This window comes from Medicago sativa, chromosome 3 (assembly GCF_051527215.1).
Source record: "Medicago sativa cultivar Bolivia chromosome 3, Bolivia_mono, whole genome shotgun sequence".
In the NCBI taxonomy this organism is placed as follows: Eukaryota; Viridiplantae; Streptophyta; class Magnoliopsida; order Fabales; family Fabaceae; genus Medicago; species Medicago sativa.
This window is the reverse complement of record NC_140751.1, coordinates 5,021,045-5,165,223: the sequence shown is the minus strand read 5'-3', so window position 1 is coordinate 5,165,223 and position 144,179 is coordinate 5,021,045. Positions and strand designations below refer to the sequence as shown.

Sequence of the window (144,179 nt, the reverse complement as noted above, 5' to 3'; positions counted from 1 at the left end):
GCATAAAAGCTCTTTCGTGCTTGAAGAACTAGAGTGTAGGCAAAGAGGACACCTTGAAACCTGCAGATCTCAAAATATTTGGAAACAACAGAGAATCAAAGAAGTCAGGTCACCATGCCATATTATAAAATAATATTTTTTACTGTTATACATTATTAATTATTATATCTTTTAGAAATGTGAGTATAAAAAACACCGATATATCGGATATATTACTTATTGTTCCTCAGTCAAGGTGGTTAAATTATTAAACTCTAATGTAATAAAACGGATATATCGAAGATTATTTCCTTTTCATTGATCAAACAAAATGTCCATCCACCAAAATTTTATCATTTCTATATTCTCTTGTGATCTCTTTTATAATTGTCGATGTTTGATTCCATTTGGTGGTAAAAATAAATGTTATTCTTTTTCCATTGGGAGAAAAGACCCTAATTACCTTAATTGTGAAAAGAGAAAACAAATTCAAATAAAACAATGTAATTTAAATTAAATTGTATATTTACGAAGTTATTGAAATGGATAAAATGAGGGGAGATTGATGTGTTTGAAAAATTAGAAGGGATGATTATGTTATTTAAGAAAATCTTCAAGGAAATTAATGCAATTTGCCCTTTTATCATTAGCGTCGGCTTTATCATTAGTTTCTTTTTTTCATCTTATTTTCTCAATTCATATAGTATTGCAATGCGCTTTGATGCATAGCTCCCTGCTTTGAATTAGCCCGTGCACGGGCCCGTACTTAGCATGAGTTTGTTGTTAGTTCACCTTAAAGGTGAATATATAGGGTGTCTAGGGTTTGAACCCCGGCCCCTGCATATATTATGCATTATCCATCAAAATTTTGAGGTCAATAAAAATTATTAAGAAAGCCAAAAACATGCTTCAGAATAAAAAAAACATTTCAAAAGTCAATAATATTTGACAGTTTCTGCTCTAATCCACTATAAGTGGTCTTTAACAACCCTTTGTTGACAAGCAATTTGTGAGGTTTTCATGTTGGATTAATTATTTAATTAATCAATTATGGATTGACAATAATCAATTATTATAAGTCGGTGTCATAATATAAATTATGGTCTATTGTGTTAAGCACTAATTATATGATGAATTTGAGTGATTGGGCTTTTGTTACTAAATGGACCGTGATGGGTTGGACCATTTAGATAAGCCCAATGAGAGGTCCCTGCCCTCAGCCGTTTAGCTATTTAAACGTCATCCCATTAGACGGTTAATTATTCTGAATATTGGTGAAAACCTAGAGCTAGACGGAATGAGGGTAGTTATCCCTCTCATAGTTGTCGGGGTTGTCTACGTTTATTCTTCATCAACCTAATTCAAAGGTACACAATTTCTTGTTCCTTCTTTTGTTACTGATGATATGCTATAATTTGTATCTATTGATCCATGGCTAAACACTAAAACTTTCATCAATTGGTATCAGAGCCAAGTAGATACAGTTATGGCTATTTTTCTGAAAATATGAATTCTACGTCGATTATGCTTTTATGGCTATATGTTGTCTTGAAATCGTATGATTGGATCTAGATGCCATATATATATTTGTTATTTTTCCAATCCTGTATACAACTCTTAAATCACGATCCATGTTTTAATATCTTGTTGCATCTATTCTCTCACTTATGTATTCTCTCACTTATGTACGGTATCGTATTGATAGTTATGTATTCTCTATACATGATTCAGTATATTATTATTTGCCTATCATTTCAGGAATTTTATTGATACAAAAACTTGAATCGATATATTTGAGAGAATACCGTACCTATATGTTGCAGCAAATCATGTGAGATTTCTCTTCACTGTGATTATTGAACGATTCATGAGAAACATAATCGAATCCCTTGTTGGATTTTCTAAAAAAAAAAAAAAAAAAAAAAAAATGACACCCAGGCGCGTGGTAGAGCGTGTATATTCTAAAATTCCAATTTTATTTTATTTTATACCAAATAATTATTATTTTATATTATCTAATTATTTTGGTATAAATTTGGAATAGTTTGATACATGTTGATATTTTATACATTATTATTTGGTGGATAAATTGTGTTTCCTAAAATATCATATGTTCTTTTAAATCATGCATTCTTTAGATTTGAGTCTAAAATATAACACTTATGTAAATTATTTTTTAAAGTGTTAGTATTGTGAAGAATCTTTAGACTCAGTCTTATATTCTTGTCTCAAATTTTTGTCAAATCTTGAATAGATCATATATCAATTAAATTGAGAATAATTTATTTCAAATCATGTATTCTCAATATTTGAGCTTAAACTGTTTTTGAAAATTCTCTCTTATATTTACTATTGTGAATTTATAGAAGGCTCAATTTTGTTAATTTTAATGCCAAGTATAATTAATTTATATTTTACGATTTTAAATATTCTTGGCATTATAAATATTCTAATGTAAGATATTCTTGAATTCATATTGTCTTAGCATAAAGATCCAAAGTTCACTAATTGATCATTCTTTTGGCAACATATTTAAACTAAGACACTTGTGCCTGATTCTTGTCACAAATTGATTTAAAGGGTCTTAATAATATTTTGTTTTCAAAAGGAGTATAGTAAGTTGTATATTATATATGTCATTTATATTAATTGAATCTAAAATTGACATATTTCTCTTTAATATACATTATGTTTTATGCTATACTCTCTAATCTAGACCCTTAGTTTATTACTCTAAATTTTGTGACAAACACCATTAACTATATAATTATGTGTCTTGTCGCAATTAAATATTTGGATCACAATTATGTTAAACTATATATTTTATATATAGTGAATAATGCATTGTTGCATTTTTTTTATGCTAAAATTCTAATTATGAATTAAAATTTGTACGTCTCTTTGTTGTTTATCCGTAACTATTATCAGAACAACTTATTAAGAATTGAGGCAATTTTTGAAATATGTATCATCCTTACATCTGAATTCTTATATAAATCATATTGATTTATAATTAGAGTCTCACATATGCTTATTTATAATTGCTTATTCTCTATTGATGAATATTTTTGAGATGACTATATTATAAGATATTCTCGTTAAGTCATCAAAATTCAGTGGCTCGAAGTATAAGAATGAATGTCACACTCTGCGAGGTAAGTTGTTATTTAATTATTTTATCCTCTTGTGACTTATTGCTTATTATTGCACATATGAAGAAATTTAGTTCTTCTTCTCTTTTGTTGTGCAATTATGATATCCTATATAGAAGTGAAATCCTTTTTCAGAATATTCTAAACAGAACTCTGTTGTTATATACTATTTTCTTACTATAATGCTCCATTTTGTATTTGTGTTTTTTCTAATTTATAGTGGGAGTATTGAAAATTTTTATTCTAAGAGTTCTTTTCTGGATAAATTAGAAAACTATTTGACACACTTCTATTCCAAATAACAACTTTTGTTATTATACTACTTCATATAAAAGAAATTCTAAAGTCATATTTATGATGTGCTAATTTAAAATATTGTTAAGCACATTTTTCTATCATTTGAATATGACCGTAGTTGAGTAAATTTAAGTATAATTGTTTATGCATGATATTATTGTATCATATTCTCTTAAGCATAAACATTATTTATTTGTATAATTGTAATCTCACCTATCGTGGGTACAATTATGCAAATTTTGTTAAATAGATTAGCATTATATTTGTAACAGTCATACCCTATCAGTGTGTTGTTATTAATATAATTGTTATTGTTCAATGTACCTAAAATGTTTATACTTATGTCAATTATAATTAGAATACTCTATCAATGTTTAAATTTTGTAAGACATAAGAATGGTACATTGTGATAATATAGTTCTTACTTATTATCGTTAAGATCCTTGAATGAGATTAATATAAGTAAGTTACTTTGTTAAAAGACATGTAGAAAATTGTATAAATTTTGCAATCCAATATTATTACATTTTGAATTAAATTTCTACCTAAATGTGATTTTTATATATATATAAATATATCGGATTGCTACTATCCCTTTGTTATGTGAGTGACGGACATACCCTATCGGTGTGACGTTACTTAACATATCATTTTGTGATAGAGAAATAGTTGAATATTTTAAATAAAATATCTTTCAAACCTTTTTAATTCAACTATCATTGTCTATTCTCTATCAAGTGGGAGAATCATTGCTATGTATCGTGTAACGTGATGGACATACCCTATCGGTATGACATTACTTAACATAATCATCCTTTTGTGGGTAAGATAGTTTAACTATCATTCTTCAACAAGTGAGAAAAATTCTACATGTCAACTAACTATATCTCATAAACAAATATATTTATTTGTTTTCATATTTTAGATATGAAATAGAGACTTATATTGAGGATATTAATTATGTTATTGCTATTCTTTAATACTTATGGAAGCTTATGACTATTTTCTCTTATATCCTCAATAATAATAAAATATAAGTCTTGTGTATTTCCGCTGCTTGTAACCTAATTGTTTCTCAAATTTGTGTAAGTATAATTGTAGCGTTTGAGTTTTGAGTGAGTTATTAAAATTGTGAACAGAGTCTTATATCCTATTTTTAGAGACTCATCTCACTCATATGATGATAATTTTTTTATATAATCATCATACTCTGTCATATAACGGTTACTATGTTTATAAAATTCTGTGGAATTTTAAATGTGAAAAGGAGATCTTGTGTTATAAAATTCTTAAATGAAAATTTACGTTCTCCTTAATTGTAAATGCAGAATATGTGGTTAACTACGAAACCCAATTCTTGATAATATCTTCCATTGATAAAATATGTATTTATGGGGTTTCATATTATCTTTGAGTTACCACTTGTGTTAATAATTCTGCTATGCTCATGTGCAAAATATGTGGTTGAGTTCATGAAACTCTATTGGCTAAAATTATATAACCACTTATGTTGATGATCTTGCACTAGTAATTGAGTATCCCACTGTTGAATATTACATTATTATAATATTTTGTATCAGTGATCACTAATGAGAATCCCACTTACTCTTGTTTATATATATGTGGGATCAGTGGGAGTGTGTACACAATATTATATATTATGAGCTCAAATGAGAAATCTCACTCTTGTTTATATATATATGTGAGATCAAGAGAAATGTGTACACAATATTATTGTTGTTATCGCCATATACTCTTGTGCACACTATAAAATATGGCATAGCTTAAGAGACTTTAAATTTTAGTCTCATTCTATTATATTGAGATATATGTTAAAATTCTATCGATTTCAATGAGCATCATAATTGGATGCTTAAGTCAATTTTGTTGGAATATGCACAATAACCTCGTAGCATGCAAATATATATTGTGCTTCTGTTTTACCAACATTCCACATTTTATGAGGTCATAAATAGTAAGTACAATGTATAATATCAATACTCCTATCGAGTATGATATTGTGTTGTTGTGGTACTTATAATTTGAGATAATCATACATGTTCTTTTGTTATTGACATTCTAGTGGTCACATTAATCCACATTTTTTCTTTAAACTAAGTGTCTATGTTAATCCAATTTGGGGATTATTGAATTTCCTATTTTGCTTTTATGGATTTTCATAGTCACGTTTTTATAAAACTTGGATTAATTGAATGTCGTAGAACATTTATTGATTTTGACTATATGTAATTACACTCTCTTAATAGGCTATCCCTATAAGTAATTACTATTCGTGTACCTATGTGGATATATGACTTCTGTAATATTGAAAACTCATTGGCAGAACCACTAACCACAGACTTATATATATGAGTATTGTAACTCATAATGATTTGATTAAGTCTATGTTATTTTGGGTTAGTGGGAGTTTGTTACAGCATTTTTTAAAATGCTTGGGCTATTCTTTAGTGACATATTCTTTTTAATTCAAACGTGTCACTATAGATTCATCATTTGTTAGAAAAGTGAGTCTTTGATCTGTATGATTTGTTTTCCCTATCGGATTCAATTTCTGCAGCATTAAAGCTTACTTTTCTTTTGAATGATTAGTGCTTTGACCATACATGTAATTTTAAATTTTAAATTCTTTATGACAAGTGAATTTTTTTTTTTTTTATTCTTTCAGTAATTGAGTATTGTCATCCAAGTGGGAGATTGTTAGATTAATTATTTAATTAATCAATTATGGATTGACAATAATCAATTATTATAAGTCGGTGTCATAATATAAATTATGGTCTATTGTGTTAAGCACTAATTATATGATGAATTTGAGTGATTGGGCTTTTGTTACTAAATGGACCGTGATGGGTTGGACCATTTAGATAAGCCCAATGAGAGGTCCCTGCCCTCAGCCGTTTAGCTATTTAAACGTCATCCCATTAGACGGTTAATTATTCTGAATATTGGTGAAAACCTAGAGCTAGACGGAATGAGGGTAGTTATCCCTCTCATAGTTGTCGGGGTTGTCTACGTTTATTCTTCATCAACCTAATTCAAAGGTACACAATTTCTTGTTCCTTCTTTTGTTACTGATGATATGCTATAATTTGTATCTATTGATCCATGGCTAAACACTAAAACTTTCATCATTTCATTCTCATACATTTCTTCAAACACAGTACAATTTAGATACAAACGAAAAATAATACTACAAAAAAGAAGAAAAAGATCAAAATAGTAAAACCATAAAAACACCAACAAGGGATATTAAATCTCAAACCATAAACGGATGGAGTGACCAAAATACAAAGATGTCATGGTGACTTTAGAGGGGGTCGCTTGGAAGCCAATTTTGCAAGTGAGATTGGAAACAGAGTGGCAAGATTTAGAGGCAGTGGATGATGCCGAGCAATCAAAGAAAGGGACTTGTAAAGGGAAGAGTTAGAGGTTGAGGGACGACCGCCGCAATAATCCCAACCACACTCCTAAAGCACGCCGAAAGTCCTTTGTGTATGTCTTCATCGTCGTAAACAATGCGCTGTTGATCATTCTCTTCATTGACATCACTTTTAGCAGCCTGAGACAACGATGAGGAGGCCATGAGAAACAATGGATCAAGGACTTGAAACAAACAGGTACCCGCGATGAGAGCAAAACTAAACAGAGAAAAAGAAATGCTTTACAGTACTGACCTGACAACGCAAAACCCTCTTACGAGTCCATGTCACGCAAGTGAAAATGTGATAGCTGATGCAAGGATGCGAATAACATCCAAGAATTTTTATGCGTAATTAGTTAGTTTTTGCGTTTAATTGAGATATGAAGGAGTACATTCAAGTTAGCATATTAATAGATCCATTATAATTAGTTGGGCAACCACAAACGACAGACCCTAATTGGATCTATATGTTTTGAAATTGGAGAGCAATTAATTTTGATTGTAGATTAAAGAATCAACTATTCTGCATTTGGAATTTTACAAGCATCCATGGAGCATGAAGGATAGCTACTATTTTGAATATTCAGATGGTAAATTAAAATCCTGGCATATACCATTATGATGTTCATCCTTGGAATGAAAAATGCAATTAAGGCTGGCAGCTGTTAGTAATCATCAATCAGTACAACATATAGTTGATTTTTGCTTTAGATATTGGTGGTAGCATAAATTTGTTAGAACACAAAATTTGTTAGAACTAAATTTGCCAAGACTCAAAGTTGAAGTTAAAACTTAAAAATGGTTCGTCAGGAACCAAATCAAACAAAAAAAGGATGGTTATAACCAACATGCATATTAGAGTTGATATTAAAGCTGTCATCATGGGAGCTTTTGTTTTACCTTTACTACGTTCGCTATTTTGGTCAGTGTCTTAGCATGGTGCTTGTGACCAGCATGCATAGCTACAAAAAAAAAGTATATTTCACTCTCTTTTTAATCATTAAGTGTTGTTTATGGAAGAGCTATTTGAAAACCATACGAGAAGGAAGAATCAACCAGTTAGTGTCTGCTAAGGAATGAGATAAATATTTTTCTTTGGCGGTGCTTACTCATCCAGAAAATTGTGAATATCAATTAGGAAGAGTATCAGGCTGTACTTGCAAAAAGTACGGTAAGGGATTCTAGGGTTCAGAATCGTATGCTAGGGTTTAGACTGATGATTCGATGCCTTGGGAATGCTCCCAAGAGTGGTATTTATAGCCTGCCGTGCGCTTGGGCTTTGGTTACTTGGTTTCCAAGTAACAGGGGTATTTATGTATTTATGTGAGTTTTAGGCGGTTTCTAGAAGGCCAATGGGCCAACGCCTTTAGCAGAGCGCGCCAGGCCCTGGGGGTCCTTCTGGAGGCTCTACGCCCCTTAAGGAGGTTTCGGAGTCCTTTTGGAGGTCTTCTAGGACTCTCGGAATATTATGACGGTCCACAGCCCCCCAAGCACAAGTCTTGGGACAAGGCGAAGTGATGATGACAACGGAGTGGACTTTCTGGAGGTCATTTAAGTCTCTTTAGGAATATCATGACGGTCCACAGCCCCCCAAGCACAAGTCTTGGGACAAGGCGAAGTGATCAGTACGCCTGATGTCAGTTTTGGGTGATCGCCTGTTTTGGGCGTTCACTGATTTAAGCGTAGGGCCTTGCTTGGAGTTTTGGCGACGTTTTTCGTGTGGCGATCTTGACAACGATAGCTCGCCTTCTGAACGTTTCGTATTCTCCTCGTCCCCGATGATCGCCACGTGTCAAGATCTAATGACGTTGTTCCACTCAATCGTTTCAGACACGCTTCCCGAGGCGATCTTACCTTTTTAAAGGACGTGTTTGGCCTTTCACTCATTTTCATTTCTTTGCTTCCGTTTGCGGTGTTCAAGCTTCTTTCTTCTAACTCCCTTCCGGCTTAAGCGGCTTCAGCAGATTTTTCTATTTTTCCTTCACAGGTATTTCTCAATTCCTTAACCTCTCTCAAATTTTACTTTATTGTTACGCTTCGTGAGAGTTCGAAATTAGGTATGGTGTTGATTAGGGAGTGCGATGAGAAAGGGAGATTGGTTCAACCCTTTGATCCAGTTGAGAAAAATCGTTTGAGGAAGGAATGCTTGAAACATGCCATCGGTCCTGATGGGATGATAAATTGGGATACTTATTATGACGGTTTATTCAGGGAGGAGTTGTATAGCGATTTATCTAGCGAATCTAGCGCCAATTCGGGTAGTGATGACTGTGTGTTCTTGTCTGCCACTTCAGGGACGAATCATAAGGAGGACGAGTGCCAGGAGATTCGTCCGTTTCAGGCTCCCTTAAGGTTGGTTGGAGACGAAAACGCTTCTAGGTTAGCAGAAATGGCCCCATTTGCCGAGGAAGTGCGGTTGGAAGAGTCATTGTACGTTGATGTTTCTGCTCTTGACTGCTTTAGGAGCAAGTTTAATATCTCTACGACTGGACGAGAGGAGGACGTGGTTTTATTATCCTGTGATCCTGACGAGCGCGCTTGTGACCAAGAGATGATGGGCGAGGGCGACGAATCCTACTTCGTCTATACCACGATTTTGGAGGAGTTTGGCGTGAAAATTCCTTTCACGCCCTTCGAGATGGACGTCTTGAGGCTCCTCAATGTGGCGCCTACTCAAATACGCCCTAACAGTTGGGCGTTTATTCGCGACTTCGAGGTTCTGTGCAAGTCCCTGGGTCTCGAGCCTGCGGTTGGCGTGTTCTTCCACTTCTATGGGACCAAAGATGTTAACAAGGGTACATGGATCTCTATTTCGGCCCATTCTGGAAAAAGGCTTTTCCCTACTTATGCATGTAACTTTAAGAAAGAATGGCGAGATACATTTGTTAGGGTACAGGGTGCACCGGAATGTTCTACATCTTCCGTGTTGGTGAATGGAGTACCCAAGTTTCCACTTAGGTGGACTAGCACTCCTTTGGCTGTGAAAGGTTATGATCGTGGCGCCATGTCGCCCTATGAGCGTGCACTTGTGGACTTCTTGGAGGAGGCCCCTTTAACCAATATTCATGAGCTGTTAAATAGGGAGGGCGACGTGGTTCGTCTGAATGCTTATTTACGTGAGTGTTCTCTTAATTATTTATGTTGGGCTTCGTTCAAGGATTATCATATGTTTTTACTAACTGGATGCACTTGGTTTTCTTTTCAGAGGAGATGTTGCCCCTTACTGGAGCGGAGATGAGGAAGTATCTCGCCGAGCTTGAGAAGAGCAAGAATCCTGACGGTTATGTGTCCAGTGGCTCGGCGGGCGTCTCCTTAAGGAGGCTAAAGCGTAAAGAACCTTTTGGAAAGGGGGATACTGGGGTCATTGAGGTGGATGACCTAGAGGGCGCTGGGGGGGAACACACCCTCGTTTCCGTCGAATCTCCATCATCATCCAAAAAATCAAGAACAGTCTGAGGGGCTAAGGGTGCAGGAGGCCGTCCCCCGACGGGGAAGGAAGTTGGTGGGACGTCGCTGAATGACGAGGTTATGGAATCCTTCTGGCATTCGGAGTTCGACATTCGTCGGTAAGTATTTTTGAGTGCCTTTTAGTCGATTTTCTTTATCTGTCTTGGGCGAGAGGTGACTTATTGCGGTCTGGCGGCTTGTAGGTACATGAAAGAGCAAGTGCCATTTGCGAAGGTTGATGTTGAAGCTGGGGTAAAAGCCAAGTGCAGCGACTTGGTGGCCGACATTGGCACTGCTGCCTTGAGGACCTTGCTGTTGAGTCACTGTCTAGAGGTGAAACAGGATCTGGTGGAGAAGAAGTATAAAGATGGAGGACGTTGAGAAGTGGAAGCACAAATCCACCGGACTAGATGGCCGCCTGAAGGAGGCGTTGAAGGATAAAAAGGCCGCTGAAGACGCTCTGGAAGAAATGAAAAAAGCAAAAGAGGAGGCAGAGGCAGAGAGGGACGAGGCTAAGTCTGCTTTGGAGAAGTCGGAAGCGGCGGTGGATGAGGGACGGCGAGCTCTTGCGCTATACTTTGAAAACGGCTTTAGTCGTGCTAAGGAGCAGGTGCTTTTGTTCAATCCTGACGCCAAACTGGAAGAGCTTGATCCTTTTAAGGTCATCATTGATGGCGAGCTTGTTGACGATGAATGATTCATGCTAGTTCTGATAATTTAATGGTTTTGTATCTTAAATCATGGCGACTTTCTACAGCGCCTTCGTGAACAATTTAACGTTTTGTTTTCTGCCTTTTGGATTTTGTATGGGAACTCTTTAGTTTTTAAATCATGATGTGCTTTGATCATATGATCGCACTTGTATGGGTCTGCTGTTGGTTTTTATTTTATTGTCTTTATGTTGCGTGATTTCCCTCTTGATGACGATGCGTTCTAGTTTTTTCGAGGTTTGAGATTGTCAAATTTTATTGAAACCTTTCTAAGGTTAACGTTACGTTGATCAAAATTATGCGAGCCCTTATTTGGGCGACTATCAGAGCCCTTTTAGGGTTGATGTTAATTATCTACGTCAGAGCCCTTCCAGGGTTGACAGAACTTTCAGTCGAACCCCGCCAGAGCCCTTACAGGGTTGGCGTTTTGGGCGAGCATCAGAGCCCTTACAGGGTTGAAGTTAATTATCTACATCAGAGCCCTTCCAGGGTTGACGGAACTTTCAGTCGAACCCCGCCAGAGCCCTTACAGGGTTGGCGCTTTGGGCGAGCATCAGAGCCCTTACAGGGTTGAAGTTAATTATCTACGTCAGAGCCCTTCCAGGGTTGACGGAACTTCCAGTCGAACCCTGCCAGAGCCCTTACAGGGTTGGCGTTTTGGGCGAGCATCAGAGCCCTTACAGGGTTGAAGTTAATTATCTACGTCAGAGCCCTTCCAGGGTTGACGGAACTTTCTGTCGAACCCCGCCAGAGCCCTTACAGGGTTGGCGTTTTGGGCGAACATCAGAGCCCTTACAGGGTTGAAGTTAATTATCTACGTCAGAGCCCTTCCAGGGTTGACGGAACTGGCGAGCCTGCATTAAAATTTTTTGACAATGACATTTCATGCAATAGTAGGAGCTAACAACTTTTGAAAAAAGGAGAGGGCGCCTCGTTAAAAACCCCTGCCCTTTCAGAGGAAAAGAGTGCTACCCTAACCTTCTGTTTATTCAATTTATTCAAAGAAATCACAAGTCATAGTGGTGGTCTTAGGCCAGCCTTATTCAAAAAGATGATAAACTACGAAAAAAGGAAAAGAAAAGCGAAAAATCAACTGTAATAATGGCATAGATTAGCTATATTCCAAGTGCGGGGGACAGCTTCTCCGCTCAGTTCTTCCAATTTGTAAGCTCCATGGGAACATTTCTCTCGAACTCGATACGGGCCTTCCCAGTTGGGGAACAATTTTCCTATCCTTGTAGGGGCTACCACTTGCTTTAATACGAGGTCGCCCTCTTTCATTTCTCTGGGCGCCACCTTTGAGTTGTAGCGGCGAGCTGCTCTTTGTTTGGCGGCGAATTCTCTTATGTGAGCTTGCTCTCTCACCTCATCGATCACATCCATGCTAACCGCGAGACCTATCTCATTAGCTTATTCAGAAAAGGTAACTCATAAATTTATATGGTGGAGTCGTAAGAAGTAAAACTGTAAGAAGAAAAACTGTTTGCCTGCGAAACAACAAGTTAGATGAATAAATATAAATCTTGGTACCTTCTTCAGAAAAAGTATCTCTCCGCCAAGTGGGGGTATCAATTTCTACTAGGAGCATGGCGTCTGTGCCGTAGACCATTGTGAACGGCGTGTCCATTGTCGAAGAGTGTGGTGTAGTGTGGTAGGACCATAGTACCTGTGCTTATGTTGACCAGGGCGACGTTCATACGCATGGCACATTTTATTGGAAGTTTGGAGAAATTAAATTGAAAGTGTACTTACCTCATGAAGCTGTTCTCCCTAGAGACTCTTGGCGGCCTCCAACTTCTTCTTGATGCCGTTGAGGATGACCTTGTTGGCTGACTTGGCCTGCCCATTAGCTTGCGGGTGTATTACTGAGACGAACTTTGTCTGTATTCCCAGGTGTTTACAGAATTCTATCACGGATGAGCTTACGAATTGGGTCCCATTATCAGATACTATGAATTTGGGTAGACCGAAACGGCAGATGATTTTCTTCCAGTAAATTTTTTTGACTCTCTCAGCTGTTATTTTGGCGAAGGCTTCTGCTTCAATCCACTTAGTAAAGTAACCGACTCCTACTATGAGGAACTTCAGTTGTCCTGGGGCGAGAGGAAAAGGTCCTACAATGTCAACTGCCCATTTATGGAAAGGCCAGGGGGAGTATACTGAAGTAAGTTCTACTGCTGGGGTGTGCTTTTTATCGGAGAATCTTTGTCATTTGTCACATTTCTTGACGAAGTCTGAGCTGTCTTGGAGCATGGTGGGCCAGTAATATCCTGCGCGGAGGAGCTTTGCAGCTAGAGCTCGCCCTCCTATGTGGCTGCCGCACACGCCTTCATGAACTTCGAGAAGCACCAGGTGGGTGATGAAAGTCGTTCTTAGCATCAAACAAGATAAGTATTTGTGTATCGTCTCCACAGGGAATAGTGCGTTATCAATGACAGTTTAACATCAATTATCATTCCAAGTATTAAGAGTACTTGTTTGTTTGAATTGAAATGTAACTAGCTAAACTAATTGCAAAAAGTAAAAGTTGAGATAAATAAGGATTGAAACTTGTTAGGAGTAGCGTTCCTTAACCAAGCGTCACACGTAACCTAATGATCCATACGAATTCTAGCTTTGTAAACAACATTATCACAATCAATTCTAAACTATCCTTCGTCTCCAAAGTGATATAATTAACTCTAAGGTATCGTTTAAACATTCGTGTCCAAATCCCTTAAACGGTAACAAAGTCGATCAAATAACCTAATCGACCGTGTCCAGCCTGATTAAGTATCCGAAAGCATTTAACTCTTGATTATGGTGATTATCACAAGATTAACAAAGATGTCAAGTAAGTTAACCTAAGATATATTGCTACTCTAGCTCTAGATTCAAGAGTTTGTGTCCAAAGCATCTTGAATCTCATTGAAAGCATTAACACAAGAATAACAACAATATTGAATATAAATTGCTAGAACCATATATTGCAAGATCAAAAGATTACATGTTTAGCAAGGATCAAGTACCTCTCATCCCAACAAAGGGTATTTAGCTACACATCATCATGGAAGCCTTGCAAGGATGGAGTGAAAAGGAAGGATTCATTACACTTGTGATGTCTCGACAAAGAAATAAAGATCCAACTTCCAAAACCACTCTCACTCTATGAAGAACTACCCTATTTTCTCTCTAAAAATATCTAAAGGTGAAAAACTAAGAAGAACTAGAAACCCTAGATATTTCCTAAGATATTTACCAAGAATAGCAAGTGGGCTATTTATAGAATTCCCACTATGCTTGAGCTCGCCTCGCGAGCAGCCTTACTCGCCATGGCGAGTTATGTTTCCTTCACCATTAAGATTCTGCCACGTCACCCTGGGAGGGTCAAACCGCCCTTACTCGCAACGGCGAGTAGCTCTGCTCGCCTCGCGAGCAAGAGGGTGCTCACGGCTTTTTGGCTTGAATTGATGCTCGCCACTGCGAGCTGCTGTGCTCGCCTCGCGAGCTGTGTAGTACTTGCGGCCCTTTTGCACTTTTCTTGGCTTTTTCATGCTTGCTTAGTGTCTTGAGGTCAAATCCTGCACAATTGGGTAAAGTAAGGCAATTAAAGCGTAATAAGGCAATTATCACTTTTATCTCGGCTTTTCCCTAAATTACTTGCAAAACAAGTAACAAAAGTTCTTAAAATATAACATGAAAGTATCACTTCCTAGCACTTATCAAACTCTCCCCAACTTAACTCTTTGTTTGTCCTCAAACAAAAGATTGAAAATCAAACAAGTTAATAGAACAAGACACAAGTACAAAAGGTTTTTGAAAACATCTTCAGATAAATGATTTAAAAGTGAATGCGCTTGCAAGTCTAAGTTTCCAATTAATCTAAAATTCTACTACTTACATGAGATGAGTCCTAAGTACAAAGTTCATGTCAAATATTTCAAAACAATAATACATTTATTTACGAACCACACCTAACACACTTCTTTGAAAGTAGATAAACAATTGAAAACAAATCAATGAGGGTTATGAACACACATCCGAAAATCAAGTTAACATTCCAATCAAGTTATGTGTCCATCCAAATATCATTTCAAAAGGCATAAAAACATGGATCAAAAGGTCTTTGAGGGTTATAACTTGGCTTGGCTATAAAAGAAATGTCATATGTGGGGCAATTGAAATCAAAAAGCCTACCAAAGAGGAACATTCCTTGTATCAACCATTAAAATCCACAATCTTATCTACCAATCATTACAAACCCTTGGTGCTTAAACATGACAAACTTTGATCTTAACAACTTATTTTCTTTTTTTGGATTTTTCTTTCTTTTTCTCTTTTTCTTTTTCTTTTCATGTACACATTGTTTTTCTTTTCTTTTGTATTTACAACAACATGTTGTCTTGATCAAAGATAAAATTACACCATAGTACTTGACATAAGATTTACATCTACCTTCTCTCCCCAACTTGAATCAACAAATACCTTAATTGAATGTTCCTCTACGCTAAGGCAAAAGGGACAAATAACAATGAAATTTTAGGGTTCAACAATTAAAAACATATCAGAGTCCTAAAGTGCGTCAAAAATGAACTGAATTTAGAAAAATTTAAAGGCAACTTCATCAAGCATTGTGCTTATGAATTGACAGTTCATAATTGATGACTCCGATTTATTTGGCTCAAGTGGGTTATCAAGTACTCACTCTACTCACAAGGTAGGCTATTTGTGGTCAAGTATGTTTCACTCATTAACAAAAATGTGCCTTGATCACTTCCATGCCTTCACACAATTTAAAACAATTATTGGATTTAACATAAAACAACCGAGTTAATCAATGAAAGCCAGTCTCCTTGCATATGTACAAACATTTGAGGTTTCCTCACTTTTAGGCTAGTACTACGTGGTTCACAAACAAATAAATTATTGTAAAGAACTAAATGAAATTAAATTTGCACAAAGTACTCGTTCCATATTCGAGTAAAAACCTAGAAAAACTGGAAACTTGTACCTTGGCTTTGCGCTTTTAATCATAACTATGAATCAATATCAATCATCTGAGAATTGAAATTTAAGCTTTGGCTATTAAAACCACAAGGGTACTTGATCATACAAAAAAAATGCTAAACATGAATTTAACTAATCATAATACGAAAATAAACAATACTAAGATAAATAAGAACATCACAATACTAATTAAATTAATTGTGCCAACAAAACACAATACAACATAACACAATACGATTGTACTAATACAAAAATAAACCGAGTCATTAGTGCCAAATCAAAACACAAAAGAAGTAACATTGTTCAAAAAGTATCATAAGAGAAAGCAAATGAAATATAAGGAAGACGGCAAGAAATGAATGAAAGCTTGATAAAATCACTCTATGAAGAACTGGTTTTCAAGACTTTTCCTCCTCCTTAAGATTGCATGTCATCATCCGAGCCATCGTGAGAAGATGTAGCACTCGGTACATTTGCTGGATCATCTCTATCATCATCCTCGTTACCACCTACATCTTCTCCCATGGTTGCATCCTCATGCCCTGCAAAGTCTCCAACCCCTCCATATGGACCTGGCATGCCCTCAGGCCAATTAACATAGGTCTGAAAAGCCTGTGGTGTCATGAACTGATCCATCACCTCCTGTGGGTAGCCTACTTGCTGCTGCATGACATACTGAGATTGTTGGAAGTAGGTGTTTGCACGGTTTTGAGCTGTCAGCATATTCCAAGTGTGCATATTGCTTTGATGCTGCCACTGAACGTAGCTAGCAAAATCAAAGGCAGCAGTGGGTTGGAATGGCATGGGTTCTTCCTGTGAAGGAGGTGCCTGAGAAGATGAAGCTTGCTTACCCTTACCTTTATCTTTCTTAGATTCACCCATGATGAAACGGGTGATGAAAATATCATTGATGGGGTTGCGAATTTTCTCATGAACGGCTGAAGGAAGCTTCATATCGGTATCCTTAATGAGTCCCATGATGAGACCGGGGAAGAATAGGCGGGCTGGTGGCTCACCCTTCCCTTGTAAAGTGACTTTCCTCAACTCCCAAGCAATGGTTCGAGCTATGTCCACTAGTTTGCCATTAAGGATATAGTAAATGAGGGGGCACAATTCCACAACACAATCAGACATGTGGCTACTAGGCATGACATTATAGAGGATAAATTTCTGGATGATTTTGGCTGGGTTAGTCATGAATTTGTATTGGCAGCGATGCTCTCTCCCGGCTTCACTCTTGTCATAGTTGAAACCCTCAAGCAAAAGAAATCGTTTGATTTCTTCATGAGTTTCATCAACCTTAAAGTGCCCCAAGTTTCTCTTAGTGTGGAATTCATCATACTCATGGTCACAGGGTAGTTCGAAGGGATTGCCAAGGTATTTGTTGATGGCTGCCCTATCAAATTTAATGGTGCGACCCCGGACAACAGTCTCATATGGAAAGATATCAGTGAGGGGGTTTTCTGGAAGAGCATTGGCGTAAAACTCATGCACAAGTTCAGCATTTAAGTTGGTGATGGGGTTGCACAATCTATCCCACCCTTAGTCTTTTAAAAGTTTAGCAATTTCCCCGTAAGGTCCGTTAGGGCTTATGTTAAACACTCTCTCAGCCCACATGTTTTGGTCGAGTAACTCGACGTACCTATCCTGATGGTAACGGGTTTTAAATCTGGTTGAGTCAAAGCTTTGGTTTCTAGAGGGTTGGGGTGCAGAGGCTTCCCCTTTCTTCCTCTTGTGAGTATTCTTAGGAGCCATACCTGCAAAACAGCCAGGAAATCCATACACAATACAATATAGCAGTTAAAAATTTGTATGGAAACAAAGCAGCATAACTGGCATCACTAAATATGGAAACCAGAACAAAAAATTTTAGGTTCTGAAGCTACTCGCCTCGCGAGCAGCTCTACTCGCAGTGGCGAGTAAGCAGATGAATTTCTGGGTTTTAGGATGAGCACTCGCCTCGCGAACAATTAACCTCGCCACGGCGAGTAACCCAGAATTTGGCCAAAATCGAATTTTTACAACAGTGGTTCAGTTTAAAAGGTATCCTACCCCTAAATAAAGCAATTGCACCCCTTGTAATGACCTAAAGATGAACTGAATCATGCCATTGCTTTGTAATTCGATTTTATGCCACAAAACCCTAATTTTTATTTTCAAAAATTTACAAAAGGGTTAATCAAAAGATGTGGCTTAGAAAGAAAAGCAATACAAAATTGTACATGATTCTGTTTTATCTTAGGCATATGGGTGCTAAATCAGAACAACAGTTTCAACAAAAATCAATCTTCTAATCCTAGGGTTTACATGAATTCAAAATTGAAAATAAATAGAAGTTGAAGAAAGGATTCAAACCTGTTGGACGATTAAACTGATGCAAGTGCAAAATAAAGAGAAAAGATTAAGTGGACTTGGTTAGACTTTGAAGATTTAAGGTTTGTGAAAATTTTGATGAGAGAGAGTGTAAAAACGAAAATGATAAGGGAAAGGTGATAATGGGTGGTTAAGGAAAATAATGGGGGAGTTAATGTGAGTTAGTGGTCTTGGGATATGTAACTGCCCAACTGAGTCTACTCGCCTCGCGAGAAACATTACTCGCAGTGGCGAGTTAGTTGGTCTTTGACCATGTTGACTACCAGCTTGCTCGCAGTGGCGAGTAGATTGACTCGCCTCGCGAGTAATGAAAATTTTTAATTTTTGATTTCTTTTTGGCTCCTGCTTTGGTTGCTTTGATGCATGCACATGACCCTAATACCTAATATGCCTTAAAACAATAAATAGACTTACAAAGTTGGGTTGCCTCCCAACTAGCGCTTGTTTAACGTCGTTAGCTCGACGCCTTTTTTGTTAGGGCGGCCAAAATGAAACGGAAAGCACATCATCTTTCGAAACCCTACATTTTGGTAGGAATTCCATGAACTTTAGGAACAAATGATTTGGAGTCCATGACCTCCCTAGCTTTGGTTTATTGAACAAGGTATGAATTTCATCAATTATTCGATCGATTTCTACCTTGTTCACTTTCTTCCCCCTTACTGCCATTAAGTCTTCCTTGATTAGTAACCGTTCCTTTTTCTCAATCACCATTACTTCTTCAACAGTTTTGACCACTTCAATTGGCCTTTCTTGAGGAAGTTCTTCCTTGTGTGGTGCACCACATTCTTCTAATGTTGTAACTTCCTCATTTTGAACATCAATTTCTTCAACAATCTCTCCGACTCTCTCAAACATATTAAGATTATTTTCTTGTTCTTTAAGAGTGGATTGATTGTTGGCTTGGTTATCCATGATTTGTGCTTGAATCAACCCAATTTGAAGTGATAAATTCTTCAATCTTTGGTTGGTATCTTGCATGTTTATCATGGATTGTTGCATGAAGACATTCAAAGTATTTTCTATCACCGAATATCTTTCATCTTCAAAAGAATGTTGCGGATATTGTTGCTAGGATTCATACTCGGGTGGAGTATAGAAGTTGCTATAACCATGATCAGCCATGATTGTGGCTAGGTGATGATCCAAAAACGGAAACAACTAACAAGAAACTTTTCTTTGTTTATCAACAAGGGGTTAGTACAAACAACTATCAAATAAAGAAAACTATTTACGGATTATGTACGAATGCTTAAAATGATAAATCAATCGTTCTATCTATGATAACTAAACACCATTCCCCGTCAACGGCGCCATTTTGATGAAAGTCGTTCTTAGCATCAAACAAGATAAGTATTTGTGTATCATCTCCACAGGGAATAGTGCGTTATCAATGACAGTTTAACATCAATTATCATTCCAAGTATTAAGAGTACTTGTTTGTTTGAATTGAAATGTAACTAGCTAAACTAATTGCAAAAAGTAAAAGTTGAGATAAATAAGGATTGAAACTTGTTAGGAGTAGCGTTCCTTAACCAAGCGTCACACGTAACCTAATGATCCATACGAATTCTAGCTTTGTAAACAACATTATCACAATCAATTCTAAACTATCCTCCGTGTCCAAAGTCATATAATTAACTCTAAGGTATCATTTAAACATTCGTGTCCAAATCCCTTAAACGATAGCAAAGTCGATCAAATAACCTAATCGACCGTGTCCAGCCTGATTAAGTATCCGAAAGCATTTAACTCTTGATTATGGTGATTATCACAAGATTAACAAAGATGTCAAGTAAGTTAACCTAAGATATATTGCTACTCTAGCTCTAGATTCAAGAGTTTGTGTCCAAAGCATCTTGAATCTCATTGAAAGCATTAACACAAGAATAACAACAATATTGAATATAAATTGCTAGAACCATATATTGCAAGATCAAAAGATTACTTGTTTAGCAAGGATCAAGTACCTCTCATCCCAACAAAGGGTATTTAGCTACACATCATCATGGAAGCCTTGCAAGGATGGAGTGAAAAGGAAGGATTCATTACACTTGTGATGTCTCGACAAAGAAATAAAGATCCAACTTCCAAAACCACTCTCACTCTATGAAGAACTACCCTATTTTCTCTCTAAAAATATCTAAAGGTGAAAAACTAAGAAGAACTAGAAACCCTAGATATTTCCTAAGATATTTACCAAGAATAGAAAGTGGGCTATTTATAGAATTCCCACTATGCTTGAGCTCGCCTCGTGAGCAGCCTTACTCGCCATGGCGAGTTATGTTTCCTTCACCATTAAGATTCTGCCACGTCACCCTGGGAGGGTCAAACTGCCCTTACTCGCAACGGCGAGTAGCTCTGCTCGCCTCGCGAGCAAGAGGGTGCTCACGGCTTTTTAGCTTGAATTGATGCTCGCCACTGCGAGCTGTTGTGCTCGCCTCGCGAGCTGTGTAGTACTTGCGGCCCTTTTGCACTTTTCTTGGCTTTTTCATGCTTGCTTAGTGTCTTGAGGTCAAATCCTGAACAATTGGGTAAAGTAAGGCAATTAAAGCGTAATAAAGCAATTATCACTTTTATCTCGGCTTTTCCCTAAATTACTTGCAAAACAAGTAACAAAAGTGCTTAAAATATAACATGAAAGTATCACTTCCTAGCACTTATCAGTGGGTCTCACTCTCCGCTAAACAACGTAACAGGGGGCTTGTTCGACCTCGCTTGTAGAGTTTACCGAAGATGATAACGAACTTCAAAGCTCTCTTTCTGACTATCAGCTCTTCATCCTTGTTCTTGGGCGTGAAAGAACCGGTTAGATACCTAAGTAGTGGCTCCATCCAGCCGGCGTTTTCTTCGGCGACGTGGTGAACTATTTCAAAGTTGATATTGGGCGCCGAGATTACTTCTTGGATGACGGTTCTGTTGTTGCCCGGTCGTTTGGTGCTGGCAAGCTTCGCCAGTATATCTGCTCTGGAGTTCTGTTCTCCTGGCACGTAGACAGCTTCAAAGAACACGAATCTTTTGGCTAGGATTCGTACCTTTTCCAGATATTTGATGAGTTGAGGGTCCTTCGTCTGGTACTCGCCCGTAATTTGGCTCGTCACGAGCTGAGAATCACTTTTTGCCCGTAAGTTTTCAGCCCCCATTTCCTGACCTCATATTCTGCCTGATTGTTGCTTGCTTTGAATTCAAATCTGAGGGATTGTTCTATGATGATATCTTCGGGACCTTCTAGGATGATGCCTGCGCCACTTCCCTTCAAGTTGGAGGAGCCGTCAACGGATAAAAGCCACACAAAGGGAACCTCTTCTTGGGACGGGGAGGTGAGTTTTACCACGAAATCTGCTAAAACCTGGGACTTGATGCTTCCTCTTGGTACGAATTGGATGTCGTACTCTGACAGTTCTATGGACCAGGCGACCATCCTTCCTGCCAGGTCTGGTTTCCCAAGCACTTGTCTGATGGGATAGTCCGTCTTTACGACGATTTTATGGCTTTGGAAATACGGACGCAATTTTCTTGCTGTGGCGACTACGGCCAGAGCCAGGCGCTCTAACTTTTGGTAGCGTAGCTCGGCGCCTTTGAATACTCTGCTGACGAAGTAAATCGGCCTTTCTCCTTCTTCTGAGTCCTCGACCAATGCCGTACTCATAGCGTTTGCGGAGATCGCCAAGTATAGGAAAAGGATGGAATCTGGGTTTGGTCGTCGAAGGACTGACGGGCTAGATAAAAACTTTTTTACCTGTTGAAAGGCATCTTCACACTCTGGTGTCCACTCAAATTTTTCTTTCTTTTTAATGGAGGCGAAAAAGGAGAAAGCTTTGTCACCGGCGCAGGATAAGAAGCGGGACAGGGCGGCCAGCCTTCCTGTCAACTGTTGGACTTCTTTTATGCTGGACGGGCTTCTCATGTTGATGATCGCGTGGCACTTATCTGGATTTGCTTCGATACCTCGCCTAGTTAAGAGGAAACCTAGGAATTTCCCAGCTTGCACTCCGAAAGAACACTTTGTTGGGTTTAATCGAATTCTGTACTTTCTTACTTGCCCTAAGATTTCTTCCAAATCTTCCGTGTGGCTACGTCCGTCCTTTGTTTTTGCTACCAAATCGTCGATGTACACTTCCAGGTTTCGTCCTATCTGGTGCTTGAAGGCGGTGTCCATAGATCTTTGGAAAGTGGCTCCAGCATTTTTTAGGCCAAAAGACATGACTTCGTAGTGGTAATTCTTGGTATTGGTCATGAAGGCTATTTTGGGAGCTTCTAAAGGGTCCATTCGTATTTGGTTGTAACCAGAATAGGCGTCCATGAAGCTCAGTGTGTTGTTTCCTGAGGCGCTGTCAATCAAATGGTCGATGTTTGGGAGCGGGTAAGGATCCTTTGGGCATGCCAGGTTTAGATCTGTATAATCCACGCACATCCTCCATTTCCCGTTCGCCTTCTTCACGAGGACGGTATTGGCCAGCCATGTTGGGTACTTTATTTCGCAGATGAAGCGGGCGTCGACTAATCTTTTAACTTCGTCGTCCACGGCTCTCCTTCTTTCCTCGCCCATCTTCCTCTTCCGCTGTATTACCGGTTTCACTCCAGTCTTGATTGATAAATGGTGGCAGGCAATATCAGGGTCCATTCCTGGCATTTCGGATGGGTTCCAGGCAAAAAGATCCAGATTTCTCTGTAGTAGATTGACGAGGGCGATCTCTTCTTCCTGGCTTAGAGACGTGCCGATCTTAGTTGTCTGATGTGCTTCTGGACCAATGGATACTTCTTTCAAGTCTTCGATGGGCTCGAGGCGTTCTTGCTGGAAGTCTTCTCTAGGATCGAGGTCTATCATGTTGACCTCGTGAGTTTCTTCATTACTGGACTTCTTCCTTGTTTTCTGCAGTCTCAGGCTATTGTGATAGCATTCTCTGGCGGTTTTCTGGTCACCTCGGATGGTCCCAATCTTTCCATTATCCAAGGGATACTTCATGACCAAAAACTTTGTGGACAGGAAACCTCCCAAAAGGTTGAAGGCGGGGCGACCAATGATGATGTTGTAAGAGCTGGGCGAGTTTACGATGAGGTACCTTACTCGAATGGTTTTTGCATGAGAGCCACTCCCGAACGTTGTTTTGATTGTGATGTAACCTCTTACGTGTACCTGTTCGCCTGTAAATCCTGCCAGGGTTCCCTTGAAAGGTTGTAGCTGTTCCGGGTCCAATCCCATTCGATCGAATGTGTCGTAGTATAAGATGTCCGCCGAACTTCCTGGGTCGATCAATACCCTCTTCACATCCCACTTGAAAATTTACAGAGTAATAACCATGGGGTCGTCGTCGTGTGGTACGACGTCTCGGAAATCCTTGGCAGTGAAAGAGATATCAAGTTCACGCCCAGAGTCTGGGGTCTCGTATTCTTGGCACAACATTACCTGCTTGACGTATTTCTTTCGTGATGAATTGGACTCTCCGCCCCCGGAGAAACCGCCCGAAATGGTGTTGAGCGTGTGTCTCTTTCCTTCGCTCCCTTCGTCCTTCTTCTTTTCCGTCTTTTGTTCGTTCTCGCCCTTCCTGTCCTGGGCGTATCCTCTTAATTTCCCATTCTGTATCAGCTTTTCTATTTCCTGTCGTAGGTGTATGCATGAGTCAGTGTCATGCCCCTGTATTCGATGATACTTGCACCATTTGTTTTTTGTCTTTTCCCATGATCTCGTATCGTGGTAAAGGTGGATCTAGGATTAATTTGGCTTCATAGACTTCCTTTAAAATGCGTTCCGGCTTCGTGTTGAGGGGGGTGAATTCCTCCGGACGCGAGTAAGGCCTGTAATTAGTTCTTCGGTAAGGAGCTCGATCTCTACCCGACGATGGTCGATAAGGTCGCCGCTCCGTATTAGACGTTCGTTCCTTGGCGTCCCTTGCCCTCTTCTCAGCGTTGCTTTCTTCTCCCTTTATGTAACAATCTGCCCTGGCGATTATCTCCTCCATGGAATCGGCGGGCCTTTGAGCGAGGGATTCGTTGAACTGTCCTGCCTTCAGACCGTTCTGGAAGGCGCCCACAAATACTTCCTGGTTGGGATTGATGACTTTTATGGTCGTGTCGTTGAATCTTGCCAGATAATCTCGTAGGGACTCATTGTGTCCCTGGCGAACGTTGAAGAGGCTGGTTGCGGGTACTTTGCAATGGCGACTGGCAGAGAACTGTTGGATGAGTTTCCTTGTCATGTCCGGGTAGCTAGTGATAGAGAAACGGGGGAGGTTCATGTACCATCGCAAGGCGGCTTCGGAAAAAGTCCCCGCCAGTAGCTTGCACTTGAGGGAGTCTGGGGCCCCGACTACGGACATGCGAGTGTTGAAAGCCGTGATGTGCTCCATAGGGTTGCTCTTCCCATCGAAGACGGAGAGATGGGGCGGTTTGAAGTTTTCTGGAACTGGCGCTCCCCAGATCTCGGCGGACAGAGGTTGTGGTTCCGGATCGTCCATCTCGCCATGGTGCGATTCCTCTTTCTCCTCTAGTTGTTTCTGTTGCATGTTCTCCATCGAAGCCTGCAAGGCGTCGTTGCGATCTTGTAATTGAGCGAGTTGAGTTCACATGGACTCTAACTCTTCGGTTGTTGCCATGATGAAAGGTTTTTCTCTAAATCGTACGTGAGGTGTGATTTAGGTTTGTTGAAAAAAAAAGGTTGGGGTTTCCAAATCGTAAGGGGGTTTTACGATTCAGAGGTCTAGTTTTAGGTTCCCCGAATCACGATTTGCGATTCAGAAATGTGGTCAAGGCTAGTTTTACCTTTTCCCACAGACGGCGCCAACTGTACTTGCAAAAAGTACGGTAAGGGATTCTAGGGTTCAGAATCGTATGCTGGGGTTTAGACTGATGATTCGATGCCTTGGGAATGCTCCCAAGAGTGGTATTTATAGCCTGCCGTGGGCTTGGGCTTTGGTTACTTGGTTTCCAAGTAACAGGGGTATTTATGTATTTATGTGAGTTTTAGGCGGTTTCTAGAAGGCCAATGGGCCAACGCCTTTAGCAGAGCGCGCCAGGCCCTGGGGGGTCATTCTGGAGGGCGCCCATTGATAAGTGTTTAAAAGTGATATATTTCGCATAGGAGTTTAAGCGTTTTAGTGACTTGTTTTGCAAGATTCTCTATGGAAAACTCCAAATATTGTGTTAATATGTCATTTATGCTTTTGAGCCTTAGTCTACCCTTTTTGTGCAGGAAATTACAAGCAAGGAGCAAGAAATGTCAAAGTTCAAAGAAGCTACGCCATTAGCGTGTCCTACGCTATTGGCGTGATGAAGAAATGCCAAAGGTCAGAGGGATACGCCATTAGCGCACCTGGGGCGTGGATCTGGAGCACTCTTGAAGAGTACGCTAATAGCGTATTCTGAGCTATTAGCGTACAATGTCCAGAGAGCTACGCTATATGCGTACCTGGAGCGTGGAAGCAGAAGCTGGGTTTGAAGAGCTACGCTATTAGCGTATTTCACGCTATTAGCGTAAATGCTCCAGAGAGCCACGCTATTAGCGTGGCTGGAGCGTAGCAGCGGGGCAAGAACAACGTGGCAGGCTCCCATTGGCCAAATTATAGGCCGCCTTACCACGTTATTAGCGTGAGTTGCGCTATTAGCGCAGGTGCAAAAACACAGGCCATTTAAATAGCATTTTTACCTCTCTTTTAGGTATTCACTATTCCATTGAAAACATTTTACACATTTCTAGAGAGAGGTTAGAGCTATTTCAAAGAGAGAAACACAAAGCAAGTGATTAAGGAGTAGATTCAACCCTAGATTCATTGAGACATCAAGGATCTTGGCATGGAATCTTCATCTTTCCTTCCTTCCTTGCATTAGTTTACATGTCTATATGTAACTATCACCTTCTATGTAGTATTGAGGTAACAATCAAGCTATTATGTAATCTTTTGATCTTTTAATATATAAGGTTCTAGCTTAATGATTCAATATTGTTGTTATTCTTGCTTTTAATGCTTTCAAACAGATTCAAGATGATTTGGACACAAACCCTTGAATCTAGACCTAGAATAACAATCTATCTTATGTTATATCACTCTTGACAAGTTTGTAAACCTTTGATAATTACTTTTAATCAAGCTTTTAATGCTTTCGGATACTTAATCAGGCTGGACACGGTCGATTAAGTCATCCGATCGACTTTGTTATCGTTTAAGGAATTTGGACACGAATGTTTAAACGCTAACTTGGAAATAACGATATCGCTTTGGACACGAAGGATATTGTAGAAATGATTGTAATAATATTGGTTATAAAGCTAGAGTCTGTTAATCGATCGAGAGATTGCTGCTGTTATGCTTGCTCGTTATCTTATACCGCAAGCGAAATAGTTCGATCCCCTCTCATTTTTACTTTAGTGTCAAACATGGATATAGTGTTACACACAAACAAATTATATCCAAACCCTTAATGTGAACGATTGTGTAAATGCTTATGATTAAACGTAACTCCCTGTGGAAACGATCCTATATATACTCACGTGTACATAGTTATATGACGTGTAGGAAAATTACTACATCAAAATGGCGCCGTTGCCGGGGAGAAACGGAAATTTTTATCATAAGTATCGAAACAATTTTGTCATGTTAAGTCAATTTTGCACAAAATTCTTTCATGCATATACTTATACACATATATCATTCATTATTTTTTTATGCTAACCACCTGGTATAGTCTTGGTGAACTTTGTTTATGCGAGGTACCGTTGATAAAGAAGACCTACAATTTGATCCTGAAATTGAGAAAACTGCTAGGTTACTTAGAAAGCAAGCAAAGGAAGCTAGGAGATTAGCCAGGCTGGCTCAGCCGGAATCTTTACTTTTTATTCCTTCTCCGTCAGGTTCGGTGCATACTATTTCACTTGGTGATTCTTCACATTCTTCACCACATTCATCTCCGAAGAGTGAACCAGAAGTAGTCATGGCTCAAGAAAATGATAATGATGCTCTACCTATGTGGATTAGTCCGAGGAGGCTAGCTAATCTTGGCAATCGTAATGCCAAATCAATTGAGCTGAAGTCGGGGTTGATAAACTTGATAACTCATAACCAGTTTACCGGTATGGATCATGAGGATCCATATAAACATCTTACCAACTTCTATGTTACCGCCGGTACACTTGGTATGAAAGAAGATGAGGAAGAAGGTGTGTTTGTGCAATTGTTCCCTCATTCTTTGATCGGGAAGGCTAAGGAGTGGTATCTTGATCAACCAACTTCTTTGATGGAAAATTGGGGTGAGCTAGAGAAAGCATTTCAAGAACGGTTCTTTCCGGAGGATAGGCATCTTGAGGCTAAAACTTCAATTACAACTTTTGCTCAAGGCCAAAGTGAGACTCTTTGTGAAGCTTGGGAGCGCTATAAATCATTGCTAAGGAATTGTCCAAAGCATGGTTTTGATAGCCAAATGCAACTATATCTTTTTCGTCAAGGGCTACAAGACATGTCCAAGACGATGCTAGATGCAAGTGCTGGAGGTTCTATTGCTTTGAAAAACCCAGCTGAAGCTGTCAAAATCATTAATCAAATGGCTCTCAACACAAGAAAATCCTCTCACAACCGGAATCCTAATCAAAGGAAAGTCGGTATTCTGGAACTAGAAGCAAATGATGCGGTCTTAGCTCAAAATAAGCTTCTCACTCAACAATTAGAAGCTATGCAAAAGGAGATGAAAGCTATGCCTAAACAAATTCTTGAATCTCTCAAGCAAGAAGGAGGAACCGCTCAAGTCTATACTTGTGGACTTTGTACGGGGGATCATCCCACCCGCTATTGTCCCGAGCCCGGTTCTTTTGAAGGGGAAGAGGTCAACTATGTGGGAAATCAACAAAGGCCTAACCAATCACAACAAGCCGGAACCTCACAACAAAATCCGGGTACTTCCAACTTCCAAGGAAGGTATCCGGCCAACCAAAACCAACAAAGACCTTGGAGAACACCGTACAACAATAACTTTCAATATCCACCATCAAACTACTACCAACAACCTTACCAACAACCATTCAATAATCAATACCAAAATCCACCACCAAATAACCCCCAACAACCGAATAATTCCCAAAGCACCGAGGAGGTCTTGAAACAATTCATGCAAGTGTCCATGGCTAACCAGAAAAACACCGACGCGTCCATCAAAGGCCTTGAAACGCAAGTTGGTCAGTTAGCTCAACAAATGGCTCAAGGTCCTCCGCAAGGTGGAGCTTTCACCGCTAACACTCAACCAAATCCTAAGGAGCACAACAAGGCATAGCAGTCAAAAGCTATAGCTACAAGGAGTGGGAGAGTAGTAGGTATAGGGGTAGGTGATGATATTGTTGTTGAAGAAAAGGATGATGAAGTTGTCAATGAGGAGGACAAAGAGGAGTTCGAGGAGGATAGTGTAGAGATAGAGGAGGAAGTGTATATAAAGAATAAAGATGTATTAGTTGAAAAAGAAAAAAATCAAAAAAGAGATCTAGTGGTACAAGAGGAGATGGAGAGGAAGAATAAAGATGTGGGGAAAGATAAAGGGAAGAAACAAGTAGTTGAGAAGCAAGAGGTGGCTCAACGCTTACCATACCCGCATGCTCCATCGAAGAAAGACAAAGAGCGGCAATACGCAAGGTTTCTTGAACTCTTCAAGAAGTTGCAAATTGATATACCATTCTCGGAAGCCTTGGAGCAAATGCCGGTCTATGCGAAGTTCATGAAAGATATCCTTTCCAAGAAAAGAAGAATCAATGATGAAGAGACGATCCAAATCGATGCCAATTGTAGTGCTATTATTCAAAGAACGTTGCCTAAGAAAGAGCAAGATCCGGGAAGAGTCACTCTACCGGTAGCTATTGGCACAACACGTGTAGGTAAAGCACTACTTGATCTTGGATCAAGCATCAATCTCATGCCTTTGTCCGTTGCCAAAAGAGTTGGTGACCTTTGTATAAAGCGGACTAGGATGATGTTGCAATTGGCCGACAAATCCTTTGCAAAACCACTAGGTATGGCCGAAGATGTTCTTGTAAAAGTGGACAAATTTATTTTTCCGGCTGATTTTGTGGTTATGGATGTCGAAGAAGATGAGGATGTGCCTATCTTAATGGGAAGGAATTTCATGCAAACGGCTCGGATGATGATTGATCTTGATGATAATATCATGAAGGTCAAGGTAAATGATGAAGAGGTTACCTTCAACATCCGAGAAGCTTTGAAGTACTCGAAAGACAAGGGTGCATGTTTTAAAATGGATGCAACCGAAGAAGTCATCTTGACTACTCGGAAGCAAATGCACAATAGAACACCCCTTGAGAGTGCTTTGGTGGATGCACTCAATGCTATTGATGAAGACGAAGCAAGTGCCATTGAAGAGTGTTTGAAGGAGCTAGATTCCTTGAAGGAGGTTCTTCCTAATCAAGCCATACTTGAAGATTTGAAAGAAGAATCCAAGGAAGAAGCCAAAGTTGATGACACCAAGGTAGAATTAAAAGTTTTACCATCTAATTTGAAATATGTTTTTCTTGAGAAAGATGGTACAAAACCGGTGATCATTAGTAGCTCCTTGTCCATCGATGAAGAAACAAAGTTGGTAGAGGTTCTCAAGGCCAACAAGGAAGCAATAGGGTGGAAGCTATCCGACTTGAAAGGGATAAGTCCATCTTATTGTATGCACAAGATCATGATGGAAGAAAACTTTAAACCGGTAGCACAACCGCAACGCCGCTTGAATCCAAACATGAAAGAGGTGGTGCGAAAGGAAGTAGTGAAGTTGCTTGAAGCCGGCATGATCTATCCTATCTCGGATAGTGCTTGGGTAAGCCCGGTTCAAGTAGTTCCCAAGAAAGGAGGAATGACGGTGATCACTAATGATAAAGATGAGTTGATCCCAACTAGAACCGTCACCGGATGGAGGATGTGTATAGATTATAGAAGACTCAATCAAGCAACAAGGAAGGATCACTTTCCCTTGCCCTTCATGGACCAAATGCTTGAAAGACTCTCCGGTCAATCCTTTTATTGCTTCCTAGATGGTTACTCCGGTTACAATCAAATCGCCATGAACCCAGATGATCACGAGAAGACGGCTTTCACTTGCCCCTTTGGTATTTTTGCTTATCGAAGAATGCCATTTGGCTTGTGTAATGCACCCGCAACTTTTCAACGGTGTGTTCAAGCAATCTTCTCCAAACTTATTGGAAAATGCATGGAGGTGTTCATGGATGATTTCTCAGTTTTCGGTTCGTCATTTGATACGTGTTTGAATAGCTTGGATACCGTGCTGAAGCGGTGTATTGAAACTAGCTTGGTGCTCAATTGGGAGAAATGTCACTTCATGGTTACCGAGGGTATTGTCCTTGGTCATAAGATTTCTGCTAAGGGTATTGAGGTAGACCAAGCAAAGGTCGATGTCATAGGAAAGCTTCCTCCACCGGTAAATGTCAAAGGTGTGCGGAGTTTTCTTGGTCATGCCGGGTTCTACCGGAGGTTCATCAAAGACTTCTCAAAGATTGCAAAGCCTATGAGCAACTTGCTCAACAAAGATAAGTCTTTTGTTTTTGATAATGAATGTCTTGATGCATTTGAATCTTTAAAAGAAAAGTTGACCACCGCACCAATAATCATTGCTCCTAATTGGGATTTAAATTTCGAATTAATGTGTGATGCAAGTGATTATGCTGTTGGTGCGGTCTTGGGTCAACGTAAGGACAAAATTTTTCATGCTATTCACTATGCAAGTAAGGTTTTAAATGAGGCACAAATTAATTATGCCACAACTGAAAAAGAGTTACTTGCAATAGTTTATGCAATGGAGAAATTTCGTTCTTACTTTGTAGGTTCCAAAATTGTTGTTTATACTGACCATGCAGCTATCAAGTATCTCCTTACTAAGTCCGACTCAAAGCCTAGACTCATCCGGTGGATGTTGTTGCTTCAAGAGTTTGACTTAGAGATCAAGGATAAGAAAGGCACGGAGAATCTTGTAGCTGATCACCTTTCAAGGTTAACAAACAATGAGGTAACCAAGAATGAACCGGAGGTTCGTGAAGAATTTCCAGATGAACGGTTGCTAGCTATCAATGTGAGACCGTGGTTTGCCGACTTGGTGAACTACAAAGCAACCGGGTTCATTCCGGAAGATTTTGAATGGCAACAACGCAAGAAGTTCCTTCATGATGCTAACCACTTTGTGTGGGATGAGCCTTACTTGTTCAAAATTGGAGCGGACAATCTCTTGCGTAGGTGTGTGGATGATGAAGAGGCAAAGAAGATCCTATGGCAATGTCATAATTCGCCCTATGGAGGTCACTTCAACGGGGAGAGAACAGCCGCAAAGGTACTTCAATCCGGGTTCTATTGGCCAACTTTATTCAAAGATGCCAATTTACATTGCAAGTATTGTGATGAATGCCAAAGAACCGGATCAATGTCAAAAAGAAATGAGATGCCTCTACAACTCATCCTTGAAGTGGAAGTGTTTGATTGTTGGGGTATAGATTTTGTTGGCCCTTTTCCTTCATCATATTCAAATGAGTACATCTTGGTCGCTGTTGATTATGTGTCAAAGTGGGTGGAAGCCGTAGCATCGCCTAAAGCCGATAGCAAGACGGTGGTGAAGTTCCTAAAGAAGAATATTTTCACCCGGTTTGGTACACCAAGAGTTCTCATTAGTGATGGAGGGTCACACTTTTGCAACACACAACTTGCCAAGGCCCTAGATCATTATGGAGTCAAGCACAAAGTAGCATCACCGTATCATCCGCAAACGAATGGACAAGCCGAAGTTTCTAACCGGGAGGTCAAACGCATACTTGAGAAGACGGTCTCTACATCTCGGAAGGATTGGTCGGCTAAACTTGATGAAGCTTTGTGGGCATATAGGACTGCATACAAGTCTCCTATAGGCCTCACTCCTTTCCAAATGGTTTATGGCAAATCTTGTCATTTACCGGTCGAGCTCGAACATAAAGCCTTTTGGGCATTGAAGTTCCTAAACTTTGATCAAGAGAAAGCCGGTGAAAGAAGAAGAGTTCAAATGCATGAGCTTGAAGAATTGCGAAATCAAGCTTATGAATCTTCAAAGCTCTACAAAGAAAGGACCAAGAAGTATCATGACAAGAAGATCATTCTGAGACAATTCATGCCGGGACAAATGGTATTACTTTTCAATTCAAGACTGAGGTTGTTTCCGGGCAAATTGAAGTCTAAGTGGTCCGGACCTTTCATGGTTAAAGAGGTCAAACCGTACGGAGCTGTTGAACTTGAGGACCCAGTCACCAAAGCCAACTGGACTGTTAATGGGCAAAGGCTTAAGCCCTACTTCGGTGGTGAAATTGATCGGTGTTTGACGACGATTTCACTAATCGAGCCATGATTTCTTCAAAATGCGTCAAGCTAAGGACGTAAAACAAGCTCTTGCTGGGAGGCACACCCAGTTTTGTAAGTATTTTTATGGTTATTGCATATGGTAGTAGTACATATACATTTACAGCAGAAATGAAAGACTTTGAAAAACTGATCCTGAAGCCTCACGCCAATAGCGAAATTTGCGCTATTAGCGTGAGAGCTCCAGAGAGCCACGCTATTAGCGTGAGTTTGGCGTGGGAGAAAAAAAAATTTTGTGGGCCCAGGGGATTAACTCCCCATAACTTCCCACAACCCCTCTTTTTCTCCTTTTACGGTTTCATTTGTCCATTATCTCATAACCACACATCAAAACTTCTCTCCCATTCCCTAACCCTAGAAATCAAACCCACTTTTCATTTTGGTTCAAGCATCCATTTTTGCATCATTTCTTCTTGCATTTGTGTTGCTTCTCTCTGCATTAACAAGGTTTGATCTTCTCTTCCTATCTTTATTCTTAAATTTGAAAAATCCATGTTTTTGACATGATTAGAGATGGTTAGGTTAGGGTTAGAGTTTTGATTTGTGAATAAAGATTGTTCTTCATTGATAATAGTTGGAAAAGGAACAATAATCATAACCCACATGCAACAAACATTCATCTTTTGATTTTGACCCATTTTGTAAAATTGAAAAATAAGGGTTTTGAATGATTTGTGTGCCAATGTTGTGATTCTGATTCCTTTTCATGATTCTATTGTGTTTTAGAGACATAGGATGAAACCTAGGGTTGAAATTTGCTGGTTGGTGTTGTGAAATTGCAGGAACAAAGATTTTGAAAATTTGAAAATTGCAGGAACAAAGATTTTGAAAATTTGAAAATTGCAGGTACGAAGAACTACGCTAATAGCGAAATATACGCTAATAGCGCAACTTTTCCAGAAAAATTTCGCTATTAGCGTACCCTACGCTAATAGCGAAAGTTTCCCAGAAAAATTTCGCTATTAGCGTGGCTGGCGCTAATAGCGTAGATATTCGTACTTGCCCAGATTTTCAAAATTTTTGATATTTTTAAATGACCAATTGGAGTTTGTGCTAATATTTTCTATGCAATATGTTGGTGTTTCCTGGTTTTGTTGCAGATGGCACCTAAAAATGTTGAGAAAACTACCGGGACTAAGCGTCCTAGAGGCAAAGGTGCCTCTACCTCTGCTGCACCTGCAATCCCAAACCGTTTTCCCACCCCTGCCCACTCTGCCAGGTTTAAGAAGATGGCACAGTACAAAACCTGGCACGAGAAAACTTTTGACATTCATCCTAGTGGTGAGCATGCTGATATGCTCCACATTTTCACTGGTCGCAAATGGACCAAACTCCTTGTGCCCGCAACCGAGATTAACACCGACCTAATCAGGGAGTTTTATTGTAATGCTGTCCCTGATGCCTCACCCGCTACCTTTGCTGAGACTTTCTCTTGGACTTCTTACGTCCGAGGAAAGCAAATCCCATTTGATAGGGATGCAATCAATGATTTCCTTGAAAATGCTTTAAACCTTGAGCCATCTGAGGACCCCACAATGCCCACCTTGTGTACCTATGCTAAGAGAAACGCTCAAGGAAATTGGAAATATCAGCAAATTGAGCGTGATATAATGAACAAGGGTAGGCTCTTCGTCAAAAATGACAAGGGAGAGATTAGGCATGCACTTACCAAGGAGATGACCGCTACTGCCCGCTTAGTTTTCCAATTCCTTGTCCACAATGCCCTGCCTAGAGCCCATACTTCCGATGCCCCAAAAGCCGTTCTACCACTCATCTGGTGCATTATGAAAGAAGTGCCTGTTGATATTGCTCGCATCATAGCCAATGAGATGAAGGCTGTGGCTTTGAAAGTTGCCACCGGTGCTAAGAAGGTGGCATTGTTCTACCCGGGTTTGATTATGGGATTGCTTAAGGCTTATGGAGTGCCTATTTCTGGACCCTATGATGAAGATATTGAAGGGGCCATTACTGACACTCATATCCGCACCTGGGAGAAAACAGAGCAGAGGGCAGCCCAATACCATTTCTCTGATGATGAAGGTGGCCCATCTGAGGCTGCTGGTTCTTTTGACTTTTCAGGTTTGCAGACCTTTATGCTGGAGCAGCAGATGCATAACCAGTACGTGAGGGACCAGAACAGCTTCTTAATGGACCAGAATGAGGCAATTTGGAGGAGCAACATGGGCATACACCAGGACCTCTACAATGCTCACATGCATCCGGGAAATGCTGAGTACCCGGTTATGACTCCTGAGCAGTATCAAGCTTATGTTCATTGGCCTGAGGGCAGGCCAAATCCTTATGTGGGGGTGGCTGATGCTGTTGATGATGAGGCGACACCTGATGATGCTGGAGTCGTGGGTGATGATGATGATGTGTACCAGGATCTTGATATGGATGATGCTGGAGAGGATGATCAGTGAACTTGAGTTTTTAGTGATGTTTTTCTTTTTTTTGCTTTATAACTCTTCGTTTTTATTTCATGTTGGAACATCTGTTTATTTTGGTTGTATTTTGTACTCTTCAAGCACTGTGGTTTTTAGTGCTTGATTTGTTACTTTATATTTGGTTTAATAACTTAGCTGTTTGGTTTAATAACTTATGCTTTGGATGAAATTTTTGTTTACATCTTGCTTGTGTCTCTCAAAAGAAAATTGCCCATGAACAATAAATTTTAAAGTGCTCCATGGAGCCATGTTTGAGCAAAAGCAGGTGAGTGATAATGATATTACTTGTGATAAAGCGTAAGGCCAAGGTATTGGTTTCCTGTTATTCTAGGTTTTTAATAAGAATTTGAAACTTGTACTTTGCACAAAATATATATCATTTAAGTCTTTTCATAAACATAAATATCTCTGAACCACTTAGTACTTAACATAAATGTGAGGTAGCTTCAATCTGTTGTATATATGCTGGAGACCGATAATCACAGTCTAACTTGTTTTAGTTATGTTAAATCTGATAATTATTTTGAATTGTTTGAAAGCATGGAAAGGATCAAGGTACTTTTTGAATTGAGAGTAACCTACTTGACCACATAAAGCCTACCTGTGAGAAGAGCGAGTATCTGATACCCCAATCTGAGCCAAATGAATCAAGTCCTCAAACATGAACTGTCAATATTCATAAGCACAATGCTTGTTGAATTTGCCTGAAATTTTTTTAAAAAATTCAGTTCATGGTTGAATCTTATAGGACTTTGATGATTTTACTTTGTTGAACCCTTAACCTTTTTGTACTTTGTCCCTTGCCTTAGGATAGGGGAACATTCAATTAGAGTTTTGTTGTATTCAAGTTGGGGAGGAAAAGGAGGCATTATATGTTAAGTTATGGTGAAGTTGTAAAATAACCTGACAACATTGAATCAAAGAAAAAAATTGTACATTTGAAAAAGAAAAGAAAAGAGAAGAAAAAGAAAGAGAAAAATCAAAAATAGAATAAGTTGTCAAGGTTATAAGTTTGATTGTTAATCACCAAAGGTTTTAATTCTTGGTAGGGAAGTATATGGATTTCAAGTTGTGATACAAAAAAATGTTCCTCTTTGATAGGCTTTCTGATCAATTGCCCCACATATGACATTTCTTTTGTAGCCCGGCCAAGTTATAACCCTTGCAAGACCTTTTGATCCATGCTTTTATGCTTTTTGAGACGATATTTGGATGGACACCTAACTTAAATAGGATGTTAGCATGATTGTTGGATGTGTGTTCATTACCTCATTCATTGTTATCATTATATTGCATTTACTTTCAAAGAAGTGTGTTAGGTGTGGTTCATAGATAGATATGTTTATGTTTTGAAGTTTATGATGTATAGTTTGTGCTTAGGACATTTTTCGCATTCTTAGTTTGAACCTAGAGTAGCGGAGGACTTCATGCTTGTCCACGCGATCATTTTTTTTGAATCACCATTTGTTTATTTTTGTTTTGAATTGTTTGACATCATGTTGAAAACCTTGTCCAAAGCCTTGTTAGTTTCCTTTTCAATTGATTTGTTTGAGGACAAACAAAAAGCCAAGTTGGGGAGAGTTTGATAAGTGTTTAAAAGTGATATATTTCGCATAGGAGTTTAAGCGTTTTAGTGACTTGTTTTGCAAGATTCTCTATGGAAAACTCCAAATATTGTGTTAATATGTCATTTATGCTTTTGAGCCTTAGTCTACCCTTTTTGTGCAGGAAATTACAAGCAAGGAGCAAGAAATGTCAAAGTTCAAAGAAGCTACGCCATTAGCGTGTCCTACGCTATTGGCGTGATGAAGAAATGCCAAAGGTCAGAGGGATACGCCATTAGCGCACCTGGGGCGTGGATCTGGAGCACTCTTGAAGAGTACGCTAATAGCGTATTCTGAGCTATTAGCGTACAATGTCCAGAGAGCTACGCTATATGCGTACCTGGAGCGTGGAAGCAGAAGCTGGGTTTGAAGAGCTACGCTATTAGCGTATTTCACGCTATTAGCGTAAATGCTCCAGAGAGCCACGCTATTAGCGTGGCTGGAGCGTAGCAGCAGGGCAAGAACAACGTGGCAGGCTCCCATTGGCCAAATTATAGGCCGCCTTACCACGCTATTAGCGTGAGTTGCGCTATTACCGCAGGTGCAAAAACACAGGCCATTTAAATAGCATTTTTACCTCTCTTTTAGGTATTCACTATTCCATTGAAAACATTTTACACATTTCTAGAGAGAGGTTAGAGCTATTTCAAAGAGAGAAACACAAAGCAAGTGATTAAGGAGTAGATTCAACCCTAGATTCATTGAGACATCAAGGATCTTGGCATGGAATCTTCATCTTTCCTTCCTTCCTTGCATTAGTTTACATGTCTATATGTAACTATCACCTTCTATGTAGTATTGAGGTAACAATCAAGCTATTATGTAATCTTTTGATCTTTTAATATATAAGGTTCTAGCTTAATGATTCAATATTGTTGTTATTCTTGCTTTTAATGCTTTCAAAGAGATTCAAGATGATTTGGACACAAACCCTTGAATCTAGACCTAGAATAACAATCTATCTTATGTTATATCACTCTTGACAAGTTTGTAAACCTTTGATAATTACTTTTAATCAAGCTTTTAATGCTTTCGGATACTTAATCAGGCTGGACACGGTCGATTAAGTCATCCGATCGACTTTGTTATCGTTTAAGGAATTTGGACACGAATGTTTAAACGCTAACTTGGAAATAACGATATCGCTTTGGACACGAAGGATATTGTAGAAATGATTGTAATAATATTGGTTATAAAGCTAGAGTCTGTTAATCGATCGAGAGATTGCTGCTGTTATGCTTGCTCGTTATCTTATACCGCAAGCGAAATAGTTCGATCCCCTCTCGTTTTTACTTTAGTGTCAAACATGGATATAGTGTTACACACAAACAAATTATATCCAAACCCTTAATGTGAACGATTGTGTAAATGCTTATGATTAAACGTAACTCCCTGTGGAAACGATCCTATATATACTCACGTGTACATAGTTATATGACGTGTAGGAAAATTACTACATCACCCGCCCTTCTGGAGGCTCTACGCCCCTTAAGGAGGTTTCGGAGTCCTTCTGGAGGTCTTTTAGGACCCTAGGAATATTATGACGGTCCACAGGCCTTTGCATTTTAGGAGACTCGAGAGGTGACTGGAGCAAGGTGGAAAGGAGTGGTGCAAGTTTTCCGACAAGGGTAGTGTACCAACAGACATTTCTGAGCATAACAAATGGGTACCTTGATTTTGGGGTTAGAGATTCTCTTATATAGTTGAGTCGTCGAAGTGATCTGGCTAGGCAGGGAAAGAGATGTAGTATAACTTTGTTAAGATATTAATGTTAAAAAATGATATAAAACATACAAAAGCTGAGTATCAGGTCATGGAAGTTTTCCATTCATTTAATTTTATCATCGTCTGCGTTGTTAATTTCTCTTTGTAAAAGAAATAGGGATGTAGTAGACAAATGAATTGTAAAGGAAATAGGGATGTACTTAGTAAATAAATGAAATATTGATGAAATTTTGTAGGTTGACATCAACAACAGGACCTCAAATGGAAAATATATAAATGACACTTCTAAAACCAGTTCTTTTTTCTTAGATTAATTTGGGGAATGGGAATCAAGCAATCATCAATCCATTGGTGCTTATATCGTATATTTGTAGCAGCAATAATGAAACTTCCTAGAATAATATCTAATTATATATGAAGGGTACAATTACCCCAAAGCTATAAACCATAAGCATCTCAACTCAGATATAAACCCCCTATAAGCTAGCAAGCTTTTGACAGAAAATTGAAGATTGGACAGTCACTTAACCAATCATCTTGTTTTCTTAGATTTACTTTACTCTGGTATGGTTCACTCGAGCGTTGTCAACGCTACACTGCAATGTTATAACACCGCTATTTCACAGGACTTTATACTAAATAAGGTATCAATGACCAGAAACTAGTTATGCTGGAGGCTTCAGATAAAGTCATACAAGAAGGATGTGTTTAAGGTTTGCAAAATATGCATCCAAAGGTTAAAGAAATAGGCTAAAGTGCCACAATCCCACCACGAAAATTTGCTACTTTGTTCTAAAATTATAATTCTTGGGAAGTGCTTTTGATGGAAATTGGATGAAACTGTTGTAACGTTTAAGTTTTTGATTCAGATATTATTTTTCTTTTAAACATTGAATTAGAGATACCACAACAATCAACAACAATCAACGGAGGGAGTACTCTCAATTCACCAGCAGAAAATATTTAACTTTGATTTTTTACTTCTAATGGAAGCTCTGGTATTTGCAGAAAATAGAAATATCACGGTCTTCGACAGCAGTAGAAAATCCTACTGGGATACAAATCTTGAAAGATCAACATCGCAACATAGGACATTACAACTATTGGACAACGGAAAACTTATTATAATTTGTAAGTGATAAAACATAGGACATTACAGTAATTTGTAAGTGAAAACTAGGACATTACAACTATTTGCAGAATGAAGATTTTTTGGGCAGAGTTCCTCTAATCCCACAAATATATTTCTTCCAAGCATGAAAATGGAAGAAAGTTTAGTATTAACTTCATGGAGAAGTTATGAAGCGGACCTGATGCAAAGAACTTTTCTTTTGAATAAGATCAAGGAGAGAATCAATATATTATACGAAAAAAGATCCATTAGGTAGTGGAAAACTAGTGTATCAGTAAAATTTGTCGAAACTGGTGAAAATGCCCTCAGCAATATCTAACTAGCTGTCAAATTTCACCATGAGAATATCCCCAAACAACACTGTTCCCTTTCATCCTCTCATGTTTACATAGCAACACAAGGTTGATTGTAACTTACTGATTCAACTTCACAAAGTTAACACTAATGACTTTTATACTTGACTCTTAAACACTTTCTTCCTAACTCTCATGTGTAGTAAAGTAACGAATTTTGAATCACACTTCGACATTAAAACTGAATAGCACAACTATTTGGAGTTTCTTTACTACTTGTCTTGATAATCTTTATAGGATTTAACTTTCTTGATACCGACTTGCTTGGGCTAATAACAGTAAATATATTAAGGATAATCTTTAATAATAACAACAAAAGTTCTATTTACTATGGGAAAAATCTTAAATACATAGGTCAATTAATATTTAACAATGACATGAAAATCTTGCAACCAATATTACCATTTATGCAGAAAAAATCTCAACTTTACCATGCACAAAAAACATACCTATCTTACATGAACTTTGAGTGATTCTTTTGCCCTCATAACCTTCACAACGAAGAAGGGGCATGATAACATTTGATTTATGCACTTCATAATGTATTGTTAAAGATTTGAAGCATACATTCTATAATTCTTTCAGCTCAAAGCACACATTTCATCAAACATACTTATGACTTGACATAACATCTATGTCTTATTTCTAATCTTAGAAAATCTAACATCAAACAATCTAAAGAAATGCATGATTCTGAACTATCTACAATGAAAATTATGATAAGTGCACAAAAACCTCTAAATAAGAAATAAGTGAAACTTACTGCAATTTCTTAAGATGCAAATTCAAATGACCATTGGATAACAATGATTCATGAAGTAACCAATAATCACAGAACAAGTTCAAAATAAATATTATAAACATAAATTAACATATAGGTTCTAGTTCAATTTCATGCTCAAGGGACACAACACCTCATCTACAAACTAGCATTAAAAACAAGGTGATATTAAACTCTCAACGCATATTTCAAAGGTAATACGCTTTGAACTACCGTCCCTAGAATTGTAAAACATATAGTTGCCTTTCCCATACTTAAAACACTTGAGGAGCACTTGTTGGTCCTTAATATATATTGCCTTAATATAGACTTGCCTGTAAGAAATAGTGCACAATTTAGTCCAAGACTCAAACATCATCACCAAGGTTTTAAATACAGGAACGTTACCGCGATATCGGCCGTTACAAAACGGTATAGGCCATCACCGTTACCGTTATTTGCCGTTTTAACGCTGAGAAGAAAAATCACACTGAAACGCCGTTACGTAACGCCGTTACAGCCTCGAAACACCGTTACAACCGCAAAACTCGCCGTTACATCCGCGAAACCCACCGTTACAACCGCGAAACAAAGTTACGGATGCAAAAACTTCATCTATTTCTTTTCTTTAGCTTCATTATTCAATTTTCATTGCCTCCTCTTCAATCTTCATGGCCTCCTCTAACTAATTTCACTCTCACTCTTAATTTGGGTGTTGTTCTGTAAATTTGTATCAGAGATGAGATGAGATTTTAGAGGGGAAAAAATGGGACTTTAAGTTGAGTTGATTGTGTCTTTGTGTGGAATCTGCGTATGAGTGTTTGGACCTTACAGATAAAATATTCATTTTGTGTCAATATGTGGCTGCTTTCTTCTGTTTTGTGAGAAAGAAGTGAGAAAGAAGAACCTAGAAAGAAGAAGGTGAGGTGAGAGGAATTGGGCGTAGTTGGGTTAGGTGAGGGAATCCCAAACTAATGAATGTCACTAACTTATTGACTTTTGACAAGATTTGTGGTTTTGTGCAACATTGTGATTAATTCACACCGCGACGACCGCAATATGTACGCAACGTCCGTGACAGTCCGAAACCGTGAAATCCTTAACGCGACCGTGACCGCAACCGTTACCGTTATTTAAAACCTTGATCATCACCACAAAACATGATCAAGCCATCCTTGAGAACACTCAAGTGCAAAGTACATGATTCGACCTTACCAATATCATTGGGCAACAAAACCTTTTGGTAAGAATCGTTCCTCATATCTAGAGAAAGAATAAAACATTGACTTTTCTCAGTATCTTTAGAAACCAGCCAATTAATCGTGTCGCTCACACATTGGCCAGATTTCTGAATAGGGACAACAACAAAAGGGAACATTGGAATTATTTTCCAAGAACTGGTACCCAAAGTATGAACCTTCACTTCATCTTACTCAACAAAATTACGTAAAACAGACACAACCTTGTAATTATCACCAACAGGATCATATCCGAAGCCATACATTCTCATAATGTTTCCAATAGTTTGTTGGTCACTAACAAGAGGGGGTAATTCCTTGATTTTTCTAATGGTAGGGTTAAACAATTGAACATTAAAGGAGTTTGGATAATATTGAGAAACAAGACAAAGAATACCATTGCACGATTCAACAATGTAAATATAACTGTCAAATTGTGGGACGGCGGAAGTGGTGAAGTTGGTGAAGCCGGAGTCCAATTGGTAAGACTTGAGTATGAATTTATGAGAGTACTCTACCCAATGGACATTGTGCGTGGTTGACAGGCTAAGGTGCTTCTTAGCGAATTTGTGATCAGAGATTAGAGAATTCCATGACTCGGAGCTGAAGGAGGAGCTTCACGGGTAACCTACTTAGGATTTCTTCAATGAGTTCAAAAGGAAGAGATGGCAGCGGCGACGAATGAAGTGAAGGTGATGTTAGGGTTCCAGTTAATTGTTGCCTCTTAGGGAAGATTGGAGAATAAACAATATTGTTTCGCTCATCGTCGCCACCCTTGCTGCGTAGCGCCATATGATCAATGTAACCGTAACTAGCACAGACGGTGATTAATGAGAAAGAAGCAAAAGAGGGTATATCGTATTTTAATTTTAATTTAACCTAAAGAGCGCTTGGTTTTTCTTCTGCGTACTTTCCTTTTTGTGGTATATTATATGGGAAAAGCTTCTTGGTACGGGAAGTGCTGTGACGAAAAACGACGAATGAATATACACCGTAGGATATAGATAAGATTGTAAAATATTTGTGCTTTTTATATATTTTAAAAATTCAACTCCACCGTCTGCATGTATTGTGTGAATCCCGTACTATAGTTTTCCGTACTATATAGCGTTCCTCATATTATATAAAATAGGTTTAATAGTGCTTTACCCCTGTAATATAATATAGGTCATTTCCGGTTTTCCCCTCTGTAATTTTTTTTGGTTTGGAATACCCCTAATAGGTCATTCAAAAACCAACTTTTTTTTTTGCTGAAATTTTAGTTTTTGAATGACCTATTTGGGGTTTTCCAAAACATTTTTTTTTACAGGGGAAAAATCTGAAATGACCTATATTACTGGGGGTAAAACACCATCAACCCTATAAAATATTGTTAAAGGCAATGAACATATACCTATATAAAAAAAATCATTATATATGAAATATATAAAAAAATCATTATGTAGTTGTTAATGATATACATTTTAACTAATTCACCCCAAGGCCTATACTACAATCACCAAGTCCAAGACGTTCATCATTTTCAATTTTGAGTCCATCTCTGACTTTCTTTTGAGCTGGAACATTCTCTTCAAGGTCACGGTTTTCAACAAGGTATCATATCTTATGTGCAATGCACGTGCCATACTGACTATAACAACCACCAATAAGTTATACCATAATAAAAAATTGTTCTTAAATAAGTCATACGATCAAATAAAAATTACATTAACCATATCAAAATAGTACTCATATTTTAGTAAAATAATACAAACAATATTAGTTATTATAAAGATTATGGTATATTTTTGACCCCCTAACTTTTTCAATCTTGGGAGTTTGGTCTAAAGTATAAGGTTAAGGTATAAAGACAAAGTTGTTGCCTTTGTGGTTACAACGCCGATTCCCTATCGCGACATATCCATCTCAGATGGTCCTTCACCGAGCGCTCCAGGTGCAAAGATGAACGTCCTTATCAATGCTCAGGCTCCGATGAAGTGCAAATTGTTGAAATAGTTGACACATTGTTGTCTTTTGGCAATGCTCGGGGCCAAATGAAGTGAAAATTGTTCACATTGACACTAGGGAGAGGGTGAAATGGCGTGATTCAATGGCTTGAGACCCAAATTCGTAGATTTTTTTTCCAACCTCTATATAAGTTTCAAGATCTAGTTCTCCGCTTTCAAAAGGCAACCTAGTCAATGGACAACCTCAAAGCAATACGCTGGAAGAAAGAGAAAACTATAGAGCCTATATTAAGAGATTCAACAAAGAGGCCATTCAAGTAAAGAACACTGATGACAAGATGATACTCAGACTAACACTCTTGAAGGGACCATTTCAATGTGATTATTGACATCAAAGCACCCCTCAAATTCAGCAATCAACTAGAAAGGGCCGATAAGTATATCCAATGTGAAGAGATGTTGGAAGTTAACAAAGTCATTTTTTGGTAGTTTTTTGTTAATTTGTTTGTTTTAAAAAAAATTGATGGAAAAATAAGCTTAATTCAAATGACAAAATAAAGATAAGTCCTTGTGTTGCACCTCTTATTAAAAGTAACCAAAAACAACATGATAAAATAAAGATAGTACATTAAAAACACCATACATTGAGACATTTTCCATCAGCATTTTGACTTCAATACAGATTATTAAGAAAGCCAAAAACATGCTTAAGGTTGCACAAAAACATTTCAAAAGCCAATAAAATTTGCCTGTTTTCGCTCATATTTTAACAACTTGCTGACAAGAAATTTGCAAGGTTGTCATTCTCGTACATTTCAGTAAAAAGAATCTTGACGTAAACTAAAAATAATACTACAAAGATTGAAAAATAAAATAATAGTAAAACCAAAAAAATACCAACAAGGACATTAAATCTCAAACCATAAACTGATAGAGTGACCAGAACAAAGATGCCATTGTGAATTTGGACGGGGCGGCTTGGAACCCAATTTTGCCACAATCATACCAATCACACTCCTTAAGCACGCAGAAAGTCCTTTGTGTTTTTCTTTATCGTCAAAAACAAAGAGCTGCCCATCCTTCTATTTATTGACATCACTTTTAGCAGTCCGAGACAACGTTGAGGAGGCTATTAGAGACAACGGAAAAGAATGTGAAACAAACAGGTACCCGCGATGAGAGCATGACTGGACATAGAATAGAAAACACTATATGAAGTTGACAAAGCAAAACCCTACGATCTTATGAGTATGTCACCCAAGCGAAGGGTGATAGACAATGCAAGGATTTGAATAACATCTAAGAGTTTTGATGCGTAGTCAATTAGTTTTTGTGGATAATTGAGATATGAGGGAGTACAATCAAGTTATCATATTGATAGATGCATTATAATAGGGCAACCACAAAGGACAGACCCTAATTAGATCTATACATTTGGAATTTGGAGAGAAATTAATTTGTTTGTAGCTTAAAGAATCAACTATTCTGCATTTGAAATTTTAACAAGATACGATCAAAAAACAAAGAATCTATTGTACAAGAATCCTTGGAGAATGAAGGGTAGCTACTATTTTCAATATTCTGGCATATACTCCCAATCAGTACATTTATAAACAATGAATCTTATTATTAAAAAAACAATTACACTTCTTCTTTCATCCCTAACATTATGATTTCAAATGAAGCTTCCTAATTATAAATAATGACAACAGAAGTGATGTTCAGCCTTGGTTTGAAAGTTGCAGACATATGTTTTAAGATGCAGATATTATATTTGATTTTGCTTTAGATGTTGCTGGTAGCATAAATTTGTTAGAACTGCCAAGACTCAAAATTGAAGTTAAAATGGTTCATCAGCAACCAAATCAAACAAAAAAGGATGGTTATATAACATTTCTTTCATATACTTACATAAGAGTTGATATTAAAGCTGCTATAGAATCATGGGGATTTTTGTTTTAGTTTCACCACCTTCGCTAATTTGGTCAGTGTCTTAGCGTAGCTACAAAAAGAGAAGAACATTTCATTCTATTTTAAATCATTAAGTGGGGTTTATGGAAGAGCTGTTTAAAATCCATGAGAGGAGGAAGAACCAACCCGTTAGTCTCTTAACACTTGCTTCCTAACTCTCATGGGCAGCAAAGTAACTAGTTTTGAATGATGTTTCGACATTAAAACATGCCTTAGCTATTTCAAGTTTCTAGCCTATACAGATTTTAGCTTCAACAATAAAGTTGAATAGCACAACTACTTGAAATTTCTTACCTATTTGGAGTTACTTTACGACATCTCTCGCTGATCTTTATAGGACTTAACTTTCTTGATACTGACTAGCATGTATTAAGGATAATCTTTAATAACAACAAAAGTTCTATTTACTATGGGAAATATCTTGAATACATAGGTCAATCAATATTTAACAAGGATAGCAGCTAATATATGACTCCAACATTTGAAATATTTCCAACACACCATGTTAAGGTTCAAAACATATTTATATCACCAAGGATAGCAAAATTTATGCAGAAAAAGTTTCAAAACTTTACCATGCACAAAAAACGTACCAGGCTTACATGAAGTTTGAGTGATTCGTGTAGCTCAAAGCAGACATTTCATCAAAAATATTATAGACTTGACATAATAACATCTATGTCCTATTGCTGATCTTAGAAAATCTAACCTCAAACAATCTAAAGGAATGCATGATTCTGAACTATATACAGTCAATTTCATGATGAGAGAACAAAAACCTCTTAACAAAGAAATAAATGAAACTTATGGCAATTTCTTAAGCTGCAAATTCAAATGACCTTTGGATAACAATGATTCATGAAGTAACCAATAATCAGAACAAGTTCAAAATAAATATCATAAACGTAAATTAACATATAGGTTCCAGTTAGATTTCATGCTCAAGGGACATAGCACCTCATCTACAAACTAGCATTAAGAACAAGGCTATATTAAACTCTCAACACAGACTTCTGGGGTGTTTTCAAAGTCAATACTCTTCGAAGTACCATCCCTACAATTGTTAAAAATATAGTCGCCTGCCCAATCCTCTTTAGGCTTGAGGAGCACTTGTTCATCTTTAAAAATATATATTGCCTTCATAAAGGCTGGTCTGTACGAAATAGTGCACAATTTAGTCCAAGACTCGTTATTTCCATATTCCTTCATTACCCAAACATCATCACCACAAAACACGGTCAAGCAATCCCTAAAACCACTCAAGTGCAAAGAATATCCATCTACCTTACCAACATTGGGCAACAAAACCTTTTGGTAAGAATCGTTCCTCATATCTAGAGAAAGAATAAAACATTGACTTTTCTCAGTATCTTTAGAAACCAGCCAATTAATCGTGCCGCTCACATATTGGCCAGATTTCTGAATAGGGACAACAACAAAAGGGAACATTGGAATTCTTTTCCATGAATTGGCACCCAAAGTATGAACCTTCACTTCATCTTCCTTAGCATAATTACCACTGATATATTTAAATGCGCGTAAAACAGACACAACCTTGTAATTATCATTAACAAGATCATATCCGAAGCCATACATCATAATTTCCCTTAACGGTAGTCGCTCTCTTGAATTTTCATCAGGGGGCAATTCCTTGAATTTTCTAATGGAAGGGTTCAACAGTCGAAACTGAACCAAAGCTGATCCTGCATAATAAACAGCAAGACAAAGAATGCCATTGCATGAGCATGAGCCAACGAAGAAAACAGAATGGTAAAGAGAATGTTTATCGGTGGTGATGACGTTGGTGAAGAGGGAGTCAAGTGGGTAAGACTTGAGGACGTATTTGTAAGAATAGGTTACACAGTGAAGGGTGTGTGTGGTTGAAAGACTAAGGTGCTTCTTATGAAATTTGGTATTAGAGATTAGAGAATTCCATGACTTGCAAGCGCATGGAAGTTGAAGTAGGAGCTTCACCGGTAACCTACTTAGGATTTCTTCAATGAGTTCAAAAGGAAGAGTGGGCAGCGGCAGTGCGTGAAGTGACGGTGATATTAGGGTTCCGGTTAATTGTCGCCTCTTCGCAAAGATTTGTGAATAGATAGTGTTGTTTTGCTTGTAGCCACCCTCACTACCTAGAGCCATTGGACTTATGTAACTAGCGCAGACACGATTGATGAGAAAGTATCATAAGTGGGGAGTTATATGTGTATATATGGGTACTTTGTATTTTAACATTTTTTTTGATTGATTTTATTTTAACTTAAAAGGGTGGTTGTTTCTTAATTTTTTGACACATCACAAAAAGTATATCATTTTGTGTCTTTTGCATCAACCTCCCCCCAACTTTTCTCTCTTAAAAACAAATTAAAACAAACTCATCCGATAAAATAAAATGCACTAACTTTAATCTTTTAGAGCGTAGTTGTTTCTTAGTTTTTTGACACGGTATATCCTTTTGTGTCTTTTGCATCAACCTTCCCCTAACTTTTCTCTCTTAAAAACAAATTAAAAATTAAAACAAACTCCTCCGATTAAATGCACTAACTTAATCTTTTAGAGCGTGGTTGTTTCTTAATTTTTTGACACATCATCAAAAGTATATCATTTTTTATCTTTTGCTTCAAACTCCCCCTAAATTTTCTCTCTTAAAAACAAATTAAAAAAAAACTCATCCGATAAAATGCACTAACTTAATCTTTAGAGCGTTGGTTGTTTCTTAATTTTTTGACACATCATCAAAAATATATCCTTTTGTGTCTTTTACTTCAACCTCCCCCTAACTTTTATCTCTTAAAAACAAATTAAAACAAACTCATCTGATAAAATGGACTAACTTAATCTTTTTCATAACCCCAATCAACATAAATTTCTCTTCAAAATATCTAAAGAGTTAAAAGCAATTTACAATCTATTACCTTTTTCTAATTACTAGCGAAAAGACGGGTACATAGTCTTTCTGTTCTTTTTATTGTGCTAAAGAATAAAAATCAAGAACGGTATTATTTTATGAAATTTTGATTTTGATTAAACATAAAATATAATTTTTTTAGGGAAAAACTAAAAATATAAATGTTTGTTGCTTTCAAGTTATAACAAACCAAACTAACCATGATTATATATTTCAATGACACCAACAATATAACAAAAAAATATAATCTATTTTTTTTTAAAGACATCAGCAACAATCTTTATTATAAAAAAATTGTTTAAGGATATAATTAGGATAATGAAAAAGTAAGTAAATATATATATATATATATATATACATATATACATATATACATACATATATATATATATATATATATATATATATATATATATATATATATATATTCATATTGTGTTTGTTACATTTTTTTTAATATTTAAATTTTTATTCTTATCTATTTGTTGCATGTGTTATTTGTATTGAAAATTGATGACATTTTTGGAAAGATAAAAAGACACCCCAAAAGAGCTTTTTTTTGGTTAAGTAGCCTAGTTGCTAGAGAAATTCACCTTTATGATGAATAAGTGGGGTGTCCGGGGTTCGAACCCCGGCCCCTGCACAAATTGTGCATTATCCCTTACCAAATGAGCTAGCTCATGGGGACGACAGCCCAAAAGAGTTGAAAGATGTTGTTTTCTTCATATATATTTTTTGAAAAGTTGTTTTCTTTATATATAATATAGATAAATTTTAATACATATATTTTACTTATCAATAAAATAATGTTTTCACTAACAAAACACTGAAATAATGTTTTCACTAAGAAAATAAAAAAGAAAAAACATTCAATTATAACTGATTGATAATCACATAATAACATAACTTCAAAAAAGTTACAAAGTATTTATTACAAGACATATACATACTTTTCAAAAATTACAAATTTTCAAGATTGTTTTTTTTTTTCTTCTAAAAATAATTTGCCTTTGTTGTTTCTTTATCTTATTTATTAGTCAAATGAAAAATTCTATTAAATAAAAAAATAGATAAAGAGACCGGCGGCATCAGACCTGCCTTAAGTACAACTCAAAACGGGGATACAACATAATAAATGAGATCAAGTAGATCGACCCTGATCTATTCTATTTGTTTTTTACTAATCACAGACGCAACCTAGCAAACCCGTATACGGGTGCGAAACCGAGTTACAAAAAAAATATGAAAAGCGAACATCTGCAAAGAACGATTAATGGATTGACTGTTATCAAAATCCAAGTATGAACAACTCCCTGGACAAATTAGCAAGCATAAAAGCTCTTTCGTGCTTGAAGAACTAGAGTGTAGGCATAGAGGACACCTTGAAACCTGCAGATCTCAAAATATTTGGAAACAACAGAGATTCAAAGAAGTCATGTCACCATGCCATATTATAAAATAATATTTTTTATTGGTCTACATTATTAATTATTATATCTTTTGGCTATAAAAAATACCGAAAAAATGGTAAATGAGTCGCTTAATAATATAGTTGTACAATTCATATACATGACTCATAACGACATATTTTTATCAATAATGAAATCTTTATCATGGCCAAACCACTCTTTAAAAAAAATCATAGAAAAATTACGCTAACCTCTCCTGAGGTCTTTTTACATGACACAGTACACCCGCTCTATTTTTTAACTAAATACTAATCTCTCTTACTTTTTTTTTTTATCAAACTGACAAGCACTTCCCTTATAATATAACACAATTTAAACTTTGTTAATTCCATTTTTTTGAGAAATTAAATTCATCGTACGATTATGAACTCGCTTAATTTTCGACTATTTTTTCTTTCCATTTTTCACTCAGGTGATTTTTCTCAACTTATTGTTCCTCAGTCAAAGTGGTTTAATTATTAAACTCTAATGTAATAAAACGGAAATATCGAAGATTATTTCCTTTTCTTTGATCAAACACAATGTTCATCCACCAAAATTTTATCATTTCTATATTCTCTTGTGATCTCTTTTATAATTGTCGATGTTTGATTCTATTTGGTGGTAAAAATAAATGTTATCGTTTTACCATTGGGAGAAAAAACCCCAATTACCTTAATTGTGAAACGAGAAAACAAATTCAAATAAAACAAAATAACATAAATTAAATTGTATATTTACAAAGTTATTGAAATGGATAAAATGAGGGGAGATTGATGTGTTTGAAAAATTAGAAGGGATGATTATTTTATTTAAGAAAATCTTAAAGGAAATCAATGTAATTTGCCCTTTTATCATTAGCTTCGACTTTATCATTAGTTTGTTTTTCATCTTATTTTCTCAATTCATATAGTATTGCAATGCGCTTTGATGCGTAGCCCCCTGCTTTGAATTAGCCCGTGCACGGTCCCGTATGTAAGACCCTTAATTTTAGAAAACAATAAATGTTAATAATATAATATTATGCTACCTCGTTTATTTTAGTTTATGATCAAATAAAAATAAATAATACCTTCGACGATCAATTTTTATCGCTACTCGAATATTTTGTAGTTTTTGTCACGATAGCGACTCATGATAAATTTTTCAGAAAATTTCTCGAGAATTTAATTTTCAGTCTGCTCAAACAAAACAGAAATTTGACCGCTCTTAATTTTTAAAACAAACTTCGTTTTGTACGAATTTTTTTGTAAAGACTCATAAAATTATTTATGATAGATTTATGCTATAAAAATATTTTTTCCATCGAAAATTTTCTCTCATAAGAACCAATTGTAACTAATAAAGTCTAATGATGATGATTTGCTTTGCTGAGATAGAAAATATCTACTCTAAACTCTTATCCTCTTATCTCTCCACGGCACATCTCCATTGTCTAAATTTATTTATTTTTACTCATGTTATTTATGTTATTTATTTATTTATTTTAGGAGGCACTTATGCTTATATATATCCAAACCAATTACTTCATCCCATCATCTCACTTTTCTTCTCTCTCTCACGTTACACACTTCTCTCTAGTTCATCTCTCTAGTTATTCTCTCTTCATTCTTCTTCCTTTCTTTTCTCTTCTTTATTCTTCTTTTGTGATTTCTTTCTAGTTTCTATCTATGTTCTTCCTCCTCTCTTCTTTATTTCCTCTTCTACAAAATTTGTGCACATCTATATACACCATAAGAGACATAACCAAGCTAAAAGCTTAAGGTTAGTTTGGTCATACATGTACTTTTCCATATATTTTCCTTTGCTCTTTCCCTTTCAATTTTCTACCGAAGCACCTTTCCTACTTACAACTTACTATCAATATTAAGCCTTGATCAGTTAAATGATTTGAGGATTTAAGTTCATGAGTTATGCAAATAACTATAATATTTTGTTTAATTCCCAACTTCCATACAATTTTATGTTCATGTCCACCTGAGAATTATGGGTCATTCTTGCCTTAAATATACAAACATAGAAGAACAAATGAATAGTTTTCTTTAAAAACTATATTTCATTCACAACGCATGAAATGAGATGGTATGTCCTTTTATTTATAAACAAAGTAACACAAGCAAAATAAATAAGCTTACTCACTTAGAAACTAAGAGGCGGTTCACAAATTTTTCATAAAATCTAATCTTACTAGCTAACCAAATACTTTGATGGCTGAACTTCTTAATATCCAAGTAAAAGGTGTTGTTATCTCATAAATATAATAATAAGTGCTACTAGCTATATGAAGTAGGCCATACAATTATACACCCATCAGGGAGAAGAAAATTTCATTATCATACGTTTTACCTTGATTCAAAGCCTTGTGGTTTGTAACTTGTTTAATATTAGTCTCTTGGAATTTCTAAAACTGATCTTTGATATTTAGTGACTTAATTAAGCATATGCCTCAACTTGCTTCTCAAAACTTCTAGTGTTAACTTGACTTAATTTCTAACAATTGTAGTTTTCTCATCTAAAGCTATATATACTAGTATGATGATAAAAATTACTTGTCCTGTTTAATTATGTTAAAACCCATTAGATTATTTTCGCAATTATTGTTAAGTTTTGCCTTACTCTCTTGTTTCCACCTCCATTTATTTTGATATTTCTTTGGCTTTTAATTTTTACTCTCACCGTTTATTTCATCTAAAGTGGTGCGATGCTATAAGAAAATTCTGTAACTATCTTATTTAATTTTTCATTTGATGATCTAATCTAGTATCATCACAAGAACTATTTATAAGAAAACAAATATATTCTTGTTTAGTAAAATAAAGTTGATTAGTACGGTTGTATTGTTATAAAAATAAAGCAGTATTAAATATTAAACTTATCTCACCTTTGTTCTTTCCATTACTCCGTTGTTTTTATTTAATTGTGAAGTTTATTTCACCTCCACCTATATATACATATGGACATATTGAACTTTTGATTTTCCAATCACTAACAAAGGATAATTATATGTTTTGTATAAAAAAAAATGCTAAATTAATTTAGTAATTGTATGGACGTTAGAAAATAAACTTATTTTTAGGTGTGAAAATATACTATGAAGTATGATTAAATTTTTACTACTTTTAGTCTAAAATCAATTATTTAGTTAGGCTTTGTTTGCGAGTTTGGAGGGGAGGGGAAGGAAAGGCTTCGAGGGGTGGAAAATATGAGGGAAAATGAAGAAATCTTTCAAAAAAATTAAAAGAGTAGGTTTTTAGAGAATGATAAATTAATGCATATGATTACTATATTTTTTATTTTAAAAATAATACCACAACATAGATTAAATTTGAAGAATTCATATAAACCCTCCAAAACCCCCCAAAACCCTCCTTCAATACAATTTTTTAGTTCCCCCAAATGAGGAGGGTTTAGTATTATGAAGAAAAGTTCACCCCCAAAACCCTCCCCTCCCATTTTCCTCTATTTATTCCACTTGCTCATTCCTTTTTTCCCAAGCCTTCCCTTCCCTTCCCCTCCAAACTCGCAAACAAAGCCTTAGTAACCTAAAAATGATAGTTAGACCACTTTTCTTAATCAAAGGTTATTTTGAAGTGTTGTTTTATTTTTGAAACAAGAAAACTTCTAAAAGTGTTAACTTTGATCTAAAAATATTAATTATAGATCTCGGCCTTGTTCTTAGCCTTCAAAATTTTGGCTTCCTTGCGTATAAAACTGTCAAGTTGTATTTGTCCTACTCTCTCAAGTTTGATCATCTCTCTATACTCCTTTACGGCCTGTTTGGTGCGCAGGATAAGAAGACAGGATATGATAACACTATCATATCCTACTTAAATCCGTTGTTTGGTGCATCGGTAGGAAAGGATAAAATAAACCTATTGCTTATCATATCCTATCCACTCTTTGTTATTTTTATCCTTAGTTTTTGGTGGGTTAGCAACATGATAGGGGAAAGATTCACACGCGTATTTTCTATTCATCAAAGAACCTCCTTCGACTCCCACTCTCTCCTATTTTTACCTTCTACGTTTTCAGGTTTTTTCTTGCTGTGCGTTTTCATTTTCTTCCTCTTCCTGTTCCCAAATCCCAATCGATTTCAATTTGTTTGTATTTCTTGTGCTTCTTAATTTTTGTTTCCAATTGATTCAATTAATCTCAATCGATTCAATTAGTTTTATTCCTCTTCTTGATTTCAATTGATTCCAATCAATTAATTCCGATTGATTCGTCTTCTTCCTCTTCAATTATTTTCTTGCTTATTTTCTATCAAGCCCATTCTATGATTTGATTTATTTGAATGTTACAGATAAATATCTGTATTGGTTAAAAATTAATTTTTTATTTTTAAAAAATATATGTATTTGTTTCACAAGAATGATTGTCATTTAAATATAATATATTGTATTTTTTTTACAAATATATATTGTAGTTTTTATCAAGTCAATAACAAATGTGCACCAAACACGTGATATGATAAAATAATGTTATCTCTTTCTTATCATGTATATACCAAACGTAAGATATGATAATGTTTATCATGTTATTATCCTATCATATCCTTATCCAACTTCTAATCATATCATGTATCTATCCTATCATGCGCACCAAACGGCCCCTTAGTGTTTCTTTTTCCCTTCTCTTAAGTGTCGGTGTCATGAACTTTGAGAGACAAGTGAGGTTTGAGTGAGAGTAAAATGAGATTGTGAGAGTTTGAGAAATGAGTAAGAGGAGAAATAAAAATCTTTACTTGGAGGGAATTTGATGACTAAAAGAAAATTAAAGAGAGAAAGATATATTCGTTTGGATGAAAAGCTATTCGAGGTAAGGGCACCTATCCATTTTTATATATATAAATATGATAATTAATTATGTATAATTGCTCCGTATTTTCATACATGATTTATGATGCTTAATTTTCAAGGTGAATAAATGATTATATATGTGCAGTCTTTAATGCATGAGATGAATTGTTTACATATGCTTTTGAGATATGTAAGTTGTTGCATTAGCATATAAGGGGAATCGTATGCTCGTGCATTTCATAGTGAACGTGGCCACCAGAGAGGAGTCACGAGGTGCACACCGGAGAGGTGGCATGGGGTGCGTTTTTAAACCACCTTATCCTGTAGCGGATCATTGAGTCTGATAGATTAGTAGATACTCATCTCCTTAGTGGCGCGGCCACAACCCTCTGCGGAGCGGTATTAATTCCGGAATCATATGCATCGACATATAGGCATTTGCATTAGGAATCGAGTCTTAATTGTCTTTATTATGAGCATTATTTCTCTACTTGTTTTCGTACGTGGATTAGAATGAGATCTCTAATTCACGTATAATGTTTACTCCGTTTATGCTTCTTGCTCTGCTCCTGTATATTTGTTATTTTCGGATTGGTGACCCTTTCAGTGGATATGTGGGCTATATGCCATAGATTATGACGGCACCATGGGATCCCGAGACGCTTCCATCGGAGGCGGCAAAGTTCAACTTCCCTGAGAACTGGACTACTATGTCTTGGGGATTTGACCCGGCCTCATGACAGGTCACATCTACGGGTAACGTACTCGCGGCCAACCATATAGTTAGTAGGGAGCCATGTTTTTTTTATTGTCATTAGAGGGTCTAGTACCCAACTTTCTTTGTGTTAGAGTGAAAGATCAGCTTAGTAGTCTTTTAATTTTTGGATAGTACTTTTGATAGGAAATCCACCCTCTGCGTAGGGATGTAATCGTGTTTATATAAATTGATCAGTCGTCATACAAAGCGCTATATAACTCTGACGTTCATTTTCAAAAGGAATCTTTAATTTATTTTGTTAATAAAAGTCTATGACTTGAGTTTAAAAAGGTTTTATTTATTCTTTCGTTAAAAAAAAAAAAAAAACATACACAATTTTTTGGTGCTGAAAAACGGGGCGTTACACCGTACTTAGCATGAGTTTGTTGCTAATTCACCTTAAAGGTGAATATATAGGGTGTCTAGGGTTTGAACCCCGGCCCCTGCACATATTATACATTCTCAATCAAAATTTTGAGGTCAATACAAATTATTAAGAAAGCCCAAAACATGGTTCAGAATACAAAAAAACATTTCAAAAGTCAATAAAATTTGACAGTTTCTGCTATAATCCACTATAAGTGGTCTTTAACAACCCTTTGTTAGACAAGTAATTTGTGAGGTTTTCAATCTCATACATTTCATCAAACACAGAGTACAACCTAGATACAAACTAAAAATAATACTACAAATAAAGAAGAAGAAAAACAAAAAGGGACTTGTAAAGGGAAGAGTTAGAGGTTGAGGGATGACTGCCGCAATCATCCCAACCACACTCCTTAAGCACACCGAAATTCCTTTGTGTATGCCTTCATCATCGAAAAGAATGTGCTGTTGATCATTCTCTTCATTGACATCACTTTTAGCAGCCTGCGACAACGATGAGGAGGCCATGAGAAACAATGGATCAAGGACTTGAAACCAACAGGTACCCGCGATGAGAGCACAACTAAACAGAGAAAAAGAAATGCTTTACAGCACTGACCTGACAAAGCAAAACCCTCTTACGAGTCCATGTCACGCAAGCGAAAATGTGATAGCTAATGCAAGGATCCGAATAACATCCAAGAGTTTTTATGCGTAATTAGTTAGTTTTTGCGTTTAATTGAGATATGAAGGAGTACATTCAAGTTAGCATATTAATAGATGCATTATAATTAGTAGGGCAACCACAAACGACAGACCCTAATTGGATCTATATGTTTGGAAATTGGAGAGAAATTAATTTTGATTGTAGATTAAAGAATCAACTATACTGCATTTGGAATTTTACAAGCATCCTTGGAGCATGAAGGATAGCTACTATTTTCAATATTCAGATGGTAAATTAAAATCCTGGCATATACCAATATGTTGTTCAGCCTTGGAATGAAAAATGCAATTATGAAGAGTCTAGAAGAGGTTGGCAGCTGTTAGTAATCATCAATCAGCACAACATATAGTTGATTTTGCTTTACATATTGGTGGTCGCATAAATTTGTTAGAACACCAGATTTGTTAGAACTAAATTTGCCAAGACTCAAAATTGAAGTCAAAACTTAAAAATGGTTAGTCGGGAACCAAATCAAACAAAAAAAGGATGGTTATAACCAGCATGCATATTAGAGTTGATATTGAAGGTGTTATCATGGGAGTTTTTGTTTTACCTTTACTACGTTCGCTATTTTGGTCAGTGTCTTAGCATGGCGCTTGTGACCAGCATGCGTATCTACAAATAGAAAAGTACATTTCACTCTCTTTTAAAACATTAAGTGTTGTTTATGGAAGAGCTATTTGAAAACCATACGAGAAGGAAGAATCAACCAGTTAGTGTAGTTAGTGTCTGCTAAGGAATGAGATAACTATTTTTCTTTGGCGGTGCTTACTTATCCAGAAAATTGTGAATATGAATTAGGAAGAATATGAGGCCGTGGCCTTTTAGGAGACTTGAGAGCTGACTGGAGCAAGGTGGAAGGCAGTGGTGCAAGTTTTCTGACAAGGGAAATGTACCAACATACACTTCTGAGCATAACAAATGCGTACCTTGATTTTGGGGTTAGAGATTCTCTTATATAGTTGAGTCGTCAAAGTGATCTGGCTAGGCATGGAAAGGGATGTAGTATACCTTTGTTAAGATATTAATGTTAAAAAATTATACAAATCATACAAAAGCCAAGTATCAGGTTATGGAATTGTGAATTCATTCATTTAATTTTATCATCATCTGCATTGTTAATTTCTCTTTGTAAAAGAGATAGGGATGTAGTAAACAAATGAAATATTGATGAAATGTTGTAAGTTGACATCAAGAAGGGGACTCTCAAATGGAATATAAATGACACTTCTTTTTTCTTAGATTAATTTGAGGAATGGGAATCAAGCAATCATAAATCCAATGGTTATTATATCTTATATTTGAAGCAAGAATAGTGAAACTTCCTAGAATAATATCTAATTATATATGAATGGTACAGCAAAATAGGGCTGCATACATTTCCAAGTAAATCCCACTGTTTAAGCTAGCAAGCTCTTGACAGGAAATAGAAGATTGGATAGTCACTAACTCCGGTATGGTTCACTCGAGCATTGTTAACGCTACACTACAATGTTATAACACTTCTATTTGGCAGGACTTTATACTAAATAACATATCAACACTATTTAAGATGGAGGCTTCAGATAAAGTCATAGAAGAAGGCATGCGTTTAAAGAAATATAGACATAAGTGCCACTAGCCCACCACGAAAATTATCTTCTTTGTTTCTAAAATTCTAATTCCTTTGGAAGTGCTTTTGATGGAATTGGATGAAACTGTTGTAACGTTTAAGTTTTTGATTCAGATATTATTTTTCTTTTAAACATTGAATTAGAGATACCACAACCATTAACAACTTGTTAAGAGCACGGAGGGAATATTCTCGTTTTACCAGCAGAAAATTGATAACTTTGATTTTTCACTTCTAATAGAAGCTCTGGTACTTTGCAGAAAATAGAAATCGCATGGTCTTGGACAGTATTAAAAAATCCTACTGGGATACGAATCTTGAAACATCAACATCGCAACATAAGACATTACAACTATTGTACAACGGAAACCTTATTGTAAATGAAAAAAACTACAAGAAGGAAGAGTGAAGATTTTTTTGGCAGAGTTCCTCTAATCCAACAAACATATTTCTTCCAAGCATGAAAATGGATGAAAGTTTAGTATTAACTTCATGGAGAAGTTATGAAGATAACCTGAAGCAAAGAACAAGATCAAGGAAAGAATCAATATGTTATACGAAAAAGATGCATTAGGTGGTGGAAAATAGTGTATCAGTAAAATTTGTCGAAACTGGTGAAAATGCCCTCAGCAATATCTAACTGGCTGTAAAATTTCACCATAAGAATATCCCCAACCAACACTGTTCCCTTTCATCCACTCATCTTATTTTTCTTCTCTCAAATCTGTTTTTTACTTTGCATTTGAAATTTTTAACAGTTGTTACTCATCTTATTTATAGAATTTTAACTCTCCTTGGAACCATTTTTTGTAACAAAATTTTGTTTAAATTTGAAGATAACAAGAAACAAACTTTGTTTTAAAAAAACAAATTTTAGTTTTCCAAAAAGATAGCATTAATTAGTTTTATTGAAAAAGATAAGAATAATTGACAAATCGTACCCTTAAAATACAAAAAAAAAGAGTTAAATAGGAACGAAAAATTAACCCTAAAAAATACTTCAAAAGAAACTGAGGGAGTAGTTATTATGAAAGCCAAAAACATGCTTCAGGATACAATTTTTTTTTTTCAAAAGTCAAAAAATTTGACAATTTCTGCTCTAATCGACTAACATGACCAATCTAACCATTTGTTGACAAATAATTTGCGAGGTTTGCATTCTCATACATTTGATCAAACACAGAGTACAATCTAGATACAAATTAAAAATAATACTACAAAATAAGAAGAAGAAAAACATAATAGTAAAACCATAAAAACACCAACAAGGAAATTAAATCTCAAACCATAAATTGACGGAGGGACCAAAATACAAGATGTCATGGTGACTTTAGAGGGGTCGCTTGGAATGAGAGGATGAAGTTTTGAGAAAGATTGGTGAAGAGGAAAAGAGAGATTGGCGTGGGAGAAGAGAAGAGAGAAGGAGGAGAATTGTTTTCCCAACTTAGAGAGAGAAAGAGAAATGGAAATAAGATATTTTTGGGTTAAAACCAATTAAATATCCTTTCCACGTGAAATTACCATATTGCCCTTGCCTCAAGCGTGTTTAAAACGACTCTGATACTTTTCTCGTAAAAAGTTGACATATCATAAAATATTTTCCATTAACCTACTTTTCCATGAATTTAATTCCTTCGGCACGATCGACTGGTAATATACCGATACTGACATGCGGGATATTACACAACATATAGTTGATTTTTGCATAAATGTGTTAGAACATTGTGTTTTAACATTTCATTTAAATCATTAAGTGTTGTTTATGGAAGAGCTATTTGAAAACCATACGAGAAGGAAGCTAATTAGTGTCTGCTAAGGAATGAGAAAACTATTTTTCTTTGGCGATGCTTACTCATCTGGAAAATTGTGGATATCAATTAGGAAGAATATGAGTCCGGGGCATTTTAGGAGACTCGAGAGCCGACTGCTCAGGTTTATTACTAATCTTTTTTTAGAGGATTTAAAGTCAAATCTTTAACATTATTTTTTGCTCACATTTGTAACTAATCTCTTTTTAGAGGATTTAAAGTTTAATCTTTACCATTTTTTTCCACGTTTGTTACAATTGATCAAAAGCTAAGGAAGAGTGACTTATATTAATAAAATAATATGAAAATATTGGTTTTTTTGGAATGGATATGAAAATATTTGGCAATCTTTGTCGGTTGCATTGAGGGGAACAACACAAATGTACAACATAAAATCGGCTGATAAAAAAGTAACATGAGTTTTTGTTTTGTGCTAGTTTTTTGTGAGTTTGATATGTGGTTAACGGTGGTAAAAGAGGGTTAACGGGGACGATTAGTGACATGTATTAGTAATCCACGTGTTATTTTATAATTGGCTAACAATAAGAACAGTTCATAAGAAATTGTGGGTAAGTTTTCACCTTAAATTAAATTTATTATTATCTATTTGTTACATCTGTTATTTATATTTATAATAAAAAATAAAAATTAAGGGTATTTTTGGAAAGAAATTTCAACCCAAAAGTGTGCTGAAAGAAGTAGTTTTCTTTATATATAGTATAGATGTAAACATTTTGTTTTAATTCCTAAAAAAAATTTCGTTAACTTTTAGTCCTCAAAAGTTTTTTATCTTCATTTTTTGTCCTTCATTTAAAATAAACTCATATGTAAAATTCATATTTTTAGAATAAAGTTTTGCAGATAAAATTATAATAAAGTTTTGCAGATAAAATTATAATATTATAAGAATGGCTTAAAAATTCATATTTAATTTATGTTCTGTTAAAATATTCAAAAAAATTGAGAGATTTTTACAATATTCTACACATTTCTGCACAATTTCATTAAAAAAAATACAAAAATTTAGTTAAAAATAGGGACCGAAAGTATTGATTATAAATTTTATAGGGACTAAAAGTTGATTTTTTTTAGAGGGACTAAAATGAAAATTTGATATATTTATAGGAACAAAAAACATAATTAACCCATTTATCAAATACTATATAAATTCTTGGGTTAAATATGTTGATCTCTTTAAGTATACCAACTTTTCATTTTATCTCTCTAAATTTTTTGTTAGATTTTAGTTTCTTAAAAAAAAAAAAAATCGTCACCACTTTTAGTCTCTATTTTTTGGTCAACTCATTTATCATACATTTTAATGAAAATTTGTCGAAATGGTAGATTATGATGACAATATCTCCGAAAAAATATGAATTAAATATATGTTTTTTTATTCATATTTAATTCTTGTTTTTCTAAAAATTTCTAATTTTTTTTGGGATGAATGTCATAATATTATACACATTAATGGAAAAATTCATTAAAAAAAAATATGAAAGTTAGACATGATATGACTAAAAACTAGGGACTAAAAATAGTGATGAACTTTTTTGAGAGACCAAAAGCCGAACAAATTTTTTAGAGGAATTAAAACGAAAAAATTGGTATATTTATATAGATCAAAAACATATTTAACCCTAAATTCTTTGAAGTTTGATCGAGTACTTATATACTGTAAACATAATTTGTATAACGTTTAAATTTATTTTAAAATAAATTAATATAAAAATTTGATATAATATTAAATAATTGAATGACAAGTATATACTCATCCAAACTTCATAGATATCATTATGTTTACATTTATAGTCTTAGTATCGAGTTTCTTTTTGAATTATAATTTTTGCCCCTTCCTTGCAAAAAATAAAAATAAGAGACAAAAATGTAATTCTTTGCTAAAAGCTTTGCTTTCTTATTGATAATTAATTTTTTTATGAAGATAAATACTTATTATATGGAAAATAGTATATGAGTAAAGTATTCTAAGAACATAAATTGTCTTTGCCTTACCTCCTCTTCATGAAAATTTAAAGTGTATGAGTCCAACAAAGAATTTCCTCTTTATTTGTTGAAGAATTTATACTTCAGATATGACTTGAGGAAATTCATGAAGCTATATCACGTTAAACCAGCCAAAAAGGATTTCTTTCATTTTTAAGAAAACTCAACACAGCAATTTCTTTTAAACTGTTCATTATATATATATATATATATATATATATAGGAATCACCAAATCAAAATTGTTCAAGTTCCATTATAGCATTGATATAGTTTACAATTATAAAAGCAATACCATAAGAAATTATGTCTACCTTGCAATCATATGACTATGAAGATGTGCATCCAAAAATTGAAAAAAAGAATACTCCTGACTCACACCTTCTGATTGTTCAAATTCCTGATGGTAATTTGTTTGGTTTAACATTATATTATCCACTTCTATTCATATGTTCTTGTGTTTATTTATTTTTTGGTTGAATAAATTCTATTATCAAGTTTCTTTCTTTTTCCTTTGTTTATAAAAGTTCTTATGTTTCTTTAATATTTTCAATCAAAAAATTAAAATGAAAAATTCCATTGATACCTTCCATTGCTTATCAGAATTTTTTATTCAAAGACTTTTACCTATTCAACTTTAAATGACACAAAATCTTAAATTTAGAAGTAAACTTATGTTCAATATTGCACAATTTACTTGATGTTGAAATTTGTAATTAATTGTTTGTGTTTTTAAAGCACTTTTATAATTCAATATCACTTTTGATGTTTTACCAACGTTTTAAAAACCAAACTAGCTATCAAACCGGCGATACCTATAACTCTGACGTAAGTTCAACGGCCTTATACCATTCGAACAAGAGCAAAACCAGAATCCAACCGTAGTAAAAAACGATACGAGGTTCAACCGGTTGGACAGTTCGGTTCGGTTTTTGAAAACGCTAGTTTTTACCAACAAATGTTAGGCTTTTATAGTAGTTTTTTTTCTTAAAAAAAAAACTTAAATAGTAGTAATATTTAACAGGGTTTAATCTCTTAATAATTTTGCAAATTATTTAATGCACCCTACAGGGTTTGCACGAAGGGATATTGGTGCTCAAGTTGAGTATGATTTTGGAAGGGTGAGAGTTTTTGGTGAAAGATCAAAAGGATCAAATAAATTGGAACGTTTCAATGTAAAGTATCAAGTTCCATCACATTGTGATATTCGCCATATTAAAGGTAAGAATGATGGAAAATTTTTCACTATTACAATGCCAAATATTCCAGGTAGAGAACCCCAACCAGAAGAAGAAGAAGAAGAATATGAAGAAGAAGAAGAAGAATATGAAGAAGAAGAAGAAGAAGAATATGAAGAAGAAGAAGAAGAAGAAGAAGAAGAAGAAGAAGAAGAAGAAGAAGAAGAAGAAGAAGAAGAAGAAGAACCAACCGAAGAAAATAATAATAAAGCTGACGAGGTAAATGATCAAAAGGATCAACAAAACACTTCTGATCAAGATCCTAAATCAAATGTTGAAAGTAAAGAAGATGCTACCCCACAAGATGCTAAAAAAGTGACTATGCCTCAAAAGGTTCAAGAAGAAAATTCTCAAAATGATCAAGTTGCAAAAGTTGATAGTAAAGGAGAGCCTTATCATGAGACTTCAACCTCAGAAGAAGCTAAACAAGAGTCTATACCTCAAAAGTTCCAACAAGAAATTTCTCAAAAAGAGTCTTTACCTCAAAAGGGCCAAGAAGAAATTTCACAAAAAGAGACTTTACCTCAAAAGGTTGAAGAAGAAATTTCTCAAAAATCTCAAGTTACAAAAGTTGAGAGTAAGGAAAATGCTCATCAAGAGACTTCAACTCAATCAGATGGCACACATGAGTCTAAGCCTCAAAAGGGTCAAGATCAAGGAATTCAAAATAAACCTACAGATACAAAAGATGCAAAACTTCAAACAGAAGAAAGTGTAAAAGATGAGAATAAGGAAAAGCAAATGGTTGTAAAGGAAGAAACTAAGGATCATCTTAAGAAAGCTATAGAATCAGAAAAGCCACATGTGGTGGATGATTCTTCCCCTACACTTGAAAGGAAAACCAAGGACGAAAGCAAAGGATCTGGCACAGTTGAAACTTCTGATCAAGATCCTAAATCAAATGTTGAAAGTAAAGAAGATGCTACCCCACATGATGCTAAAAAAGTGACTATGCCTCAGAAGGTTCAAGAAGAAAATTCTCAAAATGATCAAGTTGCAAAAGTTGATAGTAACGGAGAGCCTTATCATGAGACTTCAACCTCAGAAGAAGCTAAACAAGAGTCTATACCTCAAAAGTTCCAACAAGAAATTTCTCAAAAAGAGTCTTTACCTCAAAAGGGCCAAGAAGAAATTTCACAAAAAGAGACTTTACCTCAAAAGGTTGAAGAAGAAATTTCTCAAAAATCTCTAGTTACAAAAGTTGAGAGTAAGGAAAATGCTCATCAAGAGACTTCAACTCAATCAGAAGGCACACATGAGTCTAAGCCTCAAAAGGGTCAAGATCAAGGGATTCAAAATAAACCTACAGATACAAAAGATGCAAAACTTCAAACAGAAGAAAGTGTAAAAGATGAGAATAAGGAAAAGCAAATGGTTGTAAAGGAAGAAACTAAGGATCATCTTAAGAAAGCTATAGAATCAGTAATGCCACATGTGGTAGATGATTCTTCCCCTACACTTGAAAGGAAAACCAAGGACGAAAGCAAAGGATCTGCCACAGTTGAAACTTCTCCTCCAAAGAAAACATACAAAGAGAAGGGAAAGGAAATGATCAATGAAAAATTTGGTGATCATGATGAGAAAAAGATTCTTGAATCAGCAAAGACAAGAATCAAAGACATGGCTTTATCCACTACTCAAGCTGTAACTAATTATGCAAAGAGGTTCAGTGAAGAAGATAAACTAAAGCTAATATACACCGGTGCAACAATTCTTGTGGTTGCACTTGGTGTTTATGCTTCCTACAAGTATCGTTCCTCGCGTAGAGCATAGGAAAATGACATGATCTATTTCAATTGACATGGTTCATTTCAAAAGATATTGTAGAACAAGCATGCCAGACTCTAATGTTGAATCATGATCAAGTTGAAATGTTTCTGAGATTTGATTTACTACCCTATAGTATCATACTGTACAAATAAAAGTAATTTGTCTTGAGCAAAAAGTACATTTGACAATAAATCAAAAATTACATTGTGAATTTACATTTTCTTGTGCAAATATCCTTCTAAAAGTAATCATTAAATATCCTTCAAAAAGGAAGAATCATTAAATAATCAGCTTCAGTAATCTTTTTTATAAGATCAGCTACTTCCTCTTGCATGTTTGAACCACAATATTCTTGACATTTTGTCTTGACACAAAACCTATATTAATTTTTTGTTGCTGCAAGGCTTAGTTTTTTTTTCTAGTTTTGTCAATCTTGGATAGTAGAAAATGGCATTTTGCTCAAATTCCGCTACACTACAACATTATAGCGGCTATTTGACAACACTTTGTATTAAATCAAGTATTAAAACAACTACAGTTTGTTCAAATTCTGCTACGCTGTACTATAGCAGCTACTTGAAAAAACTGGTATTTCGCTTGATCTTTTCATTGAAAAAGAGATAAAAGATTATTCTAGTTCTCGAAATTGCTTAATTCCTTCAAGTAAATGAACTGTCACGACAATATTACCTTCTATGGCTACCTGGAATTTATAATTCATCCATTCTCCAAATAGGCACACAGTATATTAAGATCCCTAAAAAGAATGAGGAACAAATTGTGATTATAGTATAAACATATGCTCTCCAAGGATGCTCGCTTTCTCTCATTTCATTGAACTCGGCAACAAAGGTAGAGACAGTGCTCAAACAACCCATCAGGCCAAACTGTATGCCTTTTACAATAGTATCACAATCTCTGGTGTTCACCTACATCAAACAAGTGAGATATATAAGCAATGATGCAGATTCATGAATCTTTTTATATGAAACCCGTAATCAAAATAATAAGAAATGAAGAGCTTTATAAGATTTTTTTTTTTTTTTGACAAAACTGCAATAGGAGTCCTTTAACATGTGTTTCATCTATATTTGTGTCAAATGAGTCCTTTATGTTTAAAAACGTCAACGATGTTAACATGATCTTTTTTAGTTTTTTATGAAAGATTGTGTCCTCGTTATCGAGGGTCTAACTGTGATGTTGAGTGGTTTAACATTCTTTATACCATATCATTCAGTGATCATGCATACAAAGTTGTAACAAAAGTGGAACAGAAATGAAAGTTGGTTCAACGGTGTAAATATTTTTAAAGATAGATGATTAATTTGACACAGATAAATGACCTCTTGAAACATGAAATTAAATTAAATGACCCTGAATATAGTTTTCCTTTTTTTCTTTTCTTCTAGTAGCACGAGTCAGAAGAGAAATCCTATTCACGAACATAAACAAAACTACTTTTGATTCTTCGAAACCAGGTTATAGCTATGAAAGTTCATACAAACATGAATATTAGATTGAGAAGGTAGTTGATGAATCATATTCTAGAAACTTACGTATATCTTTGTTGTAGCAAGTGCAGCCCTGATACAAGCAGCAGAGACATTTGCAATTAGAGTTCCAAATCGCATCCAACTCAACAAACCTCTTGATCCTAATCCGTGTCCATTTAATCGGGATAAAAGCCATCTAATCCACACACCAAGAGGTCCAACCATGCAAGCGATCCACAGATAAGCATTTTCACCATTCTTGAATTCAGCAATCATTAATACACCACTAATACCCCATAACAAGCCTAAAATCAGCAAAAACACCACTATAACTGCTAAGTGTTTAGCCTTATAAGAAGTCAAGTTTAGCCTTATAAGAAGCCACTTGAAACCTTTAGCTGTTTCTATCCCAAATATGATGGAAAAGGCAACAAGAAATAACCCTGCAGAACTCCAATTATTCAAAAGCTCATCCTATCAATTCACCGCTGCATAGACTGCGATAATTACACACACACACACATATGAGAAGGCATCAGATTACATCCCTATAATACATGATTATTGTTGCACTAATCAGAAACTTTTTATAAGACACCTGTATTACAAAACTTACAATTTGATTGAAAGTTTATATCATATTGATCATTTCTGTAAAATTTTATGCAAATGTAAAAACATTTCATATATCATTGATATATGTCGAGATTAACGTCGTTAAATAAAAAGCGCATACAGAGTTAACTGTAAACACCAATGTAATTTGATCCCTTCTCTAGTTCTCATATAAAAGCGCAGAGGAACTTTCAATCCAACGGTGAGTTTTGTCATATAGATATCCGTAAAAAGTTATTGAACAGTATGACAATATCTAAGTATTACACTGATGTAATTTGATCGTCTCTCTCTCTCTCTCTCTCTCTCTCTCTGTGTGTGTGTGTGTGTGTGTGTGTGTGTGTGTGTGTGTATATATATATATATATATATATTGAATGTGAAGCGAAAGAGACATAACAGACAAGTTTTGAATGAGAAAACCATACCACTAAAACATACTTATCAAACTTTCCTTCTTAACATTACCTATTAGAAAGCCAAGCACAACAAAGAGCCAATTCCCAGTAACACTGAGTTCAAGCATTTTCTGATTCCAGCCGCTGAACGTTGTTAGACTCCCTAAGTAACCAGTTGTTAGTGCAACAGCCAGATACTTGGACACATTTGATATGTCTTCTTTGAATACAACACCAAACCATCCCATAAGAAAAGAACCAACCTAGAAAGACATTCATAAAAGTTATATCAAAAAAGTCTGTTGCTTATGGAGAAGTTAGACGACGGAGCTTCTTAAAAATTTAAGGTGCATAAATTATTTAAACTTATGTAGAAAGTCACTATTTTAAATAATCAATCATAGGTAGAGCATTTCAATTTTCAACGTTTCCTTTTCTCATAAACTATAGTTTCCTTTTCTCATAAACTATAGTTGAAACTACTGTGCAACTGAAATACATGTAAATTTACACCATCATTGTCTAATGTTACCAGAAATTAAGTCTACACTTTTCTTAATTGATGTCATTATGATACAAAGGAATGGACATAAGAAAACTAATATGTATGTCAGAGAGAGAGGAACGAGCGAGGAAGGGAACAAAGTAGAGACCATATTAGAAGGAAGGTCAAGGTAAAGAATGGTTTGGTCACTAGTCACATGACCGACACTAGGGCCAAATAACTTGTCCAGAGTATATCTTGTTAATACCTGCATTATAATAGCAAAACAAAAACAAGTGAATTAGTATCATGCTAAAAACTAAGATCCTTGTATGAAAGTATGACCAGAATTCATAAGTTCATTATATTGCCCAAAAATAAAGGAATGCAACAAGATTCATACAACTAATCATTGTATTCTATAGTATAGTTATATTGAAATTGTGTTCATGACAGTTTTGAGCAGATTCCCTAGGTTGAAAAATACAGGACATATGTCAAATAGAGACTGTTGTTCATACTTTATACAATGGAATAAATGCAACTACTGCAGGTAAAAGTCCGTACAATAATTGAAATTTAAAGCCTAGATCCTAAAAGATGATGAAGATAATCAAGTCTCCTATACGACCGATATTATAAACAGAAAATGAAAATCAATAGGATTTCATATGAACAGAACTAACATTGTACACCATTACATGAGGTTTTATTTCAACTTCAAAAGCAATTTATTATGTAATTGAGACATATAGTTAAACTAGAAGTTTTAAGTCCAAACATGATAAAGTTTAAGTTGGAAATTTCTCTATTATCTACACATTCAAGAAACTATTTATATCATGTGTATATGAGTACTATAGTGAACTGGTGTTAATTTCAAGTTAAGTATGTTCACAAAACACAATATCAATAGACAAATATTCCACAACATGAACTGAAAATAGTCAAATACCGTAACTCCAACTAGTAATGGTCAAATGGAAATAAGGCTTAACCAAAAACGATTAACTACTCGCATATTTTATCATTGAAGTTCAGAGGATAGAAGATTACCCCGAGAATACCGAAAACAGCCAAATGAATCAAATATGAAGCATTATCCAATAACTTTGGCAATTCTTTACTAGGTTCCTGCAACTGAAGACAACAGTCACTACTCTAGCACCATTTACCATAAGAAAACAAAAGAGTACAGTAAATTTTTTATACACTATCGGTGTAACATGTTTCACACCGTCAACAAATCACAACCAATCATATATGTTTTTAATGATTTGACGGTTATGATCGAATGACGATTCAAAAAATCTTTACATTGACAATGCATAAGAATTAAATCCAACAAAAATGTTTTGAATCTTTCATCATCTTATTAAAAGAAATACCTGTTGTATGTCTTCAGAATCTTCTCTTTCAATGCTTAAAAGAGGGGACATTTGTTCAGATGTTAAGGGAAAAATAGAGGAGACAGAATTGGATGCACCAAGATGAAGCTGCAATTTGTTAACTCCAACATCATGCTCCATTTCATGTGATATAATGAATGATATATATTTTTATTGAAACTACTCAATGAATGATATTCATACTATGAATTCATAGAGAAGAAGAGAGGAGAGCAAGAACAGAGGTTATGGTATCAATAGAATGAAAGTCTAAACCATTCAAGAAAATAAACAGCACAAGAGACTAAACTACCCTCAATATACTAACTATTAGGCTAAATTGCACTTTTAGCCCCCAACTTTCATAAATTGACGATTTTAGCTACTCACTTTTAGGGCCTCCCACTTTTGTCCATTTTTGCAAAACTGACATCCACATTGATTTTGACCAAGTCAAGCCGGTGTTGGGAGCCAAAATTGCCTGTTTGTGTAGGTTGGGGGCCAAAATTGCTGGTTTGTGTAAGTGGGGGCCAAAAGTGTAATTTTTCTTTCTTTGAGGAGACATAATTCAAATGTTAATTTCACATTTCACAAATAGGTTGATTTCACATACATGCATTTATGAAATTAAATTGCAATTGCAAGCCATGTGATTTTTGTTGGGAGTTTAAATGATAAGGTGTGACAATAGAGGATGTTGAAAGCAATAGGTGAAGAGTAGAACTGACCACGTTTACAGAATATAGATGTTGTTTGTGGTTGTCGTGAGGTTTTGCTTGAATCTCATCATTACATTTTTATTTGTTTTCCTTTCCATTCCAAACAATTTAGATCTTTTTTTTTCTTTTTCAAATATGAATATGAAAATGGGGGTTTACAAAAGGCAACGTTTTGGATACAAAGCTAAATTCCTTTGGACCTCTAAAAACACTTTAAAACAAAAAAAATAGAGCACAAGGCAGAAATGCAAACTTTTATGGTATTAATTTTTTTTCTCTTCTTTGGTCTACAAATGACTATTATTATTTTATTATTTTAGACAACTTAAGTTTGATAAAAAAAGTTGTGTCGTAGTTTAGTGAAGGATAAGAAATTCACTTTCTGTCATGTCTCTTGCCCCAAAATTTGTGCGATTCTTGAAACGTTTTATAATCAAACACAGTACACCTGAAGTTGTCTTAACCAGTCACTACTTGTTTGGCGGATCAAACACTTGGAGTTCATTTGGAGAGAGAATAGGAAAATATATTATCAAAATTATCCAAGACAAAAAAGGATTCGAGAACATTACCATTCCAACTACTTGTTGACATGTAATTTGCGAGGTTGTCATTTTTATACATTTCATCAAACACATAGTACAATCTATACACAAACTAAAAATAATACTACAAAAAAATAAAGAAAAAAAATAATAGTAAAACCATAAAAACACCAACAAGAACATTAAATTAAAATACAAATATGTCATGGTAACTTTAGAGGGGTCGCTTCGCTTCGAAGTCAATTTTCCAAGTTAGGTTGCAAACGTAGGGGATGTAAATGATGTCGAGTAATCAAAGAGAGGGACTTGTATCGGTGAGAGTTAGAGGTTGAGGGACAACTGCCATAATCATCCCAACCACACTCCTTAAGCACGCAGAAAGTCTTTTGTGTATGTCTTCATCGTCGAAAACATGAACTGTTCATCCTTCTCTTCATTGACATCACTTTTAGCAGCCTTATACAACGATGAGGAGGCCATTAGAAACAACGGAAAAGGATGTGAAACAAACAGGTACCCGCGGTGAGAGCACGACTGAACAGAGAAAAAAAAACACGCTATATGAAGTTGACAACAGAAGTGATGTTCAGACTTGGATTGAAAAATGCAATTAAGAGTCTAGAAGAGGTTGGCAGCTTTTAGTACTCATCGATCAGCGCAACATTAGTTTAAGGATGCAGATAAGATACTTGATTTTGCTTTAGATGCTGGTGGTAGCATAAATTCGTTAGAGCTTCCAAGACTAAAAATTGAAGTTAAAATGGTTAATCAGCAACCAAATCAAACAAAAGGAATGTTATGGAAGAGCTATTTGAAAACCATGCAAGGACGAAGAACCAACCAGATAGCGTCTATGATAAGCAATGAGATAACTATTTCGCTTTGGTGGTTCTTACTCATCAAGAAAATGGAGGATTGCAATTAGGAAGAATAAGAGGCCGTAGCATTTTAGGAGAATCGAGAGCTGACAGGAGCAAAGTGGAATGCGATAGTGCGAGTTTTCTGACAAGAGTAGTGTACTAACAGACGCTTCAGAGCTCAAGTCAGTAGGTGAGAGGTGCAGAATGAATGCATACCTTGATTTTGGGGAAAATATTCTCTGATATAGGAGTTGAGTCGTCATTAAATTTTATATAGTATCAGGTCATGGAAGTCTGAATCCACTCATTTAATTTTATCATCATTTGTGTTATTAATCACAGATACTCCTTGTCAAAGAAATAGGGATGTAGTAATCAAATGAAATATGTTGAAATTTCGTGGGTTGTAAAACTTTACATACTCCTACACTGAAGAAAAAATGGGAGCCAAAGAAATGACAAATAAATCAAGAATTTTCACCTCAATATCATCATGATCAGTTTAGTAGTCTGTAAAGAACAATCCTTAAGGTGTTAAATAAAGGTCTGCTACTGCTATTTGAGTCATAACATGGCGGTTTTTTGACGAAATCACAATGCAACTGGAATTGAAACTACATCGCAATCGACAACTACACACAAACATAACATAATGCATATCTTAATAATCATCAATTAACAGAGGTTTCATATTCCACACATGTCATAACCTCAATGAAAATAAGCTATAACATAGAAGGAAAAAAATAAAACTAAGCAATCAAAATGAACAAGGACATGTATCTTATGTTTCAAGTACCATTCCAACACCGTAAAATGCACCATTCTAACACCGATCTTTTCACGTAATATATATTTCAGACAACCTGAAATAATTTTACCTCCAAACAAAAAGCCATTCTTCTCGAAAGAAATATAAAATCACAACATGTGAATCTTATAAACATCAAGCATTTTGTTTTCAAATTCTTTTACAAACAGACCCAATAACCTGTAGCACATAGCCACCAAGTGAATCATCTACAACCCAAAACAGTATACAAGAATTTTTATACACCACTATGGACAGAAAATAGAAGATTGGACAGTCTCCGTTATGGTTCTCTCGAGTGTTGTAAACGCTACGCGGAAGTGTTATAACACCACTATTTGACAGGACATTATACTAATTAGCGTATCATAGAGGAGAAACTGTTTGAGCTAGAGGCTTCAGAGAAAGTCATACAAGAAGGCATGTGTTTAAGGTTTGTTAGATACACCGGGTATGATAACATTTGATTTGTGCACTTCAGAATCTATTGTTAAAGATTTGAAGGAAACATTATGAAATTCTTGCAGCTCAAAGCAGACAATTCAACAAACATATTAATGACTTGACATAACATCTATGTCCTATTTTTTATCTTAGAAAATCTAACCTCAAACAGTCTAGAGGAATGCATGATTGTGAACTATATATAATCAAATTCATGATGAGAGAATAAATGACCATTGGTAAACTATATAAAATCAAATTCATGAAGTAACCAATAATGAGAACAAGTGCAAAATAAATATCATAAACATAAATTAACATATAGGTTCTAGTTAGATCTCATGCTCAAGTGATATCGCACCTCATCTACATACCAACATTAAGAACAAGGTGATATTAAACTCTCAACGCAGACTTCTGGGGATCTCATGTTCAAGTAACCAATAAGTTTTGAAGTGCCATCTCTACAATTGTAAAAAATATAGCCGTCGTCCCAATCCTTTCCACGCTTAAGGAGCACATGTTCATCCTCAAAAGTATATATTGCCTTGACAAAGGCTGGCATGTAAGAAATGGTGAACAATTTAGTCCAAGACTCCTTATTTCCATATTCCTTCATTACCCAAACATCATCACCACAAAACATGATCAAGCAATCCCTGAGAACACTCAAGTGCAAAGTACAAGCATCTACCTCTCCATAATTGGGCAACAAAACCTCTTTGTAAGACTCGTTCCCCAAATCAAGAGAAAGAATAAAACATTGACTTGTCATAGTATCTTTAGAAGCCAACCAATTAATCGTGCCACTCACGTATTGCCCAGATTTCTGAATTGGGACAACAAAATAAGGGAACATTGGAATACTTTTCCACGAATTGGTACCCAAATTATGAACCTTCACATGAGTCAAATCATGAAATACAGCCACAACCTTGTATTTATCACTAACAGGGTCATATCCGAAGCCATACATCTTCATAATGTGTCCATAAGTTTGTTGGTCTCCAAGAGGCGGTAATGTGTTGAATTTTCTGATGGAAGGGTTCCACAGTCGAACAATAATATTGGAGTATGCATGCTCTTCAGCAGCCAAACAAAGGATGCCATTGCACGAGCCAAAAAAGTAAACAGAATGGTAAACAGAAAAATGGAGTTGTCCGATGTCGGTGGGGGTGACGTTGGTGAAGACGGAGTCCAGCGGGTAAGACGTGAGAATGTATTTATTACAGTAGACTAGACAGTGGAAGCTGTGCGTGGTTGACAGGCTAAGGTGCTTCTTAGCGAATTTGCGATCAGAGATTAGAGAATTCCATGACTTGCAGGCGCATCGGAGCTGAAGGAGGAGCTTCACTGGTAACCTACTTAGGATTTCTTCAATGAGTTCAAAAGGAAGAGTGGGAAGCGGCAGCTCATGAAGTGACAGTGATGATATTAGGGTTCCGATTGGAGAATAAACAATGTTGTTTTGCTCGTCACCGCCCTCGCTACCTAGCGCCATTTAACCTTGTAACCAGCACAGACGACGATTGATGAGAAAGAAGCTAAAGAGGGAGTTAACTTTGGGTATCCTTATAACCCGCATAATTTTGCCCTAGATTTAACCTAACTTCTTGCTTAATTTTACTATATTAACCCTATTCAATTTAATCAAAATGTTAATTGTTATTTTTTTTTTGACGTTAAAGACAATTTCAATAACCAAAGTCTGGCAACAAATCAAATGCCAAGACTGTAGAAATACAAAGCGGAGTTTCTTCTACCCATATGCAATCTAAATTCTTAAGAGCATATTTAGCTAAATAATGAGCAGCTTGGTTGGCTTCACGCCTAACATGCAAAAAATTTAAACTACGAAAACTACCCTTAAAACTAATACAATCTCGAATAATAGAGCCAACATAGTTGGAAGATTGTTGGTGATCATTCAACGCTAAAACCACATTAGAAGCATCTGATTCTGCGATAAGATTCAGAAAAGACATGTCTTTTGCAAATTCCAAACCCTTCCGCATAGCTAAAGCTTCTGCAACCTCTGAATCTGGTAATGAACAAACTTGCCAACAACTAGCACCAACGACAACACCTTCATTATCTCTCACCACAACACCAATACCCCACTTGTCACCCTCTATCGGACCTGCCGCGTCAACATTAAGCTTATAGAAACCACTAAACGGAGGTGTCCAATGAACATCAGATATTGGCATAATTGGACCTCTACTCAGTGTCTCCACTAACATCGTACTAGCACTCTTAAAATTCACAATAGATCTTTGTGCCTTTTGAGTAATGGCAATCACATCAACATCAGTCCCCTCAAAACATTTCTTATTTCTAGCACACCATATCTCATAACACAAGACCAAAACATGGATTATAATATCCTCATCGACATCAATAATATTTTTCTCTAACCACTTATGAAAAGGAACATGCCTGAATTCATGCGAATCAAATACCACCCCTAAAGAGGAAGCAAACCATATCTGCTTTGACCAATGACATTCCATAAAGAGATGTGAAATTGTCTCATTATGTTCCCCACAAAGAACACACAGTGGGTCACTGCTTATTCCTCTTTTAAACAGATCATTTTTTACTGGTAGTTTTTCATGTAGAATCCTCCAAGAAAAATGGATGTGTTTTGGAATACTTTTAATTTTCCATAATTTTTTCCACACTTCATGATTATTGTCTTGCATTGAGCTATGTGAGCCATCTGCTGCACGCCTTGCCTTTAAGAAATGGTATGAACTCTTCACAGAAAAAGTAGCTGACCGTGAAGCACCCCACACAAATTCATCTTGCAATTGAGAAAATGAAATTGGCAATTGAAGAATTTGTTGAGCCTCGAAAGGGAGAAAAATTTCATTAATTAAAGGAGCATTCCAACATCGAATATCATGGTGAATGAGATCTGAGACAAACATAATATCACAATTAGGGGGTTTAGGGGACCAAATCTTGTGTCCATTTTGATAAGGAAGCCAATTATCCTCCCATACATTAATTAGACGACCGTCTCCTACTCTCCAAATACCAGCTTTCTCAATAATATCCACTCGTGCTTGCAAGATACTTCTCCATGTATAACTTGGGCAGTAACCTGTTGAAGCTTTCAAGAAGTTGCTTCTAGGAAAATACCTTGATTTCAAACATTGTGAGATCAATAAGTCGTCGTTGTGCATAATACGCCAACCTTGTTTAGACAACATAGCAAGGTTAAACTCATGAAATGTTCGAAAACCTATTCCACCTTTCTTTTTTTCCTTACATAATGTCTCCCATTTAATCCAATGAATTTTACGTTCACCTTGTTTGCTCCCCCACCAGAATTTACTAATCATACTTTCAATATGCTCACATAAACTCATCGGAAGTAGAAAACAACTCATCACATACGTAGGAATTGCTTGAACCACTGATTTGATCAAAACTTCTCTCCCAGCAGTAGATAGAAATTTTTCTTTCCAACCTTTCAACTTCTTCCACACCCTATCTTGGACAAAATTGAAAACCTGTTTCTTAGATCTACCAACAAAAGCAGGCAGCCCCAAATACTTTGAATGACACTCAACAGCCTTAATTTGCATCCAACCTTGGAACAAAATTTTACGATCATCAGGTACATTTCGGCTAAAAGAGATTTCAGATTTGTCCAAATTAATAAGTTGACCAGAAGCAGATTGGTAAGTATTAAGAATTTCTTGAATGGTCTGAGAATCTTGAAAAGAATCCCTACAGAAAATGAGGCTATCATCTGCAAAGAATAAATGATTAATTTTTGGGGCTCCTCTAGCAATTTGAATTCCATGAAGGCCCTTTTCTGCTTGTGCCTTATTTAGAAGCCCGGAAAAAACCTCAGCACATAAGATAAATAGGTAAGGAGATAAAGGGTCCCCTTGACGGAGGCCTCGTTTAGGATAAAACTTCTGACAAGGACTTCCATTCAACAAAACAGAGAAAGAAACAGTGGAAATACAATTGAAAATCAAGTTCTGCCATTTCTGAGAAAAACCCATAGACTGAAGCACCTCAATCAAAAAATTCCACTCAATACGGTCATATGCTTTTGACATATCTAGTTTTAACGCCACACATCCCTTCTTACCTCTTCTTTTTTTCCTCATATAATGAAAAGATTCAAAAGCTAGTAAGGCATTATCAGTAATTAAACGTCCCGGCACAAAAGCACTTTGGAATTTTCCAATGATATCCGGAAGAATCAATTTCAACCTATTTGCAATTGTTTTCGTAATTATTTTAAAAATAACATTGCAAAGAGAAATAGGTCGAAAATCACCTGGCACCTTCGGCTTCTTCTTTTTTGGAATAAGACAAATGTATGTATAATTAATGTTGCTCGGATTTCCCCCACCATTGAGAATCTTCAAAGCAAAAGAAGTCACATCCTTCCCAACTATACTCCAAAATTGTTGATAAAATAATGCAGGCATTCCATCCGGTCCCGGAGCAGCATGAGGCTTTAAATTTTTAGCGGCTAAGGAAACCTCATTTTCTGTGAACTCAGCTTCTAATATGTTACGCATAGCATCCGACAATCTATCTTTGACCACTTCCACAGCTTCAGTAATTCTTTCTGGATGACTTGTAGAGAAAAGATCTTGAAAGAAATTATTAAAAACTCTGGCAATGTCTTCCTCATCATAAAATTTATTCCCATGATCGTCGCATATAGATTCCACCCAATTTCTAGATTTTCTCTGAGAAGCTTTTTGATGAAAAAATTTTGTATTTTTATCTCCATGCTTTAACCACAAAGCACGAGACCTCTGAGCCCACCAAATTTCTTCACTCTCCACCAAGTCATTCAATCTAGCCTCAACTCGTCTAATTTCTGACATCACCCCCTCATGTTGTGTTTGCTTATTAAGATCATCCAATTTCTTTTGAACATTTTTTATCTGATTGGGAACATCACCAAAGCGATCCTTACTCCAGTTAGAAAGATCATTCACACATATATTAATTTTGTCAGACATAGAATCCCCTGCCACCTCCCAAGAACCTTTCACTACTTCCAAAATTCCACTATCACGTAGCCAACATTCTTCAAAACGTTGTAATTTAAGAACATTTTGTTTTTTCTTCGGCTTCCTAGTAGCAAGCCGCAACCACAAAGGTAGATGATCTGAAGCATATCTCGTTAAATGCACCACTGAAGCTGAAGGATAGAATGAGGACCAGGCTGGCGTCGCTACCATCCTATCAAGGCGTGCCTTGATATTAGACACACCATCTTGTCTATTATGCCAAGTAAATTTATCACCCTCAAAACCTAAGTCAGAAAGGTTGTAATTTTGAAGAGTGTCCCGAAACATTGAAATCATATGAGAGTTGCCGAAATTCCCACCTTCCTTCTCATCCTGTGAAAGAATCAGATTGAAATCCCCCATGAGGAGCCACTTATCTGTACTTTCCACCAATGCTAACTGATCAATTAACTCGCAGGTTTTATGCTTCATATGAGACTCCGGAAAACCATATACACCAGTAAGTCTCCATTTTTCATCTCCGTTCTCAATAGCAATCAAGACATCAATATGGTTAGAGGAAAGAGATAATACCTCTACATCAACTCCTTCCTTCCAAAACATTGCAAGACCGCCAGCACGTCTATTACCTTCCCCTGAACAACTAACAGCAACAACACCAGATAAACCTTGAACATTTCGAAACTTATTCATCTCAAAATCTTTTTTCTTTGTTTCTGAGAGGAATACACATGTGGGATTTTTATCTCTTAAGAGCTTTTTGAACGCGCTAATTGCCCGTAGATTACCAAGGCCACGACAATTCCAAGCTATGAAACTCATTTTCTCCGATAAAACACAAAAACTCCTTATTGAAAGGGAATTCAATACTCCTTATTAAAAGGGAAAATCAATACTCCTTATTAAAAGGGAAAGCCAACATACTCCTTATTAAAAGGGAAAACCAACAATTCTTCATAAGCAATTCATCAAACACGTTAAAGGTATTCTTACTTGATATGAAGAGGGGACATGTTGAAACAATAGCAGCGTCGAAAGACAGATTAGATCGTATACGGAAACTGTAGAAGAGCAGCACCGTCTTATTATGGCATCACAAATTTCTTTAGAGCCTCGTAATCATGATTGAAAAAACTACCTTAAAGGCTAGTTGGTGTTGAAAGATTCAAAACCAATCGGTGCTTTGAAAGGCTTTTAATTTTGAATCGTAATCCTGCAACCGCTAATCGCTAATCGCCGCTCTCCCGATTGAATTCTGTGCAATCGCTAATCGCCGCTCTCAATCGCTCTTCTTTCTATTCTTTTCAATACCCTGTTAATTGTTATGAAAATCAAAATAAACAAAAACGCAAAATTTTGCCCTAGATTTAACCTAACTTCTTTGCTTAATTTTAATATATTAACCCTACTTAATTAACCCTATTTAATTAAATCAAAATGTTAATTGTTATGGAAATTAAAATAAACAAATCGCTCCTATTTCAAAATTTTGCCCTATAACTTTTTTGTTTAATTTTACTATATTAACCATACTTAATTAACCCTATTTAATTTAATCAAAATGTTAATTGTTATGGAAATCAAAATAAACAAATCGCACCTAATTAAGTTAACCCGAACCCAAAATTTTACCCTAGATTTAACCTAACTTCTTTGCTTAATTTTACTATATTAACCCTACTTAATTAACCCTATTTAATTAAATCAAAATGTTAATTGTTATGGAAATTAAAATAAACAAATCCCTCTAATTCAAAATTTTGCCCTATATTTAACCTAACTTTTTTGCTTAATTTTACTATATTAACCCTACTTAATTAACCCTATTTAATTTAATCGAAATGTTAATTGTTATGGAAATCAAAATAAACAAATCGCTCCTAATTAAGTTAGCCCGAACGCAAAATTTTGCCCTAGATTTAACCTAATTTCTTTGCTTAATTTTACTATATTAACCCTACTTAATTAACCCTATTTAATTTAATCAAAATGTTAATTGTTACTAGCGGAAAGACGGGCACTATCGTGCCCGTCTGTTCGCTCTTTCTACTGCGCTAACGCATGTGATTATTTTATTATGTTTGTTTGTATAATTTTGATTAAAATTTTTAAATTTCAAAATATTAATGGAAATTATTGATATACTGATTTATAAACAAAATATTGTGAAGGCATATAACAAAATTATTTTTGAACTCAACATATTTTAGTTTGCCTGCATATAAAATGAAGATAAAATAATGATCATTTATTATTTATTCTAATAGTAATTAGTAACATCATAACATAAATGTAAAATGACATGTTATGTTTCTTTTACTATGATTGCGATAAAATAATATCTTTAAAAACTACATTTTTCGTAAAGTCTTCATATTCACCTTTTATTTTCCCTTCTTTAATGAGAACTTTTGTTGAATTTTGAGAAACTCCTTTTGATAAAGCTACATATAATTGACCATTCGTGGAAGATAGATTTTGACATTGGGAATGGTCTGCCCTTCTGACTTATTTATGGTAATAGCAAAACTTACTGTAATGGGAAACTATTTTCTACTAAGCACAAAGGGAAGTCCTGAACTCACATTTGTTTTTAATTTAATTCTGGGCAAGAAATGCTCTTTTTCCAGAATTGCTTCCTGTTAGGATTTCCACATCCAACATGTTCTTAAATAAATCACGACATATCAATCGTGTCCCATTACACATGCCATATCTAGGGTCTATGTTTCGCAACAACATCAAAGGTGCACCTTTTTTTACCTTTAAAATATGTGGTGGGATACTTCCTTGAGCAATTGAGTTTAGGAATTCCTGTTGATATGGTATTGTAGCCATTTGTTTCTTTCTACCCTATTTATCTATCTTTAATCAACCGGTTCTATTTCCACTTCTATTTGATTTTTTTTCCTTTTATATTGTGATTACGAATTATGATAGTACTCATCGCCTATGAATCACATACACTTCTCATATTAGATGTGTCTGAACACGCGTTGCATCCGCATCCACGATTATAATTACCCTAAATTATGTGATTTTCTCAAATTATAACGTTATTGGCGTGTCAGTATCCGTGTTGTATCTGGTGTCGGTGTTAGTATCCATACTTCTTAATTAGCGGTCCTCTCTTTTAATGGCCTCTCAGATGGTGGTTTGAATGTAACCAAAAATAAAAGATGGTTGTTTGAAGCTTTCTAGTGTTTCTGTTTTTAGTTGTTGATAACATGAGTGTGATTATGGTTTAACAATTTTGAATTGTTTAGATGGTTTTAACACTTTGATTTCACCGTATTTTGTTGGATATTGGATGGGGGCCATGAGAGCAGTTTATCAATTGTATATATGTAGAACGGCAGGGGAAGGAGCTTAACGGCAGAGGATGTTATTGCTTATTTTTCCTTTATTTAATAATAATTAAAAAAAACCGGTTCTCTTTATATAAAAAAAAAAAAAAAGAAAAAAAAAAGCTACGCTGTCATAGTTTGTATAAGCAATTATTTTTCCTTTATTTAATAATAATTAAAAAAAACCGGTTCTCTTTATATAAAAAAAAAAAGAAAAAAAAGCTACGCTGTCATAGTTTGTATAAGCAATTATAAACCAACAAAGTCAAATAATCCTTAAAATTAATCGTAAACAATTTGAATCATAATCACTTATGAACCAGCAAAGTCAAATATAATCCATAAAATTAATCGACTTTGATTAGTTGTAACATGAAAGGATTTAAAGTCCAATCTTTAACATTATATTTTGCTCACGTTTGTTACTAATCTTTTTTTCAGAAGATTTAAAGTCCAATATTTAACATTATTTTTTTCTCACGGTTGTTACTAATCTTGTTTTTTAGAGTATTTAAAGTTCAATCTTTAACATTATAATATTTTTTTGGTAATATTTGTTACTAATCTTTTTTTTATAGGATTTAAAGTCAAATCTTTAACATGATTTTTTGCTCGCGTTTGTTACTAATCTTTTTTTAGAGGATTTAAAGTCCAATCTTTAATAAATTTTTTTGCTCACGTTTGTTACTAATATTGTTTTAGAGGATTTAAAGTCTAATCTTTAACATTATTTTTTGGTCACGTTTGTTACTAATTTTTTTAGAGGATTTAAAGTCCAATCTTTACCATTATTTTTTGCTCACATTTATTACAATTGATCAAAGGCTAAGGCAGAATAACTTAATAAAATAATATGGAAATACTGTTTTTTGTGGAAGTAATAAAATAATATGGAAATATTGTTTTTTTTTTGAAGGGATATGAAAATACTTGGCAATCATTGTCGGTTGTATTGAGGGGAACAACATAAATGAACAACATAAAATCGGTTGATAAAAAAGTAACATGAGTTTTTGTTTTGTGCTAGTTTTTTGTGAGTTTGATCTATGGTTAACGGAGGTAAAAGAGGGTTAACGGGGACGATAAGTGACATGAATTAGTAATCAACATGTTATTTTATAATTGACTGACAGTAAGAACAATTCATTAAGAATTGTGTGTAAGTTTTTTCCTTAAATTAAATTTATTCTTATCTATTTGTTACATGTGTTATTTGTATTTAAAATTAAAACAAAAAATTAAGGGTATTTTTGGAAAGAAAATTCCAACCCAAAAGTGTGCTGAAAGGGGTAATTTTCTTTATATATAGTATAGATAGATGTAAATCAAAATAAACAAATCGCTCCTAATTGTTCTCCTTAATTTTACTAAACAAATAAACAAAACCTCCTATTGTTAACCACAACAAAAAAACAACAGATCACTCCTGTTATTTCCTTTTATTAAAAAACAAAACAAACATATTTTTACGAAAAAAAAATAAAATAAAAATCGTTCTATATCATAATTTCCCTCCAACCTAAACTAATTATCCTATTATTTATGAAAAACAAAACAAACCTATTTTTTATGAAAAACAAAAAAAAAATCGTTCTATATCATAATTTCCCTCAAACCTAAACTAATTATCCTATTTTTTATGAAAAACAAAACAATGATCGTTCTACAGCATAATTTCCATCCAGCCTAAACTAATTATCCTATTTTTTATGAAAAACAAAACAAACCTATTTTTTATGAAAAACTAAAAAAAAAATCGTTTCCAAACTAAATATCAAAATCGTAAAAAAAAAAAAACACAATCGTTTCCAAACTAATTATCCTATTTTTATTGAAAAACAAAACAAAATCGTTTCCAAATAAAATCGTTTTCAAACCATTAGAACTCTTTTATTTCAATTACACTCCCTAATCCATTCCAACTATATTCACCACGGCCGGAAGAAACATTGAAACTATTTTGTCGTATCACCGCCTAACTGGTAAACATTTGATCACAGATTGCTTTAATATATTTATTTTTTTGATTCAATTTTGTTTTGTACATAACGGAAATTTCACTTTCTTTCTTTAATAGGTCCTTTGGTGAAAAACCCAGTTTCATATTTTGATAAGGCAGTCAACAAGCTAAGAATCAAGTACAGATCATACATCATCGAATATGGCGTCGAGAGTGTGAGTATGCTTTCCTTTTCTTTATAACATATAAGGTGAAACCTATAATTCATCTTATATTTTAATCTGTTTTGTTATCCTTATTTAATCATCGTCAAACCTATATAATACTCAGGTATGCTATCAAGAAAGTAAGGTTTTCACTTATTTAACTTAATGATACTGCCAGTTATATACATAAGATTAAAAAAACCGATAGCATATGATTAATTCTTGTTGGAACACTAGTTAATTCTAGTGAGAAAAATTGGAAAGAAAACACTATAAAAGAACTAGTGTGTGGGTGTGACTTAAAAATGTCCCACATTGGAGGGTCACCCCAACTAGTAAGTGTTTATATATGGGTAAAGGGATCTCCAAGGGTGTGCCCTTGGGGTACCCAATTTTGTGAACGGGTGAACTCTTAAAAAATATATATATCACGCGCGCGACGACGCCGACCGGCCGGGTCGGCGAGCTTGGGCTTGGGTTCGTGGATTAAAAAAATGATATATATTTTTTTGTCACTTGAAAATGTTAAATTAATTAATTAATTAATTTTTCATTATACGAAAGCGTTACGCGTAACAAATGAATGTGTTACGATCCGACCCGATCCAAAACGCGCATCCTGAAACTTTCGGATATATCCAATTAAGAAACAAAACGCGTTTGCTTAAGGATTAAGCAGACTTAATCCCCAAGTCACGCGTAACGTAAAACGCGTTTGCTTAAGGATTAAGCAGACTTAAGTCACGCGTTTTTTGTTACGAACTCTGCCTATAAAAGGAGAGCTCGCCCCACTCATTCTTCACACCAAATATCACAGTTGATGCTTCATGTGCGGTTTCTCTCTTCTCCCTTCGATTTGTGTTAACAAATCGTTCTTCTTCTTCTACTCCTTTCTGTCCCGTCGGTTTCGAATAGAGCGGTTACGTACCGTATCGAGTGGCTTTGATCAAACGATTGAACCATATTCTGAGGTGTAATTCTCGAGCGACTATATACTGTGCAGTATATACTCGTAACAGTGATCTGGGCTGTTTTATCCTGGAGACGGCGTGGTTGTTAGTCTACCTTGCACAACTTGGGTAGTGCCGCGAAACGTCTTAAAGAAAGCGACCTGGTCGTGACTCACCCAGTAATTTCGTTCGGTATATTTTTAAATTCGAAAAACAACAAATCTAGAGAATTGTAACTTGATGATCCTCTTTAACGAGACAAGAAAAACCATGGGCCAGTACTCAAATTATTATGTTTTAGAATTAGTATAAAATGCTCATTAGCATATGATTACCCGCTTGAATGAAAATAATGTCACCAAATTAAAGTGAAACGCTTGGAACAGAATTCAAACTTTTGAAACCAAGACACAGTGATTAAGCTGCTTATTATTATTATTATATATATATATATATATATATATATATATATATATATATATATAAAGAGTAGATTAATCTCCCCCTAAGTATACCTCAACTAATATATGCAGAAACGTTAGGATCGTTTGTTATCAAAAAATCAAATGTGCGAAGCTCAAGCACATTAAATTGCATAACAAACTAACAAATGCAATGATTTTGTTCTTTTCATCAGGGTGGCGTGTGCTTGCCAAGAATGTTTGGCGGTGATTTTGGAGATCAAATTGGACGCTTTGCAACATTGACTGATCCAAAATCCAGTCAATTTGAGGTCTTGATCGAGATGATCATTAATAAGCTAACTTCGCACAAATACAAACTTAATATGATGTACAACTCAAGTTTTACCAAGAAGGACTCGCCTAATCTCCCTATCAATGTTTTTGAGTTCATGCCATTCAATGACATTCTCTCTTCAAATGTCGAGGACACATCTGCTGGTAAGACTTGAATTATGAATGTGTGATGTACATTAGTTATAACTCTCTACACTCCTTGAGAAAATTCTTGCAATTGTTTTTACTTTCTGAATGTGTAATATCAGATGTTATTGGTCATGTAAATGAAAGGGGTGACGTAAGGGAAACTGAAAAGGAGGGAAGGAAGAGCAAAGTGATTGATCTCACTTTACAAGATCTCGAGTAAGATTTGTCTTTTTATTTGTGGGTCATTTATGTAATATTAATTTGATAAACCGTATGTGGATGAATTTCTTATTACCTAATATTTGATTGCAGAAACAACTGTTTGCATTGCTTTCTTTGGGTGAACATGCTGACAAGATTGTGAGCTTTTTTGGTAACCACGACAACTCTTCGCCTGTTGTATTGATATTACAGTTTTTCAAGACACTCAAATATTTAGGTATTTCATGGTTTTTAGTTTCTACTTTCTACTAATATCCACCCATGTAATAGGAAATTTTTTTTTTTAAGGAATGTAATAGGAAAATATTGTTCACTTGATGTTCACTTTGTTAAAACTAGGTGCAATGCGAATTGCTAATGCGTTTTTTGGCACTAAGCTGATATTTAATGGCGATTTACCTGATGTTGTTGCTTACATGACAGGGTAAGCATTTCCGTTTTTGTATGCTTTGGAATAAAGGCATATAATAGTGAATACAGATAGAAAGAGATATGTGTAATAGTTAATGTCTGCTTATAGTTCGTTGTTTGTATAATCAATGCCTGCTTATAGTCAACTTCCATTAAACTAAGATAAAAATATATATAATCTAATATTAATCTGTTTGGTTTAATTTAGTTGATGTATAAAACTGTAACCAATGGATTATTCTACTTTTAATACTTCACATGTTTGTAAATTTTTTGAATAAAGACGTTAACATTTTATTTGAATATTCTCTTTGATATGCTATAAAGATTTAATTACTTATTGTGATATGATTTTAAGAAAATATCTTTATATTATTATGAATCAATCATTAAACATATACTCCACGCCTGTATAGTTTTCACGACCAATTCATTGATTATAATAAACCACAAATCCTTTCTCTTGAAACTTATGTGTTAGTACTTTTATTTTTCTACAACTTAGTGACTTATGAATTTATTCTTATATGGTTTCTTTAAAAAAAAAATTATAAGACGGAGATTGCCGTTCTTTTAATTGTCGTGAGTTTTAGTCTTTGTGCTACTTGAGTTTCAGTGTGCTTTTAATGGCATTGGTATACTTTTATCAGTATGAAAAATGCATCACTCCAGTTGACCCAAAGTGTTAGCCAAATTTCAACAAACAGCTCTGCATATCTATCAGATGAATTGCTCAACACCAAGAGAATGACAATCGAAAGTATGATTGAGTCAACTCAGGTAGCTGTCTATTTTTGAAATTTTTAAATATAGTTTTAGATTCAAGTCAATTTTTATGTTCAAGATTTTTATGCAAAAGGTGATGAATTTTTTTACAAGTGTCAAGGTTCGGTACTTGCCACTGTATGTGAGGTCAAAACTGGTGTTGATTGGTACTTTCGATCACGTACTCAATGTGCTTCATTGGTCACTGTTGACAATGGAATTCTCCATTGTTGCAAGTGCACGACTTGCAAGAGCGCTTCCCTAGGTATTTAAATCTTATCTGAATATAATTTTTGTTTTTGTTATACATAGAAGTGTATTGATATGGTTGATTATTTGTTAGGTTGAAGCTGCATGTCATTGTGATGGATGATACAGGGTCCATTACCTTTGTTCTTTTTGATCGTCAAGTGACACAGTTTATTGGGCGTAATGTGCAAGACTTAATCAATGAATGTGAGAAGGTAGTGGATAAATGGATGGTCTATATATGAGGTTTATTTATGCAAAGAATTTTCTACTAACATCTTACACTTTTTCAACAGGGAGTTGGAGGCAGTGATTATACTGCTGATTTTAATGTGCTTATTGACAAGCAAGTTCTTTTCAAGGTTGAGGTTGGTGAAGGAAATGTCGTAAAGAAGTTTAGGAATTATGCAGTTAAGAAGGCGTCTGATGATGTTGGTGTCATCGAACAATTCATGTCTAAGTATAATTTTGAGGTAGTTCATATCTAATATTACAATCTTATAATTTTTTTGGATTAATGCACATAAGGAAATCATCATATGACTAATTGGTTCTTTTGTTGATATATGTGTGATAGAAACCCAACTATGGATCTGTCGACGAGCTTAGTGTGGATGGAGTTGTAGCAAACAATTATAATGTCCAGATGGTACTTAATTGATTAGTTATATATAATCTACGACTACTGATGAAATGCATGAAAAATTAATTCGTAACGAATTTAAACAAATTTTTTTACGCAAATGTCTGCAGGATGTATCGGAGGCTGATGACTCATGCAGCAATACCTGAGTGATTGACACACCAACCAGCAAAACAGGTGCTAAGAGGTCATCTGATAGCATTGATTTTGTGGATGTTGAACATGGTCAAGCTGGTGAGGCATCAGTTACAAAACCTAACAGAGTTGTTTTTGTCAAGATTGAGCCTAAAGACACTAAAGTTGTTTAACTTGCTCGAATGATGGAACTATCTTCTGTGTTATCTACTTTCTTCAATCTGCATGAATCAGACCTTTAAGATTCCGTGTTTTTCCTTTCTTTTTTTACAATCTGGTCTTTAATATTCATCGCATTGCTTTGTTGGTTGTACTTGCTTAGCTCTGGAAACTTTTTACAGTACACCTAAATAAAAGTTTGGTTCAAGCATGAAGTGCTTTAAATCTATTAGAGAATGATAAGGATGAGAATAAGAGTGATAGCTCAATAACTTGCGCAGCAAGTAACATTACTTAGCTTAATGAATAATTGTGATTAGCTTGTAATTAGGAGCAATGTATCTCTATATATACTCCTTGTATCAACTGATTCATCTAAGAGAAATGAAATTACTCTTTTCATATTTTCCATAACATGGTATCTAGAGCCTTTCTTTCTCTCTCCAAAGTTTGTTACAAAGTTAGTTACAACAAACTTTCTTCATCATCTTCTTCGATCCGCCATGGATTCTCTGTGAAACTCCATTGATTTTCTTCACATTTCTTCTGTTTCTTCTTGATTCCTTGCTGATTCATCTTTGAATCATCTCATTTTCTACAATTTTTTCTCGTCTCGTCTTGTTACTCTGTTTTTCGCCATGCCTCGCAACAATACTCAACCTGATACTGAATCAGTTTTCTATGTACATCCAAGCGAAGGTCCTAACTCTGTTATTGTTACACCACTCTTGGATGGATCCAATTACCTCGCATGGAGTCGTTCCATGATTCAAGCTTTTGGCGCGAAAAACAAATTGAAATTTGTTGACGGTTCAATGGAGGTTCCTGATGAGGATGATTTAAATCGTAGTGCTTGGGAACGATGTAATCATCTCGTTCAATCATGGATTATAAACTCTGTTTTACCGCAAATTGCACAAACACTGGTTTTCCATGAATCCGCCATTGATGCTTGGCTTGACCTCAAGGAACGTTTTGCTAAAGCTGATAGAATTCGCATAGCTACTTTGCGTTCCACAATTAACAACTTGAAACAAGGTTCTAAAACTGTTCTAGAGTACTTCACTGAGATGCGTACTTTATGGGAGGAATTGAACTCTCATAGACCTATGCCACATTGCACTTGTCCAAATCCTTGTCGTTGTGCTGCTATGAGAGAAGCACGCTACTTCAGACTTGAAGATCAAGTCATTCAGTTTCTTACAGGACTGAATGATCAATTTGCTGTGGTTAGAACTCAGGTTCTAATGATGGATCCTCTTCCATCAATCAACAAGGTTTACTCTTTGGTAATTCAGGAAGAAAGCAACAATTCATCTATAGCTTCTTCATTACCTAAATCAGTTTCTTTGGTTAATGCTTTTGATTCACGCAACAAGTCTCAAGGGAGGGGTAAAGGTATTTCTACTGGTTCAAAACCTCCCAGACATTGCAGTTTTTGTGGCAGATCTAATCATACTGTTGATTACTGCTATGCCAAGCATGGTTATCCTCCTAACTTTCAGAAGCAGGCACCTTCTGTTAATGCTTCAAGTAGCAATGAAAATATTGAAGCACCACCAGGCAATAGCAATGATGCAGCCTCTTCCAATACTAGTATTTCACAAGAACAATATGATCAGCTTCTAAACTTGCTTCAACAAGTGAACTTGCTTCCTTCATCATCTGTTCCTTCATCTGTTTCTAGTGCCAATAATGTCATCTCTAACCCTTTGTCAGGTATATCTTCCATATTCTCTTGTTCCATAGCTTCAAAATCTGACATATGGCTCTTAGATTCAGGAGCCAATGAACACATTGTCTCTTCCACACACTGGTTCACTTCTTATCATAAAATTTTTCCTAAACCTGTTAACTTGCCAAATGGTACTTCTGTTTTGGTTGAACATGCTGGTACCATTCATTTTTCACCTAAATTCTATCTTGACAATGTCTTGTTTTCTCCTCATTTCAATTTCAATTTGATATCTATATCTAAAGTCTGTGAGTCCCTGAATTGCCATGCCAATTTTCATAACAAGAAATGTTTCTTACAGGATCTTCACTCCCAGAAGATGATTGGTTTGGGTAATCAAATTGAAGGTCTCTATAGATTAGATTTAGGTTTCTTTCATTGTTCCGTACCTAATAAAATCTTTGCCAATAATATTACTACAAATTTTACTCTTCCTGCTTCTGCCTTATGGCATTTCAGACTAGGGCATGTTTCCAATAAGAGAATGTCTCACATGTCTCAATTGTATCCTAGTCTTACCTTTGATTCTCGTGCCACTTGTGACATATGTCATTTTGCTAAACAAAGAAAATTGCCTTTTCCTACTAGTTTGTCTGTTGCTACTAGCAAATTTCAGCTTTTACACGTTGATATTTGGGGCCCTTTGTCCACCACATCTGTTCATAATCACAGGTACTTTCTTACCATTCTAGATGATTACAGTAGGTTTGTTTGGATTGTCCTGTTAAAATCCAAAGCTGAAGTCTCTCAACATGTTAAAAACTTCATTTGTCTCATTGAAAATCAATTTCACATCACCCCTAAAACCATCAGAATAGATAATGGACCTGAATTCTTGCTTAACTCTTTTTATGCATCCAAAGGCATTTTACATCATAGGTCATGTGTTGAAACACCTCAGCAAAATGGTAGGGTAGAAAGAAAACACCAACACATCCTTAATGTAGGAAGAGCTCTCTTATATCAATCCAAACTCCCATCTTGTTACTGGTCATATGCTATTCTTCATGCTACTTTCATTATCAATAGGGTCACTGCCCCTAATCTTCACAATAAATCTCCCTATCAATTACTTCACAATAAATTGCCTGACATTGAATCCTTTAAAGTTTTTGGTTCATTGTGTTTCTCCTCCACTCTTCAATCTCACAGAACCAAGTTATCTCCAAGAGCAAGAAAATCAGTTTTCTTGGGTTACTCAGTAGGATTCAAGGGTTCTGTCCTTTTAGATTTACATTTCTAGAAATGTTATATACCATGAACATATATTACCATATCCTTCAAATCCATCCTCATGATTTACCACTTCATGGGACTATTTTTCCTCTGTGCCTTGTACTGCAAGCAACCCACCAATTACCACTTCACCTCCCATTCCTACACCTATTATTGATCCTGACCCTCCTAATCATGAGCCAACATCACCTACACCACCTCCTATACCACCTGTTATTAGACAATCATCTAGAATATCACATCCTCCATCCCATTTGGAAGACTATGTCTACAGTCATGTTTCTTCTGATTTGTCTGTCAAGTACCCCATTTCTGACTCTGTGTCTTATAGCGCTTTGTCTCCTTCTCATTGTGTGTTCACCCTGTCTATTGACTCTCAATTTAAACCAACCACATATGATGAAGCAAGCAAACACACTTGTTGGCAGCAAGCTATGCAAGCTGAACTTACTGCTCTTGCAAATACTGGTACTTGGAAACTGGTGGATTTACCACCTGACATCAAACCTATAGGATGCAGGTGGATTTACAAAATCAAACATCATGCAGATGGAACCATAGAGAGATATAAGGCAAGATTGGTTGCTAAGGGTTACAATCAAATTGAAGGACTTGATTACTTTGACACCTACTCACCTGTTGCCAAGCTTACCATAGTGAGAACTGTTATTACTCTTGCTTCAATCAATAATTGGCACATTCACCAATTAGATGTAAACAATGCTTTTTTGCATGGTGATTTACAGGAAGATGTTTACATGATTGTGCTACCAGGTGTTGTCACTGATAAACCAAATCAAGTCTGCAAACTCATGAAATCTCTTTATGGTCTTAAACAAGCAAGTAGAAAGTGGTATAGAAACTCACTTCTCTTCTTATTCATCATCACTATACACAGTCCAACTCTGATCACTCATTGTTTATTAAGCAAACTGCTACTTCTTTCACTGTTTTGTTGGTTTATGTTGATGATGTTATAATTGCTGGTACTTCTCTGCATGAATTTCAATGCATCAAAGACATTTTGCATTCATCCTTCAAGATAAAGGATTTGAGTCAACTGAAATACTTTCATGGTTTAGAAGTGGCTCATTCTTCTCTTGGTATTTCATTATGCCAGAGAAAATATTGTCTGGATCTTCTCTCTGATTCAGGTCATTTAGGTTCTAAACCAGTTTCAACTCCCTCTGACCCATCATGAAAATTGCATCAAGATCCCAGTTCTCCATATCATGACATTCCTGCATACAGAAGATTGATTGGTAGATTGATATATCTAACCAACACTAGACCAGATATAACTTTTGCCACTTGTTATACCCTAATGTTGGACCTAAAAATACTAGCTCCATTCTTCTTTTCTTGCATTTCAAGTCATTTGAACTGTCTCTGATCAATTACATATTTCTCTGCATTTTATTTCAATGTTACTTGCAAAATTCATGTAAAAGGGTATTTTAGTCATTTCCTATGTTAACATTTCTTTCAGTCTTTTAAAAATTTGTTTGAGTCCTTTCAAATAGTTTGAATAAGTCTCCATTTCAATTCTATGTCAAAATCCATTTTAAAAATTGCATTTGCAGTCATTTTGAGTCAGTTTAGCCCCTAGGGGCATTTTAGTCTTTTCATGTGTTAAAACTCTGGTTAAACTCTTAAAATTGTCTCTGAGTCTTTTAATTTTGCTTGTATAAATTCTTGCTTTAATTCCTTGTAAAAAAAATCATTTTTAAATTGCATTTGAGTCATTTTTGAGTCATTTTAGTCCCTAGGGGCATTTTGGTCATTTCACATAAAAATTCTGATTCATTTTAATCTGCTTTGTCGCTTTTAATCGTCTCGCTTTACGTTAATTTTCAATTCAATTTTAGTTTTAATTTTCATTTTGGTCCTTGTACTTTTGTTATTTGCATTTTAATCCCTTTTTAAGTTTGTTAAAGTCAAAGTCAAGGTTTGTTACAAGTCAAGTGCCACATGGCATTGTTTCATTGGTCCAAGCATTCCCACATCACCTATAAATAGATGAGTCATGGTCAAAGAGTCACAACTAATTATTCAATAATTTTTCTCACAAATCCACAAAAATCACAAAATTATTTTCTCTCAATTTTCCTTCTCTTCTAACAACTTTCTCTCTCCTCTAACTAACTTCCACCATAGCCAAAAGCTTCAACAACCTCCAGAACCACCTTCAACCACCACCTTCAACCTCTACAACCACCCTAACAACCTCCACAACCACCATAACAACCTCCCAATTTTTCGTTTCTTTCCACAAAATTAACAACAATCATCACCATCCATCTCAAATTCGAATCGCAAATCCTCACAAATCATAAACCTCGACACATCACTATCACCGAACCTCCAATCGAAATTACCACATCACGACAATTGCGAACCTATCCACCACAACCAAAGTGAATTCGGTTGCAACCTGCAACAAAGTCATCAAACGAAAGTGAATCGGAATCTAAATCCACGACACACATTCATGGCAGTGAGGAAGCCATTGCAAGCCGGCACCGAAACGGGGAAGAGGAACTGAAGCAGATCCGAACGAAGAAAGTCGAGTGCAAGAGAATATAGCGGAACCTGTTTGAGGAGAAACGGAGCTTCAACGTCACGATAACAACACATCAGTCGGTTCACGCTTCAGTACAAGTGCAAACGCAGCAGCGGCAATTCGAATGGCTTAGAAGCGAGGACGGTTAGATCGAAGTTTCCCTCACAAACCAAGGCTTCCTCCGAATCGGACTCGAGGTAATCACTTGAACAATTTGTAGTAAATCTTCACTGTGTTTGTTTGCATTTCGTTTAAACCAAGAGTATCCGATTTTCCTTCATGCTCTTTTTAAAAAGAAAGGATGGACTCAATTTCGTTTCACTGTGTTCTAGATCCAGAATCATTTAGTTTGTTGTTTTTGTGTTAAAAAAAGAAGATGGTTCAATGAGGGAGGGTTTGAGCTTGCTAATCCATGAAAGAGAAAGAGTTGGGGAAGATGGTGTTGTTGTTTGCAGAACCAAGTTTTATGCCAATCCATGACCCATGCTTAACCCATGACCCTGACCCGTGTCACATGGATCCAGCCCGTTTTTAGTTTGATCTGGGCTTGGGCCTTAGTTGGCTGCTGATTTCGTTTTCTGCACGTTTTTCGCTATATGCACACCGTTAATTGATGTTTACACCACTGTTGGTTTAAAAATTGCATGAAAAAATTCCAAAAAAATTTGTGAATGTCTTACTCGTTATTTTGATTGGATCTTGATACTATTTGTATGTTAATCGTGATAAAATTCTATGGAAAATGTTTCGTGCTCTTGTTAATTCATTGTTTTGATTCTTGCTAAAGTTTTGTTAATAAAAAACTTCTAAAAGTTTGTGTGAGTTTTTGTGTGAGTAGTTTCGATACTTGAGACCTATCGTTTGGAAAATAATTGCATGTTAAGACCTACTTCGAAAATAATGTGTGTTTGTTTTGTCATTTTGCCACTTTTTGTTAAGACTTTTGTGAAAATTGTGATGTGATCTTGTCCTTGAATTTTGGTGCATAAGTGTGACTTTGAGTATGTCGTTCTTGGAGTGATTTTGTTTCTTGATTTAGCATATGCCTGCTGTTCTTGTTATAGGTCCTTCACCTTGTGAATAATGTGTGTTTCTTGTGTTAAATAAAGTGCAAATAGGCTTGAAATACTATGATCATATTGCGTACTAATTTCCCTTGATTTCTCACATCATGATTGAATTAAAACTTTTGAAATGTTACCATTGATGTGAGGATTCTAGGCCTTAGTTTTGCCTTAGAATTTTAGTAATCTTTCAAGTACTATTTCATCATGTTTTTTTGATTAAGTTCTTGGTTATCTCTTTGTTAATTTCTAGTTACCTTAATTCTCTTTACTTGTTTCTATTTCTTTTCTATATTTTTGTGCTACTAACCCTTTTCCTTTCATGTTTCATGAGCATATCTCATCCCTCAATTTTAATTTCATTTCTTGCACTTTAATTTCGTGCCATTTAAATTCATGCCACTACATAGTATGTAAAACCTAGGAACTTTTGTATTTTACTTTATGCCTTTAAATTTCTTGCAAGACCATAGAATGTAATTAGGGCATGATGTAATAAGGACAATGGACTCTAATGATGTACACCGACACAAGCACCGACACATGCACACACATCACTTTAGATATATGCTTAGAATATGCATGTTTAGATGTATGTTTAGGATTGTATGCTTAGATGAATGCTTAGGCTTTACACTTAGAAAAAAATCCTTTTCCAAAAAATATGAACAACATCACTCAAATATTTTTCTTAATAAACCTTGGGATCAAAATCCCATTGAATTTTCCTTTTATTTTCTTAATCAAAATTTCAATGAACTTTAATCAAACTTTGACTTCCTTTTCCAAAATAACTAATCAAACCCCACTTTTTCTTAAATCTCATGCCTTTAAGGCCTCTCTCTCTTATTCTTCAAAATCCCATTTTCAAACTTAAAATCAACCAACAAAAACAAAAACATTTTTGGAAGAGAACTACGGTGGATTTGATCCCTTAACCGGGTACGTAGGCAAGGAACCAATATTCCTTCAATTCAAATAAAATAAAAATTCAAACCCATTCCTCTCCCTCCAATTCTTCATTTAGAAAATATCATTTTTCAAATAGCATTTAAAAATAAAGCGCGCGCGTAGAAATTAAAGACGGTTCCTATAGGTTACTATAGTCGTTATGGGTGCCTAACACCTTCCCGTAGCGAAAACAACTCCCGGACCTCGATTCTCAAAGGGTTTTGCTTACTTTTTCCCTTCCCAAGAAAAAATAAGATATCACCGGTTAAAAAGGTTCAAACTTAATCAATGTTTGACACCCGAAAACCAAGATAAAACAGCTGGCGACTTCACTGGGAGTATTCGAGAGTTGCGCCTAGTCTTTATTTCCACGCTTGCGCTCTTTTTGCTTGTTTCTTTTACTTGCTTTCCTATGTGAATAAATGTTTAAATTCTTACAAACGTGTGGGGTGAGAATATCAAAAGTCCTGCACCCGGGCTGAGTGAACTTAGGATTTAGGAGGGATATAATCGACAATTCATTTCGGGGGTTGCCTCGTGTTTTTATGCGATCAATCCCACATAGTTGAAGCATTTTAGGGGTGATGTTGTCGGCGCGTGTTGTCGCGTTTAGGCACTTTACTTCTAATTGTTCTATGACGCTATGAACCGTAGATAACCAAACCCATCCATGGCCATTTTCTAGGACGTAGTGCGGAGGCTAAACCGAGTGTTGTCTCGAGTTTTAGTCGTCACGCAATACTACACTCAAGTTAGACCTTCCACGGGTAATCATGGAGCGAGTGTTGTCTCATGACACCATGATATACGTCGGAGAGGTTGCAACTTGGGAACCTTTTTTAGAACCCGGTTACTATTTCCTAAAGCCCTAGTTTCACCGGACACCGTGTCCACCCATGAATCCTCGACTTTGAACTTCAACCCACCGTGTTTTCTCCGAACTTGAACATAATCATGCATTCATGCATACATGCATACATGCATAAACTCTTTCCATGCATTGTTATCGAAGGGCTTAGACAAGTTGAATTTGTAAACATTGTAGGAATGGGGAAGACTAAGTCCTACAAGTTCAAGGAAGTGGATTTGGCTAGTTTGAGAGATTTGGCACTCAAGGTCGAGGATCCGACTGGTTTCCGACGTCGTTACGGGGCTTTACTTACCATTCTCCAGACCAATGTGGATGATAAGCTTGTGCACACTCTAGTGCAATTCTATGATCGGGAGTATCGGTGCTTCACTTTTCCCGACTTTCAGTTGGTACCTACTCTAGAGGCTTATTCTTCCTTGATGGGTCTATCTATTGCTAAGGGGGTACCCTTCGCGGGACTTGAGAATCCTCCTACTCCATTGGTTATTGCTAAAGACCTCTATCTCAAGACCACCGATGTCTCCAAGAATCTTGTCACTAAGGCACGCATCCGAGGGTTCACTTCAGAGTATCTTCTTGGGAAAGCCAACCTCAATACCACTTGTCAGGACACTCTCGAGGCTATTCTTGCACTTCTCATCTATGGGCTTATTCTCTTTCCAAATCTTGATGGCTTTGTGGACATGAATGCTATTATGATCTTCCACTCCAAGAATCCGGTTCCTACCTTGCTAGCTGACACATACCATGCTATTCACGATCGTTCCGGCAAGGGTCGTGGATACATTCTTTGTTGTGTACCTCTCCTCTATAGGTGGTTTATTTCGCACCTTCCGAAGTCTTTCCACCACAATCTGGAGAATTGGTCTATTTCACAGCAGATTATGCCTCTCACTCCTAATGAAGTGGTTTGGCTCACTCCCGCTTCTAGAGTCAAGGAAATCATTTTCGGTGGTGGAAAGTTTCTTAATGTACCTCTTCTTGGTACCCGGGGTGGAATCAACTATAACCCGGAGCTCGCCTTGCGACAATTTGGTTTCCCGATGAAAGAAAAGCCCATCAATCTTGCTACATCTCCTTACTTCTTCCATTACTCCAATGCTCCCGCGGGAATAAGAGAGGTTTTCATGGAAGCTTGGTCTAAACTACGAAAGAAAGAGGTGAAGCATATGGGTATAAGGTCCGGTGTTGCTCATGAGGCTTATACACAGTGGGTGATAAACCAAGCTGAGGAGATTGGTATGCCTTACCCCTCTATGAGATATGTGTCTGCATCTATTCCTACCATGCCTTTGCCTCTACTCCCACCTACTCAGGAGATGTATCAGGAGCATCTAGCTATGGAGAGTCGGGAGAAGCATCAGTGGAGGGCTAGATACTATGAGGCTGAGAACTTGATCATGACTTTGGATGGAAAGGATGAGCAACAGACTCATGAGGTCTTGACACTAAAGAAAGAGTTAGCTAAGGCTAAGAGAGAGATTGAAGAGAAAGATAGGTTGCTTATGAGAGACTCTAAGAGGGCTAGGGGGGCCCGTGACTTCTATGCACGATACTGCAGCTATGAGTCTGAGTCTGAGGACGATGCTTCCACTTCCTACGCTTGAGGATCTCCATTTCCTGTTGTGATTTCCATTTTATGCTGCTTTACGTTTCAAAGTCTATCCCTTGGCTTAGCATTTCAAAGGGAATCGTCTTGTAAAACTATATGTTGGTTGTTTATTTCCCGTTTATGTTAATTGTTGTTTAGTAATATTTACAAACCTCTAATTTGTCTAAAACCCTTTGATAACACATAAAAAGAGTCTTTTGCATATGCATTAACACATTTCATGCATCATATGCATCCATTGGTCACAAAAGACTTCTCTCGTGCTCATTGCCTCCTGGTTTTGTCCGCCGCAGTCTGAAAAGTGGCTCGTGCTCTCAAAGTTTACCAACCAGATAGAATTCATCAAACAAGATTTTACAAGAGAAGAATCATGGCTAACTTTGAAGAAGAAAATGCTCAGCTCCGTGCCGAATTGGCTGCTATGAAAGAAGACTTGGCTAAGGCTCATGACGCTATGTCCACCATGATGGCTGCACAAGAACAACCAGCCACATCTGTTCCAGTTTCTACTGAAGGGATTCCCTCTATCCCACTGTCTACTGTGGCTACTGATGCTCGTTTTGTTATGCCCAATGGGCGTCCCTATGGACTCTCAGCTTTCTATTCTCCTAATACTGCTGCTGGTGTCTCTGGGTTTGCTGGTCAAGGACAGATTCATGTATCCACTGCTATGCCTCAGGTGACCACTGTTACCGATCCTATTGTCCACACTGTGCAACAGGTGATTGATGTCGATACTCCGCGTGGACAAGACCCTGTAATGGAGGCTATGAAACAATAGTTAAGAGAGTTGGCTGGCGAACTCCGTGAGGTCAAAGCTAGCCGTGGAAACAATGTCTCTGCTAAGGCTCGTGATCTATGCTTGGTATCCCGATTTGAGGTTCCTAAGAAGTTCAAGGTGCCAGACTTTGACAAATACAATGGATCTTCTTGTCCACATAGCCATGTCATTCGGTACGTCCGAAAGATGGCCAATTATGCAGATAATGATGCACTGATGATACACTGCTTCCAAGACAGCCTAGCAGAAGATGCGGCAGATTGGTACACTGGTTTGAGCAAAGACAATATCCATACTTTTGAGGAACTTGCTGCTGCTTTTGAAAGTCATTATGAGTTCAACACCCGTCTGAAACCAAACAGGGACTCTCTTAAGTCCTTATCTTAGAAATCAGATGAAACCTTCCGTGAGTATGCCCAGAGATGGAGAGGGGCAGCTGCCCGTGTTTCTCCTCGGCTTGATGAGGAAGAATTGACACAGACATTCCTGAAGACTCTGAAGAAGGAATATAAGGAAAGAATGATAGTCTCTGCTCCAAACAACTTCTCCGACATGGTTACTTTGGGAACTCGTCTAGAGGAGGCTGTCAGCGAGGGTATCATTGTTCTTGAGAAGGGTGAATCTTCAGCCGGTGCACCAAAGAAGTATGGTAATGGCCACCATAAGAGGAAAGAATCTGAAATAGGGATGGTATCTGGTAATCAGTCTACACCTGCTAATGCCACTCAGTTACCTTTGCCCTATCAATACATGCAGTACTCTCAACATCCTTTCTTCCCGCCATTCTATCAGCAATTTCCTCTGCCACCGGGTCAACCACCAGTGCCCATTAATGCCATTGCTCAACAAGTACAACAACAGCCTCCTGCTCAGCAACAGCAGCAGAAACAACAGGGTCCTCGGCCCAGGACTTCTTTTCCACCAATACCTATGCGGTATGCTGAGCTGCTCCCTACCTTACTTGCTAAGGGACACTGTGTCACTAGACCAGGCAAGCCTCCGCCTAATCCATTGCCTCCCAGGTTCCGACATGATCTCACATGTGAATTCCATCAGGGCGCTCAAGGCCACGATGTTGAGGGTTGCTATGCTCTGAAATATATTGTGAAAGACCTGATAGAAAAAGGATGGTTGACTTTTGAAAATAGTGTTCCTCATGTTCTTGACAATCCACTTACAAACCATGCTGCGGTTAACATGATCGAGGCTTTCGAAAGAGTTCCTGTTCCTCAAGAGGATCCCATGTTGGATGTCCGCAATGTTGTTACTCCCTTGGTACCGCTACATGTCAAACTTTGCCAAGCTTCTTTGTTCAATCACGATCATGCTTCTTGTTCAGAATGTCTTCAAAATCCTATGGGTTGTTGTGTGGTGCAAGACGATATGCAGAGCCTGATGGATGACAAACACTTGACTGTCAGTGATGTATGTGTGATTGTGCCAGTGTTTCATGATTCTCCGATTGAAGGTGTATCCCAGACGAGGAATGTTGAACCCTTAGTGATCAGACTACCTGGTACAGTATCTTATGCCTCTACCAAAGCAATCCCTTACAAGTACAATGCAACCATGATTGAGAACGGAGTAGAAGTGCCTCTGGTATCCCCAGCCACAGTTGATAATGTTGCGGGTGAAATTACGGCCCTGAGAAGGGGGAAAGTCCGTCCACCCTTGTTTCAAAAGAAGGTGGTTACACCTATTGCAACAATAACTCCACCAGTTGCTCCTCCTATTGACAAGAGCCCCGGCCCAACAGGCCAATCTATTGACGAGTCTAATCTGGACGAAATCCTGAGGCTTATTAAAAAGAGCGATTATAAAATTGTTGACCAGCTGTTGCAAACTCCGTCAAAGATATCCATCTTATCTCTGCTCTTGAGCTCAGAAGCTCACAGGAAAGTGCTAATGAAAGTACTTGAGCAAGCATATGTTGATCATGAAGTCTCTATGGATCAGTTTGATGGAATAGTGGGTAACATTACTGCTTGCAATAACTTGGGATTTGGTGATGATGAACTCCCCGAAGCAGGAAAACACCACAACTTGGCTCTTCATATTTCGGTACACTGCAAGTCTGACATGATATCCAATGTGTTGGTAGACACAGGATCATCCTTGAATGTAATGCCTGAATCTACACTAAGGCAGTTGAGTCATCATGGAATATTCTCTCTGAAGGGAAGCAGCTATTTGGTTAAGGCTTTCGACGGATCTCGCAAAGATGTTCTTGGGGAAGTAGACTTACCAATTACCATTGGTCCCGAGACATTTCAGATCACTTTCCAGGTCATGGACATCAATGCTTCTTACAGTTATCTCCTCGGAAGACCGTGGATTCACGACGCTGGGGCAGTAACTTCTACTTTGCATCAAAAGCTCAAGTTCATGAGGAACGGTAAGATTGTCACTGTACATGGTGAAGAAGCATATCTGGTTAGCCAAGTGTCATCTTTCTCTTGTGTTGAAGCAGGGTCCGCCGAAGGGACGTCATTTCAAGGCTTGACTGTTGAGGGTGCAGAGCCCCGGAGGGCTGGTGCTAGCATGGCTTCATTGAAAGACGCCCATAAGGCTGTTCAAGAGGGGCAGGCTGCCGGCTGGGGCAAAGTGATACAGATCTTGGAAAACAAGCGCAAAGAGGGCCTTGGATTCTCCCCGACCTCAGGCGTTTCAAGAGGAACTTTCTACAGTGCTGGGTTTATCAATACTATTGCTGAAGATGCTGCTGAAAGTAGTTATGTGCCGACATTTGTTGTACCAGGAGGCACTGTGAGAAATTGGGAGGCCATTGATGTTCCTTTAGTTATGCATGCTTCCATGTAATGTGTCTTGTTGCTCATGTTTTCTTTGTTTTCAAAATAACAATCCTTTCGCTCTGCCCAAGGCGAAAGTGATATCATTGTAAGGGCGTGTCTGTTTCGGCATTGCCGTTATCAATAAAAGTTGTCGTCTTTCTCACGACTCTTTGTTTTTTACTTTTTTAGTGCCTTTTTTTTTGGAAATAATGGTAATGCCAGAAAAAACCAAAACGTCTGTATTTTCTTATTAATTTCAAAAATCTGCATAGAAAACATTTTTTCTAAAATCATCCCAATCATATTATGCAGATTGAACCACAATAAACTCGTTGAACACAGTGACCCTGTATATGAAGCTGAAGATGAGGAAGATGACGAAGAGATACCGTATGAGATCACTCGACTACTTGAGCAAGAAAGGAGAGCCATTCAGCCTCACCAGGAAGAGATTGAGCTCATCAACCTGGGTACTGAAGAGAACAAGCGAGAGATCAAGATTGGTGCTGCACTTGAGCCAGAAGTGAAAAAGAAGATTACTCAGCTTCTCCATGATTATCCAGATGTCTTTGCATGGTCCTATGAAGATATGCCGGGTCTAGATCCCAAGATCGTGGAACATCGGATACCGACAAGACCTGAATGTCCTCCTGTCAAACAGAAATTGAGAAGGTCTCGTCCAGACATGGCTCTTAAGATCAAGGCTGAAGTGCAAAAGCAAATTGATGCAGGCTTCCTCATGACAGCTGAATACCCTGAATGGATTGCCAACATTGTACCAGTACCGAAGAAAGATGGGAAAGTTCGAATGTGTGTTGATTACAGAGATCTGAATAAAGCCAGTCCAAAAGATAACTTCCCTTTGCCTCATATTGATGTGCTTGTTGACAGTACTGCTCAATCCAAAGTGTTCTCTGTTATGGATGGTTTCTCTGGCTATAACCAGATACGGATGTCACCTGAAGATAGAGAAAAGACGTCCTTCATTACTCCGTGGGGGACGTTCTGTTATAAAGTGATGCCGTTTGGCTTGATAAATGCTGGTGCTACCTATCAAAGGGGTATGACCACTCTGTTTCATGATATGATTCACAAAGAGATTGAAGTATATGTTGATGATATGATTGTGAAGTCAAGTGATGAAGAGCAGCATGTTGTGTATTTGAAAAAGATGTTTGAAAGATTAAGAAAGTACAAGCTGCGGTTGAATCCTAACAAGTGTACGTTCGGTGTACGATCTGGAAAGTTGCTAGGCTTCATTATCAGTCAGAGAGGCATTGAAGTTGATCCTGACAAAGTCCGAGCCATCAGAGAGATGCCGGCCCCTCAAACTGAAAAGCAAGTCAGAGGTTTCCTCGGACGTCTGAATTATATTTCAAGATTCATATCTCACATGACTACGACCTGTGGACCAATTTTCAAATTGCTCAGAAAGAATCAGCCTGTTGTGTGGAATGATGAATGTCAGGAAGCTTTTGATAGCATTAAAGAATACCTGTTGGAACCACCTATCCTTGTCCCGCCAATGGAAGGAAGGCCCTTGATTATGTATCTGTCAGTGTTAGATGATTCAGTGGGTTGTGTTCTCGGTCAACAAGACGAGACTGGAAAGAAAGAACATGCTATCTACTATCTGAGCAAGAAGTTTACCGACTGTGAGACTCGGTATACAATGCTTGAAAAGACTTGTTGTGCCTTAGCTTGGGCTGCCAAACGCCTGCGTCATTATATGGTGAATCATACAACTTGGTTGATATCCCGAATGGATCCAATCAAGTACATCTTTGAGAAGCCTACTGTCACTGGAAAGATCGCACGGTGGCAAATGTTGTTGTCTGAATATGATATTGTGTACAAAGCTCAGAAAGCAATCAAAGGAAGCATCCTTGCTGAATATAAAAGCATTGACCACAGATGCGAACATCCAATGTTTACCCAGCACTGACACGCCTAGCAACGGCGACCTGTATCCAAGAATTTTCCAAGGGTCCCTCCTTTACAGTTTATATTGCCCTCAGCCATGGTTTCGATACGTCTCTCAACGACGGTCTCTCCAAAGAGGTTTTCCCCTGTGAATATGTTGCAGCACGAGCCACTACGTGCCCAATCTTCCAATGTTTTGCCTATCTCTGTGAAACTTTCTTGTCAAATTACAAACCAATCATGCACTTCAAGCATTCATACATGCATAATCATGCATTTTATGTGCTCATACATTCAATAATCTTGTTATACCATACATACATGCTGCATTTCCAATTTCAACTTTCAATCCAACTCAGTTTCCACTTTCAATTCAGTTCAATTTCCACTATTCAACTTGAATCAACATTCAATCTCAATTTCAATTTCCAACTCAACTTAAATTCCAATTTCAATTCAATCTCAATTCCAATCCAATTTAATTTCAAATGTCAAATTCAACTCAATCTTCAATTTCACCTTTCAGACCAATTTCAACTGTCAAACTCAATTTCAATTTCCAATTTCAATCCAATTCCAATTTCAATTCAAGTCAATTTCAACCTTCAATTCAATGTCAATGTCAATTTAACTCAATTCAATTTCAACTTCCAATTCAATTCAATTTCAATCTCCAAATTCAATTCAATTCCAATCTCTAATTCAATCCAATTTCAATTTCTGATTCAATTCAATTCAATCTCAACTCTCAATTCAATGTCTATGTCTATGTCTCCGATCAATCTCAATTTTCAATCTCTCTTTCAAATCTCAAACTTTCAATTCAATGTCTTTGTCAATGTTAATTCACTTTCAATTTGCTTCAGGCCAACAATCATGGTCATGTCTATTTTCAAATCAAGTCAATATCAACTTACTCTCAATTTGTATCTTTCCAAATCAAACTTCCAATTTATATCTTGTTATTGGTCAAGTGACTAGTTCGATCCAAAGAACAACTTGTACCTGCTTATATACCTATACTTCCGGACAAACGACAAGTTCGATCCAAAGAACAGTTTGTACCCGGCTTATGCTTTGTTATCAGCCAAACGACAAGTTCAATCCAAAGAACAGTTTGAACCTACCTACATGATGTGGTGATGATCCAGCGGCGAGTTCGATACAAAGAACAGTTCGTATCTACCCTTATGTCCATATCTCCAGTCAAACAGCCAGTTCGATCCAAAGAACAGTTTGTACCTGTCTATTTGTTTGTATCTTCAATCAAGTGTCAAGTTCGATCCAAAGAACAGCTTGTATCTGCCTATATGTCTATGTTTCCGGTCAAGTGCCAAGTTCAATCCCAAGAACAGCTTGTACCTATCTCTTGTTTTGCATTCCTTGGTCAAGTGGCTAGTTCGATCCAAAGAACAGCTTGTACCCTATTTTCTATCCCCTGGTTTGTCTTCCCTGTCAATGTCCACCTGAATCCCCAATGACATGACATGCTCCATAGACTCCAGTCGTTTGTCCTGCATTCATAATCAAAATATTGCATGGCATTCATATTTTTGAAAATCTGAAAGCGTATTTTTATGTCCAAAAACAGTGCAAATGTTAATATTTAAGTATCTTCGTCCCGTCAAATCAAAGACTACGTCTTTTGACTCTCCGGACAAAGAAACTTAAATAGGGGCAGCTGTTATACCCTAATTTTGGACCTAAAAATACTAGCTCCATTCTTCTTTTCTTGCATTTCAAGTCATTTGAACCGTCTCTGATCAATTACATCTTTCTCTGCATTTTATTTCAATGTTACTTGCAAAATTCATGTAAAAGGGTATTTTAGTCATTTCCTATGTTAAAATTTCTTTCAGTCTTTTAAAAATTTGTTTGAGTCCTTTCAAATAGTTTGAATAAGTCTCCATTTCAATTCTATGTCAAAATCCATTTTAAAAATTGCATTTGAAGTCATTTTTAGTCAGTTTAGCCCCTAGGGGCATTTTAGTCTTTTCATGTGTTAAAACTCTGGTTAAACTCTTAAAATTGTCTCTGAGTCTTTTAATTTTGCTTGTATAAATTCTTGCTTTAATTCCTTGTAAAAAAAATCATTTTTAAATTGCATTTGAGTCATTTTAGTCCCTAGGGGCATTTTGGTCATTTCACATAAAAATTCTGATTCATTTTAATCTGCTTTGTCGCTTTTAATCGTCTCGCTTTACGTTAATTTTCAATTCAATTTTAGTTTTAATTTTCATTTTGGTCCTTGTACTTTTGTTATTTGCATTTTAATCCCTTTTTAAGTTTGTTAAAGTCAAAGTCAAGGTTTGTTACAAGTCAAGTGCCACATGGCATTGTTTCATTGGTCCAAGCATTCCCACATCACCTATAAATAGATGAGTCATGGTCAAAGAGTCACAACTAATTATTCAATAATTTTTCTCACAAATCCACAAAAATCACAAAATTATTTTCTCTCAATTTTCCTTCTCTTCTAACAACTTTCTCTCTCCTCTAACTAACTTCCACCATAGCCAAAAGCTTCAACAACCTCCAGAACCACCTTCAACCACCACCTTCAACCTCTACAACCACCCTAACAACCTCCACAACCACCATAACAACCTCCCAATTTTTCGTTTCTTTCCACAAAATTAACAACAATCATCACCATCCATCTCAAATTCGAATCGCAAATCCTCACAAATCATAAACCTCGACACATCACTATCACTGAACCTCCAATCGAAATTACCACATCACGACAATTGCGAACCTATCCACCACAACCAAAGTGAATTCGGTTGCAACCTGCAACAAAGTCATCAAACGAAAGTGAATCGGAATCTAAATCCACGACACACATTCATGGCAGTGAGGAAGCCATTGCAAGCCGGCACCGAAACGGGGAAGAGGAACTGAAGCAGATCCGAACGAAGAAAGTCGAGTGCAAGAGAATATAGCGGAACCTGTTTGAGGAGAAACGGAGCTTCAACGTCACGATAACAACACATCAGTCGGTTCACACTTCAGTACAAGTGCAAACGCAGCAGCGGCAATTCGAATGGCTTAGAAGCGAGGACGGTTAGATCGAAGTTTCCCTCACAAACCAAGGCTTCCTCCGAATCAGACTCGAGGTAATCACTTGAACAATTTGTAGTAAATCTTCACTGTGTTTGTTTGCATTTCGTTTAAACCAAGAGTATCCGATTTTCCTTCATGCTCTTTTTAAAAAGAAAGGATGGACTCAATTTCGTTTCACTGTGTTCTAGATCCAGAATCATTTAGTTTGTTGTTTTTGTGTTAAAAAAAGAAGATGGTTCAATGAGGGAGGGTTTGAGCTTGCTAATCCATGAAAGAGAAAGAGTTGGGGAAGATGGTGTTGTTGTTTGCAGAACCAAGTTTTATGCCAATCCATGACCCATGCTTAACCCATGACCCTGACCCGTGTCACATGGATCCAGCCCGTTTTTAGTTTGATCTGGGCTTGGGCCTTAGTTGGCTGCTGATTTCGTTTTCTGCACGTTTTTCGCTATATGCACACCGTTAATTGATGTTTACACCACTGTTGGTTTAAAAATTGCATGAAAAAATTCCAAAAAAAATTGTGAATGTCTTACTCGTTATTTTGATTGGACCTTGATACTATTTGTATGTTAATCTTGATAAAATTCTATGGAAAATGTTTCGTGCTCTTGTTAATTCATTGTTTTGATTCTTGCTAAAGTTTTGTTAATAAAAAACTTCTAAAAGTTTGTGTGAGTTTTTGTGTGAGTAGTTTCGATACTTGAGACCTATCGTTTGGAAAATAATTGCATGTTAAGACCTACTTCGAAAATAATGTGTGTTTGTTTTGTCATTTTGCCACTTTTTGTTAAGACTTTTGTGAAAATTGTGATGTGATCTTGTCCTTGAATTTTGGTGCATAAGTGTGACTTTGAGTATGTCGTTCTTGGAGTGATTTTGTTTCTTGATTTAGCATATGCCTGCTGTTCTTGTTATAGGTCCTTCACCTTGTGAATAATGTGTGTTTCTTGTGTTAAATAAAGTGCAAATAGGCTTGAAATACTATGATCATATTGCGTACTAATTTCCCTTGATTTCTCACATCATGATTGAATTAAAACTTTTGAAATGTTACCATTGATGTGAGGATTCTAGGCCTTAGTTTTGCCTTAGAATTTTAGTAATCTTTCAAGTACTATTTCATCATGTTTTTTTGATTAAGTTCTTGGTTATCTCTTTGTTAATTTCTAGTTACCTTAATTCTCTTTACTTGTTTCTATTTCTTTTCTATATTTTTGTGCTACTAACCCTTTTCCTTTCATGTTTCATGAGCATATCTCATCCCTCAATTTTAATTTCATTTCTTGCACTTTAATTTCGTGCCATTTAAATTCATGCCACTACATAGTATGTAAAACCTAGGAACTTTTGTATTTTACTTTATGCCTTTAAATTTCTTGCAAGACCATAGAATGTAATTAGGGCATGATGTAATAAGGACAATGGACTCTAATGATGTACACCGACACAAGCACCGACACATGCACACACATCACTTTAGATATATGCTTAGAATATGCATGTTTAGATGTATGTTTAGGATTGTATGCTTAGATGAATGCTTAGGCTTTACACTTAGAAAAAAATCCTTTTCCAAAAAATATGAACAACATCACTCAAATATTTTTCTTAATAAACCTTGGGATCAAAATCCCATTGAATTTTCCTTTTATTTTCTTAATCAAAATTTCAAAGAACTTTAATCAAACTTTGACTTCCTTTTCCAAAATAACTAATCAAACCCCACTTTTTCTTAAATCTCATGCCTTTAAGGCCTCTCTCTCTTATTCTTCAAAATCCCATTTTCAAACTTAAAATCAACCAACAAAAACAAAAACATTTTTGGAAGAGAACTACGGTGGATTTGATCCCTTAACCGGGTACGTAGGCAAGGAACCAATATTCCTTCAATTCAAATAAAATAAAAATTCAAACCCATTCTTCTCCCTCCAATTCTTCATTTATAAAACTCTTAGGTGTAAATATCATTTTTCAAATAGCATTTAAAAATAAAGCGCGCGCGTAGAAATTAAAGACGGTTCCTATAAGTTACTATAGTCGTTATGGGTTCCTAACACCTTCCCGTAGCAAAAACAACTCCCGGACCTCGATTCTCAAAGGGTTTTGCTTACTTTTTCCCTTCCCAAGAAAAAATAAGATATCACCGGTTAAAAAGGTTCAAACTTAATCAATGTTTGACACCCGAAAACCAAGATAAAACACCACTCAGCAGCTCAGCCAGTTTCTTTCTTCTCCTACTGAGAAACACTTTCAAGCAGCCACTAGGGTATTGAGATACTTGAAGAAAAGTCCAGGACAAGGTCTTTTCTTCCCAAAAGATTCTTCTCTGATGCTTTCAGGTTTCTCAGATGCTGATTGGGCAGGGTGCCTTGATTCTAGGAGGTCCATATCTGGTCAATGCTTCTATCTTGGCAAATCTTTGATTTCATGGAGAACTAAGAAACAATTAACTGTTCCTAGATCCTCTTCTGAAGCAGAGTATAGAGCATTGGGAGCTGCCACTTGTGAGCTTCAATGGATTCTATATTTACTGAAGGATTTGCATGTGTCTCTCTTGAAGCCTCCTGTTCTTTATTGTGATAATCAGAGTGCCATTCACATAGCTGCAAACCCTGTGTTTCATGAAAGGACAAAGCATTTAGAAATTGATTGTCACCTGGTCAGAGAAAAGGTGCAAGCAGGTATCATGAAGCTTCTGCCAGTCTCTTCCAAAGAACAACTAGAAGATTTCTTCACCAAGCCTCTCCTTCCCCAACCTTTTCATATACTTTTGTCCAAGCTGGGAATGCTAGACATATACCATGTCCCAGCTTGTGGGGGACTATTAGAGAATGATAAGGATGAGAATAAGAGTGATAGCTCAATAACTTGCGCAGCAAGTAACATTACTTAGCTTAATGAATAATTGTGAGTAGCTTGTAATTAGGAGCAATGTATCTCTATATACTCCTTGTATCAACTGATTCATCTAAGAGAAATGAAATTACTCTTTTCATATTTTCCATAACAAAATCAAATGTGTCCGGCCTTTAAATTTTATATATGCTGGCATACATGCTCGTTATTTTAATGCAGCCTTCAACGCTCAATTCTTCAGAATATTCTTTAGCATAGCAATTAAAATGTTGGTCCAAAAATTAGCATCCAAAAAAACAGATGCAAAAACTTTTATCAGTGGAAGAAAGCTTATAGAAGCTACAACCTTATCAGTGTTATATGTTTGAATTGATGGAGCAACGCTGTTGAACACATGCGCTCACTATATTCCTCTGTTCAAAGGTTAAGCAAATTAAAATGTAAAATTTTATATGTTCATAATTTATGGTCACTACCATCGGAAATTTTTTTGCATGGACATTTGTAAAACGGCGTCCACTTTGGCAGACACTCCTATCTTTTTTCTGGCCTGTGTTAACATTGGCTATTTGCTTATTTCCCGTGTACCCTCATAGCTGCAAGCTCTTAATAATTTACTCCTGCTATTTCCTTATTCTTTCTTCTTTTAAAATTTTATTATTATAGAATTATAAGAGGAATAGAAAACTGAAAACAAAAGACGCACGATAGCTGAACGGTTTATTTAAAAAAGAGTAGATTCTTTAAAAAAAATAGGATGTAACCAAAGAAAAAGAGTAGATAATGACATTTTTTCCTTACGTAAAATAATCAATGGTGATTATCTGAAAAATAAATCAATGGTCAACCCAAAAAAAAAGAAATCAATTGTTCTTTAGTAAAAAAAATTCTAATTACCGTGAAAATATCAAGGGTTACTTCAAGGGATGGTTTAAATATATTGATCAATGATGAGGATGACCAAGATACTGATGTGACATCAAATGTGGTCTACAGAGAAGTTTTCCATAATGTGTAGGACTTTGTTTTGTAGTATTGTTGTTATTGCATATTGGTACAATTTATATGTCGATAGACCTTGGATTTTCTTTTCTTCAATAAACTATGCCATTAAATTTATATGTTATGTTACGGTACCAGGGTCGATGTCATGGAAATATTTTAATATGGTACAGTCCAAACGTTTGTGGCAATTAATATTATGAATTGAATTATACTATTATATTCATTCAACTAAACTATTTACATACATATTAGCGCTTTATATTTTTATTTGTATGACCCGTGTACAGGTCAATGGTCTATGATGACATCCTGTCATTACGTAATATTAGGGACTTATTGTGACATTTTGATAGAGTTCTCATGCAATTTATACTGTTCTGGAGTGCAATAAGCTTAAAATTTGAAGTCTGTTCGAAGGAAATCGCGCCACGCCAATTTCAAGCCGTGCTGCGATTTTTGAAGCAAAATTACATCCTCCCTGTTTGAGGGAAATCGCGGCACGCCATAATACAAGGCGCGGCGCGATTTTTTGATGGGTCAGGCCCATAACTTCTATAAATACTGCACTCAAGCTGAAGAACAAGGGTTACGATTTTGGAGAGCAAAGTGCGATTTTGAGACATCGGAGACGGCTAGAAGGGCGATTTCTTCATCCTTTTACCAATTCATGTATGTTTTAATTATTTCATTGATTATGCTATTTGTAAACTCGATTATGAGTAGCTAAATCTCTTAGAGATTAGATCCGAGATGAATCTTTGTAACCCTAATTGACACATGTTGCTGTGAAACTCTATTTTGTTTATGAATTCAATTCTAGTTTATTCAATTCAATTGTTCTTAATGCTTTTTATATCTTGATCACATATAACTTGATTTTGTGAGAATGAATGACCACTGACCATGGCTTTCAACTTAGACCTAATTGAATTGTTCTAATAAACAGGGTTAGTCTAGGAATAGATAATCGTTTGTTAGTGATAATAGGTTAACGTTCGGTAAAACCTTCAAGAATTATTAGACCACCTAAGGAATTAGGGGCTGTAGTTTAAGAAGAGGGTCCTAACTCAAGGGATTGATTAGGGCTATTTTGTTAATCATCGTAAATTAGAAAAGGATTCATAACAAATAGGTGCAGTAGACCAATTAGGGGAACTTAGAGGATTCGACGGATCTGATCTCATCTTTCTCTCGTATTATCTTAATCAAATCTATTCTCTTTTATTTGATTTCATAAAATCAAACTAAATCTACTGCCTAGTGGCAAAACAAAATAAACTTTACACATCCTAATTATATAACGAAATTGAATTATTGAAGTTAAAAACAGTCCTCGTGGGATCGATATTTTTACTACTTCGATAGTATTTGGTGCACTTGCCAAACGTCTATCAGTCTAGTCCTTATTTATTAATTTTGTTAGGTCTGCAGCTATTTAACCTAATTTTTTCCCTCCACTAATCCCTTATTAAGTTTGCAACAACTTTATCCTAAAATTTTGACTCTAAATCCTTATTTATCCTTCTTTATTAATTTTGTTAAGTCTGAGCAACTTAACTGTAACACCCATACCAGACGTATCTAGAAAGTCTAGCAGGAGCGTTAATTTAGTATTGGATACATTAAAAATTTACAACAATAATACTTCGAATGAATACATTATACAACTAAATGTGTTCGTACATAAAAATATAGCTCAACTTGTCCAAAACATGAAAGATGCAACCTTGAACGTCCATCTCATCCTACAACGGTACGAACGAACACTTGTTGAATCATCCATTCGGCAACTAGCTTGACGTCCATCCTGCTTATCTGAAACAAATAAGGATTGGGATGAGACATAATGTCTCAGAGAGTTCCACCTAATCCTAGGCTGTAGGCAACCTCAAGGGAAACCTACGGTCACCACGTGTCTACTTTACAACCTGGCGGTTGATTATACGTGTGTGGGGACTTGCATGCTTAGACGGTGGTGCATACTAGGACCGTCTTAACTTCATCTTACTTGTTATAGGCTTACTATAATCTTATGTGTCATGGCGGTCATGGGTACCTAAGACCACTATGCCAAGATACGATAAACGCATCGAGGTCTTCATGTAACATAATCATGACCCAATCCTAAGCCGGACGATTAGGGATACCTAAGAACGTCATCGGCATTACATTCTTTACTTGATCTAGTCATAACCTGCACTAAACATATCATACATGAGTTCATTCATGATCATAACCATATAATACATAATCGTGTCTAAGTTCATTATTCATTATGTTAGCGTTGAACAAACATTATTATCTTGGTTCATTTTTCGGATAGTCCCGGGTGGAGTAACCCCGAGAACAATCCCATACATGACCGATGTACGTACATCGGACTCCCTCGGTGTCGTGCGGGTCCCTTGCGGCTTGAACCATTCCCCTTAGGTCGAGAACCTCCCGTATCCCCCTGGCGTGGATAACAAGAGACACGAGCACCTACGTCTTGTTAATTTGAGTGACATACGGGTCACTTACGGCTTGAATCGTTCCCCTTAGATCGAGAACCTCTTGTATCCCCCTGATGTGGATAGCAAGAGACATGCCACCTACTTATACTTGTCATGGTCTTGTCGTATACATAAGTTAAACATGTACATACTTGATTGTTTACCTCGGAACCTTAATCGAACCGATTAGTGGTAAACTCTTACTTGTTCTAGCTTATACGTTCTTATTCTTAGTGGAGAGATTGACTAATCAATCCATGGCTTAATGTGCTAACTAAACATACATGATCATATGCGAAGAGATTACACTTCGCGTCTTAACATCCTAAGGATTCTTGCTTAACTTGCTAGTTCTCGACAACTAGTCGAGGCTCTAGTTCATTCCCGCATTAGACATTGATTGCTACTCGTTACACTCATGCCATAATTCTCTTACGCCATGCTTAATTATACACTACAAATACTTGTTAAATGATCAAGAAAACATGTTTAAAAACCATGCCTTGGAATCATGTATTGAGGGGTTTATTTTATAAAAAGACTACTTGAAGAAACTTGAGCCGGGACATGCCAACAATACGTGGGACGAACAAACAGAGCACTGTGCCCTGTTCACTCGCCTCGCGAGTAAGCTTGCTTGCCGTGGCGAGTAGCTGCTCGCAGTTGCGAGCTGGGGGCGAGTGGTACCCTCTGTTCGGCCTTCTAGCTCGCGGTGGCGAGTAATAGCTCGCCGTGGCGAGTAATGACAGTCCAGAACATGCAAAAGTGGTATTTTAAGCCCAAAAACCTCAATACAAAACATCCCAAGGCATATCATGGTACTAGAAGTCATATGGAACTTGTAAAACAACCATTGACAAAGTATTCACAAGTATAAAGATGCGTGGCATGAAAATGGGTAACTTTCTACACATAAACCCTAGAAAAGTTATATAGTTTTTCCTTACAAGCTTAAACACATAATACCAAGGGTGGGAACTATCTAAGGAACTCACCTTGCAAGTTCTTAAAGCAATGCCAAGCCTCAAGCTCAAGCAAGCATCATCTTCCCTTTATAACCAACCCTAGCTTGTTTTCCTTGTTTCCAAAGCTTCCAAAAGTCACCATCCTCACTTTAGTTCTTCAACCCAAGCCCTTTTCATGTTCAAGCAACCAAACCTTAGTTCTTTAATCAAGAACCAAACCCTAATTCAATGGAGAGAAGGAAAAGTTGAGAATCAAACAAAATCTAAGCTTCCTTAAGCTTATGAGACCATAAAGAAACATAGTCTAGAAACTTACCAAGAAATAGGATGAAGATTTAGGAAGGATTGGTAGAGGAAAAGAGAAAGACAACTCACCCCAAGCTTCATATGATTATGGGGTCTTGAAAGATCATATGGTGAATGTAACGCCCACTTTTTCATAATTAATAATTAAGCGATTTATGGTTTTTATTAGAATAATATGTGAATTATTATATATATATATATATATATATATATATATATATATATATATATATTGGTAGAAGATATGTTAATAATATAAGTATTTTCTTAAGTGGGGAAGGAATATTGTTATTAGTAGAAATAATTAAATTAATAGGGGAAAGAGTAAGTTGTGGTGAGAAGAGCAATTAGGGAAAGAATAAAAGTCTGTAATTGGGAGAGAAAATTAGAATGCTTACAACATAGAAAAGAAGAGAGAAAGAGGAGAAGTCAGAGAGAACCCTAAAGAACGAAGAACGCGGCTATTGGATTTCAGAAACATAATCTAAGGTAAGGGTGAGACTAACTCTCATTATTAACAAGTTTTGATTCATAGGAAGTAGTCAATTGTTGTAGGTTTAAGGGATTGGGATTAGGTCCAAAAATCATTAAAATTGGAAGATTTAAGTGAATTGTTATGTAATTTGATGTAGACAGATGTTAATTAGTCATAGAACACGTTTAGATGTCGATTGGTGATGAATTAGAGGGCTGGGAGGTGAGAATTCGTGTGCTGAGATGAGAGATGAGAGCTGCGACAGAACCCTGTTCTGTCATCGCTCGCAGCTGCGAGTGATCCTACTCGCAACTGCGAGTAACCCCTTAGCTCGCAACTGCGAGCAATGTTGTACGCCACTGCGAGCTTCCCCGTTGAGCTCGCCAATGCGAGTTGTTTAGCTCGCCACTGCGAGTTAGTGCAGTACAGACCTGATGTTGTGCGAAATTGTGTCTTTTCGCCCGTATCTTTGATGAATTAGTTTCTGATGTTATATTAGTGATGATGCTGCTAATTATGATGTTCCAGTGATGCTGTTTTGATGTAATGAGTTTTTGTGAATTATTTGTTAATTAATTTAACATTAAAAATGAAGATTGTTGCATTTAGAGTCGAGTTGTTGCATAGTCGGCGATGGGGGCTTAATGCCTGACAGGTTCTTATGACCTTAGCGATGGGGGCTTAATGCCCGACGGTCCAAATATGACCTTAGCGATGGGGGCTTAATGCCCTGGTGGTACCACATGCATGTTGATGTTGTCTAAGTTGTTGTTGATGTTGTTGTTGCATTGTAAAGTCATCATTAATTATAATAAATGATGAATGCTGTGATGATGTTGTTGCCTTGTTGCTGTGGATGCTGTCATAATAATTATAATGATGTTAAATGATGATATTAATGTTAGATATATGTTGTTGATTATCTTTTATGAATTATTATTTGTTTTTAATGAATGTGAAATCTCACCCCTTCTGCATATATGTTGCCTCGACCGTGGGTAATGTGCAGGTAATAAAGACTAGCTGTGTTCGTGAGTAGACTCCTCACATCATGTCGTCTAGGATGCTCTGATACGTAACGGGATGGGGATTGTCTGATGCTTGTTTTCCTTGTTACGTATTTTATTCAATAAATGTTGAACATTTTATGAAGGCTATTTGAGATGTTAAGTTGTGGCCTTTTATGCCAAAGATTTTATGTGACGTTGTGAACTAAATTTCCGCTGCTTTTGACTATTGAATTTTATAAAGACAGGTTGATTAAATAAATAGTATTCTCCATTATTATATTTGTTGTTAAATGATGTATTGATGTATGTGATGCTCTGTTATGTTGATAAACTCTGATAATTTTTATGAAATTTTTAAGTCGGGAAAACGGGGCGTTACAGTGAAGCCTTGCCATGGATGGAAGAAGTTGGAAAGGATAGAGGGAAAGAAAGAGAGAAGGAGGCGTGGGAGTAGAGAGAAGGGAAAGCAATTTTTCGAACTTGCATGATGTGTTTCATGTATCGCAACTTCAGAAGTATGTGCCGGATCCATCTCATGTGATTCCAAGATATGATGTGCAGGTAAGGGATAACTTTACAATCGAGACCCTACCGGTGAGAATAGAGGATAGAGAAGTGAAGAGGCTTAGAGGCAAGGAGATACCTCTTGTGAAGGTTGTTTGGGAAGGAGCAGCCGGTGAAAGTTTGACTTGGGAGTTGGAGAGTAAGATGCGGGAATCTTACCCAGAGTTGTTTGAACAGGGTACGTTTACGATGACGTAAATATTCTAATTGGGGGAGAGTTGTAACGTCCACTTTTTCATAATTAATATTTAAGTGATTTATGGTTTTTATTAGAATAATATGTGAATTATTATATATATATATATATATATATATATATATATATTGGTAGAAGATATATTAATAATATAAGTATTTTCTTAAGTGGGGAAGGAATATTGTTATTAGTAGAAATAATTAAATTAATAGGGGAAAGAGTAAGTTGTGGTGAGAAGAGAAATTAGGGAAAGAATAAAAGTCTGTAATTGGGAGAGAAAAATAGAACGCTTACAACAGAGAAAAGAAGAGAGAAAGAGGAGAAGTCAGAGAGAACCCTAAAGGACGAAGAACGCGGCTATTGGATTTCAGAAACATAATCTAAGGTAAGGGTGAGACTAACTCTCATTATTAACAAGTTTTGATTCATAGGAAGTAGTCAATTGTTGTAGGTTTAAGGGATTGGGATTAGGTCCAAAAATCATTAAAATTGGAAGATTTAAGTGAATTGTTATGTAATTTGATGTAGACAGATGTTAATTAGTCATAGAACACGTTTAGATGTCGATTGGTCTTGAATTAGAGGGCTGGGAGGTGAGAATTTATGTGCTGAAATGAGAGATGAGAGCTGCGACAGAACCCTGTTCTGTCATCGCTCGCAGCTGCGAGTGATCCTACTCGCAACTGCGAGTAACCCCTTAGCTCGCAAATGCGAGCAATGTTGTACGCCACTGCGAGCTTCCCCGTTGAGCTCGCCAATGCGAGTTGTTTAGCTCGCCACTGCGAGTTAGTGCAGTACAGACCTGATGTTGTGCGAAATTATGTCTTTTCGCCCGTATCTTTGATGAATTAGTTTCTGATGTTATATTAGTGATGATGCTGCTAATTATGATGTTCCAGTGATGCTGTTTTGATGTAATGAGTTTTTGTGAATTATTTGTTAATTAATTTAACATTAAAAATGAAGATTGTTGCATTTAGAGTCGAGTTGTTGCATAGTCGGCGATGGGGGCTTAATGCCTGACAGGTTCTTATGACCTTAGCGATGGGGGCTTAATGCCCGACGGTCCAAATATGACCTTAGCGATGGGGGCTTAATGCCCTGGTGGTACCACATGCATGTTGATGTTGTCTAAGTTGTTGTTGATGTTGTTGTTGCATTGTAAAGTCATCATTAATTATAATAAATGATGAATGCTGTGATGATGTTGTTGCCTTGTTGCTGTGGATGCTGTCACAATAATTATAATGATGTTAAATGATGATATTAATGTTAGATATATGTTGTTGATTATCTTTTATGAATTATTATTTGTTTTTAATGAATGTGAAATCTCACCCCTTCTGCGTATATGTTGCCTCGACCGTGGATAATGTGCAGGTAATAAAGACTAGCTGTGTTCGTGAGTAGACTCCTCACATCGTGTCGTCTAGGATGCTCTGATACGTAACGGGATGGGGATTGTCTGATGCTTGTTTTCCTTGTTACGTATTTTATTCAATAAATGTTGAACATTTTATGAAGGCTATTTGAGATGTTAAGTTGTGGCCTTTTATGCCAAAGATTTTATGTGACGTTGTGAACTAAATTTCCGCTTCTTTTGACTATTGAATTTTATAAAGACAGGTTGATTAAATAAATAGTATTCTCCATTATTATATTTGTTGTTAAATGATGTATTGATGTATGTGATGCTCCGTTATGTTGATAAACTCTGATAATTTTTATGAAATTTTTAAGTCGGGAAAACGGGGCGTTACAATTGGTATCAGAGCAGGTCGGTCCGTCCGGCCAAGTAGTGAGTCAAGTTGTGTCATTTTAGCAATTGGAATACCATTATTATGGTATTCTAAACGTTGTGTGTTGTGCAGTAAGGAAGAGTAGACCTGGAGGCTGCAAACCTTATCTGTTACAAGAGGACTAGAATGGCTGGAAGAAATGATGCTGCAATTGCTGCTGCTTTGGAAGCTGTAGCCCAAGCTGTAGGACAACAACCAAATGCTGGTGCTGGTGTTAATGCTGACGTAAGGATGTTGGAGGCCTTTATGAGAAATCATCCTCCCACTTTCAAAGGAAGGTACGACCCTGATGGAGCACAGGCATGGCTCAAGGAGATTGAGAGGGTGTTCAGGGTTATGCAATGTACTGATGATCAGAAGGTACGTTTTGGTACGCACATGCCATCTGAGGAGGCTGATGACTGATGGGTGAGTCTTTTACCTGAATTAGAGCAAGGTGGTGCGGCTATTACTTGGGCTGTGTTTAAGGGAGAGTTCCTAAACAGATATTTCCCTGAAGATGTTCGTGGAAGGAAAGAGGTCGAGTTCCTTAAGCTGAAGCAAGGAAACATGTCGGTGACAGAGTATGCGGCAAAGTTTGTGGAGCTGGCTCAGTTCTATCCACACTATACTGGAGACAATGCTGAGTTTTCTAAATGTATCAAGTTTGAGAATGGTTTGCGTCCTGATATTAAGCGAGCCATTGGTTACCAACAGATCCGTGACTTTTCTGTGTTGGTGAGCAGGTGCAGAATCTATGAAGATGATTCGAAGGCTCATTATAAGATTATGAATGAGAGAAAGGGTAAGCAGCAACAGAATCGTGGGAAGCCTTATAGTACTCCAGCTGATAAGGGCAAGCAAAGAGTGAATGATGAGAGGAAGCCTAAGAAGAATGAGACTCCTGCTGGGATTGTTTGTTACAAATGTGGAGAAAAAGGTCACAAGAGTAATGCTTGTGGTGCTACTGAGGGGAGAGGGTGCTATCGTTGTGGTGTCAAAGGGAATACAGTTGCAGAATGCAAGCACGATGACACTATTTGTTTCAATTGCGGTGGGAAAGGACATATTTCTGCTCAGTGTACTGAACCAAAGAAGACCCCGGCCAGAGGTAAGGTTTTTGCTTTGACTGGCACTCAGACTGAGAATGAGGATCGTTTGATCAGAGGTACTTGCTATATCAATGACACTCCTTTAGTTGCTATTATTGATACTGGTGCTACACATTGTTTTGTTTCTTTTGATTGTGTTTCTAAGTTGGGCCTTTCTATGTCTGATATGAATGGAGAAATGGTTGTCGAAACTCCAGCTAAGGGTTCGGTGACCACTTCTCTCGTCTGTTTACGTTGTCCTCTGTCTATGTTCGATCGTGATTTTGAGATTGATTTAGTATGTCTACCTTTGAGTGGAATGGATGTGATTCTTGGTATGAACTGGTTAGAGTACAACCATGTCCTCATTAATTGTTTTAGTAAGTCGGTGCGTTTCTCTTCTGCTGAAGAGGAAAGCGGAGCGGAGTTTTTGTCTACTAAGCAGCTGAAGCAGCTAGAACGCGATGGAATCCTGATGTTTTCCTTGATGGCATCCTTATCTTTGGAGAATCAAGCAGTGATCGATAAGTTACAAGTAGTGTGCGATTTCCCTGAAGTTTTTCCTGATGAAATTCCTGATGTGCCACCAGAAAGAGAAGTTGAATTTTCTATTGATCTTGTTCCGGGAACGAAGCCTGTGTCTATGGCACCTTACCGTATGTCAGCTTCTGAGTTGGTTGAGTTGAAGAAACAGTTAGAAGATCTACTTGACAAGAAGTTTATTAGACCAAGTGTTTCACCTTGGGGAGCTCCAGTGTTGCTGGTTAAGAAGAAAGACGGCAGTATGAGGTTGTGTATTGATTATCGACAGTTGAACAAAGTAACTATAAAGAATAGGTATCCACTTCCAAGAATTGATGACTTGATGGATCAGTTAGTGGGTGCACGTGTGTTCAGCAAGATTGACTTGAGGTCGGGTTATCACCAGATTAAAGTAAGAGATGAAGATATGCAGAAGACGGCTTTTAGGACGCAATATGGACATTATGAATATAAGGTGATGCCTTTTGGTGTTAGTAATGCACCTGGCGTATTTATGGAGTATATGAATCGCATTTTTCATGCATTTTTGGATCGCTTCGTGGTTGTGTTCATTGATGATATTCTGATTTATTCTAAGACGGAGGAAGAACATGCTGAGCATTTGAAGATTGTCTTGCAAGTGCTAAAAGAAAAGAAGTTGTATGCTAAATTGTCTAAGTGCGAGTTCTGGTTGAAGGAAGTAAGTTTTCTTGGCCATGTTGTTTCTGGTAGTGGTATTGCAGTTGATCCATCTAAAGTTGAAGCGGTATCACAATGGGAGACTCCGAGGTCAGTTACAGAGATTAAAAGCTTTTTGGGTTTAGCGGGTTACTACCGAAGATTTATTGAAGGATTTTCTAAGTTAGCACTTCCGTTAACGCAGTTGACGTGTAAAGGTAAAACCTTTGTGTGGGATATTCATTGCGAGAACAGTTTTAATGAGTTAAAGAAGCGTTTGACGACGGCTCCGATTTTGATCTTACCGAAACCTGATGAACCTTTTGTAGTGTATTGTGATGCGTCCAAGTTGGGCTTAGGAGGTGTACTTATGCAAGATGGTAAGGTGGTTGCATATGCATCAAGATAGTTGAGAACTCATGAACAAAACTACCCTACTCATGATCTTGAATTAGCTGCAGTTGTATTTGCACTTAAGATTTGGAGACATTACTTGTATGGTTCGAGATTTGAGGTGTTTAGTGATCACAAGAGCTTGAAGTACTTGTTTGATCAGAAGGAATTGAATATGAGACAGCGAAGGTGGCTCGAATTGTTGAAAGATTATGACTTTAGTTTGAATTATCATCCGGGTAAAGCCAATGTTGTTGTAGATGCCTTAAGTAGGAAGACTTTACACTTGTCGGCAATGATGGTTAGAGAGATGGAATTGCTTGAACAGTTCAGAGACTTGAGTTTAGTTTGTGAAATGTCGCCAAGGAGTGTGAAATTGGGGATGTTAAAGATCAACAATGAATTTCTGGATAGTATCAGAGAGGCGCAGAAAGTGGATGTGAAGTTGGTGGATTTAATGGTTGCAATCGATCCTGCTGTAGACAGTGACTTTAAGGTTGATGACCAAGGGGTGTTGAGGCTTCGAGGAAGAATTTGTATTCCTGATAATGATCAGATGAAGAAGATGATCCTTGAAGAAGGCCATAGAAGCAGTTTGAGTATTCATCCAAGAGCTGCTAAAATGTATCAAGATTTGAAGAAAATATTTTGGTGGTCTGGTTTGAAGCGCGACGTGGCACAATTTGTGTATGCATGTTTGACTTGTCAGAAGTCGAAAGTTGAGCATCAGAAACCTGCTGGGTTATTGACACCGCTAGAGATTCCGGAATGGAAATGGGATAGTATATCCATGGATTTTGTGACGAGTTTGCCGAATACCAACAAAGGGAATGATGCAATTTGGGTGATCGTAGATAGATTGACGAAGTCGGCTCATTTCATTCCGATTAATATTACTTTTCCTGTGTCCTAGTTAGTAGAGATTTATGTTAGAGATGTTGTGAAACTACATGGTGTCCCATCAAGCATTGTGTCGGATAGAGATCTGAGGTTTACATCGAGGTTCTGGAAGAGTTTGCATGAGGCCTTGGGCACTAATTTGAAGTTAAGTTCAGCGTACCACCCGCAGACGGATGGACAATCGGAAAGGACAATTCAGTCGCTGGAGGATTTATTGAGAGTTTGTGTGCTTGAGCAAGGTGGAACTTGGGATAGTTATCTACCTCTGATAGAGTTCACGTACAACAACAGTTACCATGCTAGTATTGGAATGGCACCCTTCGAAGCATTGTATGGTCGGAGATGCAGAACTCCGTTGTGTTGGTTTGAATCCGGTGAGAGTGTGGTATTGGGACCAGAACTTGTCCAACAGACTACCGAGAAGGTGAAGTTAATTAGAGAAAAGATGAAAGAGTCACATGATAGACATAAAAGTTATCATGATAAGCGCAGGAAGGATCTTGAGTTTCAAGAAGGAGACCATGTGTTTTTGAGAGTCACTCCGGTGACGGGTGTAGTCAAAGAAGTTGACTCCGAGGTTTATTGGTCCGTATCAGATTTCAGAAAGGGTCGGAACGGTTGCTTATAGGGTGGGTTTGCCACCACATCTTTCGAACTTGCATGATGTGTTTCATGTATCGCAACTTCAGAAGTATGTGCCGGATCCATCTCATGTGATTCCAAGATATGATGTGCAGGTAAGGGATAACTTTACAATCGAGACCCTACCGGTGAGAATAGAGGATAGAGAAGTGAAGAGGCTTAGAGGCAAGGAGATACCTCTTGTGAAGGTTGATTGGGAAGGAGCAGCCGGTGAAAGTTTGACTTGGGAGTTGGAGAGTAAGATGCGGGAATCTTACCCAGAGTTGTTTGAACAGGGTACGTTTACGATGACGTAAATATTCTAATTGGGGGAGAGTTGTAACGTCCACTTTTTCATAATTAATATTTAAGTGATTTATGGTTTTTATTAGAATAATATGTGAATTATTATATATATATTGGTAGAAGATATGTTAATAATATAAGTATTTTCTTAAGTGGGGAAGGAATATTGTTATTAGTAGAAATAATTAAATTAATAGGGGAAAGAGTAAGTTGTGGTGAGAAGAGAAATTAGGGAAAGAATAAAAGTCTGTAATTGGGAGAGAAAATTAGAACGCTTACAACAGAGAAAAGAAGAGAGAAAGAGGAGAAGTCAGAGAGAACCCTAAAGGACGAAGAACGCGGCTATTGGATTTCAGAAACATAATCTAAGGTAAGGGTGAGACTAACTCTCATTATTAACAAGTTTTGATTCATAGGAAGTAGTCAATTGTTGTAGGTTTAAGGGATTGGGATTAGGCCCAAAAATCATTAAAATTGGAAGATTTAAGTGAATTGTTATGTAATTTGATGTAGACAGATGTTAATTAGTCATAGAACACGTTTAGATGTCGATTGGTCTTGAATTAGAGGGCTGGGAGGTGAGAATTTATGTGCTGAAATGAGAGATGAGAGCTGCGACAGAACCCTGTTCTGTCATCGCTCGCAGCTGCGAGTGATCCTACTCGCAACTGCGAGTAACCCCTTAGATCGCAACTGCGAGCAATGTTGTACGCCACTGCCAGCTTCCCCGTTGAGCTCGCCATTGCGAGTTGTTTAGCTCGCCACTGCGAGTTAGTGCAGTACAGACCTGATGTTGTGCGAAATTGTGTCTTTTCGCCCGTATCTTTGATGAATTAGTTTCTGATGTTATATTAGTGATGATGCTGCTAATTATGATGTTCCAGTGATGCTGTTTTAATGTAATGAGTTTTTGTGAATTATTTGTTAATTAATTTAACATTAAAAATGAAGATTGTTGCATTTAGAGTCGAGTTGTTGCATAGTCGGCGATGGGGGCTTATTGCCTGACAGATTCTTATGACCTTAGCGATGGGGGCTTAATGCCCGACGGTCCAAATATGACCTTAGCGATGGGGGCTTAATGCCCTGATGGTACCACATGCATGTTGATGTTGTCTTTGTTGTTGTTGATGTTGTTGTTGCATTGTAGAGTCATCATAAATTATAATAAGATGAATGTTGTGATGATGTTGCTGCCTTGTTGCTGTTGATGCTGTCACAATAATTATAATGATGTTAAATGATGATATTAATGTTAGATATATGTTGTTGATTATCTTTTATGAATTATTATTTGTTTTTAATGAATGTGAAATCTCACCCCTTCTGCATATATGTTGCCTCGACCGTGGGTAATGTGCAGGTAATAAAGACTAGCTGTGTTCGTGAGTAGACTCCTCACATCATGTCGTCTAGGATGCTCTGATACGTAACGGGATGGGGATTGTCTGATGCTTGTTTTCCTTGTTACGTATTTTATTCAATAAATGTTGAACATTTTATGAAGGCTATTTGAGATGTTAAGTTGTGGCCTTTTATGCCAAAGATTTTATGTGACGTTGTGAACTAAATTTCCGCTGCTTTTGACTATTGAATTTTATAAAGACAGGTTGATTAAATAAATAGTATTCTCCATTATTATATTTGTTGTTAAATGATGTATTGATGTATGTGATGCTCTGTTATGTTGATAAACTCTGATAATTTTTATGAAATTTTTAAGTCGGGAAAACGGGGCGTTACAGTGAAGCCTTGCCATGGATGGAAGAAGTTGGAAAGGATAGAGGGAAAGAAAGAGAGAAGGAGGCGTGGGAGTAGAGAGAAGGGAAAGCAATTTTTCCCAAATCCAACCCTAGAGAGAGAAAGGAATAAAGATTATGAAGATATTTGGCCCCAAAACAATTAAATACTCCCTTGACGTGAAATTACCAAAATACCCTTTGTCTTAAGCGTGTTAAATACGACTCTGAGACTTAACTCGTATTTGACTGCCATCACTTAATAATATTCTCCATAAACTTACTTTCCTTTATATTAATCTTATGGCACGATCGACGGTAATATTCCGACACTGACAGGCGGGATATTACATTAACCTAATTTTTTCCCTCCTTATTTATTAATTTTGTTTAGTCTTCCTTATCTCAAATTATTATTTTCTTTTATTATGATTTTCCTATATACTTTTGTTGTAGGGACGATATGTGTTATAGTAAAAAAATGAAAATGTACTAAATTTTGTGCGCAACTTTGAGGCATATCAAAGGAAGTGGTGAAGAGACAATAAAAAGAGGATAATATTTATGGTCACTCACCAAAAGAGAACTGTATACCTTTGAATATGTACTTTGGGAGCTTTCATGTTTTCCATATATTAATTTGATGCTTTTGTTTTTGTTTTGTTTTTCTTTTATTTTAATTTCACGATTCCACCTCTCTTCTACTTCACATGTTTTTGAATTGAAAGTATGACGAATATTACATGTAACTTATTGTTTATTATTTATAAATTGAACTCACAACTAATATAATAGACATTCGTACCAATATATTTTTTTTTAAGAAATTCGTACCAATATATTAAAAACTCTATGTTTAAAGTATATCTACTATTAAACATAACTGTATAAATATTAACGGTTCTTTCTTCTTCGGGTAGAGGTCTAGTTGTAACCTAAGCAGCGTGGTTCTTTCTTCTACTTTCCTTTTTGTGGTATATTATTCCTCGGTTAACTTTTTGTGGTATATTATTCCTCGGTTAATTTTGAGAAGTGTCGTTTCACCGCAGATTTAACATTTATATTTAGAGTAAATTACACTCACCTCCTTTAAAGATGCTTGAATTACACTTCCCTCCTCTCTTGTGTTCAAATATACACTCTCCTCCTTTAAAAAGTAAAATCTATGCTCCCTTCCCTTATAAAATGCTTGAATTACAACTCTCTCCCTTAATAATTAAATAAGCACTACACTTTAATCTATTTTAACATAAATAAATATTTTTCTTGTTAAAAAAAACATAAATAAATATTTTTATGATATATACTAATTTTGAACCACCATTTAAGAAAAATAAATTCATTTCTTTATGATTTAAATGTCAATGATAACTAATTTTATTATTTATAGTATAAAATTAACTTTTAAATAACCATACTTTATGGTCTTTGGTAGTTTTTCACATATTTTATTTTTATCTTTGGTTGTTTTATATTTTATAATAGGGTTTAAAACTATATGTTAATTAAATTTTGATTATAATAGGGTTTAAAAATATATTTATACTAGGGTTTAAAACTATATGTTAATTATTTTCACATATTTGATTATATTAAAATAGACCCGCAATACTATTTATTTCGATGTGTGTTAGATTATTTTTTTTGCCAGATTATTAGAAATTAAAAATATATCGAGGGGGTAAATTGTAGATTTTAACTTAAGAGGGGGGGGGGGGGGGGGGGGGGGGGATGTAATTCAAGATTCTTTTAGGGGAGGAGAGTGAAATATTTTTTTAATATGTTTTAAATAAGAGGAGAGAAAAGTGTACATTTTAACATAAGATGGAAGGAGAGTATAATTCAATCATCTTTGATGGGAGGGAAGTGTAATTTACTCTTATATTTAAGGATATGATTTCTCACTTATATCTTTTGTCAATTACTCTAATCTTTTTCGATAAAACTAATCAATGTTATCTATTTAAAAAACTAAAGTTTGTTTTTTTAACATACTTTTTTTTATACAACAAAGTTATTTTTTGTTCACTTTGACATTCAAATCTATATCACAAGGTGTAAATGAGTATTGGTTGAAAACAATTTTGATTAAAGAGGTTAGAGGAAAGTTAAATTTCTCTTTACGATATTAAAAAATATTACAATAAAATATTAGGTTAAATATGTTTTTGTTCCCTATAAATATATCAAATTTTTGTTTTAGTCCCTCTAAAGTTTTCCTTCGACTTTTAGTCGCTATAAAATTTTCAATAATCACTTTTGGTCCCTATTTTTAAGTCATCTCATGTAATTTTTATTGAAATTTTGCAGAAATGTGTTGAATATTGTAAAAATTTGTCCAAAAAAAATTGAATTTTAAAATGAATTAAATATGAATTTTTAACGTCCAAAAATATTTTTTCAAGGATTTAACGCTCAAAAATATAAAAATTCATGTTTTGTTAAAAAAATATATATTTTTTTGGGTGAGATTCTTTTAATATTATAATTTTTTATGCAAAATTTTATTCAAAAATATGAATTCTACCTGAGTTTACTTTTAAATGAGGGGCCAAAAGTGAAAATGGAAGACTTTTGTGGAACTAAAAGTCGATGAATTTTTTTAGAGGGACTAGAACGAAAAGTGAGTATATTTATAATGATCCTGCTTCTTCTCCCCACCGAGCCTAACCAGGGCTCTGATACTAGTTGTTGGGGAGTTCGGGGAGTGCCGGGAGCGGCAACGGACCAAAAAAATATGAATTCTACATGAGTTTACTTTTAAAGGAGGGGCCAAAAGTGAAAATGGAAGACTTTTGTGGGACTAAAAGTCGATGAATTTTTTTAGAGGGACTAGAACGAAAAGTTAGTATATTTATAACGATCCTGCTTCTTCTCCCCACCGAGCCTAACCATGGCTCTGATACTAGTTATTGGGGAGTTTGGGGAGTGCCGGGAGCGGCAACGGACCACGATCCTGCTTCTTCTCCCCACCGAGCCTAACCAGGGCTCTGATACTAGTTGTTGGGGAGTTCGGGGAGTGCCGGGAGCGGCAATGGACCAAACATCCAAGACCAATAAGAGACTAAGACACCATAATCTTACCCCAAAACCTTAACGCATAAGATATATGGGTCCCCTTTCTTATATATCCAACATTTACTCCATTCCTAGTCGATGTGGAACATAATCACTTACACTTGAAGCCCAACAATTGTTGTTAGGAAATAACAGGGCTGAAAAAGAAAAATAAACGCAACCTCTGCACAAGAATATAACGTGGAAACTCCAAAACCGGAGAAAAAACAACGACCGTTTTCTAAACCAACAACCAGAGAATTATTACTATGTGAAATTTTTAACAACACTTAGACTTCTCCGACTTTCACCCAATGCCCCAGTACAACCACACTATCACAAAGAAAATATTTAAACTAAGTCAGATATAAGCTTAAAGTGCTACTGACTAGTGCATCTAAAAACAAAGAACTTAGGTTCAATATATAGCCTTGGTATTCCCCTTGCTTCATGAAACTAAGTGATGTAGGACTTCTCCAATAACTATTATTTTTTCACCTCCTTCTTTATTCAAGAAACTTGACAATCAAACCCAACAATCTCCACCTTGATTTTAAGAGTTTCATCTTCCACTTCCATTGTCTATTCTGACAATCATACTTCACCATAAAGAGTATACTTCACTTGAAACTAAACCATTTCAAAAATTTCTTCACGTCGAAACCTTGCCGAAAGATTTTGGTGCAACTCCCATGTTGACTTTCAGGAAGTTCTTCAGCCATTGACATATCTCACCACATACCTTGCATCAATGCCAACCAATGCCCGTGTGTTGTTCTGAATCATCTAGCAATAACTTGTCCTTTTGCATGGTAAAGCAGAAATACCATAAGGACACACTTTATCTTCTAGATAAGATCACCATCATCTCCGAAAACTAGGGAGACAATGCTAGCACTTGCCTCAGAGTCCTTTTCAGGTACTTCTCCACCTAGACAACTTCTCTTTAAATGACCAGACATTCCATACTTAAGCGCCTTGTGTAATCCTGATTGTATCAGCACACCCTTAACTTGTACTTTCCACAAACCAAAGTTGATTCTGCCATTAAACTTCTCTATGTCAAAATTCATTGCACTTTAATAAGTTGAAGATCAGACAATGCTGCAACCACAGAGCATACTAAGAATTGTGATATCTCACGGAACCAAAACTCTTGATACCTCTATTTAGGAAATAACATGGTTGAAAAAGAAAAAATAAACACAATCACTATACAAGAATATAATGTGGAAACTCCAACACCGGAGAAAAAACCACGACCGCTGTCTAAACCGACAACCAAATAATTATTAGTATGTGAGATTTTTACAACACATAGACTTCTCTCAGTCGCACCCCAATTAAATCTCAAACCAACAAGCAAATTAAATCTCAAGCCATAAACTGATGGAGTGACCAAAATACAAAGATGTCATGTTGACTTTAGAGGGAGTCGCTTGGAAGCCAATTTTGCAAGTGAATACATTCTAGTTAGCATATTAATAGCTGCATTATAATTAATAGTATACGATAAAAAAGAACAAATAATCTTTGAGTAAATTACAATCCCCTCCTCTCAAAGATGCTTGAATTACACTTCCTTCCCCTCTTATGTTAAAATATACACTCCCTTCCCCTCTTATTCAAAATATATTAGAAAATATTTCACTCCCCTCCCTTGAGAGAAGCTTGAATTACATTTCCCTTTCCTCTTAAGTTAAAATCTACGCTTTAGTCCCTCAATAGTTTTTTTTTATTTCTAATAATCTGGAAAAAAATAATCTAACACACTTCAAAGAAAAATAGTATTGCGGATTCATTTTAATATAATCAAATTTTGAATACATATCTTTCTCTATTTTTTATTCACAATTTCATTAACATATAGTTCTAAACCCTATTATAAAATATGAAACAACCCAAAATAAAATTAAAATATTTAAAAAATTACTAAAGTCGATTAAGTATGGTTATTTAAAAGTGAATTTTATACTCTAAATTATAAAATTAATAACAAAAGATTATAACGAAACGAATTTATATTTTTTAAATGGTGATTTAAAATTAATATATATTATAAAAATATTTATTTATGTTAAAATAGATTAAAGTGTAGTCCATATTTAATTATTAAGGGAGGGGGATGTAATTCAAGCATCTTATAGGGGAGGGGAGTATAAATTTTACTTTTCAAGGGAGGGGAGTGTATATTTTAACATAAGAGCGGAGGAGAGTGTAATTCAAGCATCTTTGAGGGGAGGGGGGTGTAATTTACTCATAATCTTTTGTACAAGCATCCTTAGATCATGAAGGATTGCTACTATTTTCAATCAACTATATATCATTATGATTTCAAATGAATCTTCCTAATAGGAAATTATGGCACCAGAAGTGATTTTATTATTTATTTTGAAGGATGGCACCAGAAGTGATGTTCAGCCTTTTGGATTGAAAAATACTATTAGTTATTAATCAGCACAACATATAGTTGATGTTTGCTTTAGATGTTGGTGGTAGCATAAATTTCTTAGAACACAAAATTTGTTATTAATCAGCACAACATAAAGATTTTTTTGGATATTTCGGATTTTATAATTTGAAAAGTGTTAGATTTCAATAAATTGGTGTCAATGATTTCATGCCTTCGTGTATTCAACAAATTTTTATAATCCCCGCAAAAAAAAAAAATTTATTATATAAAATAGGGTTAATAGTGCTTTACCCCTTGTAATATAATATAGGTCATTTCCGGTTTTCCCCTCTGTAATTTTTTTTGGTTTGGAATACCCCTAATAGGTCATTCAAAAAACAAATTTTTTTTTCCAGGGGATAAATCAAAAAGAAAAATTTACATGGGAAAAATCGGAAATGACTTATATTACTGGGGGTAAAACACCATTAACCCTATAAAATATTGTTAAAGGCAATGAACATATACCTATATAAAAAAAAATCATTATATATGAAATATATAAAAAAAATCATTATGTAGTTGTTAATGATATATATTTTAACTAATTCAACCCAAGGCCTATACTACAATCACCAAGTCCAAGACGTTCATCATTTTCAATTTTGAGTCCATCTCTGACTTTCTTTTGAGCTGGAACATTCTCTTCAAGGTCACGGTTTTCAACAAGGTATCATATCTTATGTGCAATGCACGTGTCATACTGACTATAACAACCACCAATAAGTTATACCATAATAAAAGATTGTTCTTAAATAAGTCATACGATCAAATAAAAATTACATTAACCATATCAAAATAGTACTCATATTTTAGGAAAATAATACAAACAATATTAGTTATTATAAAGATTATGGTATATTTTTGACCCCCTAACTTTTTCAATCTTGCGATTTTGGTCTAAAGTAAAAGGTTAAGGTATAAAGAAAAAGTTGGTGCCTTGGTGGTTACAACGCTGATTCCCTATCGCGACATATCCATCTCAGATGGTCGTTCACCGAGCGCTCCAGGTGCAAAGATGAACGTCCTTATCAATGCTCAGGCTCCGATGAAGTGCAAATTGTTGAAATAGTTGACACATTGTTGTCTTTTGGCAATGCTCGGGGCCAAATGAAGTGAAAATTGTTCACATTGACACTAGGGAGAGGGTGAAATGGCGTGATTCAAAGGCTTGAGACCCAAATTCATTGATTTCTTTTCCAAACTCTATAAGTTTCACGATCTAGTTCTCCGCTTTCAAAAGGCAACCCTAGTCAATGGACAACCTCAAAGCAATACGCTGGAAGAAAGAGAAAACTATAGAGCCTATATTAAGAGATTCAACAAAGAGGCCATTCAAGTAAAGAACACTGATGACAAGATGATACTCAGAGTAACACTCTTGAAGGGACCATTTCAATGAGATTATTGACCTCAAAGCACCCCACAAATTCAGCAATCAACTAGAAAGGGCCAATAAGTATATCCAATGTGAAGAGATGTTGGAAGTTAACAAAGTCATTTTTTGGTAGTTTTTTGTTAATGTGTTTGGTTTAAAAAAATTGATGGAAAAATAATCTTAATTCAAATGACAAAATAAAGATAAGTCTTTGTGTTGCACCTCTTATTAAAAGTAACCATACGTTGAGACATTTTCCATCAGCATTTTGACGTCAATACAGATTATTAAGAAAGCCAAAAACATGCTTAAGGTTGCACAAAAACATTTCAAAAGCCAATAAAATTTGCCTGTTTTCGCTCATATTGTAACAACTTGCTGACAAGAAATTTGCAAGGTTGTCATTCTCGGACATTTCAGTAAAAAGAATCTTGACGTAAACTAAAAATAATACTACAAAGATTGAAAAATAAAATAATAGTAAAACCAAAAAAATACCAACAAGGACATTAAATCTCAAACCATAAACTGATAGAGTGACCAGAACAAAGATGCCATTGTGAATTTGGACGGGGCGGCTTGGAACTCAATTTTGCCACAATCATTCCAATCACACTCCTTAAGCACGCAGAAAGTCCTTTGTGTTTTTCTTTGTCGTCAAAAACAAAGATCTGCCCATCCTTCTATTTATTGACATCACTTTTAGCAGCCCGAGACAACGTTGAGGAGGCTATTAGAGACAACGGAAAAGAATGTGAAACAAACAGGTACCCGCGATGAGAGCATGACTGGACATAGAATAGAAAACGCTATATGAAGTTGACAAAGCAAAGCCCTACGATCTTATGAGTATGTCACACAAGCGAAAGGGTGATAAGATGCAAGGATTTGAATAACATCTAAGAGTTTTGATGCGTAGTCAATTAGTTTTTGTGGATAATTGAGATATGAGGGAGTACAATCAAGTTATCATATTGATAGATGCATTATATAATAGGGCAACCACAAAGGACAGACCCTAATTAGATCTATACATTTGGAATTTGGAGAGAAATTAATTTGTTTGTAGCTTAAAGAATCAACTATTCTGCATTTGAAATTTTAACAAGATACGATCAAAAAACAAAGAATCTATTGTACAAGAATCCTTGGAGAATGAAGGGTAGCTACTATTTTCAATATTCTGGCATATACTCCCAATCAGCATATTTATAAACAATTAATCTTATTATTAAAAAAACAATTACACTTCTTCTTTCATCCTTAACATTATGATTTCAAATGAAGCTTCCTAATTATAAATAATGCCAACAGAAGTGATGTTCAGCCTTGGTTTGAAAGTTGCAGACATATGTTTTAAGATGCAGAGATTATATTTGATTTTGCTTTAGATGTTGCTGGTAGCATAAATTTGTTAGAACTGCCAAGACTCAAAATTGAAGTTAAAATGGTTCATCAGCAACCAAATCAAACAAAAAAGGATGGTTATATAACATTTCTTTCATATACTTACATAAGAGTTGATATTAAAGCTGCTATAGAATCATGGGGATTTTTGTTTTACTTTCACCACCTTCGCCAATTTGGTCAGTGTCTTAGCGTAGCACTTGTGACTGGAGTGCATAGCTACAAAAAGAGAAGAACATTTCATTCTGTTTAAAATCCATGAGAGGAGGAAGAACCAACCCGTTAGTCTCTTAACACTTGCTTCCTAACTCTCATGGGCAGCAAAGTAATTAGTTTCGACATTAAAACATGCCTTAGCTATTTCAAGTTTCTAGCCTATACAGATTTTAGCTTCAACTATAAAGTTGAATAGCACAACTACTTGAAATTTCTTACCTATTTGGAGTTACTTTACGACATCTCTCGCTGATCTTTATAGGACTTAATTTTCTTGATACTGACTAGCATGTATTAAGGATAATCTTTAATAACAACAAAAGTTCTATTTACTATGGGAAATATCTTGAATACATAGGTCAATCAATATTTAACAAGGATAGCAGCTAATATAAGACTCCAACATTTGAAATATTTCCAACACACCATGTTAAAGTTCAAAACATATTTATATCAGCAAGGATAGCAAAATTTATGCAGAAAAAGTTTCAAAACTTTACCATGCACAAAAAACGTACCAGGCTTACATGAAGTTTGAGTGATTCGTGTAGCTCAAAGCAAACATTTCATCAAAAATATTATAGACTTGACATAATAACATCTATGTCCTATTGCTGATCTTAGAAAATCTAACCTCAATCTAAAGGAATGCATGATTCTGAACTATATACAGTCAATTTCATGAAGAGAGAATAAAAACCTCTTAACAAAGAAATAAATGAAACTTATGGCAATTTCTTTAGCTGCAAATTCAAATGACCTTTGGATAACAATGATTCATTAAGTAACCAATAATCAGAACAAGTTCAAAATAAATATCATAAACGTAAATTAACATATAGGTTCCAGTTAGATTTCATGCTCAAGGGACATAGCACCTCATCTACAAACTAGCATTAAGAACAAGGCGATATTAAACTCTCAACACAGACTTCTGGGGTGTTTTCAAAGTCAATACTCTTCGAAGTACCATCCCTACAATTGTTAAAAATATAGTCGCCTGACCAATCCTCTTTAGGCTTGAGGAGCACTTGTTCATCCTTAAAAATATATATTGCCTTCATAAAGGCTGGCCTGTACGAAATAGTGAACAATTTAGTCCAGGACTCGTTATTTCCATATTCCTTCATTACCCAAACATCATCACCACAAAACACAGTCAAGCAATCCTTAAGAACACTCAAGTGCAAAGAACATCCATCTACCTTACCATCATTGGGCAACAAAACCTTTTGGTAAGAATCGTTCCTCATATCAAGAGAAAGAATAAAACATTGACTTTTCTTAGTATCTTTAGAAACCAACCAATTAATCGTGCCCCTCACACATTGGCCAGATTTCTGAATAGGGACAGCAACAAAAGGGAACATTGGAATTCTTTTCCATGAATTTGCACCCAAAGTATGAACCTTCACTTCATCTTTCTTAACAAAATTACCACTGATACACTCACATACACGTAAAACAGACACAACCTTGTAATTATCGTTAACAAGATCATATCCGAAGCCATACATCATAATTTCCCTTAGAGGTAGTCGCTCTCTTGAATTTTCATCAGGGGGCAATTCCTTGAATTTTCTAATGGAAGGGTTCAACAGTCGAAACTGAATCAAATCTGATTCTGCATAATAAACAGCAAGACAGAGGATGCCATTGCATGAGCCAACTAAATAAACAGAATTGAAAAGAGAATGCTTGAGTTGTCCGATGTTGGTGGTGGTGACGTTGGTGAAGAGGGAGTCCAGTGGGTAAGACTTGAGGACGTCTTTGTAAGAGTAGCTGCTTATACAGTGAAGGGTGTGTGTGGTTGAAAGATTAAGGTGTTTCTTTTGAAATTTGGTATTGGAGATTAGAGAATTCCATGACTTGCAAGCGCATCGAAGTTGAAGTAGGAGCTTCACCGGTAACCTACATAGGATTTCTTCAATGAGTTCAAAAGGAAGAGTGGGCAGCGGCAGCATGTGAAGTGACGGTGATGTTAGGGTTCCAGTTAATTGTCGCCTCTTCGCGAAGATTTGAGAATAAATAGTGTTGTTTTGCTTGTCGCCACCCTCGCTACCTAGGGCCATTGGACTTCTGTAACCAGCGCAGACAACGATTGATGAGAAAGTAACAAAAGAGGGGATAGTTATATGTGTATATATGGGTACTTTGTATCAAAAGAGGGGATAGTTATATGTGTATATATGGGTACTTTGTATTTTAACCTAAATAGCGTGGTTGTTTCTTAATGTTTTGACGCATCTATTTTAACCTAAATAGCTACTATTTTAACCAATATGGGTACTTTGTATTTTAACTCTTCGCATCCTAAAAGTATATCTTTTGTGTCTTTTACTTCAACCTCTCCCTAACTTTTCTTTCTTAAAAACAAACTAAAACAAACTTATCCGATAAAATGCACTAACTTAATCTTTTACAGCGTGGTTGTTTCTTAGTTTTTTGACACATCATCAAAAGTATATCATTTTGTTTCTTTTACTTCAACCTCCCCCTAACTTTTCTCTCTTAAAACCAAATTAAAACAAACTCATCCGATAAAATGCACTAACTTAATCTTTTTTATAACCTCAATCAACATAAATTTCTCTATAATTCAATTCAACTTCTAAATATCTAAAGAGTTAAAAGCAATTTACAATCTATTATCTTTTTCTAATTAATAGCGAAAAGACGAGCACATAGTCTTTCCGTTCTTTTTATTGTGCTAAAGAATAAAAATCATGAACGGTATTATTTTATTAAATTTTGATTTTGATTAAACTTAAAATATAATTTTTTTTTAGGGAAAAACTAAAAATATAAATATTTGTTGCTTTCAAGTTACTATAACAAACCAAACTAACCATGATTATATATTTCAATGACACCAACAATATAACAAAGAAATATAATCTAATTTTTTTTAAAGACATCAGCAACAATCTTTATTTTAGAAATTTTTTTTAAGGATACAATTAGGATAATGAAAAAGTAAGTGTGTGTGTCTATATATATATATATATATATATATATATATATATATATATATATATATAAAGTAAGGTTTTTTATGCCACGTGTCGCTTCCACGTTTATTCTCAATATTTTTATATTTTTTCTATATTTTATTTAACATCTTATTTGACATAAAAATCTCAGCAAACTTTTGATCTTATCCACTAAATATTTTATTTAATTTTATATTTAATTCCTAATATTTTGTGTAGCCAAAATATCTCAACAAACTATATATAATACTTTCAATACTATCCATTAAATCTTACTTTATTTTTTTTCTTTCTTCTTTTTAGTAAAAGAAGTTTCAATTAGTTTTTTTCATTGAGGAAAAAAAGGCTTCAAATTGTTTTTTTTAACTATAAATAAAGGAGAATTTTTTAATCACATAAACACATATTTTGAGCAGAAACTGAAACTCAAACCTTCTTTTGATCTAAGTTTTTTCTTTCTTTTGGTTTGACAAACACCTATACTATTGTTTCTTTTACTTATGCTTAGATTTTTATTTTTATATTATGAGAGGGAACTAACACCTACGTGTGAGTTTACCGATTGTTTTTTTCTTTCAGGTCCTTGAACTATTGTTGCTGGCATCCATTACAAACACCTATGAGTTTCAGGTCCTTAACTAACACCTATATTATTGTTTCTGTTTCAAGTCCTTGAACTAACAACTATACTATTTTTTTTCTTTTCGTTTCAACAGTAGCGTTTTTATATTATTAATCACCTATACTGTTATCACCTATACTATTTTTTTCAAGTCCTTTTCGTTTTAATATTATTAATCAGTAGCGTTTTGATTTTAATAATAATATTTCAGGACTTGAAATATTTTTATTTAATTTTATATTTAATTCCTAATATTTTATGTAGTCAAACTGTCTCAACAAACTATATATGATACTTTCAATACTATCCTCCTTCAAAAAAAAAAAAATACTTTCAATACTATCCATTAAATATAACTTTTTTTTTAGGAAAAGAAGTTTCAATTAGTTACTATCTAATCTTTTAGCACCATATTATTCAATTAGTTTTTTTCATTGCGGAAAAAAAGGCTTCAGTTTTTTTTAACTATAAATAAAGGAGAATTTTTTAATCACGTAATCACATATTTTGAGCAAAAATTGAAACTCAAACCTTCTTTTGATCTAAGATTTTTCTTTGTTCAGGTTTGACAAACACATATACTATTGTTTTTTTACTTATGCTTAGATTTTTATTTTTATATATAATATAAGAGGGAACTAACACCTACAAGTGAGTTTACTGATTGTTTTTTTTCTTCAGGTCCTTGAACTATTGTTGTTGGTATCCATTACAAACACCTACGAGTTTCAGGTGCTTGAACTAACACCTATACAATTTTTTTTTCTCTTTTCGATTCAACAGTAGCGTTTTAATATTATTAATCACCTATACTATTATCACATATACTATTTTTTCAGGTCCTTTTTGTTTCAATATTATTAATCAGTAGCGTTTTGATTTTAATAATAATATTTCAGGTCCTAAAATATTATTATTTCACGAGTAGCGTTTTAATATTATTAATCACCTATACTATCATTTTATGATAACACCTATACTATTATTTCAGGTCTTTATTTCTAAATAATTATTATATACATATATCAACCACTTTAGAATCCTGCTTTTTAATATAACATGTTTTCATCTTTTTGTTATTTTTTTTTTTTTATTTTTGTAGACGAATTTTTAAACAGCATTTTAAAAATTTTAATCATGTTTACGCACACTTGCAATACCTTCATTCAAATTTGATTCCTATTTAACCAATAAATTTCATCAGTTTGGTTTCTAATTTTCTTTTTCAGAAATTATGGCTGCCAAATTTGACCTCATTGATAGCATAACAATCAATAATAAGTACAGAGTATGGAGATTCAAGATTAGGATCATTAGAATGTGGAGAATGCCAAACTATTAAGATAGAGACCAGGTTGATTTAATCGATATGGTGTTCATGGATGAAAAAGTATGCATCGGTTCTTTTTCCTTATTAACTTTTATTTGTTTTCTTTTATTATTGTTTTATTATTCACAATTTTTGTTGACTGAAAAGTAGGAGTCCCAATAATGTTGATGAGAAATATTGACCAAGCCAATGGATTGTGTAATGGAACAAGATTGAAGGTACGAAAATTGGGAAACAACGTCCTTTAGTGCATAATTCTGTCTGGGACAAATATCGGAGACATTGTTCTCATTCCTAGAATGAGCATGATTACAGACAACCTTAATAGTTTAAAAGAAGAAAATTTCCAGTATCCATTTGTTTTTGTATGACCATTAACAAATCTCAAGGACAAACACTTTCAGTTGTTGGGTTGTATCTTCCAAGACCAGTCTTTAGTCATGGTCAACTGTATGTTGGTCTTTCAAGGGTTAAAAGTAAGCAAGAGCTAAGATACTTATTGAAAATAGTGTTGATCTTCTTCCGAATACAACAATTAATATTGTATACAAAGAAGTATTTGAAAACTTAATATAGCAAGATATGTAGCATTTGTCTTTTATACATTAGTTGGGATTTAATTTTATCGACAAAGTACTATTCCTTTCAATTATCACATTATTATATTTTATTTTTGCATACTACACTTATTAATTACTACTTTTGTATTCCAAGATTAGATAGCTTATTTTATGTTCGTTAATAATTTTTATTTTTAAATTTAAATCATTTCAATTTTTTTCATGTATGTGTCCATGAACATAACCTTATTTAATATTTTCTATGACTATCCCGGGCAACGCCGGGTCACTACACTAGTATATATATATATATATATATATATTATTCATCTAGTTTGTTACACTTTTTAAATGATAAAGGAAACAAAATCTGACATACATATATATATATAGGGGTTTGCTAGGATACACCCACTAGTTTTTATTAAGGTGTGTTTTAGCAAAGACATAACTAAAAGTTGTTAAATACACTTTAAGGTGAATGTTGCTAAAACACACCTTCTAAAAAATAAGTGGGTGTATGTTAGCAACTCATATAGGCATTTGCTAGGATACACCCACTTATTTTTTAGAAGGTGTGTTTTAGCAAGTTATAACTAAAAAGTAGTTAAATACACCTTAAGGTGTAGCTTGCTAAAACACTCCCACATAAAAACTAGTGGGTGTGTTCTAGTAAATCCCATATATATATATATATATTTGACGTAGTGAGAGTACTTAAGTCGTTCGGTAAGTTTTTCTTCCCTGAACGTTTTTGCTTTTGCTTTCCATAAGCCTTGATGCCTTTGTGTTCTTTATCATGTTTGTGTCCTGCGATCATGTTCTCTTGCCTTTGATTTCATAAAGCCACCTTTGATTTCCATTAAGCCACCATTGAGTTCCATAAATCCAAATTTATACTTTTGTCTTTTATGATATATTCCAAGCGTTTCTTGATTCCATGGCTTCATCCACTTTTGCAGCCGTTGTACTTTTCTCACTATTCTTCAAACCTTATAATTTTGGCCGGTTGGTAATCTAATAATTTGTAGACCATAAACATCTTGTTCCCGTACAAATCATATTCATTCAATCTTTTGTGGCCTACTACTCCAGTTTAGGGATTAAGGTTTCTGTTTCTAGGGTTGTCACATGAGTGTCATTAGTTGGAATTGTCGGGGTTTAGGTAGCCCGAGCACAATTCCTAATTTAAAGTACATAGTTCGGACCTATAAACCGGATGCAATAATCTTGTCTGAAACAATGACAACGTCTAATAAAATTGAAGAATTGAAATATACGTTGGCTTTTGATTACTGTTTTTCTGTTGATCGTATTGGTAGAGGAGGTGGTTTGGCATGTTTATGGAAAAAGAACATTAATTGTACTATCACAAATTTCTCCCAAAATCATATTGATATGGAGGTTAATGACTCTTTGAGGGGAAGATGGAGGTTAACTGGATTCTATGGTATGCTAGAAGGAGGAAGGAGAAGAGAGTCTTGGAATTTACTTCGGCAATTATCCAATCTTTCTCAACTTCCTTGGTGTATTATTGGTGATTTTAATGATATTCTATCAGCTGAAGAAAAGAAGGGAAGATCTAATCGTCAACCGTGGCTTATACAAGGATTTCGGCAAGCTGTTTTGGATGCTGGACTTGCTGATATTCATATGGATGGTTATGCTTTCACATGGTTCAAAAGTCTCAGAACTATTCGCGCTGTGGAGGAGAAATTGGATAGAGCTATGGCAAATGATAGTTGGTTTGATAAATTCCAAAATGCAAAGCTTGAGTGTCTTACTACCACATCCTCGGATCACTATCCCCTTTTGCTAGATTGTGCTCCGCAGCCTGTGCTTAATTCTGGTCAACGTCGCTTTCGCTTTGAGAATGCGTGGCTTGCTGAACCCGAGTTTGGGCCTTTTGTTTCTCAAAGATGGCAAGGTTATGGTGCTCGTCCTCTTGTGAATAAACTCAAACAATGTGCTGTGGATCTATCTAAATGGAGCATGAATACTAACCAAAACACTAGACAAGAGATCCGCAAGACTCAACGTAAGCTTGAAGCTATTCGTCCACATGTGGATGCCTATAATGTGAGTTATTTCAACATGTTAAAGCATAGGTTGGATAAATTGTTGATCAAAGATGATATGTTTTGGAAACAACGTGCTAAGACATTTTGGTATCTTGATGGGGATCTTAATACGAAGTTTTTCCATGCGGCAGCCAGCACCAAAAGAAAGTTGAATAGAATTGAGCATCTTGAAGATGAACATGGTTTTGAATGTCGATCTGAAGATGGTCTGAAGCATATTGTGCGTGATTATTTCATGCATCTTTTTCAAAAATCACCGAGCTCGCGTGCAAGTGTCATTAATTTGGTTCCAACTTCAATCACCAGAGATGATAATGATAGGTTGACTGCAGATTTCACTTTAGAGGAGTTCAAACAGGCAGCTTTCTCCATGCAAGCAGATAAATGTCCAGGACCGGATGGATTTAACCCAGGCTTCTATCAACATTTTTGGGACACTTGTGGTCATGAAGTTTATCAGGCAGGTTGTCATTGGCTAGCAAGTGGCGTTTTCCCACCACATGTCAATTCTACTAATATTACTCTTATTCCAAAAGGTGATTCTCAGACTTCAATGAAGGATTGGCAGCCTATTGCTCTCTGTAATGTTGTGTATAAAATTGTAGCCAAGGTGCTTGCTAATAGGCTCAAACAGGTGCTCGATAAATGTATCTCTATTAATCAAACAGCTTTTGTCCCAGGTCGATCTATTTTAGATAATGCAATAGTGGCTATTGAAATTGTTCACTATATGAAGGCACAGGCAAAAGGAAAGAGTGGAGATGTTGCACTTAAGTTGGACATTAGTAAAGCTTATGATAGATTAGATTGGGATTACCTACGAGATATCATGATTCAAATGGGTTTCTCATCTCGATGGGTTAGCTGGATTATGCTTTGTGTTGAGACGGTTGATTACTCAGTCTTGGTTAATGGAGCATCGGTGGGTCCTATTTGTTCATCATTTGTGCTGAAGGTCTTTCCTCCCTTATTCGTGAAGCTGAACGTTGCAATAATATTAGAGGTACCTCGATATGCAGAAATGCACCAATTATTTCTCACCTCCTCTTTGCAGATGATTGTTTTCTTTTCTTTAGAGCTTGTGCAAGTGAGGCTGTTTGTATGAAAAATATTTTGACTACTTATGAAGAAGCCTCGGGGCAAGCCATTAATCTCCAGAAGTCATAATTGTTTTGCAGTCGTAATACTCCAGATGATTTAAAGAATCTCATTGCTACAACTCTTGGTGTTCGTCAAGTGTTGGGTACAGGTAAATATCTTGGACTACCATCAATGATTGGCCGTAGCAAGCATGCAAATTTTAAATTTATTAAGGATCGTATCTGGAACAAAATAAATTCTTGGAGTAGTAGATGTCTCTCACAGGCTGGTAGGGAGGTTCTTATTAAGTCTGTTTTGCAATCTATTCCTTCCTATGTGATGAGTATTTTCCTTCTTCCCGGATCCCTAATAAATGAGATAGAAAAAATGTTAAATTCTTTTTGGTGGGGACATAATTCAGCAAATTCTCGAGGATTACACTGGCTATCTTGGGAACGTCTTTCAGTTCCAAAGGTGTTTGGAGGTATGGGAGTTAAGAGCCTTAAGGCATTTAATATGGCTATGGTTGGTAAGCAGGCATGGAAGTTGGTTTCTTCTCCAGAATCTCTAATCACTCGATTACTCAAAGCTAAATATTTTCCTCGAAGTGACTATTTTGGAGCTAGTTTAGGCCATAATCCTAGTTATGTTTGGCGTAGTATTTGGAGCGCTAAAGATGTGATTCAACGCGGTTTTCAGTGGAGTATAGGCACAGGCGAACACATACCAGTTTGGGATCACCCTTGGATCAGTAATGTTGTACGAGTTTTACCCTCAACTCCTTATCAACTGGAGTGGCCATCTATCACCGTTTCTGATTTGTTGACTACACCCCATAAACAATGGAATATGGAGTTCATTAATGCTTTTTTTGACAATGCTACTGCCAGAAATATTTTTAACACTCCTTTGCTTTCTTCTGTAATTCATGATGTGCCTGTTTGGAAGTTAGAGAGGGATGGTACTTACTCAGTTAAAAGTGCTTATAAGGATATTTTGAATCATGATGTGGCAGTTGTTCAACACCGTGTGCCGGGTAACTGGAATTGTATCTGGAGTTTAAAATTGCCTCCGAAAGTTAAGAATTTCCTTTGGCGAGCTTGTCATAACTGCTTGCCCACAAGAATCCGTTTGCAGTCTAAGGGAGTTCAGTGTACTGATAGGTGTGCAGTGTGTGATGATTCTGGCGAGGATAGTACTCATCTGTTTTTTCTGTGTAATAAAAGTATGCTCTGCTAGCAACGTATTGGTTTATGGAGCCCATTGATGGCTGTTTTTGATATTAATGCCAGTTTTTCAACCAATGTGTTTGCTATCCTACTACATCTAGATATGCAGCAAAAACACATTTTTAGTGTGACCCTCTGGAGTATTTGGAAGCATCGAAATAATAAGGTATGGAATAACATTACTGAAACAGCTCAAGGTATTTGTGCCCGTGTAGATTCTCTTCTTACTAGTTGGAGGAATGCTCAACATATTAGACATTCTATCCCTCATAATCCTGACACCCCGAACAATTCAAAGTGGATCAAACCAAGTCCTGGCAGGTTTACTTGTAATGTTGATGCATCCTTCTCTCAAGCTCGGAATCGAGTTGGTATTGGTGTTTGCATTCGAGATGATGAAGGTCGGTTTGTTTTAGCCAAGACTGAATGGATGACTCCGCTCCTTGATGTGGATTTGGGTGAAGCTTTGGGCTTGTTATCAGCAATGTACTGGGTTCGTGATCTGCATCTCGGTATTGTGGACTTTGAGCTTGACTCTAAAACTGTGGTAGATAGTATCTATGGTAGTAAAAGTGGCGTCTCTAATTTTAGCGCAGTCATTAATGATTGTAGACATCTGTTAGCTTCTGATTTAGTAACCTCTGATGTTAGGTTCATTCGGAGACAAGCCAACGAAGTTGCTCATAGCTTTGCTAGAGTGGCTTTGCGTCATGCTAGTTTCCATATTCATATTAGGATTCCATCTTGTATCTCTACTATTATTATGAATGAAATGCACTAAGTTTCTTCTTGTCAAAAAATATATATATATATATATATATATATATATATATATATATATATATATATATATATATATTTGACAAATTGTTTTCTTTATATATAGTATAGATAAATTTTAATACATATATTTTACTTATCAATAAAATAACAAAATATTGTTGAGACAATTATCGGTGATACTAACAAACCACTGAAATAATATTTTCATTAAGAAAATAAAAAAGAAAAAACATTCAATTATATCTGATTGATAATTACATAATAACATAACTTTACAAAGTATTTATTACAAGACATATACATTCTTTTCAAAAAAAAACTACACATTTTCAAGATTGTTTTTTTTTCTTCTAAAAATAATTTGCCTTTGTTATTTCTTTATCTTATTTATTAGTCAAAATAAAAATTATATTAAATAAAAAATTAGATAA

General features: G+C 35.9%; 7 protein-coding genes, 1 long non-coding RNA gene and 3 pseudogenes across 10 annotated transcripts; 5 read left to right on the top strand and 6 right to left on the bottom strand.

Moving 5' to 3' along the window:
* Positions 1-12,116: 12,116 nt before the first annotated feature.
* LOC146935126 (uncharacterized) lies at positions 12,117-12,654 on the bottom strand. Its single transcript, XM_085757900.1, has 2 exons — positions 12,558-12,654; positions 12,117-12,424 (listed from the first exon to the last, which is right to left on the bottom strand). Exons 1-2 carry the CDS (start codon positions 12,652-12,654, stop codon positions 12,117-12,119), a joined length of 405 nt encoding a protein of 134 aa, XP_085614026.1.
* A 28,285-nt stretch (positions 12,655-40,939) lies between these two features.
* Positions 40,940-42,797, bottom strand: LOC146935125 (F-box/kelch-repeat protein At3g23880-like; annotated as a pseudogene).
* Positions 42,798-46,777: 3,980 nt separating this feature from the next.
* LOC146935124 (F-box/kelch-repeat protein At3g23880-like) lies at positions 46,778-48,064 on the bottom strand (annotated as a pseudogene).
* Positions 48,065-53,829: 5,765 nt separating this feature from the next.
* Positions 53,830-56,073, top strand: LOC146935123 (uncharacterized). Its single transcript, XR_015030132.1, has 2 exons — positions 53,830-55,096; positions 55,685-56,073. It is a non-coding gene; the product is annotated as an uncharacterized LOC146935123 (long non-coding RNA).
* Positions 56,074-62,597: 6,524 nt separating this feature from the next.
* On the top strand, positions 62,598-65,572 carry LOC146935122 (uncharacterized). The gene is made up of 2 exons (XM_085750282.1): positions 62,598-62,755; positions 63,421-65,572. Exons 1-2 carry the CDS (start codon positions 62,656-62,658, stop codon positions 65,358-65,360), a joined length of 2,040 nt encoding a protein of 679 aa, XP_085606408.1. The 5' UTR covers positions 62,598-62,655; the 3' UTR covers positions 65,361-65,572.
* A 374-nt stretch (positions 65,573-65,946) lies between these two features.
* On the bottom strand, positions 65,947-70,033 carry LOC146935121 (uncharacterized). 3 transcript variants are annotated; one of them, XM_085750283.1, is made up of 6 exons: positions 69,736-70,033; positions 69,404-69,487; positions 68,517-68,615; positions 67,934-68,126; positions 66,914-67,293; positions 65,947-66,286 (listed from the first exon to the last, which is right to left on the bottom strand). In XM_085750283.1, exons 1-6 carry the CDS (start codon positions 69,874-69,876, stop codon positions 66,068-66,070), a joined length of 1,116 nt encoding a protein of 371 aa, XP_085606409.1. In that variant the 5' UTR covers positions 69,877-70,033; the 3' UTR covers positions 65,947-66,067. The 3 variants fall into 3 exon arrangements, with proteins under 3 accessions (XP_085606409.1, XP_085606411.1, XP_085606410.1); XM_085750285.1 differs by having other exon boundaries at positions 66,914-67,155; XM_085750284.1 differs by having other exon boundaries at positions 69,404-69,481; positions 69,736-70,027.
* Positions 70,034-73,493: 3,460 nt separating this feature from the next.
* LOC146935120 (F-box/kelch-repeat protein At3g23880-like) lies at positions 73,494-74,615 on the bottom strand. The gene has a single exon (XM_085757598.1). The coding sequence runs from the start codon at positions 74,613-74,615 to the stop codon at positions 73,494-73,496; it is 1,122 nt and encodes a 373-aa protein (XP_085613724.1).
* Positions 74,616-85,253: 10,638 nt separating this feature from the next.
* On the top strand, positions 85,254-87,921 carry LOC146935119 (uncharacterized). The gene is made up of 10 exons (XM_085757874.1): positions 85,254-85,497; positions 85,602-85,669; positions 85,795-85,921; positions 86,044-86,128; positions 86,766-86,895; positions 86,995-87,116; positions 87,224-87,344; positions 87,426-87,602; positions 87,707-87,778; positions 87,883-87,921. The coding sequence occupies exons 1-10, from the start codon at positions 85,254-85,256 to the stop codon at positions 87,919-87,921; spliced, it is 1,185 nt and encodes a 394-aa protein (XP_085614000.1).
* A 783-nt stretch (positions 87,922-88,704) lies between these two features.
* LOC146935118 (uncharacterized) lies at positions 88,705-109,556 on the top strand. The gene is made up of 4 exons (XM_085757866.1): positions 88,705-90,473; positions 91,147-91,837; positions 91,936-92,140; positions 109,003-109,556. The coding sequence occupies exons 1-4, from the start codon at positions 88,705-88,707 to the stop codon at positions 109,554-109,556; spliced, it is 3,219 nt and encodes a 1,072-aa protein (XP_085613992.1).
* An 8,901-nt stretch (positions 109,557-118,457) lies between these two features.
* On the top strand, positions 118,458-124,639 carry LOC146935117 (uncharacterized; annotated as a pseudogene).
* A 9,327-nt stretch (positions 124,640-133,966) lies between these two features.
* Positions 133,967-135,142, bottom strand: LOC146935116 (F-box/kelch-repeat protein At3g23880-like). The gene has a single exon (XM_085757597.1). The coding sequence runs from the start codon at positions 135,140-135,142 to the stop codon at positions 133,967-133,969; it is 1,176 nt and encodes a 391-aa protein (XP_085613723.1).
* Positions 135,143-144,179: the final 9,037 nt, after the last annotated feature.

What these genes read in the sequence shown, in the direction of transcription:
- LOC146935126 (XM_085757900.1), bottom strand. Translation starts at nt 12,654, where the DNA reads ATGGACACGCCGTTCACAATGGTCTACGGCACAGACGCCATGCTCCTA. An exon ending in AGATACTTTTTCTGAAGAAG is followed by an intron (nt 12,425 to 12,557) that starts GTACCAAGATTT and finishes CTAATGAGATAG; the next exon opens with GTCTCGCGGTTAGCATGGAT.
- LOC146935122 (XM_085750282.1), top strand. Translation starts at nt 62,656, where the DNA reads ATGTCTACCTTGCAATCATATGACTATGAAGATGTGCATCCAAAAATT. An exon ending in GATTGTTCAAATTCCTGATG is followed by an intron (nt 62,756 to 63,420) that starts GTAATTTGTTTG and finishes TGCACCCTACAG; the next exon opens with GGTTTGCACGAAGGGATATT.
- LOC146935121 (XM_085750283.1), bottom strand. Translation starts at nt 69,876, where the DNA reads ATGGAGCATGATGTTGGAGTTAACAAATTGCAGCTTCATCTTGGTGCA. An exon ending in TGTGCTTGGCTTTCTAATAG is followed by an intron (nt 67,294 to 67,933) that starts GTAATGTTAAGA and finishes GGAGTTCTGCAG; the next exon opens with GGTTATTTCTTGTTGCCTTT. An exon ending in TTGCTACAACAAAGATATAC is followed by an intron (nt 66,287 to 66,913) that starts GTAAGTTTCTAG and finishes TGTTTGATGTAG; the next exon opens with GTGAACACCAGAGATTGTGA.
- LOC146935120 (XM_085757598.1), bottom strand. Translation starts at nt 74,615, where the DNA reads ATGGCGCTAGGTAGCGAGGGCGGTGACGAGCAAAACAACATTGTTTAT.
- LOC146935119 (XM_085757874.1), top strand. Translation starts at nt 85,254, where the DNA reads ATGTTTGGCGGTGATTTTGGAGATCAAATTGGACGCTTTGCAACATTG. An exon ending in GTATGATTGAGTCAACTCAG is followed by an intron (nt 86,896 to 86,994) that starts GTAGCTGTCTAT and finishes TTTTTTTACAAG; the next exon opens with TGTCAAGGTTCGGTACTTGC. An exon ending in ACAATTATAATGTCCAGATG is followed by an intron (nt 87,779 to 87,882) that starts GTACTTAATTGA and finishes AAATGTCTGCAG; the next exon opens with GATGTATCGGAGGCTGATGA.
- LOC146935118 (XM_085757866.1), top strand. Translation starts at nt 88,705, where the DNA reads ATGCCTCGCAACAATACTCAACCTGATACTGAATCAGTTTTCTATGTA. An exon ending in ACATCTGTTCATAATCACAG is followed by an intron (nt 90,474 to 91,146) that starts GTACTTTCTTAC and finishes TTGTACTGCAAG; the next exon opens with CAACCCACCAATTACCACTT. An exon ending in AGTGGCTCATTCTTCTCTTG is followed by an intron (nt 92,141 to 109,002) that starts GTATTTCATTAT and finishes TGATGCTTTCAG; the next exon opens with GTTTCTCAGATGCTGATTGG.
- LOC146935116 (XM_085757597.1), bottom strand. Translation starts at nt 135,142, where the DNA reads ATGGCCCTAGGTAGCGAGGGTGGCGACAAGCAAAACAACACTATTTAT.